Source organism: Linepithema humile, chromosome 4 (genome assembly GCF_040581485.1).
Source record: "Linepithema humile isolate Giens D197 chromosome 4, Lhum_UNIL_v1.0, whole genome shotgun sequence".
NCBI lineage: Eukaryota > Metazoa > Arthropoda > Insecta > Hymenoptera > Formicidae > Linepithema > Linepithema humile.
The window spans coordinates 3,475,798-3,586,517 of record NC_090131.1 but is presented as its reverse complement, the minus strand read 5'-3'; the positions used below and the strand labels follow the sequence as shown (position 1 = coordinate 3,586,517).

General features: G+C 34.9%; 13 protein-coding genes across 31 annotated transcripts; 7 read left to right on the top strand and 6 right to left on the bottom strand.

Annotated features, from left to right (window-relative positions):
- Nucleotides 1–12,380: 12,380 nt before the first annotated feature.
- Bem46 (abhydrolase domain containing 13-like protein Bem46) lies at nucleotides 12,381–15,650 on the bottom strand. The gene is made up of 6 exons (XM_012363424.2): nucleotides 15,372–15,650; nucleotides 14,793–15,096; nucleotides 14,304–14,535; nucleotides 14,021–14,214; nucleotides 13,716–13,876; nucleotides 12,381–13,510 (listed from the first exon to the last, which is right to left on the bottom strand). The coding sequence occupies exons 2-6, from the start codon at nucleotides 14,956–14,958 to the stop codon at nucleotides 13,238–13,240; spliced, it is 1,026 nt and encodes a 341-aa protein (XP_012218847.1). The 5' UTR covers nucleotides 14,959–15,096; nucleotides 15,372–15,650; the 3' UTR covers nucleotides 12,381–13,237.
- Nucleotides 15,651–16,021: 371 nt separating this feature from the next.
- On the top strand, nucleotides 16,022–18,844 carry Pgls (6-phosphogluconolactonase). Its single transcript, XM_012363423.2, has 4 exons — nucleotides 16,022–16,267; nucleotides 17,328–17,528; nucleotides 17,900–18,183; nucleotides 18,340–18,844. The coding sequence occupies exons 1-4, from the start codon at nucleotides 16,144–16,146 to the stop codon at nucleotides 18,448–18,450; spliced, it is 720 nt and encodes a 239-aa protein (XP_012218846.1). The 5' UTR covers nucleotides 16,022–16,143; the 3' UTR covers nucleotides 18,451–18,844.
- An 879-nt stretch (nucleotides 18,845–19,723) lies between these two features.
- Nucleotides 19,724–33,577, bottom strand: SCaMC (Short Calcium-binding Mitochondrial Carrier). Of its 3 annotated transcripts, XM_067354607.1 has the most exons (9): nucleotides 33,152–33,577; nucleotides 31,686–31,812; nucleotides 31,387–31,474; nucleotides 30,627–30,738; nucleotides 25,350–25,508; nucleotides 24,597–24,857; nucleotides 24,323–24,490; nucleotides 23,619–23,873; nucleotides 19,724–23,028 (listed from the first exon to the last, which is right to left on the bottom strand). In XM_067354607.1, exons 1-9 carry the CDS (start codon nucleotides 33,374–33,376, stop codon nucleotides 22,954–22,956), a joined length of 1,470 nt encoding a protein of 489 aa, XP_067210708.1. In that variant the 5' UTR covers nucleotides 33,377–33,577; the 3' UTR covers nucleotides 19,724–22,953. The 3 variants fall into 3 exon arrangements, with proteins under 3 accessions (XP_067210708.1, XP_067210709.1, XP_067210710.1); XM_067354608.1 differs by lacking the exon at nucleotides 33,152–33,577 and having other exon boundaries at nucleotides 31,387–31,509; nucleotides 31,686–31,815; XM_067354609.1 differs by lacking the exons at nucleotides 30,627–30,738; nucleotides 31,387–31,474; nucleotides 31,686–31,812; nucleotides 33,152–33,577 and adding an exon at nucleotides 28,656–29,487.
- A 309-nt stretch (nucleotides 33,578–33,886) lies between these two features.
- On the top strand, nucleotides 33,887–45,757 carry roq (roquin). 2 transcript variants are annotated; one of them, XM_067354596.1, is made up of 16 exons: nucleotides 33,887–34,047; nucleotides 34,801–34,963; nucleotides 35,078–35,303; nucleotides 35,450–35,683; nucleotides 36,148–36,323; nucleotides 36,701–37,034; nucleotides 37,314–37,605; nucleotides 37,861–37,994; nucleotides 38,148–38,464; nucleotides 38,659–38,793; nucleotides 38,913–39,145; nucleotides 39,275–39,405; nucleotides 39,611–39,779; nucleotides 39,930–39,999; nucleotides 40,314–40,538; nucleotides 40,727–45,757. In XM_067354596.1, exons 2-16 carry the CDS (start codon nucleotides 34,802–34,804, stop codon nucleotides 40,868–40,870), a joined length of 2,982 nt encoding a protein of 993 aa, XP_067210697.1. In that variant the 5' UTR covers nucleotides 33,887–34,047; nucleotide 34,801; the 3' UTR covers nucleotides 40,871–45,757. The 2 variants fall into 2 exon arrangements, with proteins under 2 accessions (XP_067210697.1, XP_067210696.1); XM_067354595.1 differs by having other exon boundaries at nucleotides 33,888–34,047; nucleotides 37,855–37,994.
- A 592-nt stretch (nucleotides 45,758–46,349) lies between these two features.
- Nucleotides 46,350–63,070, bottom strand: LOC105672257 (oxidative stress-induced growth inhibitor 1-like). 2 transcript variants are annotated; one of them, XM_067354602.1, is made up of 7 exons: nucleotides 62,678–63,070; nucleotides 50,780–50,912; nucleotides 49,775–50,238; nucleotides 49,297–49,550; nucleotides 48,960–49,216; nucleotides 48,405–48,809; nucleotides 46,350–48,280 (listed from the first exon to the last, which is right to left on the bottom strand). In XM_067354602.1, exons 2-7 carry the CDS (start codon nucleotides 50,838–50,840, stop codon nucleotides 48,039–48,041), a joined length of 1,683 nt encoding a protein of 560 aa, XP_067210703.1. In that variant the 5' UTR covers nucleotides 50,841–50,912; nucleotides 62,678–63,070; the 3' UTR covers nucleotides 46,350–48,038. The 2 variants fall into 2 exon arrangements, with proteins under 2 accessions (XP_067210703.1, XP_012222489.2); XM_012367066.2 differs by lacking the exon at nucleotides 62,678–63,070 and adding an exon at nucleotides 58,929–62,641.
- A 114-nt stretch (nucleotides 63,071–63,184) lies between these two features.
- On the top strand, nucleotides 63,185–71,536 carry Ccdc85 (coiled-coil domain-containing protein 85). Of its 5 annotated transcripts, none has more exons than XM_067354605.1 (7): nucleotides 63,185–63,742; nucleotides 63,835–64,061; nucleotides 64,134–64,384; nucleotides 65,094–68,074; nucleotides 69,542–69,914; nucleotides 70,188–70,453; nucleotides 70,707–71,536. In XM_067354605.1, the coding sequence occupies exons 4-7, from the start codon at nucleotides 67,205–67,207 to the stop codon at nucleotides 70,749–70,751; spliced, it is 1,554 nt and encodes a 517-aa protein (XP_067210706.1). In that variant the 5' UTR covers nucleotides 63,185–63,742; nucleotides 63,835–64,061; nucleotides 64,134–64,384; nucleotides 65,094–67,204; the 3' UTR covers nucleotides 70,752–71,536. The 5 variants fall into 5 exon arrangements, with proteins under 5 accessions (XP_067210706.1, XP_067210705.1, XP_012222490.1 ...); XM_067354604.1 differs by having other exon boundaries at nucleotides 63,185–64,061; nucleotides 65,094–65,343; nucleotides 65,414–68,074; XM_012367067.2 differs by having other exon boundaries at nucleotides 63,185–64,061; nucleotides 65,094–65,646; nucleotides 65,741–68,074.
- A 63-nt stretch (nucleotides 71,537–71,599) lies between these two features.
- Nucleotides 71,600–74,562, top strand: LOC105672259 (potassium channel subfamily K member 13-like). The gene is made up of 5 exons (XM_012367069.2): nucleotides 71,600–71,951; nucleotides 72,278–72,470; nucleotides 73,104–73,178; nucleotides 73,397–73,799; nucleotides 74,034–74,562. Exons 1-5 carry the CDS (start codon nucleotides 71,823–71,825, stop codon nucleotides 74,509–74,511), a joined length of 1,278 nt encoding a protein of 425 aa, XP_012222492.1. The 5' UTR covers nucleotides 71,600–71,822; the 3' UTR covers nucleotides 74,512–74,562.
- Nucleotides 74,563–75,036: 474 nt separating this feature from the next.
- LOC105672145 (PR domain zinc finger protein 10-like) lies at nucleotides 75,037–80,365 on the bottom strand. Its single transcript, XM_012366871.2, has 11 exons — nucleotides 80,168–80,365; nucleotides 79,697–80,087; nucleotides 79,250–79,609; nucleotides 78,813–79,142; nucleotides 78,544–78,747; nucleotides 77,949–78,458; nucleotides 77,614–77,878; nucleotides 77,399–77,540; nucleotides 77,151–77,339; nucleotides 76,887–77,078; nucleotides 75,037–76,809 (listed from the first exon to the last, which is right to left on the bottom strand). Exons 1-11 carry the CDS (start codon nucleotides 80,330–80,332, stop codon nucleotides 76,531–76,533), a joined length of 3,027 nt encoding a protein of 1,008 aa, XP_012222294.1. The 5' UTR covers nucleotides 80,333–80,365; the 3' UTR covers nucleotides 75,037–76,530.
- Nucleotides 80,366–80,566: 201 nt separating this feature from the next.
- Nucleotides 80,567–88,115, bottom strand: GABPI (zinc finger DHHC-type palmitoyltransferase GABPI). Of its 4 annotated transcripts, none has more exons than XM_067354613.1 (5): nucleotides 87,844–88,115; nucleotides 85,786–86,900; nucleotides 85,527–85,703; nucleotides 84,975–85,166; nucleotides 80,567–80,692 (listed from the first exon to the last, which is right to left on the bottom strand). In XM_067354613.1, the coding sequence occupies exons 2-4, from the start codon at nucleotides 86,316–86,318 to the stop codon at nucleotides 84,977–84,979; spliced, it is 900 nt and encodes a 299-aa protein (XP_067210714.1). In that variant the 5' UTR covers nucleotides 86,319–86,900; nucleotides 87,844–88,115; the 3' UTR covers nucleotides 80,567–80,692; nucleotides 84,975–84,976. The 4 variants fall into 4 exon arrangements, with proteins under 4 accessions (XP_067210714.1, XP_012222299.1, XP_067210713.1 ...); XM_012366876.2 differs by lacking the exon at nucleotides 80,567–80,692 and adding an exon at nucleotides 80,937–81,217; XM_067354612.1 differs by lacking the exon at nucleotides 80,567–80,692 and having other exon boundaries at nucleotides 83,528–85,166; nucleotides 87,844–88,114.
- On the top strand, nucleotides 81,199–84,308 carry LOC105672151 (coiled-coil domain-containing protein 191). The gene is made up of 5 exons (XM_012366882.2): nucleotides 81,199–81,519; nucleotides 81,682–81,868; nucleotides 81,992–82,767; nucleotides 83,221–83,419; nucleotides 83,664–84,308. The coding sequence occupies exons 1-5, from the start codon at nucleotides 81,317–81,319 to the stop codon at nucleotides 84,306–84,308; spliced, it is 2,010 nt and encodes a 669-aa protein (XP_012222305.2). The 5' UTR covers nucleotides 81,199–81,316.
- Nucleotides 86,691–106,369, top strand: mv (lysosomal-trafficking regulator mauve). Of its 8 annotated transcripts, XM_067354563.1 has the most exons (36): nucleotides 86,691–86,804; nucleotides 88,620–88,840; nucleotides 90,580–90,821; nucleotides 92,136–92,221; nucleotides 92,786–95,565; nucleotides 95,642–95,707; nucleotides 96,020–96,174; nucleotides 96,253–96,494; nucleotides 96,571–96,740; nucleotides 96,801–97,319; nucleotides 97,470–97,610; nucleotides 97,680–97,989; nucleotides 98,072–98,226; nucleotides 98,317–98,538; nucleotides 98,616–98,815; nucleotides 98,924–99,373; nucleotides 99,445–99,762; nucleotides 99,841–99,957; nucleotides 100,033–100,233; nucleotides 100,326–100,586; nucleotides 100,655–101,042; nucleotides 101,119–101,552; nucleotides 101,637–101,869; nucleotides 101,954–102,288; nucleotides 102,382–102,605; nucleotides 102,684–103,090; nucleotides 103,175–103,241; nucleotides 103,327–103,477; nucleotides 103,563–103,703; nucleotides 103,788–104,005; nucleotides 104,084–104,267; nucleotides 104,370–104,534; nucleotides 104,630–104,766; nucleotides 104,919–105,157; nucleotides 105,234–105,506; nucleotides 105,583–106,369. In XM_067354563.1, the coding sequence occupies exons 3-36, from the start codon at nucleotides 90,747–90,749 to the stop codon at nucleotides 105,782–105,784; spliced, it is 10,266 nt and encodes a 3,421-aa protein (XP_067210664.1). In that variant the 5' UTR covers nucleotides 86,691–86,804; nucleotides 88,620–88,840; nucleotides 90,580–90,746; the 3' UTR covers nucleotides 105,785–106,369. The 8 variants fall into 8 exon arrangements, with proteins under 8 accessions (XP_067210664.1, XP_067210663.1, XP_067210662.1 ...); XM_067354562.1 differs by lacking the exons at nucleotides 86,691–86,804; nucleotides 88,620–88,840 and adding an exon at nucleotides 90,051–90,167 and having other exon boundaries at nucleotides 97,506–97,610; XM_067354561.1 differs by lacking the exons at nucleotides 86,691–86,804; nucleotides 88,620–88,840 and adding an exon at nucleotides 90,051–90,167.
- Nucleotides 105,188–107,299, bottom strand: LOC105672149 (ankyrin repeat domain-containing protein 49-like). Its single transcript, XM_012366880.2, has 3 exons — nucleotides 107,155–107,299; nucleotides 106,838–106,998; nucleotides 105,188–106,746 (listed from the first exon to the last, which is right to left on the bottom strand). Exons 1-3 carry the CDS (start codon nucleotides 107,297–107,299, stop codon nucleotides 106,411–106,413), a joined length of 642 nt encoding a protein of 213 aa, XP_012222303.1. The 3' UTR covers nucleotides 105,188–106,410.
- A 94-nt stretch (nucleotides 107,300–107,393) lies between these two features.
- Nucleotides 107,394–110,040, top strand: Rsph9 (Radial spoke head protein 9). Its single transcript, XM_012366877.2, has 5 exons — nucleotides 107,394–107,862; nucleotides 107,951–108,116; nucleotides 108,276–108,564; nucleotides 108,669–109,322; nucleotides 109,828–110,040. Exons 1-4 carry the CDS (start codon nucleotides 107,636–107,638, stop codon nucleotides 108,827–108,829), a joined length of 843 nt encoding a protein of 280 aa, XP_012222300.1. The 5' UTR covers nucleotides 107,394–107,635; the 3' UTR covers nucleotides 108,830–109,322; nucleotides 109,828–110,040.
- Nucleotides 110,041–110,720: the final 680 nt, after the last annotated feature.

Genomic DNA, 110,720 nt, shown 5'->3' with positions numbered 1-110,720 from the left:
CTTCCACCTTGCCTTCGCATCGGATCGTCCCTTCGTACCGCCGCTACGTACATCCGCCTCTCTACCGCTTCGTCCTTCCTACCGGTCCTCTTCCTACTTCGTCCTACGCGGAGGCGCCTCCATCTCCGTGAACGGTTCCTTTCTAGGAGGCAGCTCGGCAATTTGCCACATGCCTACGCAGCTGCGACCCTCTTTCTTTCTCTTTTTTCTTTCTTATTTTATCGTTACTGACATCCCGAATTTTGCGTCAATAACGATCGAATCAATTGGAATTATAAAATATCGCAAAATCGATTAATTGATGAAAATCCGTGCCGATTAGATGCAGGATCAAACTTTGTACATTCGACAAATTTACGTCTCATAAGATTAATATTAAAATATAAAATATGTTGAGTATACAAAATAAGTTGCCATTAATTTATGAATCATTTATAGATACTTGGTATAAATAATAAAATAAATAAACGATTGCAGATAATCGTGGAAGCATTAGAGAGACAAGCAAAGCATGTAATTTGATCAAAATTGTGCGTGAAACAGCACCTCGGAAATAGGTCTATCATACTCGAAAAAGTTTTTACTGTCGAGCTGAGAATAATTCGATGAAGAGGAAAAGAGCGCCGCCGCAAGCGAAATGAACTGTAAAGTGGAATGTCCGGATTGTAAAGCCGCCCCCCCGTGGAACTACATGAACTGCGACGAAAAAGAAAAGAAAGAGAGAAAAATCGAGGGGAAACGACTCTCGCTTTTGAGACTTTTCGACGCTGGGACGATCTTTAAATTAAGTGCGTCAGCTTATGACGCCCATGTAAAGTCTTGCCGGGTGGATTTTCGATTCGCGTGCACGAAACCGAGCGAAAAGACTCCTGAAAAGCGTGGCGAATGCGCGCCGCCGCCGGGGACCCCGAGGGTGAAATGAATCAAGCACACCCTCACCATGCAGGACATACATTAGGCTGACACTGGACTTACCATTCGGAATGCTGACGATTTCTTATGTCAGGGGTGAAAAGGAATAAGAGTGTTTCTCTGGAAAATTGAGGAAATATTTCGTGGATACGAATGAGGAGATTCTTGACACCAGTTATAATCCTTAAGTTTATTTTCCATATTTCTGACTGCGTGTCGCACACACGATCCAAATACAATGTATTTTATGTCGAATATTTTAAAACAATTTAAAAACAATTCTCTTTAAGTTTAATAAATAATTTCGCCAAAAAATATTATTTTAACAATACTACATAACTTACTACCATTCTTGATCTTGCAACTTTATCGAGTATGATTTTTTTTAAATTATTGAATCGTCTAAGGAAAATGTTATTGTACAATCACTATCAAAGCAACAACAGAGATGTGCTTTCATCTGTCGAATGTGATGACGAGAAAAAAGTGACCAGAAAATATCCTGCAGAATGTAACACACGAGATGTATACATTTTTGGTGGATTCATAAAAACGTACTTTAGCCATCTCTGTAAAATAACATGGGGGAGGCACGGTCGTGAGCGCGCCATAAGGGCGTGAAAGAGCGTTATGTTAAAAAATCATGAAGGAACCATCTTGCGCATCATCTCTCGAAATTACATAAATACATAATTCAATAATTTTTTTTTTCTCAAAGAGTGCCGTAAATTATCGAAAGGTACAAGTAACTTGGAGAGAATCACTCGTCTTTGAAATTACACATTATTCTGAGGGGAGATACAAATGATTTCGAGAAGCAGAAAAAGACGATTACCTTGAATACGACGAATAAAAAAGTAAAGATTCATGAGGAATAACAGACTGTAGGAGTGCGAAAGGTTACGAGTTTGAGCTGACTGGTCGGCGCACTACGACGAGATGTTTTGGGGGGGGTGGAGGGGAGGGGTGAGCCAATGTGGATGGCAACATAATCCCCGATCGAGAAGCCTGGCACATGGGAACATGGGGGACATCTTATCTTCATATTACACACCCGTCGTGGTTCTCAATCCGAATCGTCCGTGTTTCATGCGTTTTTCGAGCTCCTACAAATACTCTAAAGTTGATGGGTATGAATCACTTCGATTTGTTGAAAGTACTTTCGAAAGATATTACTTTAATACAAAAATCCCACGAAAATTTTTATTTCATATTCCCGTTCTAAAATGTTCCTCGGAATTTCTCAACCTGTGTGCCAAATACATTCCATCATACAGAATCGATATCTCATAAGCATTAATATATGTCACATCGACTCTAAGATTAAATCGATTGATGTATAGCACACTCTCGTGAATCGCGTTACTTTAGAAGTTCGCAGAAGGCAGTAAACAACTTCTACTTCATGCTGCGCGAGCATCACACGTGTACCACGGATCCGGAAGTAGATGGACGCGCGTACACGTACACGCACAAACTCGCATATAGAACGATTTCAGCGACTGAGGATGGTTTATGACCCGTAACCTTTCCACCCCTCAGCCCCTACCTTCGCGGACCTCCACCCGCTCTATCCCGCGCAACGTGACTCCATCCCCCTGTAAACTCGATCCAATATATTAGGGTTAGCTTCACCGGGAAGAAGCTATCGACGCCGACCTACCGAATCGCCGTCTTTGCCATTTCTGCCCGTCGAACTTTTGGATTCGCCCAATACTTTGAGCCCTGATATCCTAATCTATAGAAAGAACTAAGTGAAATAGAGAACAAATAGTCAGTTCTCAAAGAAGCTGTGCATATTGCAGAAGATGATTGCGTTCTTCGGATATGAATTAATATATTTTACGGTTGCTGAAAGAGAAATGCGAGATATATACATTGCTAAAGAAAAGAATCTGAATCCAAATTAAATTACTGGAATACATTTAATATAATTATTAAAAAATATTATAACAATGAAAGTTTTTTTAATCATTATTTTTATAGAGAATTTTGAAATTAAACAAGCAGAATTGGGAGCGAAAATATAATATCAAAATTCGGACATTTAAAATTATGGACCAGTTTTATTGCGACGAAAAGCCGTGATGACGCACGACCTTTTTCCTTTTGATTTCCATTTTCGCCCGATATGCAGTATTTCGACGTTCCGTCCTTCGATTAGCCGTTACAAAGAATCCAATACGTTCCTTTAGACGCTAAGGTTGGCAACTTTGAAGAATATTTTTTATTCATGTGACGTGTTTGAGGGCGCGGAAAAACACATTCTCCCGATTCAAGCTAGGATCGAACTAGGGGGGAATCGCACTTCCACCTACGACTCCCGACTAGGACCTTCAATTTTAAAAGTCTCCCCGAAGTTTATATATATATATATATAAACTTTGAGGATATTTTATATATATATATATGTATATATATACAGTTAAAATAAAAATAATAATATAAAAAATACTACTTTTACTGTATTACTGATTGTAAGATCTTAAGCTCACCGATAGATCCGAAAAATCATGAAATAAAGATAAGATAAATTGCGTTACAATTTAGAGTATAATATCAATATTATTTTTTTATGTACGGATGTACGGCAAAAAACACGTTTGAAAAAAGCTCTTTTGCTAATTGGTCGCTCAAAACCAAAGGACGGGGAGATTTCCGGGGAACTTGTGAGACGCAGCTCGTCCCATGGGATATCAAGGAAATTCTACGGATCGGAGGCCTTTCAAATATTTAGCAGCAATATCCAATTTCGCCGTCTGTATCCCCACAATTCTTCATAGTTGATTTGCCGAGGCCGTCGTTCGATTAAAAGCCATTTTCAATCGATTCCTATACATCTTTAATTAGAAAAACCTACAAAAGTTTCGTATAATAAAACATTCCGTAACGATAATAAAGTTCGTTGCATTGCAACCAGTAAGGCGAATTTACTTTAACTTTTCTATCAGTCCAGTATTTTGTATTTAAGAAATATAAATAACAATAAATAATATACCTGTCAACAAAATAAATTAAACAAATAATATTCAAAATTAGATATTTAGAGTTCACACAAGCTAAAGAAGTAGCCTTTAAGAAACCCTAATTCATATAATAGATTTTTTCTTACACTTTTATTTCAATCAGGGTCTGTCAACGCAGTCAGAAAAGTTAAGACGAAGTGCGCGCGCGAATTTAGTGAGTGTTGGTTTCGCTAACAGATAATTCCAGTGTGTGAGGAAACTGCGGATATTAGCGACACAGCGGCTCGTCAATTTGGAAATAACAAGACGCTCGGACATCGCCAAATGGAACTTCTAAATGGATAAGATATAAGAGTTAACACTCAAGCGAATGGAGGAATTAGGTGTCTGATGTATGAGCCACCGTCATCTACCCATTCGCTTCTGATGAAGCATACGCGCCGTAAATAACAGTGACATCTCTCTTGCATCATTTCTTGATAAAATAAATATATAATAATAATAAATTCGATAAAAGTGCCACAAAAATAAGAATCGTCATTGCCAAAATTTCAAAAAAAAAAAAACACAGGACTTATTGAAACCTTTCGCTTTTTATACGAATTATTATGAGTCGCATTTTCATTCTGCTGCATCTAATACAAACACAAAGTTAAAAAAATTTAATATTATCGCCGCTGCAGAATCGATAGAACACGGAAAGGCATTTCCTTTGCGCAAAGTTTGCAGATTCGTTATTCGCGCCATCGACACGAGCAAACGCGCGAGTCAGGGAAGTGGAGGTGCATGGCAGGGTGATGCATGTCCCGTGTACCAAGAGGCGAGGGGATGGCATAGAGAACGTGATCCCGTGACTGATCCGTGAAAGCGTGAAAGGGTTTCCACTCCTTTTTCCACCCCTTTATCCACTCTACGAGAACACGGGGGTGTCGCGAGGCGACGATCAATCACTCGGTGCCACAGCACCGACGCACACTTCCCTTCCCACCTAACTGACATCACCCCCCGCCCACTCCACCCCACCCGGGTCAGGATATTCACATAAAGGATTTCTACTGATACATCCAAAATGAACGAACCTTCACTCAAGTCAAATGCACCTTCTACGCGATTTGTCTATGTATATTATCAGCACGTTATTGTATAAGAATACATTATTATGTAAATAAAATTTTTCAATCATTAATGTGTTAAGACATTACACATTAGTTATGTCAAAAGACACTTTTGCCTACGGTGAAAAATAATATGTTAATTTTTACGAAATACGCGAATGTGCGAAAATATCATTTACTTCCTGCAGCATTTTCTTCGATAAGATATCGGTGATTGCGAAGAAAAGAAGGAAGGAAGGAAGGAAGGAAGAAAGGAAGGAAGGAAGGAAGGAAGGAAGGAAGGAAAGAAGGAAGGAAGGAAGGAAGGAAGGAAGGAAGGAAGGAAGGAAGGAAAAAAAAAGAAGGAAGGAAGGAAAGAAGGAAGGAAAGAAAGAAGGAAGAATAGGCGAGAAAGAGAAAAAGGGCGAGCAGGCGGCGATTAAGGATCGTAGGGAAGCGGGCACGCACTGGAAATCGTAGGTCAAGATATCCAATGCTGCTTTTACGGACCGTGTCCGTGTCGGGGGGTACTAAAACTAATGTATTCATGAGATAATTATTTCTTGCATTCATTACGGGGCTGTAAAGTTTTTATTGGTCGCAGGTCGGACTGGCAAAGCGCGAGCCACCCTTACAAAGTTAGAGATGACTCGTTTTCTCAGTTGCCTCTTTCTTCTATTTCATTCGTGGCCCGTTTACGGCACATTTAAGAACAGTTCTTAGCCCCGGATTGCGCCGATAACCGAAACTCAAACAAGCCAACGATATCTGGAATGTTAAAAGCATTCTTCAATAAGCAATCTTTTTTAACGTGCCCGAGCGATATTCACGTTGCACAGAAGAAGAAATACAGAATGCTTCGTTTCGCACTTTACGCACATCGCTGATTAATTTCGAGAGATCGAAATGACATGATGATAATGTCGGAAGTATTATCTTACAATAAACGTAAAAAGAATTTTCCAAATATATTTATTGCTGACACGGTTCCATTCGAAATATTGCATTTGAGAGAAAAAGGTGATGTTAAAAATCGATAATATCACACATAAGCTATATACAAGATAAATGATATCGATAATTTTGCTTTTAGCCACGTATCACGACAAAATTTTATATTAAATATATTTGTTTCCACTTTGTTCCAGAATTTTTATTTTATATGCTATTATGCAGTTAGCTCAAGATTGTGTTGTTTGCGTGAGTTTTATTCATCGTTTTAATTTTTAATGTAGATTCTTTATTTTTATAAAACACGAAAAATCAAACTACCCGTATAATAAAACATTTCTCTTGCGCGGATGATTAAGCCATTTCCTCTCTGAAAACGCGGGAAAAGTATTAATGCCGCGCGAAGGAGTGATTAATTGGAAGCGCAGCACGGAGGAATATCGATGGAACGAAGGATCTTATTCGCTTTTATACATCCGACAATTATATCTCTTTAATTAAAGTCACTTCCGTGCAACACCGTTTCAAACATTAGATGATAAAGAGATGCTCGTTAAAAATTTTTACAACTTGTGATTTGCCATTTTTTCTTCATTGCTTCGAATATGCAAATCGCGACTTAATAGCCAATCAAAGAGTTTGATTGAAAACTACACAGAGCTTTGATGTCTAGTTCATTAAACGTCTTTACAATTAGAATTGTCCTTTTCTCCGTCCCCCACCTTCGTTATTATCGAATAGACGATCCTTTTGTGCAATACCGATACGTCGCTGATAAAATACCAATATCGGAAGACTGTAGTTATGACCATTGTATCTTATTTTTATATATTAATTATCTATATCTACATCTACGATATGATGAAAATTATGTACACATATTTAAATTGAAAACAATAAGAAACTATATGTGTATTGACTCGTAAATGGTATTGATATATTAGACAGAAAATCGAACAACATAAAATTTCGAAGAATATCTAAAATTCTAACATTCTAACTCAGTAGACGTTCTTCACACACACAAATACCTTTTTAAACATGTTTTGGACTTCCGTGTTGCTTGGAATTCTCTGAAGAAACTTGTTTAAAGATTTCAATCCGATTCGACCTATGTCTTATTAAACTCCTACATCGCAATCGAGGATTCTTTACACCGATACTCTTTTAGCATTACGAAACCAAAAAAAATGGTTAAAGGGTGAGATACAGGTGATGATAGCGGCTGTCCCCGAAGGGATGAAGGCACCGATGGAATATCAACAACACTATTCCTTTCCGTATCACCCGCGCCGCACAAACGGGGGAAAGATACATCAACTTTTCCGTCATATAAAAATGTGTTTATGCGTCGCACATGAGGAATGGAAAACATCGTTCTGGAGAGTTTCTCGTGTGTCGGTGCTGACACAGGAATATGCCAACGTCCGTAAAATAAGAGAAAAGGAAGGAGACGAAGGCGATGGTCTTGAATTTTCTGCTTTTCTTTGATCACTAAAAAGTGCTGTGAAATCTTCTGTTACGTAATATTTCTTCATTGTAATATATCCGTTTTAACTATAATATTATAATGAAGAAAGAATATATCAGAAATATATATCTTTAATTCATATATTAATCATTCATAAAATTTCTTTTATACATGTTTATATAAGAACGCGGTATTTATAAGAAGATCAATTTGTTCGTGCAAAAAAAACATAAAGTCGAAGAATTTTTGCAAGAAAAGATTTGAGAATTGAGATTTGATCGATACAAAGAGACGGAAATCTTCGATGTGCAAGGGAGAAGATGGGACTAACATACGGAGGCAGAACACGGAAGAATGGAGTTGACGGTGCGAAAATCATGATGGCCGGAACCGGAAATGAAGCTCATCGTTATACGCTATCCTGACGTCAATAGGAGAAGCATCTAACCGAGACTGACCGTCAGTACTCAATGTGCGAACAATACAGTTTACGTGGCGATTACTCTTCTGGTAAAATGATTTGTATATGTAGTATCTAATTGTATAAAATAAGCATAGTAAGCTAAACGTTTTAAAATTTTGTAAAGAATCAATTTCATACGACATATAGATGGTTGAACTAAAATTAAAATTCAATATTTTGATATCACGTTCTTAAACTTATTCAAATTATTGACAGACTTATTCTCCAACAAAATTTTGCCACGAATATCTTAACAAAATGCATTTTTCTTGCAAGTAGAGCGTTACTTACCGAAGCAATGAAGAAAGGAACGGCGAAATGAGATTTTTCCGACGAGAAGCGTTAAACGGAAGAACGATCGATGTCGAGGGCGCAAACGTCGAGACACGAGATTTTCGCACGTGTTCACAGGCCTGTCTGCGCGATTTCCGTAATCCCGCACGGCCTGCACTCGAGCTTTCGTTTCTCCCTGTAAAAAGGAAAACGAAATTGAAATCGGCTTTCTGAAATTGTGCGCTGTTCCGTAAGCATCCCAAGGGAGAGAAATGCAAACACGCTTTTGCTGAACATGTATTAGATTTGGAAGAAGGGAAACGACAGAAGCGTAGAACGGAAAGAGATTCTCCGTATTCAGATCTTTGTACCCTCAAGATAAATCTAAGAGAGGTAAAAAAGCTTTATGTTTTGGGAAAAACGTTTGAGTACGAGTAGTAAAATTTAGGAAAGAGACAATCTTTAATGTCAATAAAATAATAAAATATTTAGATAAGATTTATAATTAGTTATATATACTTCAATTTATTCTTGCATCATTATATTTCAGTATGAATTAAATGTAATATAAATAACAATTTACGTATAATTATGAAGTTACGTATAATTATGAATAGTAATTAATTTCTGAGAGATACTGTGTTATATTATTTACATTATATTATATTGTTATATTACTATTAATTTAATAAAAATTTATTTTTTACGTGAAAAGAATATTAAAATTGCAGAGATTTATATTACTTATGAAAGTATATATAAATATAAATTAAACATACAGAATATTATAAAATATTGTAAAATAATTAATTGTTAATATTAATATAATGTAATATATTGATTTTATCATAATTGTTACAATGAAAGTATAAAATTATTTTGTAGAAAATCATAAAATTAATAGCTGTGTCATCTGTTGTAATTATGAAGTACTATAGCTACTAAAAGATAAATGTGCATCACATCTGCTGAGCAAAATAATCTGCTGAGTGAAAAGAAATGATTCTAGGAAAACCATTTTGGCGCCATCATACGTATATTATTCGAGCCACTTTCCTCACATGATAAATATTTCAAAAATCAATTTTTTTTTTAACAATTATACGATAGTGCAAAAGATATATATTTATTTTTATTAGGAAAATATAATTTATATGTTTTGATTTCAAAAATTGCATCTTAATTGTATGTTGCGCACGTATTTGTGTAAATACTTTGAAATTTATTGTGTATTGTATTATTAGTGTATTGAATCTAAATATACTAACTACAACTTTTCATATGAATGATATGACATAACTGCATAATAAAATTTCATAAAAGAGAAACAAATAAACATTTCTTTATAAAAATTGCTGAATCTTAAATAAACTACATTGGACGTGTAGTTATCTTACAAAAATAAGAACAAAAATTTAAATATTATTTTGATTATATAATTTATACAAAAATTTTGGATAACAATGAAATAGTTTAACATAACTACCATTAATCAAATATATATAGTTCACGTCATTGTGTCTTAAAATAAGAATTTGAGCATATGTTTTGCCATAGTTAATACATTCATGTAGTATTTGTGATTTCATCTATTAAAACATATATTTTTAAGAAGTAAAAATAAATTAACTAACCTTCTGATTGTGAGATATATCCTTTAGAAAAGGCACATAACATTTATGTTCACAAAGTGGAGCACATAATTTATTAAAGTATATGATTTTGCACTAACTAAAACATAATAAAATCACACTCATGTTACAAATCAACTAAAAATGCTACAAATACCAAAAAATCTCTAGTTATATTATTAATAAAACAGTCCTATTAGACGTTCTTTCATCCTTGAGCTCTACTATAAAACTGACTACCCTTTTTTCTGAGTCTTGTATAAAAGGTAGTAGGAAATTTAGCTCCACCCATTTCTCAACCCCACAGAAACAGAAAAGAATATAAGAATATTTTAATACTTTTTGTACACAATTATTTATATAAAAGAACTTCTTCATAAAAGAATTTCTTTTAAAATAATCTGTTTAACATGTTTGTTCGCAAGTAGTATTAAAGTTTCAGTGTACTTTTTTGTGGGTTGATTTTGGGGATGAAAGGAGTAGACATTTTTGCTCACTCAAAGGATGAAAAAGGGTGAAGAGTTGGGGAAAGATAGGGAAAAATAGGGAGGGATAAAAATCTTTTCTAGTCATTGATATATGTCTGTTCAAATAGTACTTAAATAGAAAATGATTAATAATTTCAAAATCTGAACTTAAACAATTATTTATATAATGTAGTGACTAGAATTGATGTTTGTTAAAATATCTAAAAATGTTCAATAATACAGTAGAAATATTTGCTGAGAAATGTAAATATATTTACATATTTAGTTAAATGTTTATTTCTGTATGTATAAGTAAAGACTTATCCAATAATAAACTTTAGAATATTTTATGACCTGGTTTTAGACAACCAAAAATAACTTATAAAAATATAAATTTACATATAAACATATAAAAGAACAAAATAGAACTAGTGATTCTATAGAATACAGATTATGTTTTACAGTATAGCATGTACATTTAGAATGCTATGCACTTTTAAAGTCACCACTGTTTCAGATAATGCTCACACCTTAACAACTGTTTGATAAAAAGCACGCTGCGAAGCAAACTCAGTGATACCCTGTAGTAAACTGAGCGACCCTTTCGATGCGAAGTAGTCTGTGGGGTAGCTCCAATATGATTCTGTCCAATCAGAAACAGCTTCCAGGCCAACCCCCAGGAGTTTATCCTCCGTCAGATACGTTGGAAAGGGACAGCGGCAGTCTCCGAAGCAGAGAGCATGCTCAGAGCTGTCTAGATTCTATGGTCCGTTCCTTATACCCTATCAATTTTGACTAAAAACAAGAAAAAAAATTGACCAGTCTAGTACCTAAGCATCAAAGATTGATACATTACATCACTCTTTAGCTTACTTATGTTATTTATAAGTTATTAACAAGTTTAATTGACAAGTTTTAATTGATGATCTTAAAAATAGCTGTGTATTATGTTCCTAACATTTCAGTGGAAATAAGATGAAAATTTTAATATATATATGTCACAACTTATTCAAAAAGCACAGTCAATACTTTTGCTGCTGCAACACCCCTTTTTAGCAGCTACCCCTTTTTTAGAAACTACCCCTTTTTTATGGGGAAAGGGGTGACTATACCCTTTTCAAAGGGGTTAAAATATAAAAGAGGGGACTCTGTAATATAGCATCACACAAATCTTTTACTATAAAAGGCCAGCATGCATACTGGTAGATAAGGCATATGTTATGTTCACCGAATTTTTTTATAATTATGAAATTTTGACACATACATTTGTATTCATATTTCCAAGTTAAACAACACAATCTCTTATTACTAGAAAATATTATTTATTTATTAAAAATAATTGATTTTTCTAATAAATAATGTTTAATTATTTATAATTGCTAAATTTATAAAAATTTGTATCTTGTATATCATCTTTTATAACGTGGTCAGGTTTTATAGGTTATAAGTCATTGTTTTCATCTGGTAAAAATATCCAATAAAAATAAAAAAATAATATTTTTAACTTACATCGAAAAACACTTTATATATTTTTTTGGCAAAATATTTTATATATTTATAATCGTAACAAAATTCTTATCTTATTTAACACATTGATATCCAAGCGTCTGTATTTGGTTGACAGCATAGCAGTTAACAACGCACCACGCGGAATGCCATGTAACCTGCTGTAATCCACATATTTGTTCAACCATGTTGGTAATATAAAATTTATTACTGGCAGTTGATGCTCTTATTTATCCGATCGGCAATATAATAATCAATATTTTTATTATTATTATAATAATTGAATTTAAATCACAGTCTTCTTATTGAAGTAAATAAATCGTGCAAAATTTTTTCCGCGCCAAGAAGACGATTCGATAAAATAATGCAAAAATTGTGATGATAATCTATCTATCGAAATTAAACTTTAAAACGCAAGAAACAGAATATTATTTTGTAAAATATTTCAATTCTTGTGTGTCGAAATAAAGATTAAACGCAGATTTTAATGCACTTGTGAAAAAAATAAAAGATACCATTTGGTTTTACATTGTTAATAGCTTTTAAATAGAAACAAGTCAAAAAATTACTTTTTGTTATTGTACAATACAATCGTTCAAGCTTGTCACACAGTTTATTTATTCTTATAAAAACACGAAGACTGTCATTGGGAAAAAATATAAAAGATATTTATTATTTCCTTAACTTAACACAACTTATATGCACAAACATTCTTGCACAAATTCTTACATAAAGCTGTCTAAATTTAATCTTCTCTTAATATTTTATTATTATGTAAAATACTCATTGTAACAGGAACCACAATGTCTGCAGGAATATATAATAGTCATTTATATAAAAACATATCAAGAGTTTTTAGTTACACACTTTGATAAAGTCACGAAATGCAACTCGATTTAATATGCATTTAATAATAGATTTGTTTTCACATATTTTAAAATGGTACTTTCAAAGATTTTTACAATATTTTTTACTATTCTTAATTCAGACATTTACAGAATCCCTGTCAATAAATTTTATTATATTCTTTTTTATAAAGTTTTGTTTCAAATACAGAAATTAATAATTCTATACAGAATAATTTCTGTATAGAATTAATTTCTGTATTTGAACTGTAGAATTGATTTTTTTCATGTCTATAATATGTGGAAGTAGCCTCAATGATATTCTGACTTAAAAAAAGTCCATTTCCATTTACTTATTAATATGTTTAATAATTAATTTAATTATTCGTAAAAAATTAAAAATTTCATTGTTTGAATAATAAATATAATTATTCATACAATAAATTAAATCATTTGATTAAATTTAAGTAAAATGCAATTTGATTGATGCAAGAATAATTATTAATTTCCGTATTCGAACTGTGAAATTGATTTTTTTCATGTCTATAATATGCAGAAATAGTCTCAATGATATTCCAACTTAAAAAAGTCGATTTTTTTCACATTAATAATCTAAAAAGGACTTAAGTCAATAACCGCGATATTATATGTTTTATCGTTAAATATCATCAATCTGCCATTGACTAGACACCACTCTTGGAGGAGGATTTTCTTTGAGCTCGGTCAGAAAAGAACAAATACTCTGATAGTAACCCGGCTGACACCAGGTCTCATTATGCGTACCACCTGTGACTGGAAGTATGCGCTTGCATGTACTTCGGCAATTCTTGTACAGATCCTGCATCATGCGAGGTGGTACCAGTGTATCGGCTAAGCCGGAAATAAATAGAGTGGGCACTGTGACGGAGCGAACTTTTAAGTTGGATAAATACTGTAACCAGATAAAAATATACAAACATAAGAATGTATAACTCGTAAGTGATGATAGAAAAATATAACAATAATTACAAATAAGATTAATATTATTATAAAAATGACTATCTTAATATCTTGTTAACTTTGATATTCTTTTTATAAAGCTAAATAATTGCATAAAATGATAAAGAAAAAATAAAAAATTTTTTATCATTGTCTACCTTATTCTTATATACAAAGAGTGGTAGATATTGTAGAAACCTAGATCCAACGAATAAGGCGGCCATATCTGGAATACTGGTGAAGGTATTTTCGAGTATAAGGCACCAAATTCTTTGCGAGTTTTCCTCCTTCGTGGCTAAATCAATTGCTACTGCTCCACCTATAAAAAATATAATGTATTTTGATTTATGTAAATAAAAATCCTTTAATAAAACTTAACAAGACATTTTAAATTATTTTCTATTTTCTTATAATTATTAAGATTTAAATAATGAATAATTTTAAATAAAATTGTTTCTTTTACCTAATGATCTGCCAAATATTATGATTTTATCAGTATTAATGTCTGTCCTACTAGTTAAATAGTCTATTCCTGCTCTGGCATCCATGTAAAGCCCTTCCTCTGATGGGGAACCCTGTGATAGGCCATATCCACGATATTCTAACATTAGAATGTTGCACTGAACATTATGATACAACCCTGCTATATTCTGCAATCTAAAAATAAAAAAAAAGCATTAAAAATAAGTAATAAATAATTATAAATACTATAAGAAAATAGTAAATAATAATATAATGCTGAATACCGATGGCCCATGTTGCCAGCATTCCCGTGAAGAAACAATAATGTAGGTGCCTTTCTCATTGTGTCTTCCGGTTGGGAAACGAAAAACATATGCAACATTGTACCATCCCTGGCTCTAGTATATACACTTTGATAGGGCAAACTAAATATTGAAGGAGCAGGTACGTAAACTCTGGAGTGAGCTGGCAATTCTGGATGATAAAGAAGCTGATCTTCCCTATGATAAAGTATTCCTGTAACAATAAAATACTATCAATATAAAAGTAAGATTCTTGGAAACATTTTTAAGCTGGTACTTTAAGTGTATCGCTTGAAAATCTTATATAATAAAAAATTTTTAAGACATTTAAATTCAGCAAAAAATATTAGATTTATTTCTAATATTTGTGACAGAAACATAATTCAATTTTGTTTCTCAATAAAACAATAACAAAAATAATAACGATAGTCTTATTAGAAAATAAAGTCTAGCAAAAAGATAAATACAAACCAGTAGTGGCAAAGCACAGCAAGAAGAAAGCTAAAATTCCACCATATAACCAATATAAGAAAAAGCAAGCAAGGATATACACTCCGCTAAAGGCCCAACACTTCATGGCAATACTCCCCAAAAATCTAATTGGCCTGCTGCAGGCTAAACGTATTCTGAAAGACATTATTTCTGTGTTTTGTCTGATTTAAACAGATTTTGGGTTATCTAGATAGTCTGATTGATGGTAATAAATAGATTTGTCCTGATTTAACATGAACAGCCATGATGATTTATTAAATGCTGCGAATGCATTTACATCATCCTGCAAAATTATAAAAAATTATATATAAAAAATCTGTAAATATGTAAGTAATATACTTTATTACATTAAATGGAAAACTTTCACATCCAAATTCTATCTCTATTTTTTCATCTATTTATAGGTTATATTTTAAAAAAGTATAAAATGGATTTAAACACGATAAAAGATTACAAATTGCTCTTATGAATTTATAATTTATTTAAGATTCATTCAAGATAAGATAAAATTAAATATTTTATATAAAGTAATGAAAGCTAAATATATTGAAATCAAACCTGTAAGATGATAATGACAGTTCGATCATGTAAAACACGAAGATCCGATTAATGAAGTCTTCCAATAAAAAATACGTATTTTTTAAATAAAACAATTCATAAAATAAAAATTATTCGAAATATTTCACGCACTATAAGAAACACCAGACATTAATTTTACACAGAACTAATGAAATATTGGAAGCAATGTTATCATTTGGGCCCGGTTTTTTGGGCCCCTCCCAGCCTATCTAGCGATGGATGGTGTATGTGTGTATGGTGTGTGTAGAATATTATGCAAGTTCACACAGCATCGTCATTCGCCGTACAGGATGTAATAATAAAATAGTTTGTTTCCTAGGGAAAAATAGGAGGTTAAATAAAGTCTTCAGAAAGTACGATTTTTTATTGGACATTGGCATCTTAAATAGCATTTAAACACACTTGAACGCAGTATGAATTTCCCTTTATAAATGTGTTCTTTTTTTTGGCGGACCTTGCTGGATAAATAAGAGATAGAATTAAAATAAATAGATAATAGAATAGTTAAACAAATTAACATTGATATTTACATAACATATTTTTACATGCTTTTATATATATTTACTCGCTGATTTATGCTTAGCTAAAAATAAAAAGTGTAGAAAAAACAGAAGTGTAAGTGCTGACCGTAGGGAGGAACGTAGTCTTTGCATACGTAAACTGGTGGCAGAGCGCATTCGCATTTCGATAATCATCGCATTTAGAAGTGCATGTACAGAATAACCTTGCTCTCGGTCGTTTGCAGAAGAAAATGACGGAGATAGTGGTGGTCAGCGACGAGGAACAATTGCTTTCCCGGATCTCCAACCTCGTTGCCCGTGCCGCCGATGACGCAATTTCACGTGATGATCGAATTTTTCGATTCGGAATATCAGGTGATTTCAAAACATTGTTACAGTTGTTTTCTTCTTTTTCATTTAATGAGACATTTTAGTTATGATATTTTCTTTATAATTCTTACATATTATGTAATTTTTGTAAGTATCAGATTGTTTGTGTTACTGTCATGCAAAAATAATTAGATTTTTTAAGTTTTTTTAAGGATTAAAGTTCTAAGCTAATATGCGCAAATATAAATCTTATTTACAAATAAGACACGGTAATTTTCATAAAATTGTCTTTCGCATATTTTTCGCGTGAAGTATTATACTTTCACAAATTGATTTTGCAATTTCTTAATCTTGTTTTTTTTTTTAAGTACCACACTTTCTGCACTCATTGTCAGTATGAAATCAGCATGATTTCATAATAGGAGTATTAGCTTTGTCATTTTTGTTTTTACATATATATGTATTTACATAATTATTTAAACTATATCATATAATTATAAGCTTTATCGTAAATATAATCAAATTCATTATAATATTTAAGGATTCCTGAGGAATTATTTGAAAATATTTAAGAATTGTTTACTGAGAAATATAAATGTTATTTACACTTATATCTAAAAATATACTTATACTTATCTAAAATTTTAACTGACAGAAAATGTAATAAAAAATAAAATACAGATAGTATGATTACTGATCCGATGAGATTGCTCATTTGTTTACGCTTGCTGCGTAATATGAATTAATTTACCTAAAAATAATAATATGCTGAAATTTATTATGACATATTACATGAAAGAAAGTCATTTTTTTAGTAATTGATGACTACTTAAATATTGATGGAGGAATTTTTGCCGAAGTATATAGGTTAGGGTTTCGTATAACCGGTGTTTTAAAAATATTCATCCATATAATAATCCATATAATTTTTCGTAAAATATTTCAAAGAACATAATTTATGCGACAAATTCGTAGATTGCAATATCTAATTTATAAATTAAAATGTTTACAGTAAATGTTTCACAAATATAAGTATCATATATATCAGATAATTTAAAAGAAGATTGACAGAAGTATTTTAATTAATTATTGACTTGTTTTTCAGGCGGTTCAATAGTACAATTATTAGCCAAGTCTTTGCCTAATATTGCAACCGATTGGAGCAAGTGGCGCTTTTTCTTCTGTGATGAGCGAGTAGTGCCTCTGGAAGATCCTGATTCTACTTTCGGTCTTTATAAAAGTAGTTTCATTGGTAAAGTTCCCGTAACTGAGGAGCAATTCATAAAGGTCGATCCCGAACTTAATGGTACGTGATTGGTTATCTATTTCTATTTTTAATATAAGAGTAATATAAGAGTTGTATAATTTTGAAGCAAATGTCAATTGAATATTTGTAATAAATATTTAATTAATTATATAAGTATAATTTTTTATAATTTTGTTTTGATTATATGTAGAGGGATGTGACATAAATGTTAAAGTTAAATTTTCTTTTTTTAATTATTATAAATGATAATTTATAGATTAGTTACACATGTACTTACACACTATCCTATACATACATATAACATAATTTTTTATATTTTGTTATTATACATATGTCTATGATTTTTTTATAATTTATCATTGTATTATTTGTTTACCATTTATTCATTTATTTATTGATATGTATTATAGCCGAGAACGCGGCGAAGGATTACATTAAAAAAATGGCCTTCTTCTTCCCGCCGGACAGATTACCCAGGTTCGATTGTTTGCTGCTGGGGGTTGGCCAGGATGGACACACATGCTCGCTTTTCCCAGGTCATCGGGCTCTCGACGACGAAAATATGTGGGTCACATGGGAATTGAATGCACCAAAACCACCGCCCAGTAGAATCAGTTTCACCATGCCGGTTATTAATAACGCTCGTATGTGCGTATTTATTGCCACTGGTAGTAGTAAGGCTGAAATTGTCAAGGTAATTACTGAACATCTTCTATTAATTTATTATTCCATTAATTTTAAATTTATAGCTTGCAATATAAAAATTAAAAAATTAAAATGGTCCATTATGTATAATTAAATAATTAATCAATTAGATTGCATTTAATATAAAAATAATAAATGTTCTCAGAAAATCTTGAAAGATAAGGAAGATTTACCAGCTACCAGAGTGGAACCAGCTGATGGCACTCTTTTCTGGCTGCTTGATCAGGAAGCGGGCAGGCTACTCAATTCAGACTGAAATGCGAGATCGGCTAATCATTATACAAAATTTACTATATGAATTTTCTAACATTCCGTACCATACATTAATATCGTCCTGTAAATCTATTATATTACAATTCTTTTTTAGTTTGATATTTTAATATATTCTTTGCATTGCAATTTGTTATTCAAATTGATAGAATTTCTAAATATCATACATCTGAAGATGTATGAAAGTAACAACCAAAAAGTTTGAATCAGCCATTCTCAACTGTTATTGCTCAACAATATTCTTTATACGATAAAAAAAAATGTGCAAACTTTGTTAGCGCAAAGCAATCTATAAATTGTAAAAAGATAGACAGGATTTTATATAAGAAAATAATAAATTTGCATCTTTATCAATAAAATATATAATTTAATAAATAAGACTTAACTGAAAGATTATTGAGCGGGGTATTCAATAAAAAATAGAATGCAAAAAATAATTTTTTACATGATAAATATATGCGATATTATCTTAGTAGTCAAATTATTTATTTTTTAAGAGGAAGGAGAGGGGGGGGGAAAAGAATGAACTCATCAGTTTGAGATGTCACAAACATGGTCAAGCAAAAGAAATAATTATAGAAATATATTTAAATACAGTGCCTGTTTGTTCACAGCAAAAAAATCATGGAGCATAAAAATTCATAACCGCAAATATAACTATTTTCTCTCAAATATAAATTTTATTAAAAAAAATTGATATGTTAAATAATTAATGTTTTAATTAAAAATTTTGAACTGCAAAAAAAATGGAACTTTTAGTTATAAAAAAGTTAAATTAAAAAAAAATTGTATATTTTATTAGTAATATTTTAAAAATTTTATTGTTAATAGATGAGAACTTTATTAATTCTTATTAATCATTAACAACTATTATTATTTTATTATTGAAGGCATTGTTATATGTAAAGAAATATATGTCATTGAAAAAATTATTTAAAACAAAAGATTTATTATTTTGATTATCATATTTAAGGATTGTTATTAATTAGTTTTTCGTTATTAAAATTTAAATTCTATTCTTTATTCTATTATTCATGTTATTCATACGAAAATACCTGTGGATACATTATTCTAATTTTTATACTTTTATAATTTATTATGAAATTTATTAGATTTAAGATTTCTGAGAGGATATGTTTCCTAAAACGAAAGAAAGTTGTGGACAATTGTGAAACAAAGATTATAAACAAAAAGATATGCACTTAACATTATTTGTGATATTGTGAGATTAAGAATGAAGCTTCAAATAAAACACAATATTGATAAATTCACACAATTATATTGTCACTCACAATTTGTTTTACTTATCTTAATGTGAAATTGAGAGCAAAAGTTTGCAATACACAGATTTTTGTGTTTTCTAATATTGAATTATCATCAGAAATACTTTTGGAATTATAAGATTGCTTATTATTATATGTGTATTTTAATTTTTCATTCACGTATGCTTGTGTATAAAAAATTAAATGATTTTTAAGGTGAGTATAAAGTAAACATCACTTAATACACGGTGTTCTTTATTCTTTGTATCTATTCAGTCCTGCAACTCTCCACATGTCTTTTATATACAGGATGTTTCGGGAAAAAGAAGTACGAATGAGTAAAATAAAATTACATTTTTTAAAAGACCAATTAAAAAACAAATTTAAATTTCTACTAAGATAAAATTTTTCCGAGAAACTGACAAATCGTATGTAACCGTTTAGATGAAAAATGAAGAGACAAATTTATATTTAAAAACAATCTTTGTCTTTAAATATTCTTGTTAAATACATCATATTAACATTTCATATCTTAATAAATATATCAATTAATTGGGGTTTAGTACAATATCAATTTATATTTCATGTTGTTGAATTTTATATTAATTAATATTTATCAATAGCTATGCATTTTTTATATCGAAATATATAATTTCAGAATAGGAATTCGAAAATTTTTAAAGCAATGTTTTTTGTAAATTAATTCAGGGATTCTTAGAGAATTTTTAGTTATTGAACTTAATTTCATTAAATCATGTGTTAAAAAAAAAAAATAAATAAATAAATAAAAAAAAAAAGAACACATATATGATATAAAAATCCAAAATATAGAATATTGAGAACAATATATTGAATATTTACACCAGATTAAATTTTTCCTAACAATAAATCTTAATTTACTACGATTTCCTGTTCATCGAATTATTTTTGAAAATAATAATTATATCGTAACAACTATCACTGCAAAATAATAAAAAAACATCTTTGTTCACGAAATATTCTTTTTTACAAAACATCCAGTATAATAAAATCATATAATGTAAAAGTATAGTGTGCCAGCTCGCACAATCAATAATAAATATTAATTAATATTTATAATTGTGTGTTATGTACACATATATAAATTAACATTTACATTTTTGCCATCATAGAAGTATCAATCTTGTAACATTTGATAACTTACTCACGATAAGTACTTCAATATCATCTAAAAATAATAAAATCAAGTAAAAACATTCATTTCAGTTCACTGTATTACGAAATTTAACTTCCAAAAAAATATCAATTTCAATGTAATTAAAAAATATTGGACGAGATTTGAATTGATTCCTCTGTTATCAATTTTATATTATTTTATCTTAATGAGAATATATAAACTAGAGCTAATAGTAAAATTAAAATTGAAATAAATTTTTTCGTTATCGCTCATTTCTCGTTATCATTATCACGTTGGAAATAGCAGTACTTATTGTGTGCAAATTAACATTGCTGTTTTTCGAATATTTATCGATAAATATTGCGTCTAACTATATATGTGTATAATACATGTAAATACACAATGTACATAGCTCGCAAGCTCGCAAAGTTCGCAAAAGTTATCTACAGGAATGAATTGTAGTAACCGGAATATAACGGTATATTGCAGCGGCCATAAAATTGACATACGAAGTACTTTAACAAAGTCAAAATAAAAATCGAGTACCATGTAATTTACAATGCATTACACAATATTGCAAAATTATGTAAAACTCTGATCCATTGGATCGTTATTTTTTTCCTTTAAGTAATAAAGTCTAAACGCACAAACACATATATGTATATATATGTATATGTATATAAGACTGATATGTATCTCTCTTAAGAGAATAATAAATGTTAAAGAAACATAAATTATAGGAGAGAAATATTTCTCAGAAATTATTAAATATATTTTTATTATGATTTTATTAAAATTCCAAAATATGAAGGTTACATTTCTGAATTTTATAAAAATAAAAACTTAAGAGAAATGTATCATAGAAATTATAAAAAATTTTTATGTCAAAAAACGCTTTGTATTCCAATAAATCAAGTTATTTTACATAATTTTGAGGAGTACTAATAATAATTTACAAAATATTGTATTCAAAATGAGCTTACAATCATATACATATCACAGTGTCAACATATAACTCGATCTTTCATCCTCGCTATTAAAACGGAATCCATTAGGTCGGTATTATATCACTTTTGTATATGTAATAGAATATATTTCTGCTCTAATCAAGTCAGAATTTAATACCAATCCACAAAAATGTTATAAACGTAAAAGTAAAAAAATTATTTTTATATCAATGTTTTCACTTTTAAGATAATTTGATATAAATATCTAATGAAGTCTCTTCTTTCAATTATAATAACCATAAACTTTAATCATTATGATTATTATTTCACGGTTTTAAATTATTTACTATTTATAAATTACAATAGAAATTATACATCTTTTTATATTACATATATATAAATATATAATATAAAAATTTTACATATAATTCTACAGTGCATAATTGTTATAATTTATATAAGAATTTTTATTCTGCATTGATTTAAATGTCTCCATTAATAAGACATACCATTAAAGTAAATAATAATCGAGAATGGCCTTTTTTTTATCATTGTCGCTGGTCATTGTTGCTATCATTTAGTTTTGCTTGTATTTATAAAAAAAGAACAAAAAAAAAGGAAACCATTACAAGTGCACGTAATACTTTATTTTACACGCGGAACATATTTTGTACTTTATTTACTCGCCGTAATCAAACATCGTTATAATACACACGATAACAATTGCTGGAAAGATAATAATTATAATATTAAAAAATTCGCAGTTATTTTTATGTATAATTTATTAATACAAAAATATTAAAAACACATTCAAATCTTAATAAATTATAAAAATAACTGCAAAGAAACGCACAATTAATCGAAGAAACTTCTCGAGTTTGCGATAATAATAAATAAACGCCATTTCTTCTTTTTCTTCTTGAGAAAAGACGAATGAACGTATTTCATAAAACGATCATCGCCATGTCAATTATTTATTATATATGAAAAAGGACAGAGAGAGAGAGAGAGAGAGAGAGAGAGAGAGAGAGAGAGAGAAAGAGAGGAGGGGCAGGCGGAGAAGAGAGAAAAAGAGAGAATAAATTAATTAATTGAATTAATCGATCACCTAGCCTACATGTTCATCACGTCATATTGACACCCAATGCCTGCCGAAAATGCTCATATACAACGTAGCTAATAGACACGGCAGGTGCAACCTATAAACAAAATTTTTTAATAATTATAATCTTTCTGTAAAGAATTTTATTAGTATAGATTGAAAATGTTTATTTCTATTACGTATAAAAATTAAAAATTTAATTTTTTTCAGATTGAGAATGTTTTATAATTTAAATAGTATTTAAATATATTTAATTCTAGTGAATAAAATATATACGTTCTGATTATATGAAAAATAATTATATGAATGAATAAAAAACTTCTATATTAATAAAAAATAAATCATTAAATCAGTAATAATCATCATTAAATTATAAAATCATAAATTATAGTATTAATAAATAATCATTATTAAAAAATAATAATTTATTTCTTTATCACATCATATTCATATCATTAAGTTTTTCAAATTACACCAAAATATTTTTGTTTGAGAATATAAAAACTTGCTAAAGTGCAAAAGGAATGTGTTAAAAAACGTGATAATTATGTAGAAAAATGTGTTATTGTTTGAATTTTTGTACTATTTTTTAATACAAACTTTATGGAATCTTTTGACCTTATTTTTATATATTAACAAAAATTTGTTCCTTATTCATTAATTGATATTATTTATTATTGCTCATACCTTGAGGAAATTGGGTGTGAGGCCGCGATATAAGCCGCGTATTCCCTCGCGATTAAGAATATCCTTGAAAACGCCTAACATAGTGTTAAGTGAGCGGTCTGGCGCGATCTCAGCTTGCAACCGCGTCCGTACGAGTGCCAGTGGATATGAGCATACTTGGCCCGCTGTACTCGACGCGGTGCCGCATAACAGTAAAATCCAAAACGGTGGTTGTTCCTTCTTGTCATGTGTACGCAGGTAACTATTTTTCAATGTCTGCAAAGTATATTTTTCATTGTATATAACAATAACATTTAAAAGTTTGTTTTGAATCTGTATTGATTCAGTTGCATTGAATTAAATAATAACATTTATTTATTCTAACTTCAATTTCCTTTTAAATTTATTTCATTTATATATATTATTGTATTTGTTTGCGTATCTATTTATTATTATTAATTTTATTGAATTTATTTAGTTTAATAAAAAAATTTAATTATGAGGATAAATCAAACAGTAAAGAATTTAAATTTTAATAGTAAACATCTTATGTTAATTAAATTGGGAATTAATTTTTATCAGAATAAATTTGATTTCAGATATAATAAAAATATAGGATTATTTATTTGCACTTTGAAATATTTCGAATGTAAAGAATTAATATTCATTCAATAGAATTTATATATATGTATAAACTTCAAAATAATTTATTTTTTAGTCCTTACTTCATAGACAGCTAGATCAATTCCTGCATAGGGAAGTATTCCTATCAAATTAGGTACGTAGCCTCTGTAGAAGGATCTTAAGCCACCTTGTTTATATATCTTTTTGGCGGCATCGACCATACCGTCGAATTCACCCGTTTTCCTCAACGCAAGTCTTGTCTTCAACACCTGCAAAATCATTTGTTATATGCTTTTATTCATTTTTCTTTTAAAACGTTAAAATTTAACAAGTGCGATAAGAAATGAGAGAAGTTATAAGGTCGAAGCTGCATACCTCGAGAGGATAAATAGCTGACTGACTAATGCCACCGGCTAAAGAACCGGCACAGAATCGCTCGTAGAGTCCGAGCTCGCGTGTCTCATTATCTGCTTTGATCGCTCGTTTCACTTGTTCGTATGCCATAAATTTGAGTGCTGTCTCCGGACCGATCTTGAGCACGTTAATGCCATTGCCTCGCCACAGACTGCTAATGCCACCCTCACGCAACATGTACCTGAAGCAACTCATGATATTGCAGTGTCGTGTGCCGTGGACCTGCAAGGACGATCGGACGAATTCTCTCGTCGTATTAAAGCAAACTAGACAAATTTACTCGCTCGCTTGACATATCGTCAAATGCGAATCGTTTTTTTGTACAATACATAGTTAGATAAGATTAGATATAATAGTATATATATACTTATAAAATTCATTATTATTTTTAGTACCTATAAGAGATTATATTAGAAATCAATTACAGTATATTAAGAACAGTATATTAAGTACACCAAAGAATATATTAAGAATACTCTCTGTATGCATATATATAAAATATAAAATTTCAGAAAAATAATATATATATATAAAATTTAATATTTTAATAATTATTAAAGAAATTTTTAGTTATTAATTATATTTCTATACTAATATTATATATAGATTTTCGTAAATTAAATAGCAAAAAATAGTAAATTTAGGGAAATTTGTTGATCAAACGTATTGAAAAACATCTCTGAGAAGGATCCATAATTTGCAAATAAAATTTACCTGCAAATAGACCTTGATGCGGTCAAGGGGCGCGGTACCAGTTCGCGATACAGCACCCGCTATACCGCCAGATACTAAATGCCGCCACCACATCCCTGAAACCATCTCACCCTTTGTGAATTCTTCAGGAACACCGATGTCTTCCCCAATGTCCATATACTATAAATAAAAAAAAATTTTTTATATATATATATTTTTTATATATATATATATATTTTTATATATATATATATATATATATTTTATATATATATATATTTTTTAAGATTTATCAATATAATATTTCTTAATTTCTACATTATATTTCATATATTATGTTTATATATATATATATATATATATATATATATATATATATATATATATACACACACATAATATATGAAATATAATGTAGAAATTAAGAAATATCATATTAATAAATCTTAAATTGAATACATTAATTAACAAAACCTTGAATAAAATATTAATTAAACATTAATATGAATATACACATACATACATTGCATGCGTGCACACAGAATGAGCCACATAATTTCAATAGTTATTAAAATCCACTTTACTTATTTGTTGCACTTTTACTCATTCGTCATCGTTTTATCATTTTTTTTCTCAGAGATCCGTGTAACTTTTATTTTCGTAAATCATAACTGTTGCTTTATCAATGTTCTTACGCACGAGTGAACCAGTCGTAATAACTTTGGCTAATCTTTAATGCAAACGTCAATCAATTAAGATGATAAGATTAATATTGACCACCTCTTATTCTCAGTTTTGTAGAAACCTCCAGTATACTCCAGTATACTCTGCATAATAAATCACTTGGATTGCTTATCGATCGCAGTAAAATGTGCAAAGTATATTGTCGCATAGTGTTGATAAAGGTAATTGAACCTATGTATAATAGAACCTATTGTATTACAGAACTAACGTGTATTGTAATTCAAAACCTCATATCATTATGCCAATCAAAATCATTAATTAAAATGTTTACAAAGTACGAATTTATTTAGAGAAAAATATTAATGTGCACATTAATAACACACTATTTGGCTCTGTTTCACAATATTGTTTTAAATTATTTTCATTAATAATGTAATATATTTTTTTTTAATTATGTTAAAAATATTATTTGATATTGTTTTACGGTATTAATATAATTAAGACAATATCAAATTAATAAAATAATATTAAATATAACAACACTTAGTATATTAGCTAAATACTTGACACATCAATACAGTAACAGTTAGTATCAATATTTAGTATTATTATGAATGATGAATCATTATTTATTATGAAAGGAAATATGTTTCTTTAGAATTTTGTTTGCTAGATTGTACAATCTAGATACTTAACTTTATGTAAACTTCTAAACAGGAATATGAATCGAGGTTGTCTATTACATCCATAATGTGCACGTTTGAACTTCTCCTATGCGTTTTATCGAATTTATATTTTTACTAGTAATATATATTGCAAATTATACATTTAAATGCATCTATATATTATACGAATAGTCTATATTTTACGCAGCTAGCTTTTATGAGTCATCGTTTACCATGTGTCCACACAATAGAGTTCGGTTGGAAGCTTAAATTCGAGTCTTATCTATTTATTTAAGCTATCTCTCTTTTGATTTACATACTTAGAATTATAAAAAAATAAAAGAGAATAACCACTTATGCTGAATCACTATAATATTATTTATTTAATTATTATATAATTTTCTATTCATTTTTCATCTATTTAATCATTAGAAGTTATTTAATATCACTAATATATTTTGGAAAATTGATAATAATACGAATCTTAATTTTTTTTATTGCATGGACTTTCTTTTAAAATATATATCTTATAAAATATGAAACATATTTGCATCATTTCAAATAAGATATAATCGATAAAAAGTAAAAAATAAATATAAAATAAATTTTATTAAAAATGATTTTTATTGGAAAATTCGTATTTGTTAAGCAGAGTTAAGAAGTTTTAATTTTTCGAGAAAAATGTTTTTTCAAAGGTAGAGTTCTGTGTCGCAATTTAACGAACACGTGTTGCTACAAACATTTATGTCACCTTGAAATTTTTTCCTTTATAATTATGTAAATAATTATGTATAAACACTAAATTAATATAATCAGAATCGATTATTGTATATATTGCTGCACACAATTTTGTAAAATATTTTCAATCTCATAAATTCTATTTTGCAAACATAATATGACGTAATAATTTCGTGAAACACGGCCGGACTTTGTAAGAAGATAAACAAGCAATATATTGCAATACACTCGTTATAACAGTACGTGATATCGTGACAAATAGGATGTTACTCAGAAAAAGAGGAATCGCGAATCGCCGAGTGATAAGGTTGACTGTGAACTGAAGAGAGATTTACCAGTATCTTCCTAGCTCGCCTGGGCAATGCGCCAGACAATCTATAAGTACATATCCTAGGTCTATTTCGTTTAGTTACATTTCCTGTACTCAAAATAAAATAGGTATTCTAAATAACAAATAAAAGAGCAAAAGAGGTCCGTTCGGCTGAATGTGTAAATTATTTGTTATTTACGTCACAAAGGTTCACTAGTCTATCATCGGGCCATCTTCAGTATAACGAGAATATACAGAAAAATCGAACCAGATCTCTTCACGTGATTTAAGAAATAAAAATAACCAAGTCCGGTTAAAACGAGTTACAGCGACGAAATTCTTCATCAAGTAATGCTATATATAATCCCATTTACAAAATATCTTGCATTTATGCAAACTGTGAATTTTTTGCCAATTTTGAATCGACACGTTTCCTTAGCAAGCGTCAAAAAACGATCATTATTCATCCAATTTTCAACGTATTTTATTACGTATTACGTATCTTTTTAAATTTTCAACACAAAGTTTCAATTTCAATTTCTTTTAAAGTGAAATCTGTTTGCAATTAGTTGAAGAAGATAATTATCTATTTGTTTCTTTAAAGTTTATTTTTAAAAAGAATTTTATTTGTAATCGTTTATGACTCAAAAGTTGCAAATACATTTCAACATATTGATTAAAAGAAATTAAAAAGTTTCAAAATCAACCAAGCAATTTATAGTTCAAGAAAAGTGCACTTGGTAAAGAACGCCTTCTAAATTCTAACGAATTTTTAAAAGAAAGTTCCAGAAATTTTCATTTCAAGGTTACTTTTACTTTCTCATTCCATTTGCCTACCGTACACTTTCTTTTTTTCCTATAGAGAACTAATACCTGAGTAACCTTGGGATTTAATTGGCTCCTTGACGACATTCTCGACGTTCTACTTACCCGTTGTAAAAGTTCATGGTAGCCCCGCAGAAATTCTTCACATACTTGACATGCGGGTGGGGTGCTGTCACGATGAAGAAATCTTGGCTTCTTCAGGACATACATGCTGCGATTAATCAGCTGTAATCGTAAGACACGTGGTTGCACACACGCTCCCGCCGCGTGAAATCTGCCGCGTTGCTCGCTCACTCTGAGAGAAGTCACTCTTACACACACAAACACGATAGAGTTTGTCCTTTTTTATATTTTTCTATTTGTTTGTCGTTCTTTTCTTTTATTATATTCTTCGTTTGTCCTTTTTATCCGCTCTTTTCTCTACCTACTTTGCTTTCATGTTCTATTCCATTCAACTATTCTGCCAATTTATCTATTTTCCTTTAGTTATTTTCTTCTTTTTGTTCCTCGGAAAGATGCTTTCTGTAATCCTCTGATTTATTCTATCGTTTGATTGTATTTTTTATTTCACTTCACGCACATATAATTTATTTAGTTTTCTTCTTCCGATTTTTAATATATTCTTCTTTAATTTTATTATTTATATATATTTAATGGTATATGAATTCCAAAGTTATGTGTGGTCACTAAAAATCACGTTTACTCTTAAATCATGCGGTGTGTAGTCCGTTACATTCACAGTATGAGAGGTATGCACTTTCCAGAACTTTCGGACTTTCTAGCCAGCGAGAAACTTACACTGATCGAGGTTACGCAAATTCTTGGAAATTTTTCTTTTGCTTTTTTATCTTTCGATCGCAGACTCCGCAGTCTACGAAAATTATATGAAGTAATTTGGCGGCTTTAAAATAGAAAAATCACTGATAAACGATTTAATAACTACTTAATAGCCAACGTGAGCGAAGAAAAGCGTGTCTTGTTCCAATAAGACGATCCTGAGCAGTCTTTCTTTGAAGAGAGAAAAGACGAGCTACGAACGCTCGGAGTCCAATTGCAAGACTAACGAGGAAAGCGAGCACGAGGGAAATCCGAAGGCAGATATCGCCCCACCAAAATGGGGAACGCATGTCTGCAAGTCTGTTCTTCCTCTTTCCTCTCATTTCTGCTCGTGCCTCCCTGACGTCAGAGAACGTGCACGCGTCATCAAGGCAAATATCCGCGTGATGACGATGATCAAAGTCGGTGGCCGTTACGCATTTCACAGTGTGAACTTTACTCGCGATCTGATGGGAGGATAAAGTTATAAGTTTACATTATATAATACGTTTACATTAACTTTTAACTTGCACTTTTTCCACTTTTTTATCTTTTGTTTTCTATAATGCAATAACTATTATTATATAAACGCTATTATATAAATTGATTAGTATAATGTAATTACTGACCATTGTAATTACGATAATTAACATTTACTACTTTATTGTATGTATATATATATACACGCACAGTAAGATGCGCATGTCGGGCGTGTGTGAGTGTAAAAGCATATATGTATGTTCATAAAAATATCTCGTGATTCTAAATTGAAAACCATTGATGTGTAGTATAACAAGTAGCTGAGGAAACGTCGCATAGAATTTCTTCAGATACGCTTATTCGACTTTCGTAATCTAGCAAATGGATATTTATAAGTGAGTTCTGATGTTCAGAATCAGGTATACGCATATATGTACGTATGTGTATGTATGTGTACAACAAAAAAATAACGAAATTGAATTAAAGCAAACATATGATAATATTTAAAAAGTACGATTGTATATATGTCGAATTTTGTCTCGATAGCAACTTTTAATGCTTATATATATATATGTATAAGCAAAAAGTATCATTTCCATTTAATAAAGTTATTTAAATTGCCAAGAAGTTATGTGTCCATGAATCTCTCAAAATGTATTTCTACTTTTTTTAATAGACGGTTGTTTTTTATAATTATTTTGATAATTGCTGATAAACAAATTTGACATACATAAAATACTATATACTAGAGATTACTGTAACATAAAATTATATACTCACTGTAGTATGATGCCAGTATTCAATAATGTCGAGCAAATTAGTACTCGGTGCATAAAGAAGAAAATCTCGCCATTCATCGTAGCTGATCTTAAGACTTCCATCTTGATCCATGCTGTGAATACATTTATTACATGATTCAATAATATCAGCGTTGGAATTATTTGATGATAATGTTACTGTTAAAACCCGATTTCAGTTAGAACTAGAATTAACTGGTCAAAACTAGTATCACCTATCGCCTGCAGTTAAAACTAGTTGGAATTAAATTTAATGCGTTGCTCATAACTCTAATAAAAAATTTATATTTGCATACTTGCTTTTGTAATAAAGATTTAAAATGCTTTAAAATTTATTTATTTTATATATTACATAAATTTATTTGTTTTAAATTACCCAATGTGATCCCATTTTATTTTTATTTCAAATACTAATAAATCATAATCGATAAATTTTTAATAACTCTAGTTTTAATTACAGGCATTAAATGATACAGAGTACTAATTTTGGCTAGTTAATTCTAATTTTAACTGATTTCAAGTTTTAACGGGGTAACAATAATATTCATAATACTAAACTGATAGTAAATAATATTATTTATGAATATTATTAATGATAATTAAATTCCTTCAAAGAAGTTATATGATCAATGTTTTATTTAAATAATTAAGTTTTCTTTCTGAATAAGTTGTGCAAAACTTTTGATAATTAAAACAAATAATTCATAATTTATTGATTTATATATTATAAATAATAAAATTACCGTTGTAATAACTTTGTCGCTTCCTCTTGCGCAATTTCTATTCCCAGGTCCTTAAAGGCTCTTATTAATTCTTCTAAATCTATACTACCTACAAATAAAATGGTTTGTCTTCTCATCATTGTTCTATGAATTAAATAGAAAAAAAAAAATTACTGTGCGATATACAGAAATAAATCATTAACTACATTTTAGTCTTAAATGTTTTGTAAGTGATAATAAATGATAGTTTGCTAAAATTCCTCAATCTCTGATTCAAGTTTCTTAAACTTCACGTTTGACTTACTAAAATATTTGCTTACCATCTCTATTTTTATCGAGATTAGAGAATTGTAGTCGCAAATTTTTTTCATGTTCGCGAATATAGTGTAGAAACTCGGCCAAACTAATATCGCCACTTTTAGTACTATCTGATCTAGCCAGGAATTTCTGTAAAATAAAGAAATTATTTTTCAAATAAAAAGCAAAAATCTATCTCCATCTAAAAAAAAACATAATAAAAATATGTATAATAAACATTATTAAAATGTACATGTAAATACTAGAATTCTATGTTCAGATTTCTATTACTTATTATGTAAATATTAAAAAGTAAATTGCTCTGATAAAAATTATGTATTTCTACATATTTGTAAAGTTTTCTTTTCACCTCTCAATCATTTTGTTTATACTTACAAATTATATAATCATTAAATTAACTACAACAATAAACAATAACTTGTCAAATGCTACTATTCATTTTCTATAATTTTATTTCAGGTTTCACCACATTATGACATTACTAATAATATAATTTTCTATAATTTGATTTCAGATTTCATCACATTATGACATTACTAATAACAAATTTTATAATGATTCATTACAAAAACTTGTTATAAAAAAACGCCAAATTAACTTCAGAAGTATTGAATTTGCTGTTACATCAATAATCTTTTATATTATTTAAAGAGAGAAAATTTAACATCTGAAATAGACAGTGGATTGGTCATACTTAAATATTCAATAAATTTTTTGATCAAGTAAATAATATTTATACCAAAAATTTGCAAGAGAGGTTAACTAATTTTATCGAAGAAACTTTTTATTATGATTGTTGTTCAATTAAAATATGGAAAAGTACCATTACATCACTGTATGCCTATGTAGCTATGTAAATCTATTTGGATAAGTCTCTAGATATGTTTGTATTAATTGTATTTTCTACACTTTTCAGTAATTTTCTTTTGATTTTCTATTTTAAAATTTGCATGCATTTTTATTTTAAGATCAGAAATTTCAAGAAAATTTTCTAATACTAAAAACCTTCTCTTTTCAGCTATATCAATCTTCCTCTTTACACGCAGACATTCCTTTCTACCAATAATTTTTACTAATCCTAAATCTATATTTCCTCCAATTCTTTTTATAACTATCCTTTTTTTTTTTAGATTTTTTCCCATCTTAGGTGTAGAAGATATAGTAAACTGTTAAAGAGATATACAAACCTTACACAATCAAAAATAAAAGTAATACTCACAAGTAAAAAGTAGAATTATGTCCCAACAGGACAATCATAAAAAACTAGAAAAAAATACTTAAGTGGCAAGAGTGGGATAAAGGATAAATGTAGAAAGTTGATTATAGTGCCCAAAAGGAATAAAAATTCCATTTTTATAATACTCGATGCAATAATATATTATAAAAATGTATCTATATTGTAAAATTTTTATGCATTTATATGCACAATATTATATATGTAAATGTGAAGTATAAATGTAACAAATACCTGGGCATACTGGGAGTGTACGCCGGCCTCGCGCAGCGCATGAGATAGGTCATGCACGTCAATACGACCGTTGCCGTCGAGGTCGAGGCTCTGGAACAGTCGTCCAAGTCGTTCCTCGGCGTGGGCCGGCAGTTCGTGCAGGTAGTGTGCCGGCGGCGGCGTCGTACCCACGCGCGCCGCCGGCGACACACTTACGCGCGGCGCACTGCCGCCGTTCTCCGGCATATTATCTACAAAAGACGCTACACCGCGACACAAAAAACCAGATAACACGGCAAGACGAAACGCCGTCGCACTGTCGCAGTAGCAAAGCGAAGCCTTGCCGCGGTAAGGTGCATATACATGTATGTGTGTGTACGCACTATATATATATCCGAATGCAGCAATCCTTCGAACACCGCGACGCACGCATCAGTCGCACTGCTGCTGGACGGCATGCGCGCGCCGATGTTACACGAATCCAATGAATTGAGCGCTGTACTAGGTCAGGTCAGTAAACTGTAAGCTAGTTTCTTTCAGTTGAAAAGAATTATGATACATTCACAGTGCGCCCGTGACCTAACACATGACATTCGATAGCCAATAAAAAAATTGATTTTTTAGAGATAACAATGGCGTTTGATAATGTCTCTAGAAAATGTATTTTTCTATTGGATATCGATATCTTGCACATTAGTCATCGAACGTGGAGTGAATCCTCCATTATCGAAGAAAACTAGATCATTCGATCGTTTCTCGCAGTTACGGAAATGCGTGTCGCCGATTTTGTCATCGTGTTTGTACGCATAATCTATGGTATGACAGAGATTCTGTACTGCGAATCGCGCAGAATTGCGCGAGAAGAGTAATGCGCAAAAAGTGTGATCGATGTGATGTTTTGCAAGGGCTATAACGAGGTAGGTGATATCTTATAGGCGGCGATTTTATATCATTAATTAATTGACGAATATTTTGGACCTGGAATCTTGCTGTCATGATATCGAGACATCATGACGGCAAGTTTTTATCCACAAATGACAACGTAACTTTTCTTCTCGCAAATTCTTAGAAATTTTTATCAGAAAACAATGATTGATAATTAATGATGATGTCACTGTGATCTTTCGATCAAAAGACTGTAGAAAAATATGATTATGAAATAATTTCTTTGGTTTGTTCTCTACTACACTTTTTTGCTAATCTTGCAATAAATCTTATAAGGATAAGAGTTGTATGATAAATTTTGATAAAGCTATGTTTGTTCAACAGCTTTTTATTTGTACAACAAGATTTCGAAAGTTATATTTATCGCTCTACATCATAAAAATGATAATCAAGTGACATTTCTGAGGTTAGAAAATGTGTCATATCGACAGAATGTAGCGATATAAGCATGCGCCGCAATTGGAATGCGAGATTACGCGCGACATTTGAAATTAATGCATCAAAATTGTAATCATTCATATCAATTAATATACTATTTTTTTGCGAATTTCAGTAATGATTTTTATATCAGTGTGTAAAAAAAATTTATTTCACATATTTTTGCATTTTAATCTTACAAAAATTTTGTTTTTTATGCTATACATTTATATGGTATTATAGATGGTAACATTGCAAACATTTATAATTAATATTTATAATTTGTTTTGTATTTTTTTCTAATGTAGAATGCCGATACAGGCACCACAGTGGACTGAATTTCTGTCGTGTCCAATCTGCTGCCATGACTTTGACGCAGCTATACGAGGCCCCATATCACTTGGTTGCGGTCATACCATATGTCGCGCTTGCCTCGCCAATTTGCATCGTAAACAATGTCCTTTTGATCAGGTATGGTAACAACATAAATATACACATTTTATAAATTTTAATGTGTAAATTTTATATGGTCAAAACATGGAGAAAGGTATATTAAAAGTTATTTATTTTCTTATTTTTGCATAGAGCGTTATCAATACTGATGTTGAGAGATTGCCGGTGAACGAGGCACTGTTGCAATTGCTGGGGAATACTATTCCTGCTGTTGCTTCATCTACATCTGTGTCAAATCAGCAGCAAAATTATCAGAAGCTCTTGCCGGCCGATCAACATGTCAACTATCTGAGAGCCAAAAATTGCATCGAGGAACTCGCTCTTTATCTTAAACCATGTCAAACTACCAGTACCACAGGTATGTACAATATCGATCTTAAATAAATATTTAATGTACTAGCGATTAAAAGATAATGGACATTATAGATTATTGTATTTCCTTATGAATTATGTTAAAATTGTATTTGTTATTAAATAAAAATTTGTTGTTTGCTTGATACACAGGCATCGGGAACAGTGGTGGAGGATTGGTATCTCGACCGATGCAACGCAAACTAGTAACGCTACTTGGTTGTCAGCTAGTGGAACCAGAGGGGAGGGCGCGTGCACTACGTGCCGCTCGCAGTCTTGGCGAGCGCACCGTCACCGAACTCATATTGCAGCACCAGAATCCACAGCAGCTCAGCGCCAATCTCTGGGCAGCTGTGCGCGCTCGTGGCTGCCAATTTCTCGGACCAGGTACATCTTATTTGCAGGATGAGTCATTAATTAAATTGGGTGATTTAAACAAGACATGTTCTTTTCGCAGTTAATGATAGAGAGAATATTGGAGAGAAATGTTAAAGGTCTCAATAATGTCTAATTTTCTTGTTTTCTTTCCACCCTTAAAAAAGGCATGAAAGATCGATACTCGAATGTATCGAAAGTATTGTTGTCACTTTTCCGCGACGCTGATTGGTTATCGAGATTATTCTGATAGTTTGATAATTTGAGAGCAAAGGTCATTTTGACGGTTACTTAAAATAAAAAAAAATTTATTAAAATATTTAGATTTCATAATTATTAAATCATCATAATAAGTGCGCGCGCGTAGCGCGCTCTTGTATTGTTCTAGTCTTTTTAAATAGACTGATTTTGTTAGTTTTGTTTCTTCGAATATCTTAAAATCTACAATTGTTATCCTTTTTTTATTATCTTTTTAGCAATGCAAGAGGAAGTCCTCAAGCTCGTATTATTGGCATTGGAGGATGGTTCAGCGTTATCACGGAAGGTGTTAGTAATGTTTGTAGTGCAACGACTGGAACCACACTTTCCACAAGCAAGCAAAACCAGCATCGGCCATGTGGTGCAACTTCTCTATCGGGCGAGCTGTTTCAAGGTAATATACAGTAAGTGACAAAAGTATCTGCACGTTTTAAAACCAAATTTGTTGAATTAATTAATATATATTTTTATAATTATATTTAAATTCTGTTACACTTGCTAAACTTGTGTACTCGCAACAGCTGACAAGCTGAAGATTTCTAACGTAATATTTTTTACCCTTTTTTCTACTATATTACATTTACTTGATCACGTCACAGTAATGAAGAACGAGTGAAAAACTAAGATATTATGGATTTATTTATTCTGTGCATATATATATTATTAGAATAAGAGTAAGGATTGTAGGAGAATATTATTATCAAGAGAATTTGCTCAGTTCTGATAATGTAATAGTGTTCAATTATCATTCTAATTTTTTTGTGTTATAAGGTTTCGAAGCGCGAGGGTGACTCGTCGTTGATGCAACTGAAAGAGGAGTTTCGCACTTACGAGGCTTTGAGACGCGAACATGATGCGCAAATTGTACAGATTGCTACAGAAGCTGGTCTGCGTATTGCGCCCGACCAATGGTCGGCGCTGCTTTACGGCGATACTGCCCATAAATCTCATATGCAGAGCATCATCGACAAATTGCAAACACCGCAGTCATTTGCTCAAAGTGTTCAGGAATTGGTAATAGCGTTACAACGCACCCCTGACCCTGGACAACTGAGCGGTCTCAGGCCACAATTAGAATTATTAGCTGCCATTGATCCCAGTCCTGGTAAGTGTGTTGTTCTATAAATTTACATATATTTTATGTATAATTTTTATAAAATAAAGTTTTAAAATAAAAAGTTTTGCACCGCAATAAAAAGCTTTTATAAACAGAGAACAATTAGTATGATTTATTAATTTGCTGATATTTGCTGTTCAGCTTATTCCAACAATAGTATTGATTAGTGTTATTAAATCTCATTAAGTTTTTAGAATATGTAAATACTTGTATTTACTTGTATATGTATAAATTTATTTTATACATATAAAATTTTTGTTATTTTAGAAACTGAACCACCGAGCCTGGCTGAGTGTCGGGCGGCTCTGGAGGCTGTAAGGATAGTAGTGGCTGCGCTAGTAGACTTTGTGCGGCAACATGGAGGTGGCGGTATCAGTGGCAGCAATCGAAAATCAGCAGCGCAGGACAATGGAGGTGGTGGCGGACCTGGTGGAAGCTCTGGCTCTGGTCTGGCAACCGGCAAGTATAAAGTCAGCATGTGCAGGGATCTAACCCTGCGCGGTACCTGCCCAAGATCCAACAGCTGTACCTTTGCCCACAGCGATACTGAGCTTGATAAGTAAGTGTCCACTTTACATATCTATATGTTTATAATTAAGGATGATTAGGGAACAGAAATAATCAGAGATGTTTGTGATGTGAAAAAAGAAAAGATATCGAAATAATTGATTAAAAAAAAATTGCAATTATTTTGTTATTAATTATCTTTAAATGCAAATATATAATATGTCGAATAACTCTTTATCTTTTTCTCAATTTAGGCAAATGCAATGTGTTTGATCTGATTAATATTTTGTTTTTTGTGTAGATATAGATTGAAGAATCGCAAGTTGAGCATCAAAGCGAATTCAGATCAGGCGGAATTGAAAGGTGAAAAGAATAGCAAGGCCTTCAACAAGCAGAATGCTGATTTAACGACTTATTCGGCGAAAATACACGACAGAGAAAGTAAATATATATTAATATTTATAGTTTTTTATACAGAGAATAAACAAATGAACAAACGGTAAATGCAGATTTTTGCTGTTAAAATTCGAAAAATGTATAGTTTGTGACAAACACAAGTAAAACATTTATTCATTACTTTGTCATTTTTTTCAGCTTCTCCAGCGGCGATACAGCATCCGACGACAATTTCAACCAATTTAGAAAACAATTTGATTGATTCATTGACTTCGACGTACATGTTGCCGCCTGCATCTTTGCAAAACTTGTCGCACCTCGGACTATGTCCTGTAAAAGGAGGAACCGTCGTAGATAGCAGCGGATCTCCCGCTGTGCATTGCTCCGGACATTACGTAATGCCGGGATCCATTGCTACTGTCAATTATGGACCTTCACCAACAACCGCTACAAATCTTGGAGTATGGGATACACCGCAAATCATACCGGCAAATCATGTAACCAATGATAAAAAGGTAAGAAAAGAGCCGCATTTTTGTTTTTATAATAAATTATTTTAACAGATTTAGAATAGTAAAATATAAGTTTTCTTCTTTACATCATAGATCAAATTTTTTGCTTAAATAGAAGATTATTCAGATATTTTAAAAGTACTCATGCGTCTAAATAAATAAAATAATAATATTAATAAAATATAATTTTATAAAAGCGAACAGTGGCAGCAAAGACCATGTTGGCGATGCTGTTGCAACGCAAGATGGAAATTCTGAATCAGCTGGAAACGATGGTGGGTAAGCAGCAGCAGCAGCAACAGCAGCAACTAGCATCGTCGCAAATGAAGACGGTAAGGAATGTATCATCACTCATTTTTCTTTATAAATATTTATACAGTACTTTTATTCAAATTTATTTATGATATATTTAATGATTATTTAGTTATTACATTTCGTATTTTTTTTTTAGAATTACGATCTTCAGCAAGGAAGCGACTTGTCGTTAATGTCAAACAATTACTCGATATGGACCACTGCAAACAGCTTTCGTTGTCCTTCTGGAGCGGATCCATCGCCACCGACTTCGCATCTGCTCGATGATGACATGCCTTTTGTGCCCTCCTTAGACGTGTCCCACGCACCTCCTTTATTGCCGGCCAGCAAACACGGGCCAATCTCGAGGTTATCCAAAACTCTGATAAGGTGATGATAATACGAATAATATAATTTTATCAATTAATTTTGAATCTTGTATAAATTTTTTTGTGACTTTTCTAAAATAATAATAATAATAATTGTATTTGTAATCTAACAATGGTTTATAATTGACAGATCTCCTTGCAACGGAACTCTGCAGCATCTCGCAAACTTTTACAACGAAGGAATTGGTTCTAACTCTGCTACTCCAGAACTTCACTTTAGAACTCCAAATTCTTTAACATCCTGGTATTACGGCAATCAATGTGAGTTAATTAATTTTTTCGATAAAGCTACATTCAATTATTACATATGAAAAAAAATGTAAAAAATGTTAAGGCTTCTTAGAAATTTAAGAATATCAATAATTAACATTCATTTCCAATACTTTTTGGAATTTTAAAGACTACAAATCTTGACATCATGCATTTATTCCAAATTTACTAAGAATGTAATTATTAATTGTCACAGCGTATGCTACGATCGGCGTCAATGATGGTATACAAACAATGGCATCGACAAACTCTGGTAGCAGCAACGATAGCAGTGGCTTTGCTGGCGACAATTACGTTCTTGGGTGCAATATCGTCGCGCCAGAATCGCCATCGCAATTTTCGAGATCTGATTGTATGCCAAAGAAGTGAGTAATATAAAGAATTCATAATAATTGACAACGGTTACAATATACGACAATGATTATACATTAATCATAGAAATAGAGTAAATTTATACAATACATCATATTTGTAATATATTTTACTTATTATTTCTTTATTTATATCCTTTTTAGTTTAAGTCTCGAATCACAGAAGGTGAAACAGCAACTCAGACATTTGGAGAAGAAGATTAATGATTTAAAGGTAATTTGTCACGGTTTACATTCCAAGAAATACAAAATATTATTTAATCCACACTTTGTGTGTGTATTATAGCCATATAGATAATAAAATTAGATTCTTTATTTAATTTCAAGTAGAAATTACTTGAATTTTAATTTCATTACATGAAAGATAATTAAAAAATAATAATGTTTTTGCTCCACAATTTCAGTAAAAGTGAAATAAACTCCAAGTTAAAGAAATTGTGTTTAAAAATAGTAAAAGTAGAACAGATTCTCTCGTATATATTATTTTACACAAAAACGACCTATTAATAAATGAATGTTTATATTTAGCTGGCAACGCAAGGAGCCACCACTATCTACACGGCTAGCGAGCGATTGGCGCAAGAATTACGTATGATCGAAGCGGGTATCAGAGAAAGGGAGAGAGATGTGCGAAATTGGAGCAGTCCGTACAGCGATGGCACTGGTACTAACGCTTTTCCTTGGATCCAGCAGACCTCCAACAACTGGCTGTCTAATCAAGAATACAGTCAGGATTACAAAACCGAGGAAGAGGTAAGTGATTATTAATTTTTATTGAGGATCAAATTTCCAACCGTTTCGATTTTAAATAATTAAGTTATTTTTCTGATTTACGTGAGCCGTAACAAGAGTGACTCTTGTGTTTAGTAATTTAATTAAATATTTAAAACGTTAAATATTGCTAGATTAATTAATATGTATAGATTAATTAATATGTATAGGAGGATACGTACGAGGCGGGAATAGCAAACGATATGCGCGAATTGGAGCTGCGCTGGGAATATGAATTGCGCGAGCAGGAAAAGCATTGGTCCAGTGGAGGCGAGGAGGATACTACTGTCACCACTACCGCCTCTACAAAATAATAGAGTGCTAGTTTTCTTTTCGCTCTCCTTTTTCCTATCGATCTCTTCTTTCCCTCCTGCCTCACGCGTCTGTCCTATATTCCCGGCAACATGTATTTTTATACGGAGAAAATTTTATATCAAAACTTACTATGTACGGTGGTAGCCGCGGATCATGAAGGAATTATAAAAATTTAGTCCGCGGTTACTGCGCGTACAATAGTAATTTTTGATATAAAATTTTCTCCGTGTACATGTTAAAATCGATTCCCAATTGTATCTTTCGTAACTAGTATCGGAAGGAGGTGAGTATAAAATTTCTTCAATCCGTGAAGGAATAATATATAAAATACACGCAGGCGTGCACGAACCTAAACCTCTTCTCGAATATTTTTTACGGAAATTAATTAAAACATCGTATGATGGAACTTAATAATTAAACATCAACATGGAAATTATGTGATTTCCAGTAATTTTGGGCAATTTTACAAATAACATCCATCAATACGTTACATACAGCACTTCTCGATTGTTGAAGTTGTATTGAGGCAACATTGGACAGCGTGCTCTCGGAAAGGAACACCAAACTTTTTTTATTTGTACCATTCACGTAAATCGGACGAATAACTTATCAATTATGATCAATTATTTCTGAAGTAACAATCTTCTAGATAATTCTTTCAATTGGCCTATTTCTTCCCGCATCGGGGAAGAGGTATGATAGTAAAATTTATAAAGGGAAGGTATTTATGGACTTTGTTAAAATTTAGCAATAGTACATGGTCAGTGTTTTATAAACAATGACTCAGCGATGTGTGTACATGTATACATGTACACATATATGTGGTCGCGCGAAGAAATATATTAATTAATATATTTAATTATATACAAATTGAGTATATACTCTTCACCGCAATGAGAGATATACGAGATATATACGTACATATAATGAATACTACATTCGGAAAGAATGCTAATCGCGCTTGACCTGATCGATAAGGTTGCATTATCTCATAGGATAATGATAATAATAATAACACAACAACACGTTATTATATTATATGCTTATACATATATTGTAGATATATATATTACTAAAGCGCTAAAAAAGAAACTGCGTTCTTTTTGGTGGACGCTCTACTTATAGAATTTCTATTCCGAAGACGGAAAGAGAAACGAAATCATTATCTCGGCCTCAATGACGGTTCCCTCTGTTTTGTTTAATATCTTTGTAAGAATGAGATAGAATTTTTGAAAATTAGTTAATAAGGTGCAACTATTTTGCAATCAATTCATAATAAGCAGTCAAGGGATCAAATTTTTCTCTCATAAACATAATGTGATTTATTTTGATATCTATTATTAATATTAAATAATCTTTTAATTAATTATTATTTAATTATCAAAATTTGTATACAATTTCTTTGCTTTAAGAAGGGAAATATGATTTGAGGAACCGTCTCAAGGGTCTAGTTATTCGTTCTAGTAAATCGCTGCAATAGTAATCTGAGTCGTTCTTTTTTTTATTTTACGAAATGTTAAAAAGCGAAAACAATAATTCCAGTTTTAGTGGAAGCAATTTTTTTTCTATAGGAGTTTTATTCGACTCCATTCGTTATAAATTGTAGGAAGACCTAGATATATTGAAACAGCTACGAAAGCTGTCTTTATTTTTCTGTCTTTCTTTTTCTTTCTTTTCTTTTTTTCTTCTTCCATTGAAAAACTATCGACTTCATGCCTTGTTTTTAACATATAGTACGTATCTGCATATACGATTATGAAACGATAAACTAATATGTTATTTTCAATACCGTATATAGTCGCAGATAGTAAGATAAAGTTTTTCAGGATGAAAAAAGAACCACAGATTTTAAGAGTATAAGAAATATATAAATACTTTAATACATATGACAAAATTTGATACAGATTCAAATTTTATTCATTTTAATTTTATTATTTTTAAAAACCAAACAATTAAAAATAAACAGTTTATTTACAAAGATTTATTTATAGAATTTTTTGGCGCAAATTAGATATGAAGTTACACAAAATTGAAAAAAAAGAAGACAGACAATACATTATTTTTTCAAATTTAATATCTTTTCTTTGGAAAGCATTTTATCAATTTTGTGGCAATTATAGGATTATTGTAGAGATTATTTAAAGAAATTTCTATAATAAAGATGAAAGATTATTATTGATTTTGACAAAGATTAACATGATCAAGATATTAGTTTCGTATAATATAATTATGTGGAATTAATTATGGTTAAATATGGCTAAAATTATGGTTAAATATTAATTTTGGCAGTTTTCTAAAACACGACTTAGATAACAACTTGGTGCAATTTTCATTTGTTTTTGTTCATTATTATATGCAATAATAATAACGATAATATGTTTAGTATGAGTTTTATTATAGATTTTATATAGTTTCGCTGATTTTGCGCACTATATAATAACCATATAATGGTATTGCGAAAAAAATTATCAAAGAGATTTTTTCTCTTCATAAGGAATGAAATTATTCTCTTAAATAGGATCTTTTAAATTGTTTTTCTTTAAAGAAAAAATTTATTCTTAAAATATAATACATATATATTTATCTCTGTTAAAGAAAATAGTTTCGAAAAAATAGTTTCTTGTTAATATTTGTTCTCTATACAATTTCTAGGTTTTAAGAAATTTATTAATTGTGAAAAAAATTTCTTCTTTTAATAAAAAGTAAAATTATTTTCTTGAATAATAATAGAACTTTTGCAATGATTTTTTTAATATGGAAATAATTTTAATAAAATAAATATGAAAAAATATTTGTATCTTTTAAAGAAAATAAGTTTGAAACGTTACAATTTCACATTTAAGACAATAAGTTTTATTTTTTATCAAGAAGAAATTTTTATTGAAAATTCTTATTGATATTTCTTGTTGATAGAAAAAAATTTCTTGTTGAAGAAAAATTTTTCCAGCATAAAATAGTTTATAATTAAAAGAATCCTATTTAGGATAATAACTTTTTTAATTTCCTATTAGAAAAAAATGTCTGGTGCGAAAATCTATATTGTGAAAGATTGCACATTCAGATATTACATTTCCATAAAAAAAAAAGGTTATTTCCTTTTGGAGGAATCTTAATAAACAATATTATACAAGTTGAGGTATTTAATATGACAATAGTAAACATGTCAAAAAGAATTGTATAAATAATTGTTTTAGATTGCATTCTTTTTAACATAATTGCAATAGTCATATTAAAATTATCCTACTTTGTATGTACAAGTCAATTTCCTTAAGTTACTTTAACGCGTTTAAAGCCTAGGAAATTGAACATTTTCGAAATTCTCGAATCCTCCATATATATATAGCTAAAGAGAAAAAAGAAAAAAAAAACAAAAAAGAGAGACCAGGAAGTAACGAGCGCAACGCGCGATGCTGTGTTTGTGCAAAATGTGCTTCGGATTTATTATAATATTGCATGTTAAACATGTCGCCAGCTACTACTGTGTGTACAGTTGAAATACATACGTGTCGATGATGGTACGATGATTTTATTTGATATATTAACTTGTTCTTTGTTTGAACATTATATAATATAATATGATATAATATAATTATATCACATATCGGGATATATGATGATGATGTAGTCACATTTGACGCACTTGCCACTTATCAGTACAACAGAGATACGCTTATGCATCGGTAAATCCGTTGTTCTGTCTCTTTGTATCAATACAATATATTATAACTTTTATTATAATGATCATATAATTTAATAATAATGACGCACGTTATGTATATTAACTGTGAGCTACAATACTGTAACAAAAACTCTTATGGCAGAAATTTACAAATATTATAAATTAATCAGTGTTATATCATAATTTTATATTAATTAAAAAATTTTTTATTTGCAGAAAAATTAGCAGAAAATTTCAAATTTTATTTTTATCGAATTGATGCAAAGATTTTGATTATAATAAAATTAAATTCAAGCTTATAAGTTGAAATGTTGATAAAATTTAAATAAAAATTTAAAATTCTGATAAGAATAGAATCTTTTATTTCATATTTATCATTATATAATTTTTACTTATAGATGCATAAATTTCTGTCACAAATTTTGCAATAAACTTTAATCACAAATACAATTCTAAATTTACGATTGAAATAAATTCACGATTAGTAATATATCTATTTAAAACATTAGTAACTAAATAAAAATTCTAAAGATACATACAATTCCTCTGAACTGTATGGATTTTCTATTCTCTAAACATACACCTTAAATTTTCATTCTTATCTCAATAATACGTGCGCAGAATTAAAATGTTGCGCGTACAATGAGTTTAGAATGAGAAATAGGACAGAGGAAAAGAGATGTACATCGTATGAAATTTTATAGTATACTTTGCTATAGAAATGCTATAGAAATTTAATATATTTTACTATAGATATACTATATTTTACTATAGAAATAAAATAAAATAAAAATAATGAAAAATGTAATGTAATGCGAAATATACTATAAAAAAGTTTTCTATAAAAATTTAAAAAAAGGATTCTATTCTTATTGTGAATTTATTTTAATCGTATGTGCATAAATTAGTTATGTCAAAAACGTTTGTGATTAAAAAGGGCAAAAATTAATTCTTTTTCGTGCTAATTACGATGCAATAATGATAAAACTCTGATAAAATGGTTGTTTTGTAGTAAACATTTTATTTTTAAGTATAATAATATAATATAATATAATCTTTTTATACTTTACTATAAAATAATTTGCTACGCAACCATCCAAAATCCATGTATACACTCATGACACACATGCACTTCATATATTTTCCAACGACTGTGTACTGTAAGTGTGAAAGTGTAGCATATAAATATATTTATTTACTCAATATAGATCCTTGTGTAATTCATTTTTATAGGTCGTTCTTTATTTGCTTATTTTATCGCCAATATCTTCCTCTGATAATTTTTTATTCTTCTAAATACAAAATAATATTTGTAACGAGATATTTATTTAAATCATCTTGCAATTATAATATTTGAAACTAAAGACTAACAGGTGTAAGTTATTTTGATGGTCACATTTTTTAATTCTTATGATGTACACTAAGAGAATGATCACAAATAACAGATTTGTAATAAATAGAATAATTTATTTATCTCACTTGACTGTATATTTTTATAGTAAAAAATTATAAATTATTTTTATTTACATGTAATTGCGATGATAGAAAATATAGTAGCACAACTTTTTATATCTGTATTATAAACTGTTCTATAACTCTGAACCTCAAATTGTTAAACAAGAGATCATTCTGTAAAAAGAAAGAAAATGACTGATGAAAACGTGTGCTACTTTTATATTTCATATTTATATATATAATAAATTTTAATGCATACGTGACATGCGTCACAAACTTTCCAATATTTTTTCTCATTGATCGGAATAGGATCTGTATTACATACATATATCTACACTCAAATATAATGTGTTCCAAGATTTATTTTATTTTATCTCTTCTATTTCATTGCAAGTGTTTCAACATTGCATTTTCCTATCACAGATTGCGTGTTAAGTATTTTTGTTATCTTCATACCTACGTATTTTATCCCTGTCATCATTTAGCTAATATTAACATATCAATTTCTGTATCAATAAAACTTCTAAAAATCTCACGCACGTATTGTTACATTATAAATCAATACGTTCTAAAATGTTCGCTTCATTTCTCGTGTATACTATATTTTTTTTACTTCTGCTAATATCAAATTTGTTGTAACATTATATTACGTTAGGCTTAATGTTACAGTACGTGTTTAACGTATCACACAAGTTCACATAATATACGTTTAATATGACAAAAAAATATTTCTCTTTGACGATACTTTCATAAATAATTTATAAAAATATCGCTAAAGATCAGTGCAAAAATTTGCATTTAAAATATAATAAATACATTCATGAAAAATAGATTACAAGATACAAAAAGTACATTTCTTTTTTTTCTAATTTTTCTTTTAAAATCAATCAACATATAATTATATATATTTATGCACTGCCTGAAAACGCACAAACTATAAACATTAAGGTGCGCTGCTTGTAAATTAAGTATAGATAAACGTCATTAAGTAGAATAAATTTATAATGGTTTTGTACTAAAAAGGTATATTATCGATGTATATCTTATGTTAATAACAGAGAGTTACTGGGCTATTTTGCTAAAATAATCACAGTTTATTAATAAGAGATGTAGAGGTATATTATGGCGGATTAAAGACACTGCTATTTAAAAACTAACCATGATAATTTACTTTATATTTTTTTACTTTTACAGATTATTAAAAAACAATAATAAAAATAATAAAAAAAAATAATTAAAATAACAAAATGCTTGTGCGTTTAGATTAGCACAATTGTTCGGCCATTGATTGGAATACATGAATATAGAATCCCAAAAAAAAACAATTAAAACCATTTCTAATTTGTATATAAATAAATACGCGTTAAAAAAACATTTAAAAAAAAGTAAATATAAATCAATCCTTATTGTACATATTGAATAATATCAAGAGTTTCGTTGTGTTGCTCGTTTCTTTATGGTACAATCTCATTTACGATATAAACTAATTTCCACCAGTTTATATATACACTCTACAAGGAGGACATTTGTACAAAGGATATTTATCAGTGACACAATTATCGATTTTAGATGGTAAATTATGTAAATCATAGCTACTATCCTCCTAATCAAATGGAATGTTAATAAGCGCGAACAGATCTAAAATAGATCTAAGTAGCATTTGAATTATCATCTTCTTCCACACATTGTGTATACTATTACTACTTCATAAGTAAACATGATAAGTAACAATTCCTTCGCCTTTAACCTTCATTAAAAGATAGAAAATATTTCGATAAAACAATTAGTAATATACATTTAAAACTGGCTGTCTAGCGAAGGTTTATATAGAAAGCAATATAAAAATAATTTCAACAATATATACAAACAGATTTACCGAGTGGATCCTCTGTAAATATTAAGAATTAAGCAGTAATCTTTCTATTCACACAAATTGAGCAGTAGAAGCCACACGATTCCATTGTTAATACATCGATATATAAAACAACTTTTGCTAAGACACGATCGGTTCGCGAGGATAGCTATCAGATCTCTCAGTTATTCGTGGTACACAGGATGTGCGCTAGAATCCCAAACGCACCACCCAGAACGAAGCGGACAAAGTTGTCACCTACTAGAGGCCCCAATGCGTAAAGTCCCTTCATTGGTGCCTTAGTTACCTCATACGTAAAATTGTCGATTTCGATCGGATTTGATTTGCTGTCGATCGGCTTGTCCGCGAGTTTACCTAGTCCCACACCGCCGCCTTCTAAATACGATAGGTCTGCTTTGTATCCTAAAACAAATTATCAAACGTATCAATATCGATGATGTGTACTCGCTACAATTGTACAGCGTATTAAAGTTTTTATTCAACTTTTAATAATGAATTATTTATAAATGTTACATTATACATTTACCGATGAGAATAGCCGCAAACGACACTTCAAACGTGTGCAGCTGACCGTCGGGAGCAGAAAGAATGACTAATCTTCCTGTATTCATGTTTTCATCCTTGCAATCCCCGCCAAGACTGACGAGCGTGTATCCCGGCAGTGACTTATACAAAGGATAATTTGTACCTCCGTCAGCCATCATCTCGTACACCTTGTGGTATTCTGGATATATGGAACTCGGCAACGATTGCAATCGATCGTAACTGGTAGTTATCTTCTCGGTGCTCTCCTTGCCCCACTCACTCGACGAATTGCGGAATGCGTGAAGCACGGGTATACCGCGGAAACGCGCGGCCATAATCGCGTCAGCTGCGCTCAGACCAGCGCCGATCACCAACACAGGTTGCGTTTGTTTATCGGAACTTTTGCCTGCAATTTAATGTTTCTTAAATTAGAAGGAATCAAAAACAAGTTATGTAATTCGCAGACAGTGTACGCGAGAAAGAAGATAAATTTAAGCAGATTCGTCAAATTATGCAATTATCTTAGCTCTATATGAAATCTCTTGTATTTGCGTACCACGTTCTTTGGCCAAATGTTCCAATTGAGTTTCCAGATCGTTGAGATCGTGCGTTACCCAGTTGGGGTGTGTGTTCTCCCCTGGAATGCCTAGGTGATTCGACAGATCGGTCGTGCCGGTTGCGAGGACCGCCTTTTTACACCGATACCGAAATCGCTTTCCGCTTCTGTTCTCATATCCGTCCACGATCCATTTGTACCCTCTTTTACTGTCGGATGATTTCGTGTCCGATCTTACCGAAGTAACTGTGGTCCCGCTGCAACAGATTTCTTCGTGAAAGTCCACATCGGTGTCAATTATAGACTCGTGCTATAGATACTTTAATACTACACATGCCTTCGGAAGTATTGCTTCAAGCCTTTCCTGCGCACGTAATCTTTGTAATAAGCAGCTACGACACCTACGGACACTCGGCTGGACGCCTTACAAACACTTAGTTTTTCCTGCTGCATATACATATCGCTCTTCGCCGTTATAACTGACTTTTGCAATCGTTCGGCCTCGACGAGTTTTTTCCACTGCCTCAGATCCAAGTCGGGAAGGGACATCCATCGGCTCAAACTGAGAGTCAGCACATTGGGGTCCATGGACTAGAGATAATCGTACAAAAAAAGCTTGAATAACAACTGCGAAGAGTTTTTCATAGTATGCGAAGATGCTTCGTTAAGTGTTTGCTAATATACGTTATCAATTAATCTGATCTAATGAAAGTTTACTTTGCAGAACAACAAATTTAGAATTTATATGTGACTATAATATTATAGAACTACAATATTTTCATTTTATAATTTATTAGAGAAAGAGACATACACACCTGCCAGGCGCCGCCAGGCTGGCCCTTGCCAAGAACAACGTGCTCCACGATTCTGTGCTCGGAATGCTCGGCAGCGGACTTCCAGTTGAGAAGCGAGGCCACATCGAAGCCGGCATCGACGCACGGATGCTGCAACTGGTCCATGAGCAAGGCTAAAGGTCGACCGCCGCCCCTACCCTCGATGCCGGAAGACAGGCATTCGAGTTTTTTGCGCGTACTATGCGCCAATCCGTCTTTCTGCGTCCTGCCGGATTTGGAACACTGCGACTTGTGACGCCGGTTGTTGGTGGTCGCATCGATGTTTGCGTCGTCCGGCGTGTCACCGCACTCCTCGCTGCCAGTGTTTGTCGCGTAGAACCGTAATCGCGCCGTCAGCATCTCGTCGCAGGGATGAGGCTCGCCGGTGTAGTAAGGCCAGTTCCCGGCGAGCATATATGACAAGCATATTCCACTGGGCCCGTTTCCTGAAGATTAAAGAACGTATAAACGCCAGGATTCCCCTCTAATAATTATCTTTCACGAATTTTTATTTCTTGTTTTACGAATTTTTTAATTTACATGCTCTCACGCTTGCAGAAGAATAAGCAATTTTAATAGAAAAATTTTTTTTTCGCGAGAAAGTGATTCAAAACTGTTGACGAAGCATGAGAAGTTCATTGATCTCAAATGCGTCTCAAATAACCATACGTTTGTACATTATAAAATCTGGTCAGTATTAAACGCTAGTTCAAGTGAAATTACGTGCAAGAGTTCAATTTTTAAAACACAGAGATAAATAAATAAATAAATAAGAGGAAAATATTTATGTAGAATTTATAAGAGAAATAAATATACTTCTTTTTTTTTATTCAACATAAATCAAGTTTAATATAAAATACGATAATATTGGAAAATATATTTCCCCCCTTGTGTTGCTATTTTTGTATCTCTTTTATTATTAATCCAGCTACACATTTAGATCAGTCTTGTCTCAAGATAAGGCTTTGAGACGTTTCGTGTACTCACCTATGATGACAACATCTTTATAAATTACGTCGTTGTCGTCGGACTTGAATGTGTCCGGCATTGTTTCTGGTTTCTTTATCCGATGTCCGTGTAGACAGATTTACCGCGGTTCACTCGTCGGTCTGTTCGAGCACTGCAAAGAGATTCACAGAACAGTAATTATTTTGTTGCATAAACACGGTTGCATAACATTACGCGCATTAATAGTTCTTCGGAAAAAAAAAGAAATTGCAAGATAACCGCGTCTATCATTTTTCTTGCAGCTAATCTCTAATTGCGGCGGAAGTTTCAACATTCCTGGCGCTTGTAACCAGCAAAATTGTTACATACAAAAATACTTATCGCGATGCGTCGTTCTTTTTTACACGCGCATAGATAATCTAGAGCTTTTAATTTTGTATGAGCAAATAACGAAGTAGAGACAATGACTTCGTGAAAATTTTATATATATATAACAATAAGCCACAAACTCTTAATTGATAATCAATTAATTTTTCAATTAATAACGCATGAATGTACGTATCCCATACATTTTTTCGCCGCGTACTAATTAAGAATGAGAAAGATAAACGACATTACACGAGCTTTTAAAGATTTTCCGTGTTACAACACAGCAATCGTTACAGATAAGATAAACTGCGATGCTCCTTTTCTTCGGATGACAATGCAATTTATAAACGTAATGTCATAATAAATAATATCAAGTTAATCTCATCACAATCAACGTGGGAACATTGTTACGTTATGACGAGTAATTTATGAGTCGTTTGATATATATCAACCACGAGTGTATCCCATCGTTACGATCGTCGGGAGTGCGAGATCTCTGAGATAAAAAAGAAAAGAAAAAAATAAACGACCAGGCCGTTCATTAAAAAGTAAAAGTCGTAACCTTCGTCCTCGTCAAGTGGCCTTTGCTGGCGTCACGTTTTCCTACTCTCTAACGCTTAACCGGTCCACCCGATACAATTACTGTGACATAAATCGCAAGCTTTCCCGCCGATCAGCTATTAAGTCTGATTATCTAGGTGAATTCGATAAGGACCCATAGAAAATTCTATTAAAGAGTATAAAAACAGCAGAAAAAATTTAGAAAATAAACAAAAGTGCAAGAGACGCAATAGTAATAAAATGAAAAATTTTAATGATAAAACAAAATAAAATTTTTATTTACGTTCAAAGTAGCCTGCTTATCTCGATCTGATAAGGCTGATGGAAAGTTTATAGATAGTAGAAAGTTTAAAGATAATAGAATATAATGGGAAAAAATAAAAGCGAATAGTAGAATGAAAAAAAGACGCAACAAAATAAAATTCAAATTTTCATCCGCTTGCAATTGCGTGGGCAATTTACTAGATGAAAGCGTAGAAAAGAGCAGAGTTAATAAGATGCACGATCGAGATCGACTTGCGCGTAGCTCCGTTCCCGTCATTATCCGGACGCTTTTACTCGAGACAACCCGCTCCACAAATAACCGACGGGAACGACCCGTTCGTATTCGTATTATGTACTTTTGGTCCACTTTTATTATGATTATAGTTAAGAATAGCAGCATCATGAAAGATCGTCGGCAGAGAGAATTTGACAATGGTCCAACATAGATACCACCGTAAGATTGTTACATTGTCAAACAAATTTCTGTGCGCGAGATGACTCGAGATAAATCGTCGGAGTGTCTTGCGTGAAAGAAGCGGAAAATAAAGCTCGAAATCGCGTCGATGCGGGATTAAAGGGTATAAGGTGACAAGGCATTGTTATTCCCCGCTTATCGCGCTCGCGCGAACCTCCTCATCGAGCGAAAAAGCTACGAATTCCCATCAGCATTTTTTCCTCGGGGGCGCACGGAGAAATCTTATCGCGGAATCTATCGAAGGCAAACGGTCGTGGCTATTGCGCACGATCACGATATCGATCGACATAGTTGACAGCGAAATAAGTGTGAGAGAGAGTTTCTTAGCTAACAATGAGCCAGTATTCACGGAGTGTACAAATATTCACGATATCGCACACAAGTCCTGTGTGCTACCGAGCGATAGCGATTTTGCCGTTCGCGTGTATCCCATGTGACAAGCCGGATCGATAGAAAATAATTTGTTCCTTCGCGGAAACAGCACGTCGCACACAGAGAAAACGTAATCATTGAAATAAGATTTATTATTCTCCGCGGCGTAAACTAATTCGTATCAATAGACACAAGTGTCGACGTTATCTAAAATTTAATTAGAAAAGAAAGCGTTTAATCATTAATACCAAAATATTTATATCTATTATATATAGAACACTTATCAATTTTATCGCTAAAATAGCTTTCTCCTTAGATAAAATTGTCGCGCGTCGATATAGTACGACGCAAAAGTGAGAATATAAACATTATTCTAAACAAATTCGCATCTTCCTCGCATTTGTCATTTTAATTTATCACTCGAGTGTCAGAAATACATAAACGTGATAGAATATGGAAAAAAAAAATACGAGGTAAGACCGCGAAAGATGTAAGGACGGCTACGTATTAATCGATCGCGGGTTAAATCGATAGTCACCTCGATGCCTCTTTTTGCGAGATATGTATAAACGCAAAATGATGTCCCATTGTGGGGTCAACCGGTCACAAGTCGCTCGATATAACCAGCTTATATATATTGTTATAGACATAAATTCGCTCTATGAAATCTGTTGAAATGTTAACCGCGCGCTACATATTCAATGTTGTGTCTATGTCGTGGACATCAATATATCTTACACTTAAAAAAAAAGTGCGAGAACTATGCTATATAAATATCAAAGCCGCAACTATAATTGCGGAACGCATCTTCGCGGAATGTTGACACTTGAAAACTACACATTCCACGCGCTAAAAATTGTTTCTATGTCGAAAACTTCCACCGCGTTTATAGAATTCTATCTCTCTAAACATATGGAAGCTAAGCTGTTTAAATATTGATCCGCGATATGTCACATTAAGAAGGCAAATATACAATTTTGCGGATTCGGCGCGCACGCACACGCACGCACGGCCCAAGTAAAAGCGCGTTAAATTTATTATGCCTTGATATAACGTAATTACGATTCTGATGTAAAGCAATGAGCGGTCGCCGTCGTATCTTTACGACGTCGTAACAGATGTACTTATATATCTGATTCGGCGAATCGAGCAACGCCACGGCGCTTTGCACAGCATCATCCATTCTTAATTAAAGATTATTCCGCGGCGAGAGTTCAGTTGATACAAGACGAAAGGTTCGGTAATCAATGAGTCATCAATTTTAGAACAATTTAATGATCTCTTTTGTAAGCACCAATTTACTTTATGCTTCACGACGTTTATCTTCAATTAATATTCATAGACAACACGTGCGCGCCGATATCATCACGAGGTTCGCAAGATTTATATTCTTTCGAGAAATAAATCGATATAAAAAAAGAATAATGAATGATTATTTTGCAATAAATTTTGTGAAAGTGTTATTTATGATTGTTCTAAGAATTTGATTCATGAAGTCGCTCTGTCGAGCAATTGTCTCATCATTCTCTTTAGATTTTCTCGTTATTATTCTCTCTAGATAATTTTCTCATTATCATTCTCTTTAGGTCGCATGATTAGATGAATACATGATAAAACTGTGTCGCGCGTACACAGTACGGCGGAAATGCGATCGTGTAAACGTCTTTCTGGTCAGACTCGCGTCTTCTTTCCGCACAAATTCTGTAATAAATTTTTCGGAATTAAATTTTCCTCCGTACGCGGGTTAAAACTGTGATATACATTTTATCTAACGTAATACATCATCCCCCCGCGTATACCGGTCTGTCGCACCATCTTTTTCCTGTCCTTGCCAGACAGGTTTTCTCTCTCTTTTCTTCTCACGCTCGCCTTGAATTCAAAAGAAACGAAACAACGGAATGCATGGTCCAGAGATCCAGCTATCTAACTCGGGATGAGTCAGCCACGAATGTGCTCAAGTATACTTTACCAGCTAAAGTTTTACCTATCATCTCCCCGGCGATGATCTTTGTTAGAAGTTCCGTGAAATAAAATAAATCCTGCAATTCCTGGAATTTTTTGTTTTCTCCAAAGCGGAGTTTCGCAATCGTTTATGAGAAGATTGTAACATGATCTTCCGCTTACACACGTCCCAGGCTTATCGAAAGTTACTTTAGAAATTATTTCGCCCTCCTAATTCAATAATTTCAACAAATCTTCATGTTGCACATTTATACATTATTCTATTCCACACCATACTATTTCTTAATGTTGCAAATGTTGCGAATTACATTTGCATATTTAGGACGGTTGTGTCCTTCTGCTTGAATATGTATGTCGCACGCAAAGTCGTCGTTCTAAATTGATTAGTTAGAAGAAGAAGAAGTACCGTTCTTTGGCTCAGAAGAATATTATTGACGAAGACTGAGAGATCTAACAATAAATCACATCTCTTAGTTTGAAGGCTTAGGCTGCGTTCGGGAAGCGCGCTATCAGCGCTATTGCGTCTTCTATCTTTATTGCTCATTAGACATAAAACAAGGATAGAATGACACAATTGCGCTGATAGTGCGCTCCCCGAACGCAGCCTTAGAAACCCATCTGAGAATATCTACCACCCATTACTAGACCCAACTGAGAATATCTACTACATAAAATCTCTCGACGTCAGAAGCGCGACCTTAACATAAAGACGCGTAATTTGAACGCAACCCGTTTCTAGTGTAATAAAAAATATTCAAAATAGAAAAATATGATAAGATCAACAACGCGTCTGAGTTTGACGTCATTTTGAAAAGTAATCATTCATTCATTGCCGTCGCTTTATCATTCTTTGCACAAAATTAAGCATTAAAAAAGAACTTTAGAGATAGATTATTTGAGTCATTCTGCTGACTGAATAGTCTCGAAGAGGAATTCTTTTCTGATTTTTTAATGAGCCTTTATTTAGCTTGTTTACAATTTAAATATATAACAAGAACGATGCAAGCTAAAAAATATTTTCTCACAATCGCCAACACGTGCTTCGTCTCGCGAAGTCAGTCGACTGAGTCAGTCGTTGACATATATATTCATACATAAATTGTTGCTATCTACTTCATTAATGCCAAACAGCAGTTAGCTTCCTTAGTTTTTGTAAAACACGTCGAGTAATAATGAGAGTGTAAAAAAGTGCTTGAACTATGCAATCACCTGTCATGCATCAAGAATAAGTGCAGATAAATCGCAAAAGAAGGAAGTATACCGACGATAGAATACAATTAATAATTCTAGAAAAACGCGATCGAATATCGTGAAAATTCCGGTTGCGCCAAATATGCAAAATACACGCTGCGAACGAATGTTGATCAATTTCGTAGGCGATCCGGTAAACACGAGATACGACGAAGTGACCGGCTCTTATTTGGCTCACATCAATTATCTCAGCATTTAACCCCCGCATTGTTGGGGGTTAACTTATACAAACTTGCTCGCGGCGCATTAATCGTGGCGCTAGACCCATTACGTTCATTAGCCGGTTGAATAGAGTGATGCCCACGCCACTTGTATACATATAATTATAATTATAACGCCCGCCGTTCCACATGTGCTTATAACAGACGGCTGGTCAACCGCTATTTCAACCGAAAATCTGCACATCAAAACCAGAATGGATAATATCATATGAATAATTTCGGCTAAAATTGAATATCTTAACTATCCGATATACCTGCGCGCTTCTCCACTTTCTTACGCGGTTTTTGTAATTATTTTTAGCCTTTCCAGACATGCATAAGTCAAGTTTTATTTGTGAAAAGCGGAAGAATCTCAATACTTCTTTAAGCGTGCGAATTCCACCTACAATTCCAGTCATGAATTTCAATTAATGACAAGAATGTGATACTTGGTAAAATTGCGCAGAATGTGTAGCCGTGTTTTTACTCAAACCGAGATCGATAGTTACGTAACGTGTACATACATGTAGTTACATTCGTCTTTTATAGCGCAGAAGTCATATCGCTGTAATTTCGGAATACGACGCAGAGTGATTTGCAACATATTCAATGTTATCGCACATTATGAATTTATTATTCGAGTTTATACCTTGAAAAGAAATGTCAAGTGTCCGTATTGATAATTCGATTATTTCCTAAGTCTTTCTCTGAATTTCTTTTTCTCTGATCTTCATCTATCGATAACAAACAATTTGGACAAATTAACGTTATTACGATAGATGATAAAATGATTTATTATGCACTAACATAAGAGATTTTAAAATCTCTTCAATTTAATGGATACCAATAACTGGTATCAATTATTGTGCTAGCTCGCGGGAAAAATCGTTCCGTTCAAAACTCCTTTCCATTCCTTTAATTATTATTAACAACTACTTCAACTTATTTTAGCCGCGCATATTAGTTTCCACTTATCGTAAGCATAAATTAAGATATGTTAACATGAATAGTTCAAATAGTTCGATGATTGTTGCGTTTTCGCAATAGATAAGTTCGTTTTCGCAATAGAGCAATCGGCATCCTTGAGCTTAGGATTGCAAGTCATTGCTCGCTTCTACCTGAGATCGTACGGAGTATTAATATATGACACATACAGGAAAAGACCGATGCAATTTACAATACAAAGTATAAATTAAAGATAATTAGAAGTATAAATTACTTGACGAAAAAAATCATCAAATTACATTGAAGTCATATAGAATGTTAATTTTGCGATAAATCTCCCTTATGCAAATCGCGTCTTGAATATCCGCCAATTTCGGCGAACTGAAATAGGCAGACAATTAAATTACACCGCCCAGGTGATAAAATTATACTATCGGCCATTGACTCGGCGTCTTACAGAGCCGAATTAAGATTACGATAATGCAATTTTCGTAATTTTTAGAAATTTGAATTTCAAAATCCGAAAAAAAACTTGCTTCGACGCGATTGCGCAAATAACGTTTCACACAATGTATTCTGCTTCTGCCACCAATATCCAATTGTTGGATGAAACATTAATTTGAAATTTAATATCGAATTCATAATAAACATTGATATTATTGCTGTTATTAATATTAACGTCAACTGAAAAATATTAATTTCCAATTCCCATTTTCATATCAAATGTCAATATTAATATCCCGTTCACTTCAGATATTATTTACACGCTTCTAAATTTAATTGTATTGATGTTATATTGTTTTCCCACTTTGCATAGTTAAATTAAACGCCCCTCGTTACGAAACGCTGAGCTTTCAAAGAGCTAAAGTTCTCAGATGGATAATTAATGATGGATTAAACGTATTATTAAATTCGTTGTTAAACGCTTCATTCAGAAAGTGCATCGCATAATTGTCATAATGTCATAAATACTTATACCAAAGAGCACATTAAACCGGAATTGTCTCGCGAACACGAAGCGTTTTCAAAAAGAATCCAATAACGACCCATCGTTTAACCTAGTGGATTTCGCATGGTTGTAATGATGTCTGCGTAATATGTCGCGGATACATAAATGACGGATCACTGTTTTTATAAAGTGACAGTTTTTGCCATCACGATATTAAAGGGCAAAAGTAAATTGATGTCATAAACGCGCATCCATGTAATAATATTCACGAATTAATAATATGCTCAGTGTAATATCCATAAATTTTAGATTTAATAAAATTGCAAGTTCTTTCCTCTCTCTCTCTCTCTCTCTCTCTCTCTCTCTCTCTCTCTCTCTCTCTCTCTCTCTCTCTAACAGATTTTTTATTAAAAAAAAAAAAAAATATATATATATATTTTTTCGTTACTTTTTTTAATATCGCTAGATTGAACTAGAATTTAATAAACCTTCGGAACTTTGAAATACGAATTTTCTTTGTCATGTCTTTTGAAATGGAATTCAAAAAAAGATTTCGATTTTCGCGAAATGCCATTCGCGTCATGCAAATCGCAACGAATATCTTAGAAAGTCCCAGGACGTACAACGCGCTTTTCCCATTTCCTTTTTATTTTCCGACTGTCAGTCACATTGCCACTTTGTCCCTCCTTCGTTATTCAGACGGATATAATTATGGATCGATAGAACGACTAAATTGCTATTCACGACGTAACTGTTTCCGCGCGAAATATCAGGAATTACGTGTATAAAAATCTCAAGGAAAAATTGCGAAGACAGAAACATACAACAGGTAACTCCCACCTTGTTTTTTTCTTTCCAAAAAATTTGCTGATTTATGCTGTCTGTCGATTTTTCTTCCCGGTATGTCGATGTCAATTGAATGTGTGAATATCGTCGATTGACCGGTTTTCGGAGCACGCTTCACGACACGCTACACTTCACCCGGCGACGGTCGGCGTCGTACTGAAGCGTGCACACCACGCGCGTTCGCCTTTTCCGCGGAAACGGATGCGTATCCGAAGGCCACGCGATGAATGGCGTTTTCACGAGGTGATTTCAGTCACGAGATATCAATCCTTTCGTCACAAATGTTGTAGTACAATGCGATTGTATTCGCGATATAGGGACATTTTTCTCTAATTAGAAGTGTCTTGCATTCTGTGACAGATATAAAGACTTCTTTACGCAATAACGATAAAAAAAAACACGGAGATGAAGAGATAATTATATTTTGCAATTATCATAAGACTTTTTTATAATAATTATGCTTTGTATATCTAATCAACAGCGCAAGCGAATAATAATCTCATCACAAGCGTAGATATCTTATTTTTTTTTTTTTTTTTAAATTAAATTCTATCTAACAATTATCAATGACAAAAATGTGACATTTAGAAGCGGTGCTTGCTGGATGACTAATACGTGCAAAAATTTTGCTACCAACTTATAGATAATTTAAGAGTTAGAGATAGATATCGTAAGAGTTAATACATTCGGTGTCCTAGTATGCATTATTGCTCATGTTCGATGCTGATGAGACTTTAATGATCTGTACGGCAGAAAAAAGGTTTATTGCGACGCACTACTGCCGGTCACGTTTCTACTAAGTTATAGTGTTACATCGCGAATATTTTTCTTGTATTACATTTACATGCGTGGGTCGGTCATATCGATCCACGCTACTACTTGTAGAACATCAATAAAAAGATAGTCGGAACATGGTACAAAGTTAGATAGCATCATCCTTACACATTCCATTTCTGTTTTTTTTTTTTTTTCTTTTTTTTTTGTCAACGGTATAAAGAACTTACGCCTGTTAGAACTTTTTTATTTTTATTCTTAAACATCTTGGTAATTGGGTGTGAAATATCTTGAAGAAATCTTTTAAGATTCGATGAGTCCGTTAGAATAAATTTCAATTGGAGATAACATAAGATTTCGCTGAAATTTTATATCCCTAAAGTTTAATTTAAAATAAATATTTAAATACGCCTTTAATGCTGAAGCCTGATACTTCAGTACTATTCTTACGAGGTATATTCTTACAATATTCCAGTATATTCCTGCGATGATGTCATAATGCTAGAACGCAAAAACTTATCTTACTGCAGATAAGAGGAGGTTAGCTTTTTCCATGAAACCATGTTTGATTTAACATAACATATTTGGTTGCAAAAATCAATTTAATTTTTTAAATAATTATTTTAAACAAAAACTTTTACTTCATAACTCTTTGTTACTTTCATAACTCTTTGTTTCTCAATGAAATGCATCGATTTTCTTTATAATTTTAAATTTTCATGATTACATTAATTAATAATTAACAGCATGACAATATCACGTGTTATATCACTTTATAAATTTTGTGTAACATATTCTATAATAAATAAAATAATAATTCTCTATAGCAAAATAAATAAAATATGAAATACGCACGGACGAAACTTATAAATTTATGAAAAAATACAGAACATTTCATATACTAACTTTTACATGATAAAATAAATAATGTTATTCAAAATGGAAGAGTGATGTTTTACATATCAGCAACATGAATTTCAGAGATATCACCGCAAATTTAATGATTTAAATTCGCCTCTTCATGTATACAAAACAAATATTTTTTTATTGTGTCCAAATGCATTCAATCACAAGGTTATCACACAGTATGATTAAATAAATCTTAATGTTAATGACTAAATTATCGAAATTGTAAAGATGAATATAGACACATATAGAGTACATGATTATTATCGCTGAGATTATAGCAAACATGTTTCCGCGAAATTGCGCAAATGGAAATGTACTGTGAAACGGTGATAAATAATGTCCCATTTAATGCGAAGCAAGGTTTTGATTCTTTAATTATCATCATCGATAGCACGCATTTCAACCGCACAAAGTTACATGCCATAATTCTCGGGTTAAAAGATAAATACAACATGTATGACATTAATATCAGCTATTGATCATTGAATAACGTTGGACAACTTGAACAACGTGGAAGCAATTTCTAGCTGAATTAATGAAAGTAATTTGTAATATACGCAGAAAATTGCAAATCTGTCGCTCATAACGTAGAAATTTTATCACCACTATTAGCGAAAAGAGTTGAAAGATAAATTGGATTAAATACAAATATAATTCAACGAATTGTTTTCGTAATCGATTGCTAAATTTAATTATTTTGTCTGCTCAAATGATTTTTCTTTCTTCTCGATCGCCTATTTATATATTTTACTCTACACATAGCTACGCGATAAATAGAAGCTATATTTAATTTTACGTACGATATATAAATAATGCTCGCGGACGCGAAATCAGTCAAAACATATTGTCGTAACTAATAAATCATTTCCAGATATTATGAAAAATGATGTAACACAATTTCGAAAACCGTCATGGAGCGTCTGCGCTCCAAAATTAGAACAACCCTGTGTATATATATATACGTTCAAACGCGCAGTAGAATATAGTTCAGTATCACTACAAGTAGTAATATCCTAATTTGCATTTCTAGTATCCTTAAATTAAATTCTTTTAGTGATATTTTTTAATTATATAATTCATTACAAATAAATGTTTGTTAAAATAATACGATATAATTATATCGTCCTGGTGCTAATTATTAATTAATATTAATTATGAAAGTGTAAAATTATAAGGAAAATTGATGCATTTCGAGAAATAAATGAGAAATTTGAGATATTATGCAAAGAGATGTCATATCATTCATTATAGACTTCGATCTTCGATTACGGCTTTAGGCGCATAATTTATCGAAATTTCCAGAATACAGAACGTTTTATCTGTAAAGTAGATATCAAAGTGGCAAAAGATAAAAATGTAATCTACAGGATACATTGCTAATTTTAGTGTTAAACGCGATGATAGATCGCTTCGTCTCGTGGGATCGAATTACGCGAGAATCAACTCACTGCCACAAAAACAGATTTGGGTTACTTCGGTTAAATCTATTCGCTTAATATTCTAACAAATCGCGCGAACGCGATTCGTAATCTTCGTACTGCCTTAGAGGAAAAAAGCGGAATATGAAATTAATGATTTTGTAATCTCAAGCCTCAAAATAAACATAAAACATAATATTAGCGTTAATATCAGCTGATAAAAAATTCTAAACCCATGTGTAAAATTATCAAAAAACGTAAAAGTTTGAAATTGATATATTTTTCTGAAAATAGGCAAAATCTCATCTTCTACTATCTTTTCTTTTCTATTCTTTTATATGTTTTATATGTTTAGTATAGTTTGCGTGTTTATATGTTTGTCTATATTTTTCTTTTATTATCACTGTTTTACATATATATTTCAATATATCTTAATTTATGTATTTTTCACTTATCCCTTAAATAAGATTATCCCCAAGATCAGTCTAACAACAAGATATGTGAACGCTTTCTATTAATAAATCACTAATAAATTTTTATTACAATTAATTTCTACGATTTATTATCATCATCATTCTTCAAGGTATTGCGTTTGACCAACTTAACTAACGTGATTAATAGATATAGAAATGCAGGAATTACCTGGTCTGTCCAGCACGTCGTCATCGCGTCTAGTCCGGATTGCAGACTCTGATCCGATGCATCGCGCGGAGGTTCCGTTGGACGTTCGTGCAACGAACGTTCTCAATGCGATCGGTGCCAAATCGCCGACAGAGGCAGGCGTTTTCGAATATCATGATTAAAGGGACAGCCGATCGCGCTCGAGGTGAAGTGTAGCACCGTCCGGTGAACACGTTCGCGACAATTAGCTCGCGGCAATCCGGCCGTAAGATCGAGATCTTCTTCTCGGTTCACTCGTTGTGATATCGCGTAATCTTCGCGATGGACGTTCTTGATTTCGTGGAAATGGGCGCGTTTAAATTCGTCCAAGACCGTCGTCACCGACACACCTCGTCCCAGCCATTGATTTTCTTCTATTCACCACGGATAACGTTCGTCGCCCTCGATGTATACGCGCGCTGAATGCAATGTGAATATAACCGCGAGCGTCGCTGCAGAATCGCATACTCAGCGACATCTATCGACAAAACCCAGCATTTTTTTAAATCGTAGGTAACAAAGCAGTTGGCGCTGGAAATAAAAATAATTATATTAAAATATATACCAAAAAATTGCTTTTTAATATTAATAATATTAAAAAATATTACACGAAAACAATCACCGCTGTTCACTTAGCACATAACCCTTACACTTATTGTCTGTAGGTAAATATTTACGGTTGGTCAAGTAGATATCTTGTTTATTTATATTCGATAATGATAAATTTATATTTCTCAATTTATCTTCTGAATTACGCTCGACTAGTTTTTATGCCGGTTGATGAAGACTAGCCAAGATGACGTTGTTAATTTTATATGCTTTCAGTTTCCATATTTGTTTTGGTACGTTAAAAGTTTATTATGTATATATTTTTTTAATTAATCTTAATTTCGATAATGATTTTCGTATATTGGCACTCAAGCGTAACATCTCAATCAAAAGTCTGGCGCACATCTCTCGCGTTGACTTGTCGTCATTGTCGTATTTACATATGAAAGCTTTTCTATGGAAGCACAGACAATAAACGCAGGCATCTGACTTGATTCAGTGGAAGTATTTTTCCGCATTGTACATACCGTATTGACAAACCGGATTTAAAGAGACGATATGGTATTTTACCCGGTCCTTTTATTTGTCAGGCACCGACATAAAATGCGAACGGCACTGGAATGCAGGTGCATCTTCGGTGTATACGTATCGAAGCAGGTAGGATATTTTCGAAGATTGCCTCTACCGATGAACAAGCGTAAAGAAGTTACACCTGCCGCGCAGTACAGTCCGCAAAGTCGACGGACGCCAATTATTTATTTCTCAAGGAAAAATTATCGAAAAATCGATGAGAATTGGCGAATAATAAGATAAACAGGTTTGTAAAATTCAATTATAATAACTTGTAATTTTTATCTTCAATTTACTTGAAATAGTTTTGTTTTTATAGAAAATAGATAAATAATATTACTCAATTTGCATTAATATCTTGTTAAACACTAATTTTTGCATAACAAGTATTAACAATTGCTAAAGGAGACATTTTTTTAACTTGAATATACTGCCATTGAGATGGGAATTCACACACACCATACTTCTACCTGCATGCTAATGTTTCCTTGTTGGTGGAATCGGTGTTTTCCGGTGAAAAGTCAGGCGACTGAAAAATTTTATGGGAAACTATGATTAATTGCTGAGAAAGTAAGTTAAAAATACCTAAATTATACGTTAAAGTACATCATTTTGATAAATCTACAAGGAAGTAAGTAACATAAAAAGAAATTATCTTAAAATGCAATCTTTGAATTTTTTAATCTTTACAAAATCAGTAATTATCAGAATACTGAAACTAACTTTGCAAGATAAATCCATGTCAATTTTCTTATTTATCTATTTTATTTACTTTTAATAGGTAATAAAATAAACATGACTGATGATCTGGGCAGAATTACATTATTTAAAAAAAGCAATTATAGTTCCATTAACATATTGCATAGTGTATTATCATCGTTGATCTCTTCGACGTCGCTGTTAGGCCCCGACGAGCCGTAAGGCCCTTACGTGTCGACCTCGAGTTTTGCAACCTCCCACAACTATGGAACTCACGCTTCAACCTTTTCCCTTCGTTGATCGAGCGAACCAATGGGAAGATTGCGGTGCTTTCCCGCGCCGGGGTCCGACGGGGACCCGGCGTCGTCCGCAATCACTTCACGTCTCGTGAGCAACCGCCATGTTGTCAGTATGCGATTTTGACGCGAGTTATGCACGTCGGGGCCTACAAGCGTCGATGAAAATCGAAATATCTACTCGACGACGCACGCAAACTTATGAATCGGCATCGATAAGCTTGCGACAAATTGTAGATTCTATATTGAACAAGATTTAACGACGAATTCGTGGTGACTTTCAGGTGTTCGGGAAATTGTTGCACCAGGTAACACTATGTAGCAAAGGAACCGAAGTGTGGAGTGAGAAAAACGAAGAAAAAAATTCGATTATCGTCGTTCAACGCAGAACTATCTGGAATATGAAGTATATTTAAAATACGGCAGAAAATATTGATCATAAAACAGTGATGATAACAACAAGAGTGCAAGAAAATTCTAGGAAAAAAAAAAACATTAGTTTACTTATAATTGAACTACGCAAATGTTAAAAAGGTAAACACTTTCGCATCAAGCGTGTGAAAACGCACATTGTATATACAACATTTGCGAATTTTTGACTCAGTCGAGTGGCTACGGCACTGGGCATCCTGTGAAATGCGGCCCCGCGGCAAGAAAAACGGGGACCCGGCGCAGCGGCAATCGTCCAACGAGTGAGCCAGGGCATTGCCAGCGCGGAGTGCAGCTACAGCAGTTGCGGTGACTTGTAAGGTCCTCGTGAAACCGTAGAGCGTTGACAACGGAACCTGAAGCGTGCGAATTCCGACGTACCGTTGTCGCTGGCACTCGGACTCTCAGGTAGGCAGATTAGTAAATTATAATCGGCAGCGCGATCGACTGACAGCGCGGCATGCGCGCCTATTATGAGATCATAGCGGGTCTGGATGCACAGGTGGGTACGAGGGGGAAGCCAAAGAAACCGACTACGACGGCGACCACGAGTCGAGAATACGTCACGAGTTAGCGGGCTTCCCGCCGTCGATTTGGCGCCGTCGGAATGACAGCTACACAGGATTGAATTGCTCTGAGGTGAACGAGTCGCGTCTCTTGAAGTCAAAATGGCACGCTTGGACCGATTGACAAAGCGGAATGTTTGCTCTTTCCGCGAGGTGAGACGAAAGACGCGTGAATGCTGATAAAGAGAAATTGCTATGACTTGCGTTATGGTGGAAGCGACGACGTATCGAGGCGAAGATGAAAAAAGATGTGCGACGTGGTGCTAATAAACGAGAAATGGTGATTCCGTTTCGTTAGAGTGCATACTAGAGAGAAAGGTATTCCTTCTATTAAAAGATACGTATACATACACATACGCACATGCATGTATATATACAGAAGAGAATAATTCATGCTCTGCAGGAACCTATAATATACCGAAGAAAAGGGCACGGAGAAAAGAAATGGGAGACGTGTGAATGTTGATAGAAAAGAATTGGTGTAATACGTGCTTTACTGAGATCTACGCTATGCCGAAGCGAAGGACACCTATTCGTGAAGAAAGCCGGAGAGAGACGGGAGACTCGTGACTACTGATAGAGGGGAATCGGTGTTACTCGTGGCACCGCGTCGGGGATTAGTATACGAGAGACTGGTATGTCGATTGTAAGCTTAAGTTGAACGCGAAGGCCACGATTGTGAGGAGAGCGACGCTGACGCGTGTACGAGTTGTGCGATAACGTAGCACGGTAGTGGTCTCGAAAGTGAATAGTACTCGAAATAAGTGATAAACGTGTTCACTGAGTGCATTTGAACCCAACGTACCATGAATACTTCAAAATCGTAATAGTTTCATCTGATTTGTACGATTGAACTTTGAAATAACGTGATTTTTTTCTGATATGCTTCGCGAAAGGTGAAAGACTACTTATTGATACAATTTAAAAAAAAAATGAAAACACAACGCTGATTTGCGTTTAAACGATTAGTGTTTAATTTTTTTTAAATCTTTAACTAATCGTCGGATAAAGTTACTTGAGAGATAATTGCTTTTCCGTCTCTTCCGGAATCGCAAAAATGTCTGCAATGCTGATAGAAAGCTGAAGTTAGCTAACTTATGCTGAAGAAATCGACTATAACTGTGTCATGACGTGGTTCTCGCTGGATTGCTTCCGATGAGGATTGCGGGAAACCGAAGAATTCTTCGTGAGAATCTTGCGTTGCGTCGCAACACGCAACAATAAGAAGACGCCGCTGGCAGGTGTATTCGGACGAGAAGCACGCGAAAGAAGACGAAAACGAGAAGAAGCCGAAGAGGAGGCAAAAGAGGTGAAGAAAAAGGCAGAAATCGGCCGTCGTGAGAGTAGGGCCCCCTACGGCGATAAGGCGAGGCCCAGGGGAATTGTGGAGGGAACGACGTATGTATCACGCGGGGCCGGTCGCGCGGACCGGGCCCGCCGTTGCCGCTCGTGAGAGACCGCGCGCTGACCCAGATTTCGGCGGATCGAACCGGCACGAGGAGGCCGCGGCGGACTTTCTGAAATGGGACACGGCGCAGCCTGGAGCTAAATTAGCCGCGATGTCCAATAAGAGTAAGTCTCAGCCGCAGCAGCATCAGCAGCAGCCGCAGCAGCACCAGCAGCAGCCGCCGCCGCAACAGCATCATCCTCCGCACGTGATCAAGCCAGTGGACCAGCTGCCGCCGCGCTACCAGCCCCCGCCGCAGCCCACCGGCGGCATCTTAAAGAACCATTTACATTTCGCCAGCACAGCTACGTCGGCGCCAAGTTCGGGTCAGACTGGCAACAGTCAAGGTCCGGTTGTGACCTTGAACCATCATCAACCGCGCACGTTGCCGCCACCACCGCCGTCCTCGCAGCATCTTCAGCAACAACAGCAGCAGCAACAATCGGCGCAGCAGCAGCAATCGCAACAACAACCGCCGAAGGATGCGCAGAGCAAATATTCGCCGAGGATAGAGCACCATCATCATCATTCGCAGCCGCCTAGCACGCTGATCGCTGCCGCGTCGGCGGCGGCGTCGAAGAATCAGCAACAACAGCAGCCGTCAACCTACCTCCAACAGCCTAAGCTCGGTCAAGGTCCATATTTGCCACCCAGCAGCCAGTACCCGGCGGTGAACAGTGGACAGAACGCGCTGGTCAGGCAGCGGATCAGCGACGACGAATTTCTGCGACTCGGTCCCGTGGAGATGCTCAAGTTTGTGCGGAAGACCGAGAGTGACATTGCCAGGCTCGCCGCCGAGCAGCATCGCCAGATACAGGGCTTGGTGAGTTTCTCGACGGGTTTTCTGCTTCTCTGTAACGTAATAGCCGATCAAATTAGAGCGAATCGTTAAAATTAATCATATCAAACACGAAACTCGATAACTCGATAACGAAAGCGTAACTTGAGAAGTTCGTTGTTGTAATCACTTCCGTGTAATGTTGTAACTTTAGAAGTCGTTTGAACGAAAATGCATGCAGATTTAAGAGAGAATTTTTATGATTTTTAACATTTTATATTTTTATAAATCTTAAATTTCTCTTAAAATAAATCTGTTTAAAATTAATTAAAGGATAAGTTTCGGTCAAGAGAAATTTTGTTATTATTATTTTAATTAATAATTTGAAAATTATGCAATAGAAGTGAAATGTAATCTAAATAATTATTTATTTTATTCGTTTTATTTTTATTGAAGAATTCTTTATCTTGCAATGACAGTTTTATTTGGCAATAAATTAATTTCGCAATCATTGATTATGTTAATATCTTGCAACTGATTAAACAAGCTGGTCTTTTCTGCTTTTTTAATATTACGTTATCGTAATGCATTATACCAATGAAATATCACGATATCATAATGTTTCATTACATTTTCGGTACGTGAAATGTGGTTTGTCGTCCTTGAAATCTTTAGCGCGCTACACGGAAGTTTTCGAAAGGCTCTTGTAGGTCATACAGATTGAACCGACCGTCGTAATTTCAAGCAGTCACGCATACGTGAGATAAACCGCAAGCGATCAGCGGGGACAATCGGTTCCCTTTGGCCGACAAAACGCTAACTTTACTGAAACTGCAGAGCCGGGATTGGTCACGCGTCGCTCGTACACGTGTGATGAATGCGTGAAAGGCTTTTTTTCAGCAATCGGCACGAGTGCGTCATTCAGGTAGATCAATGACTCCGTTATTTCTCTCGCAACACAGGCGCGCTGATTAATAATGCAAAAGATGTTCGGCTAAATAAAAGGCATACCAGTCTTATGCGAAAAAAATGTATAAATATTTATAGAAGTCAGATATGCACATTCAAATAATTTTGTGTACAATCAGATGTTATTTACACACTTTATATCATTAAAAATTTATTTCTTTACAAAAAGTGGAAATAATGTAACAGATTTTCTGTCTCTCTGTCCGCGCGAATTAGCAGTCCGAATTAAATATATTTAATTATATATCATGGATAAAAACATAAAATCTTATAAATATATGCAAGGTTTTGGGCACAAGTAGAGTTAAAGCTGTTATTCATGCTTTAATATTTATTATATGTTTTATGTATACGCGCGCGTGTTTTTCGGCCACTATCATGACTCTCTTGAGTTTATCTACGTTTATATTAACAGCCAATAAATAATAATAAAATTAAAATACAACAAAAATCTTAACAACTAATAAAATCTTATATGGAATTTTAAAAGCTGCAGCCGTAAAGAATGTAAGACGAGTGTGCGATAAGCTATCTACTTTCCAGCTGAATGAGCTGCGAGCGCTGAAGGAAGCCAACCAAAAACTAAACGACGATAACCAGGAGCTGCGTGATCTCTGCTGCTTCTTAGACGACGATCGACAAAAGGGTCGGAAACTGGCGAGAGAGTGGCAGAGGTTTGGCCGATACACAGTGAGTGTCATGCGCCAGGAGGTCTCGGCTTATCAGAACAAGTTGCGCCAGTTGGACAACAAGCAGCAGGAATTAATTAAGGATAATCTGGAACTCAAGGAGCTGTGCCTGTACCTCGATGAGGAACGCGGCGGTGGTCAAAGGGATGACGGTGATGGATCGAGTTCGAGTACGAATGCCGAGGAAACTGCGTTACCGAGGCCGAGGCACGCTTCCACATTCAATGGTTAGGCTAATTCTTTTATTCAATAAATGAAAAACATTTTTCAATGCCGTAATAGAAAACATAATAATTTTATGCGACTATAATTTGTAAAAGAAATCTGTTTTCCGCAGTAATGTTGGATTATAAATATACACATTATATAAATGAAAGCTTAATATTAAAAATAAAATAGAATAATATTGTATACGCGGAAAGACATATATTGTACGATCCACTTACAACTGGATGGTCTTTTTGCATTCTGGAGTAAATTGAATCGCAATTCTTTTTCAGACCAAACGATGCAGTACGTGAGGAGTTTAGAACAACGAGTGAAACAGTTGGAGGAAGACAAGAGTGTCCTCCAAGCCCGTGCTCAAGGCTGGGAGGTACCACCGGGTGAAGTTTGGGACAGTCCTGTGAGCCCGAATGACAATACTAACTTAGGAAGCCGACCGGAAGCGGTAGTGCGCGCTCTTCAGGTTCTCGAGGTCAGAGAGCAACTGGAAAGAGAGGAAGGTCACGATGGAGAGAAGGCATTGGTTAGAGAAATGTGCAATGTAAGTGAATCGCGCTGATATTTCTCGCTTAGCATGCATCTTTTAGAGCGTATTTTTATGTTTATAAGAAAAAAAATTTTTAACAAAGTAATTAATAATGAAATAATTTTAGAAATTTCCTTGAAATTTAATTATTTTATGTAATATCTGCCATCAAATTTTAATCATTCGCCCGAAGTAATTCTTCACGCGAAACAAATGATTTTGACGTGTTCTTTATGATATAATATGTATGATTAATCGTTTTTTTCAGGTTGTCTGGCGGAAATTGGAGGAAGGTCCGCAAGCGAGGCATTAACGATAATGCTGTCTGTTTGTCGGTTTTTAATATTACTAATAATTACAAGACTAACTCTGTTATGTCCGAGGCGTAATGATAGTATTATATAGCAGGTAATGTAAATTAAATTTTATATTTTATTTTTAATCTACTATGTAGATTTTTTATACATGTACAATTATCTTGATATGAGAATATCTATAGTATCTATTTATACAAATGTAGCGTTGTTAGTTTTTCTAGATTGATTGTTAACAAAGTATTTTTATTATACAACATCTACAATTTACTCTGTCCTATCCTCTTTCCTAATTCCCATTTCCGGGAAATTTCTTCCTACAGTCTTTGTATCTTTTACGGGGCTTATAAAGCCTATAAATTAGAAGTCAAATATATATATAAATTATCCAGTAATTTAATTACAGCAAACTTTTCGAAACTGAATTTAAAACAGGATTTTCGAAATCTCTAATATATACATGATTTAATCAGCAGTATTGGGCATATTTGCAGCGCGCAAGGTCACAATTTCTCGTCCGTTTCTTTTGCATTCGCCAGCTAATCATTTGCCGTGTTTCACTTGCCGCTTTTCACGAAAAGACATTCCCTTGGCGAAGTTCACGCATTGAATACGCAAGCGAGTGTTTGTATTTCTATTTTTATCCCGTCAAAGGATTTACTCTCAATGGTACCAAAGTTAGAATTGCCCCATATACACTATGCGTAGTTGCATCAATGCCAGGCAATTAGGACATTTTCCAATCTAGCTCTCATCAATTTCATTATCTTGCTAGTTAGCGTATTTCTAACGTAAACGTAAAAAACATTTAAATTAAAATCTTACGTGATTCATGAAAGATAATGGAATTAATGCGAAAGTCGAATTATCTGACAATAATATCGCATAACTGATCATTCATCAACGTTTGAGCGTGTATTTTAAAGAGGAAGTGTTCTTGCAAATCGCTTTTCTCGCGTCCTTGTATTTATCCTTCTCCGCCGACGAGTTTGCGCCGCGCCGGACGAAAAGCGGCGGTGGGGATCGCGTGTAGCAGCCACCGGCTGTTGGGAAGATGAGAGTCGCCGGTGATGTGCTTGTGCGGAGGCCTCGCGGAGGACAACGCCAGGATCATCCTCCTCGCCGTTGTCCTGGCAGCGTACATGCTCGCAGGCGCAGCCCTTTTCCAACGACTAGAGAGTGATCTTGAGATACGGCAGGTACAGAAAGTGTTCGCATGTGTACCCCCGCAAAAAAAAATTAAAAACTATTGCAAATTCTCCTAACAATCGTAGACAAAAAAAAACATGCATCCCTTATTCAGAATTAAAAGATGCTGCAGTGATTTTTGTGGAAAGCATTATTAAGTATGATTTCATGTAATATTAATTTAGACAAATCAATGATTCGCGTGTGTATTTTTGTAACATGATCAATGTGTGGCTGCAAGCTTTTATTAAGAAATTTGGGATGTTAGAGTTGGATATAAACCTTTTTTAAAATAGATATTTCTTTCATATTAATTTTTCTATGGATTTTGCCACAGGCTACAGAGTTTTGGCGAGTATATCACGCATTTCGGAGACACCATTTGCGAGGCAGCCCCTTGGCTCTGCAGAGGTTGCACGAGCTGCTGTACGCTTACAGCAACGCTTCCGCCACCGGCATCATCAATAAAAGACGCCGTTGGGACTTTCCTGGTAGCTTTCACTTCGTGGGTACCATAGTTTCTACAATTGGTAAGAAATATAAGCATAATACCGTATTTAGAATACTAGTTACTACTCATCCACGTCGTGGTCGAGGCTAACGGGGTCAGTGGAATTTGTGTCACGTGTTTTGCGCTTTGCATTCTGTCGATTTTCTGCTCCCGTGAAATCGCAAAAATATTAATCTTCACAGAACTAGTACAATATTTCAGTCTATATTCCAAATATATATTTTTATATCTGTAAAAGTTTTTAAAATTATTATTACATACAAAACGTACAATTTTTTTATTTATCGTAACATTTGATACTTCAATTAATTTAATTTTCTTTTACTGCAATCGATATTTTTTAATACAAACATATTTATGTGATATATGAATATTCACATACCATCGTACATCATTAGGAAAATTGTTGGCAATCGCATTCTTTTGTAAAACTTGGTCGTAATGATATTAAGTAAAGGGAGTAAGGGTCGTCGGCCGGGCGTATGCGTAAGAATGTACCGGTGAATTCCGGAATGCTAATATCTCGCGACCTAGTCTCGCATTTATCCCCTCGGTTGGTTGTCCATTGGTGGACCGATGTCTATATATGCGTATGTTACCGTGTAATATACTTCTGAAATGAAAGAACCGTGATACTAAGATTATTTTGCAGGGTACGGGAGCACGGCGCCTCAAACAACGGCAGGCAAAGCGGCTGTCATTCTTTATGGTTTCTTCGGGTGCTCCGGTAATCAAATACAGATTTAATTATAAGAACGTACATAATTAACGTCAAACATTAATTGATTATAATGAATGATGATTATTAGAGGACATCTAATAGACATCGTCTTTAGAATTGAGTTGAAGCTTTCTAGTAAATCCGATATATTATTTTGAAATAACATTGAAACGTGTGAACGTGATTTGACAAAATTTGATTTCAACTTTGAATAAATGATCCAGGTGGCATTCTGTTCTTCAATCTTTTCCTGGAGAGGATTATCACTTTCCTCGCGTGGATTTTACGCAGCTGGCACGTACGTCGATTAAGGAGACGTCTCCGCAGGACTACATTAGCGTCTCGACGAGTTTCTAAGTCATCAAACACCCAGAGACCATCTCTGCCGGACATACTCGATGACGACGATCACGTAGATCTAGACCAATGGAAGCCAAGCGTATACTGGATCATGCTCTACTTGTCCACGATCTCCTGCATCATCGCCTGTTGCGCCGCTGCGCTTTACGCGCCACTAGAAGACTGGAATTACTTCGATGCGCTGTACTTTGCTTTCGTCAGTTTCACCACCATCGGCTTCGGCGACTTCGTCAGCACGCAGAAACCGAGCTATCCGCACGTACATTGGTACGTTATGAAAATTTTCAAGTCAGCGAGATCAAATTTGCATGATTTATTCATGACATGCGGTGAAAATTCTGTAAAATGACTTCTAATGGATACCGTCTTAATGCCAGATTTTTTATGAAAATCTAAAAAGACAGCAATAGTTCTTAAACTGTAAATTAACGAAATCAAAGAATTTCGTTGTGAGCTTTAAAAACGCGAATAAAGTCTATTTCTATTTACATGTTTATGCAGGTATAGATTCGCAAACTTCATTTTCCTGGTGGTGGGATGTTGCTGCATATATTCCCTGTTAAACGTTACATCGATCGTAATAAAGCAGGGCCTGAATTATGTAATACACAAGCTTCAATATGGTAATCAGGACGTAGCAGCGCCGTATTTGCCGAGAAGGCAGTCCTCGGTATCGAGTATATATTACTCGAGGAAGCGGTCGACGAAGCTTGTAGGCAGAGATTCGATCAGGGCGAAGGATAACTCGGAGATGCCGCGCAGGATGTCAGGCGAATTGATTTCTATGAAGGATTTCCTGTCCGCGAACAAAGTCTCCCTGGCTGTGATGCAGAAACAGCTGTACGATGCCGCGCAGAAACAGAGGGGCGGCGGATCGCTCGTCGCCACGCCGAATCATCAGGTGTTGAGGCCTGGAGCCGTAGGCCCGCTCGCAATCGCTAGCGAAAAGTTCGAAAGCAAAAGCACGATAAATAGATAGGATAGTTGCAGCAAGGTAGAAGCTATAAAAATATATATGATAGCATCAGTATTGAGTATATTTTTTACCTCTTGTCAAATCTTGTTCGCTTAATACCGAGCTGTCCTTATTAATACATTCCCTCGGTTCCTTGCAACGCGTCCCATGCAATAAGAACTATCCATTATGTATTACCTTCAGAAAAGCGGCATATGTAATAAATGTGATATGTAAAATTTTTAAATCTGTTATTAAGTAATATGTTGATTGAATAAAATTCATATTGATTACATCTTTTTACATGTATTTAAATTATAGTCAGAAATCTTTTTTTACTTGTAGAAATTAATGTAAAATACAGAAAAATAACTAATTAGTAACTGAAAAATATCAATATTAAATAAAAAAAATCTGGTCTGTCAATATCAAATATTTGCTAATTCTTTAAAAATGATTAACGTAAATTAATCTTGATATCTTCAGAAGAATCTGTAAATTGTAAATTAATTTATTTTACGGTGGCTTATAAATGTTCAACGCAACAAATGATGCAGTCATCGAATAACTTTATTTACGTCATGTTTACAGTACAGTCCTCCATGTACTTAACGACATCGACAAATATGCAATCTTCTGCTTCGTAATTGCGATAATGTATGTCGTGTATATACCGTGTGTAAAATAAATTTCAACGTTGTCATTTCATTGATGATTTTCTCCGAGTGTGAAAATTGTTCGTGCGGGATTTCATTTATGGAATATACGGCAATCGGATAGGGTTCACGAAAGGGCACAATTATTCCGAATTCAGACGTTGCGGAATACACAATCTTGAACAATCGTTGTGGAAACTTTTGGTGTACGTGTGCTGATGTGTGAGTGACGTGGTGGCCAGATATACATAGCTTAAAATACACGTACGTTGCTCGTTAAATCGCGAGAGCAAAAGTCCCCTTGGCTACTTAACTACAATACCGTGCGTTGATTTAAACCAGACATCTCGAGCTGACGATTCAAACGGTCACTTGGCTTGTGACGCTAGATTCATACACGAATGAGATCAGCGATTACGAAATGATTACGTGAAAACAATATGTTCCATTGGAGATCTAAGGACGTGTGTTACTTGTACATTATTCTAAAATGAGAACGTGGACGCCAAGCGTTTACGACGAAATCTTGGAAATACGAGAGAGAAAGAGCAAAAAGTGAAATGGACGATTTCCTTACAGAGATCGCAAGCTTTCACGTAATCTACAGACAATCGCTGTTTAGTGAAGCCAAATACGTCGCGAACAATGACTTTTAAACATTACTCGTCCACACAATTATCGTTGCGCGGAAGAAATCACGTTGATCTAAGACACAACGGATTTCATCACCGCCAAATTTAAGCCGGGCTTAAACATCCTCTTTAAACTTGACGCTTAAATTTGGTCCATCTACTTCACACTCGAACAACATAGGATTTTCAAGCTTGGTATAGATTTTAAAAGTAAAACTATCAGGCCTAATGTAAAGGACGTGTCGATAGTACCAGGTCTTCTACCTTTTTTTTTTTCTTTTTCTCTGTACGGTATCCTTAATACTTCAAGAAAAGATCTCAACAATTGTACGAGACTACAGTGTTCTCCGTAACAAGTAGACTCGAGCCTCGCTGGTTTCCAGTCGACGTTGTTAGGCATCTCTTTTTTTTTTTCGTTTCGAGGCTCGGAAAAAGTACTTTTAAAACTGCATTTTCTCCCTCTCCAACAAATCTGCCAAAGTCACTATTTATCATCGGCCGTCGTTGTCGACCAACCGACCAACATACAACCAACAAAACAGCGCCGAGTGTTTCGCACCGGCGCCGACAAAGCTGCGTATTCCCAAATATTCTCGGGCGACATGCTCCGCCGCTTCGACCAAACGGCATCGCCACGATTTGGTAACGGCAGCAAAAAAGCACAACCTACCTCGGCTGTGTACAAAGATCGCGAGATTCATATCTCGTTAAATTAGCGACACTCATCCCCCGTGTCGAGGATGCCACGTTTCTCCTCAGCGTATGTCGCGCATACGCACAAATTGCTGAGCGACCATCTCCAGGCCTCCGTTGCTTATCAGATCAACGTCATTCGTGATTTTGATTATTTTCTGCTTGAGGAAATCCGCATTGATATCGCATCCCTGTATATAGTCGGATATCAGGAAGTTGTTATCGTTCAACGTGGGTGGCTGATTTTGATTTTGCGGCGGTCGGTTCCGCGATCGCGGTATCTGATCCGCCGGCTCCATCAAATGAGCATGTTTCTTGCGTTGGTGTTGCAAGAGTTTTGCCTTAAATTAGAATTCATGTGTTCTAAACTTCTGGCACTTGTTGAATATAATTGAATTTTATATAGAAGAAAACTTACCTTGCTGGCGTATTGTTTGTGACACCATTGGCAGCCTTGCGGACTAGTAGTGATGCTGCCCACTGTTTGGCTGAAGCTTGGATTCGGCAGTCCCGAGAACTCGGATTCCTTTTGCCGGTTGCTAGGCGGCAAAGCCGCACCGGGATGGTTCTTCATAATATGCGCTTTACGCTTGCTGCTACTTTTATAAACCTTAAAAGAGTACAATGCGTGAAAATACGATAATTTTATTTCTACAAAAGAGGTAGAACTTTATTCAGTTACCTTGTCACAATACTGGCAGTAATAATCTCTGGTTTGTCGCAAAATTGGTAAGTTCAATTCTGGCACAGATTCCGGTGCGACGTCGGGATGCCGTTTCGCAAGATGATTCACCAGCATTCCTCTTCGCTTGAAACCCACCAGGCATTGATGACATTTGTAAATGAAGCGATTGTAATCACTCGGATTCACCTGTCGAGAAGATAATTTGTGTAACATGCAATAAGTTATGCATTTTTACTTTGACATACCTTTGGCACAAATTTCTTGGTCTGGTTATTTTGTGTCATTTGATCTCCGTTAACCGTTTGAGAATGATGTATCTTAGTCATGTGTTCTTTTAATTTGTCCTTTCTCTTAAATCGTTTACCACAGTTTGCACAATGGAATTCTCTGTGTAACAAAAGCGAATGAAATGATTTTGCGCATTTTATCAACGCGATAAAGAGAATTGTAGAAATTTTACCTATGATCGGAATGTTTTAGCAGATGCATTCGCAATTTGTCGACCGTCGGGAAACGTTTCGCACAGTGTTGACATTTGTGCTTCCTTTCGCAGTGATGTGCACGAATGTGTTTGCGAATGACCGAATATTTGATAAACGTTCGCTGGCAGTGGGGACAGCTGAATATACCGTCTGGATTTCTATGTGTCTCAACGTGATCCTTCAGCATCGTACCTTGGCGAAATAGCTGCTTGCACATTGGGCATTCGAAGACCTGCTTATTTTCTGCAAAAATTGAAATTGTAAAAAAACACCGCGATCAATACTCTTTCGACGCGGCTTGTTGCAGATTTACCTTTATGCGTTTTCAGATGACCGGACAACGCGGAGTTGTTCATAAATCGCTTCAAGCAGATACTGCATGGCAGTGGTTTTTGGTCCTCAGCACCATGCGCCAAGCAGTGCTGTTGTAATCGTATCTTCGTAGCAAAACGTTTGTAACACATTGAACACTTGTATGTACTTAGAGGAGTTAATCTCTTCGTTTTGGATAGCGCCGATCGTCCGTGCTGAGATACGTGATTCACCAACTCGCTTTGCTTCTGAAATTCCAGTCCGCACTGTGGGCATGCGGACGTTTGATTCTCTATTTTGATATCGATAGAAGAATGAACGGCTGTGTGCAGGTTGAGCAGAGACTGTTTTCTGAAAATCAAGTGGCACACGGAACATTTCCATTCTTTGTTGCACTTGTTTTGCCGCGAGTTCTCCTTTTCCTTCATATTTCTGCCGCGTAACATTTTTATGCGTCGATTGTAAGAATTGCCATCCAAACGCGGCCATCCAGGTACTAGATTATTAACTTCTACGAAAGAAAGAAACAAATTTATTGCATTGACTAATATATTTTCAGTAATGTATAAATAATTCTCCAAAGTTATATATGATACCTTTCTCATCTTTTATGTCTGGTTTAAATAACGGCAAATTTCTGCGACTTGCGTAGTCTGGACTAGGGCCTGCTTTTAACTCTTCCTTTGGCGAGATGTTTCTATTAGTCAGAAATACTATTCCATCCTTCTGCTGACAAATTATTAAATTCTGCTCCTTATACGAGAGTGCGGGTCGCACAAAACGCATCCAATTTGAAGTATCTAAAATCATAATAAAGAGTCAAATTCAACATCTTAGAGATGCAATCTTTTAAACGATTACTTACTTTCGTTGGAGACATCCACTTTCAGAAATTCACCAGTTTCAGTTTCATAAAGCAATGGTAAAGCGTTTTCAAAGGGCAAACCGTCGTAAGCGCACAGTACGCCTTCTATAGGCCCAAATTGTGTGCGCTTTCGAATATTACGTTTTGCAAAGACTCCGTAGGTCACGTCATTCGCTGCAGCATGCGAAGTAGATAGCTTGTTTAACGAAAGATATGATCCTGGCAGTGTTGCTACAGCACGCGATGGTACTGGTTGATCTGCGATTGTGCACACATCGTTCAGATTACAGCTATCGTCTTTCGTGCAATTAGTGTCGTAGTCGTCGCACCCTGCAAAAATGCGCATTCAATGTGGAAAAAATATAATCAAAATATAAGATAATAATAAAATATTTATTAATAAAAAAACTAATTGATTAAGTAACTCGTATACTTACAGAAATCCTTTTTATCTGTTATAAGTCGCTTGGATCTTCTCACATCTTTCTTCTCAATCGTTTTCTTCTTTTCAGTTGGTGGTGATTCCTTCGTAATTTGCTCGTATTTGATAATTTGTTGATCTTCTTTATCACATTCTGGTATAATAAAATTATTATTTTCTTTGTTTGCGCCTTCCGTTACTGATGGTAAAGTAACATGATTGTCTTCTATCTCCATATTTTGATTTTTAAACGTACTGATAACGTTTATTTGATCATCTTGCATCACCAAAAACTCTCTGGTTAGATTAAAGTCTGTGCTTGGTATTCCTGTTAGCATTAATGGGGTTGCTGAAGATTCCAACTCAGGCGTAGCTTCTGCAAATATATTACACATTAAGAAAACATAAAAACACTATCTAATATTAGCTATCTTATATTTTTAAGATATAAATTGTTTCTTACCTTGCATTAAAATCAATTCACTGTTGACGCTCGATACCAGTCCCTCTTCATTCCCATTGCCAACAAAGTCTGTAGTAGTATCTGTTTGAGATACAGTCTGAGTGTCAATCGGATGAGCCAGTTGAGTCACATAATTGATGCTTGTTCTTATGTTTGGTTCAGGTTGGGATATCAAAGGAGAAGAAGGGCTCTGAAGCACAACAACCGAATTATGGAAAGGAGAAGAGGGCAATTGGACCGGAGTAGGAGAGTATCTAGCAGTCGAGCTCATATTTGGGTCAAGTGGACTGACGCGGTGCTCAAATTCGGACAGAGGGGATGCTGCCCTCGGAGAAAAGGAAATCTGCTCATATGTGGGAAATAATCGTGACTGATCCTCCACATATTCCACCTAGTAACAGACAGGACCCATTGTAAAAACATCATCAGTGTCATCATATTATCACTGACATTCCCCAGGAGTTTACTTACAGTCAAAAATAGAAGCCTGTTGTTCAATTTTTTCGGTTGTTCACACAAGGATGAAGCAAAAGCGTGATCAGTAGGCCAATTCACTGAAATGTCAGCTCCCTTGTCAATGCTGGATATCTCAAAGGACTCAGCAGGGGCCCCCTCAGGAGGGCCCCTTGGATCCATCTTACGTCCTGTATCGCACCAGAGGAGTCGGATATTTCGTCGCCCGTGCCTATTAATCACATTCGACAGAGATGAGATTGACAGACTACAATGAAATCAAGTTGTGTTAACCGCGATCACGCGCAATTCTTCGTGCTTCGAGATTGACGTGAGCAGCGAATGACATCGCTCGAGTCACAGAAACAGGTGTTCGTCAAAGCGAGCCTCCGTTATTTTGAACGAGGAGAACTTACCAGCCTCAACATATATGTAGGTTTCGAAGTCGATGCACCTCTTGCTCGTTGCGATGCACTTGCTGGTGCAGCAGCACTGACTCGTCAACAGTCGACGACATCAATTTTACATCGCGTTTGAGCACCACTGAAATGGCGGGAAGTTTTAAAAGCTGAACTACAAAGCTTCTCAGGATTTGTTTACAATTATAAATTATTTTACAATTACAATAAGTTATTTATGACTTTGATACAAAAATTTAACGCATACCAGTATTATGATATTAATTATTTTTACAAATAAATGTTAACACAAAATACTTTGTTATATAAAGTTAATAAAGATTAATAGAAATGTATATGATATGTTGTAATTAAATCAATCAAAAAAGTTGAGATTATTTATATAAATCTATTACCTTTTTCAATGGATTACCTACATAGTTTGACATTTCTATTTGTTCAAATATTCTGTATATTATAATAATCCCGAGTGAGTTGATAATTTAAAAAAAGGAGTTAAATTATTTTATTTATTGTAACAAAAATAAATACATCATATAGTGTAATATTTAGGGCAATCTGTCATCCTTTCCTAACTGCCATTTCCACCTTCGTTTTATTGAATTCATGAATGGAGGGTGGGACATTCACCTGAGGTCGGGGGACTTTCCTTAACAACAGAAACAAGCACGCATAAACAAGAGGCTAACTCCACGATATAAGTTGATCGATATAGACGACAATTATTAGTTTTAAGAATCGAACGAACATGGTAATATTCGACGAAACGAGAAAGTTAATGGAGGAGATGATGAAAGTGACGATTTTCCCGCCATCCGAGAAACGTCGGATGTTGGAAGACGAAAGAAAACCTTTCCTGGATCCGAATTTGATTATGGATGCAAGGCATAAAATATTTCGCGAAGATGTGAATTCTACAGCAAAGTCGTCTGTACTAGCTGAGGCACGAAGGTATGCTTTTTAAAGTACATAAAATTTGTAATTTTTTTATCGTTTATTTGATCAATTTCACATTATTTATCATTACAAAACTATATAAACATTAATCACTTTTAGGTAGAAATAATGAAAAAGATGTTGAGCAAATCTATTTGATTTATTTATTCATTATAGACTACTAACACATGAAGAAACAAGGGAACTGCAGTTGAAAAGAGAACAAGCACTTATAGAAAGGGAATTACAAAAATTTGAGCAAGATTTGCAAAAGTCTCGTCCAAAATTTTGTGGACCATGCAACAGAAAAAATTTAGCTAGTTCAGATGATGAACATTTCTGGAAAACATCCAGTAAAGTCCAGGTAAGGCAGTGATTAATTATTTGATAAAGACAAATCAAATATTAGATTATTTGAGATGCATTTAATTATTTAAGTTAAGAAATTTATTGATGATAATATATTAATAAATAAAAATATTTATAGCGGGTTCTTATAAATAAAAGAAAGACAAAAACAGAGCAAAAAATAGTTGCTGTCCAAAAGAAGACCAAACAAATATTCATGGAAGTTTCTCCTGCCGAATCGAAGAATATTAAACAAGATTCCATAAACGAGATTGAAGGAACATCTTTTGGTAGCATTAAGGTGACCATCAAGGATAAACCGAGTTGTGAATTGGAAGAGCATCGATTACACACTTTGAGATCATGCTTTGAGGCTCTTCAGGAAAACGCACGCGATAAACGACGTCTTCGCGAAATCAAGATCAATATCCAAAGTATCGCGATTCGAAGAAACCTGAGATCGTGCATTCGCATGTGGAAGGCGCACGTAGAAAAGGCAAAAGCTCAGCGAGAACACAAGGCGGAAAGTTCCGATGCACGCAAGATTGAGAAACTCATTGATACTATTACAGAGACACAGAAGGAGTTGACAAAATGTCAAAGAATGGAATCTTCGGAAAAGAGGCCTTTTTCAATCAGAAACACCGAAGTGAAGAAGAAAACTCCATCCAGGCCGTTCGTCATCGAATCGCCAGCGCAGAGTCGACTGAATGCCCAGAAGGAGATCATCCGCAAGCAGAAGATGAAGCTGGCTGAACAAGACAAGATCATCGAGGAACTGAAGCTGAAGCAGGTGCAGGAGGAAATAATGAGGGCTGGCGAGGAGACGGTGAACGCGGCTAAAGAAACTTTGACTCATTGCGGTCAGCAAACCAGGAGGACCTTGATCCAATTGATGAGACAAGCAGGCTACAGGTAGTTTAGTAATTCTAAATTTCCTTATTTCATTAAGAAACAGCTCTAGAATGAATTGTAATATTTTTTATTTTTGAATATAATCTCTAATAAATCTTGCAATTAAAAATTTAAAGTTTCAGACACTTAGTAATCAAGATGCATCTTTTTAAATCAATCTTACATTTACGTCATACAGTGTTTTTTGCATCAGATACTGTGTAATTTTTTTTTATAACGCAACGATGATGCAAAAGATAAAGACGTCAATGGATATTAAAGTATCAAATTAAAGATAGACCGTTGATTACATCGCTCACTTCATACGCTGATCTTTCTCTATGGCTCGTGAAGTAGAAAGTATCTTAAAGAGGAGATGTTCGAGCTCCTTTATCTTATAGTAAACTAAATCTGGTTACACGAGCGTAATTTGACGCTGGCTGTCCTTAATTACACGTTTTCCGGGATTAACAGGGACAAGTCTTTGACGGCGCCGATACGAGTGCCAAGTCCGCCTAGATTTCTAATGAGGATGGAGGCGCGAGCGGAAGCGAGGAGGAATAGAATAAAACTACGCGAAGAAGCGCGACAGAGAAAACTGGAGGACGAGAGGAGAATGCAAGAGGCGGCTAGGAAGGAGGAGGAGCAACAGAGGAGAAGATTGCAACAAGAGGTCAGATAATATGAGAGGTCAAAGTATATTAATATCATGCTGGGTGTGTACCATACACTTAGCTCTCACAGCTTTCACCTTGCGGATAAAATTATCCCTCGCGAGGGATCCAGTAAATGTTACACTTTAATACTTTATACACTGATACACAATAGTTCGCATATCTTGCACTTTACAATAAAGTACTTCGTCTTCTAATGCCGCTGTTTATATACACGTATCTAATCTAAAACTTCGTTTTCAGGCCTTGCGCGAGGCGCGAAGATTGCGCGAGGAACGAGAGCAACAACGAGCGCGTGAAATAGAAAGATTTAAAAGATTGAATGCCATGGCGGAAGAATTTTATTGCAAGCACTTGTTGCGACGTTACATAATGGAACCGTTCATCGCACTCGTTGAAACAAAGAATAATCGCATGAACAAAGCCGAGAATCACTATAGACGGTGCTTACTGCGGAAAGTATTCATGAGATGGAGAATGGAAACAGAATGCCAAACTCAAATCAAAACCGAGTTAGCTATATCGTTGTACAATAGAAACTTATTGTGGCACGCGTTGCAAACGTGGAAGGAATTTGCAAAAGAAGAGAGAAGAAAAGAGCAAGTTGCTAAAGATTTTTCCGACATGAAATTGCAGAACAAATGTTTCAAACTGTGGAAGATAAAAACAATGGAATACAAAGCAGAACGATTGAAGAATGAGCGTTTAGCTTTAGAACACTACGAAGAAAAGTTGAAAATAAAGTACTTCAATATGTGGAAAAAATATCCCAAAATAGTGCCGCAAATCATGGAGAGTGAACGAATGAGAAACACGTGGCGGGAAATAGTGCAAGAAGTAATTCCGGATTTCGATCCCAAACAAAGAGGTGTAATACTAGAAGATTAATGACAAATTTAGAAACAACATAGATTTAATATTGTACAACACAATCGTTGGCCTCGTATCTGAATGAGGTAAAGAGTAGCCTTACTCCTAAATATATGTACGATAAAGCAGCATTTTTTTACGCGGAATAAAATTTAAATTGTTACTATACATTTGTGTTAATATTCCTTCTTTTACTTCGTGAACTTGCTTTAGTATAATTAATTAGTATAATTTATTATATTACTCGTACAATGGCCACGTTATCACAGTTACAATAAATATACAAATGTTATGCACAATGATACATTGAAGATAATGGTGAGTAATGGGAATCGGTACTGCATGATATGTGAACATGATTTTACAAGTACAACGTTAGGAGAAAAGCGTATGTGTTGTACTTACCATATGTTATGAATTGTTAAACATATAAATATTAGAATACATTAAATAGAAATGGAGTGAGTAATCAAACCGATATTAATAGCTATATTCCCAATCATCTTTTAAATTACACCACCATCAACGCGTGACTTGACAAATGCCAAAGTGAACTTGACGCCATGGCAAATCTTTTGGCCTTAACGTTATCTAATTTGTCGAATTTGATTTCATTATACTCTTTGCAAATAGTACAGTACGTACATTGCGCAAAGTAAATTCAATAACCTAGTTTACGAATACCTCTAGGTTTTGCAGCAAAATAACCGCGATACATTTTTTAACATTCCATGGTCATACTGACTGCCGGCGTTCAATCGTCGTTCGTTCGATGTCGTGCCAAGGGAAAGCAGCCATAGATGGTATATGAGATAACCAAGAAGCACTAAGCCGACGATGAGGCTGTAGAGAGCAGAGATGAAGCAAAGAGCGATGCTGAAATAATATGCAACATCATTAAACATCGATTGGCACGAGTGAATAGTTGCGCGTCATGTTATCAAATTTTTATATTGCAGGAAACAAATGAGAGATATCGTAATAAATATAACGTTAAATCTTGCAGGCTCGACAATTATCTTTATCTTGCAATAATTAAGCTTTATAGATTGCCAGTATCTTTCCAGTTTACTTCGCTGAGCCTCGGTATCAACCCAATTATATTTTCTGTGCTTGTAATATAAACGTATACTTTTCACTCTGTCGTGAAACAATTTCAAGAGTCCTATTCAACATGTTTTATATTCTCAGTGGGCATCAAAGTGCAGTCAGGGAATACAGTGAATTAATACTTACTCCAGTTGATGATACACATCACTGCAATCATCTGGTAGAAGTATGGTTCCGATAAGTATAAATGGATGACAAACGCTAGTCATAGTTAAGTTAGAACCATAGATGAAAGCAATTGCGGAAAAGAATAAACAACCTAAGTACCATCTTAAGTTACTGGAACCTATGCAACAATCCAGCCTAAAAAACAAAAAGTTGAATATGTGATTCTCGAAAATTGATTATATAAATTTCACAATTGAAACAAAGATATTCATTATACCATTTGCAATGATATTCCCTGTTAAGTATACAAGTCTGACACAAACGGCAGTGATGAGCTTTTGGTGGCGCCCTTCTTCTGCACATAGTACAGAGATCCCCACTGCCTTCGCCCAATTCCAAACCCTGCATATTGATGGCGCCTTCCTGTGCTGCAGAATCAGCATTTAATTTGGCTCTATAGCCGCACCATATGCCGCCGACTACGCAGACCATAAATAGCAAATTTTCCTCGGGCAGGATCTCCAACAGCGGCACAACGCTCAATTCAAACACCAACATAAGCATCAGGATGCTTGTGATCGTCCACATAAGGAAGAACTTGGTGCGCAATAAGAATCTAAGAAAATTGTGATGTAGATAATAGACAAGAACTGGTGTCGCCAGGAACACGACAACCGTGCAAAGAACGGCTTGGGCGGCGATTATCGCCAAGGTCGGCACCACCAGCAGCGGCAGCATTGCGTCTACGGAAATCTGTTTGGCACCCGCGCGCCAACCGCACGGATTACGTAGCCTCTCCCAAACGATCATACTTCGTCGTCGACGCGAGCTGGGAATATATTTTCACACGTACATATGCGAGTTGCGTCGACGACGACGTCTTCGAGGTTAGGCCGACTCTCGTGTACCGCGCCGTGATGCCTCCCTAACCTAGAGACTCCCTAGTTAGAGTTTTAAATATTAAACCAAACATAGTGATTTACTAATAGTTACTTCATCTAACACACAGTTTGGCTGAAGTATGTAGAGATGCTGGCGTCCAATAGAAAAATGCGTTATCTAGAGACTTTGTCAATAAATGTTTTTATTGGATATTGATGTCATACGTCAAATAATGCAGGTAGTGTGAATTATCTATTAACCGCCATATTTGTTCTAACATTTAAGACACTCTAGGTACTGTGCTTTAGGAGGTCCAAACACAGCTATGGAGTCGATGTTGTTGTTCTGACAAGTGATTGACAGTTGCAACAGGCCGAACTCAGCACAGCGTCTCATAATGTCACATTGATCGAGGTACGTCGCGTGATCGACGTCTGTGTGACCAGATAATCGGTGGCAATGCACGAAAGAAATTTCTCGCAGCTGATCTCGCGTCGTCTCTCTGTCTAGCTAGAGATAGTTAATGAAAACTATGGATCTTGCTTATATATAAAATCTGTTTTTATTTAGCTGCACGGTGTCGCGCTTTCTACACACATATTATACTTAAGGAAAAAGATGAAGTAACTACACACATTATACTTAAGGAAAAAGATGAAGTAATTTGCAAGAAAAATGAAATGCAGCTAGAAAAAGACAAATTTAATTGAATTTTGTACACGGGTTTGATTTTGATTATACTTTTTTATACCTTCTACTGATAAAACAAGTAAACACAGCGATTATCAGCTGTAGCGGGAAATGGATAAAAAATAGAGAAAATTATCCATATTTACATATGAGCCTATATTTACATATTTTTTACATTTTTTTGCATTTAAAATATAATTGTTTTACACGACTATATTATTAGAGATAGATGGAAAAATAAAATAAAGTGCAAGAAGTACAATCAAAACATGCTGACTTGAAAAGTTTTGAAAAATAAAATCATGACAACTCAGCTGATATCGGTCGCGCTGCGAATGGCGGGAATGCAAGTCGAAAATATGTTCGGCGTGGCGCAGCAAAGGCGAAAAATACAAAACTAATCGTTAATATGAGAAATAGATCTGTTCTTAATTATTGACTAGCAAGAGTAGCGAAGGTCAGTCGTTATCGTTATCGTCTTCGATGATTTTTGTTTACCGACGTTGCGCATTGATCGCGAAAAATCAGCGCAGCGATAAAATAATTATAGAACGCGAGAAAAATGAGTATCGTCGTTAACACGATGAAACTATACTAACATAAAATTAGTATAATGAGCCGCTTTGATTTCATGCTATGAATATACAAAAGCGTTTTTTGCGTAACATTAAAGTTGCAACAATTGATGTAAGACTGATTTCTTATTCTATCTTTTAATTCGGCAGAGAGAATTACTAAAACCGTGTGATAATTCATACTTTACCATTTCTAGATTCTCATAAATCATCCCGAGGTGACAGTCTTCCTCCTTCAAGAGAAACGCTTTATCACCAACCCTTTAATTTATTTCACACACGGACACTGAAAAATTACTCGCTTCTTTAGCACATTATTATCGCACTGTCAGGGAGCGAGAGGCTAATTAAAGCACGACGAGACATAGAACTCTATTAAGATAATCGGCTACCATAATAATAACCGACAACTGCAAGAGAGTTAAAGATTGATCGACAATTACGGCCGCGCGGCTGTTGTCTACTGAACTGCTCTCAATTGCACGTGTACGCGATTATCGCATTGTTTGCTATGCTTAGAGATTGTTGGGTGGGAGAAACCGCGTCCGACTGCGGTATTTTGCATTGTGTTTTAACGACGTTCGTGTCTGTAACTATGGAAAAACGTTTGCGATAATATCAGGAGCGTATTCATAAATCAAGATTAGAACTAATCTCTATCGACAAACTGACTGAATAGTAGTAAAAAAATTGAAGATTAATTATCCCTGGTGTCTTCACACCGTAAATAATCGATAAGTGATGAATATTATTCTTTGATCGGACATTCCTTTTGCATAATAACCCCTGAAATAGAGCATTGTTCAGATACATTATATTAGGATGAAGCGTAGTGTCACGAATGATTAAGTCAGTCCACCGCGTGTTTTCAAAATCCAATCGCCTTTTATCGCCTGTATCATGCATCGCATTCACATGGTACGTTTATGCAGTTTGCTAATCCTTTTTTCTCTTTTCCCGATAGGCTAGCGAGGGGCCAACGCCGCGTGATTCACGACTTTTCGTCGTAGAAGAAGATCGATTGGAGGCGCTTGCGACTCGTCGGAGGCTCGACCGCGAATTTCCCCTTCCTTGTTGTGGGCAGTTAATACGCGAGGCGCACCCCGAGCTGAAGACTCAAACCGGAGGCACGGTCTGACGAGGAGTGCACTTGTTTGTCGACGTCCTGGATAGACATTGTGTTAGGTCTGCTTCTTCATTTTTATTAAATTTTACTTTCTCAGTAATACAATGATATAAATTTTGCAAGGTGTCTCCGAATAAACGGTTTGAATTGAAGATTCTTCTTTCCACATCAATAGTTTTGAGCAATTAGCAATTAAAAATAAACCGTGTGAGGAAAAAGTTTGAAAAGCATCAAGAAATAACATAGCTACAAAAAATTATTTGTTACCATATTAAAAAAAAATAATTATCTTCAAATTTATCAAATGTATAAAAGGATCTGTTAATGGATTTATTCTGAGACATCGCGCATGTGAGAATTAAAATTATAAACTAAGAAAAAAATGTTATCTAAACGATTAGTACATCATAAACTCATAAAACTCTGCAATTAGGATTTTTTTCAAATGATTTTGCAATATAATTTTTGGGTATTTATTGGTAGATAATAATAAGAGAAGCAACTTAATTTTTTTTTATTTAAAGTAATTTTTTTCTGTGACGCATTTTTTTATCTATATTCTCAGATGTGTTATGTTTATTTGAATGTTTCTTGATGTAAAAGTGTATTGAGTTATACTACAAATTAGATCCGTGTTTTAAATTATGATATCAATTTGCCCGAAAAGGTCGTGAGCTCCTTGAACTACATCATGGTTCACTGAACTATACCATGGCGCCAGAATAGATATCGAAGATCTTGTTTATTAGATTTTCAGTATCGTTATCGTGTTTAATAGAGTTATTTCAAATTGTTGAAGATTTATTTCTTAATCCCCAGACTCGAAAGGAGAGCAGTGATTGAAGAGAAGCTAATTATTGCCTTAAAATAGCGCTCGGATCTTGATTTTCTCTTTCGACACTCTTCGACAAGTTGAGTTTATCTGTTGAAGCAACAGTTGTCCAGTCGTAACGACTTTTTCAAGCAAAGTTGACATTACCGGAAAGAAGCAGTTTTGTCTTTTATCCTTGCTCTGAAATTTACGAGTTGGTCACATGCTCAGAGAAGTGATAAGGACTCAACATAATCGTAAAGCAGCACAAGAGCAAGTCGGCAGATAACAGCTACCGGTGGTGGTAGACCAGGTCGTGCCACCGTGTTTACGGCGAGCGGTTTCTAGCACGACTTGTGTCATTGATGGCAGTGGTGGTGGTTTATTGGTAGTGCTGGTGGTGGTGAAACGGCGACGGCGGCGGCGGCGGCAGCGGCAGTGATGTTGAGGAGCTTGTAATCCGGGGTTATTGCGCTCCGTCGCTTCGCGCCTCCATGAAGACTCCATAAAGCTCTCCGAGTTTCCCGCGGAAGACTGCAAACTGGTGGTCAATCGTGGATACGTGGGGATGTTATGTAAGCCATAGTCGTTTGACACTCCCGCTGGGTCGGATTCGTGACGCATTGCAACTTGTCTTGCGTTCAAGTCGCGCGATACTCCGCTCAGAGAACACGGTCAGATAGAGCCGAACGAAAAACGTCAGTTGCATTTCTTCCGTGACTGCAACAACGTTGAGGCATGCTACGGTCTTTCGATTATACCGCCACCGTAAAGTGTTTCACGCGCTTTTATTTGCATGCATGTAATATATTCGTTGGGGATATATTGAAAAACGTGTGACTTTCCCCCTCTTTCATTATAAAAAAAGATAATTGTTAAATACAAAGTATACTGAATTCAGGTCTCCGATTCTTAAGTGACGCAAGACCATGCGAATCCAGCTGTATCAATTTGCTCAGCGCAACGTGAGGAATCTCTGTCTTTCAGGTGATCAGGTTACTCGGTCAAAGGATGCGTGTCCCAAGCACCACGAGGACACTCTGCACGCATGGCTGAGTCTTGACGAAGTGATCAGTAATGAAGAAGATGCGCGGTTGAAGACCGAAAATCCGGAAGAGGAAGACGAGAAAGAGCGTGAGGAACGGGGTTCAGGGATGTCTACGGCGTCAGGCAATAAACTGCAGACTCTATGGGATCACTTCATTCACGCCAAACCTCAAAGTTACGAGGTATGTCTGCGATTTCCGAAATCAATCCTTTTTTATTTTATTTTATTAGTTTTTTAATGTTTTTCTGAATTTATTATCTTTTGTCGTTTAATATAAATCGACTTGATATAAATTAATAATTTATATCAAATATTTAGTATAAATCGATAATCGATTTGATTACTGTTCCATAAAAAGTTTATTCCAACGAAGATTACTTTTTTAGCATATAACGTATAGCGCGGAAATAATTATTGTCAAGTTCAACCCTAGCTATGATACGAAGCCCATTGCTTCGTAATCGGATTGTTTTTGCAACTATATACGCCGCATTGTAGTGGCTTGCAGAAGGGACAGACGCCTTATAAGTTATTCAATACTTTCTACATATATTTCGTGGAAACTGTTGAGATAACACATAGTTATTATTGTCGATAACATTGTATCGCTTTATTGTTTAAAGATAATTTCAGGAACTGCTTATATTTTGTTTCATGAAATTATTTTTAATTTTTTAAATGAAAGTTTTCAACTATTTTCCGCGCTGCTTTGATGAATATCTTTTAGTTCTTAATAATTGATTAAACGATGATTGATTTTGCATATTTCGCTATCATTTAATAATAAAATAAAGAAACTATATATAATTATATTAAATACATCGACAAAAAATGTGGCACACGCATTTATTTTTAAATGTGTATTTATTATAAAATTCTAATTTTACTCCAAATGGCGCATTTTTATTGTGATCGGTTATTTCCATTATGAGTCACGCGTGTACGTGCTCGACTGCACGATTGCACGTGATAGTAAATATATAGATTATTTGTCGCATATATTAAAAGCAGCTCCTATTTCCATCTATGAAGAACATTGAAAATTTATAGTGTTCTAGTTTTCATATCTAAATTCTTTTATTAAATTGCATCAGCAAGTACCATAAGCAGTGTGCTACAAGTACGTCATTTTGCTGATTACATTTCGTCATTTTGCAATATTTAATCATTATGTTTTTTCATTCGCTAACGTTGATTACTGTATCATACGCGCAGTGATGCGAGAAAATTATCTTAATCAACTTTGGCAAATGAAGAGTTCCCCGTTCTTTTTTATCTCGAGCATATTCGCGCTACTATTCACTATCTCGCGCGAGATATTTTAACGTGGCTTGTTTTTTTTTCTTAAGAACCGCATCAAGTCTGGCTGAGTCGCCAAACTCGTGTTTATGTATTGTGTATAATTAACGGCACTAATTGTGCGTTCCTATTTCTATAAATTAAGCACACATGTTTTTTCAACATTAGTAAACATTAATCTTAATGTTTGTTTCAGAAATCATCTTGGCTGGATATATTTTTAGCAGAATTGCTCGCGCAGATTAAGGAAGGCAAAGACGTGAAAGATGTTCTGTCCTTTTGGTGAGAATTTTACTCATTAATCTGTTTATTACATTAATCTGTTTATGAACTTCTATACGAATTCTGCGAAATATTTCTCGTAAGACTTACGCAATACTTTCAGAGAAGCGTATCTGATTACATGCATTTTTTGCGACTTACCGTCTTCGTTCCAACCGCAGAAAATTCGATCGCACCTTTGCGGTTGCGGAAAACTTTTACTTTTACTTGATACGGTCTGCTAGTCTTTTTTCTATCTTTTTCTTATCAATTGCTTCCTCGTATCAATCAAATATTTATTAGTTTTACTCATTTAATTTCAATAACGTGTTATTTGCACATATTGTACAATATAAAAAGTCATTGACTCTTTTATTTTGCATTATGTATCACTTTCTGATAAGCACTAACAATACGACACGTTTTCCTTATTGCTGAACGCAATAAGCAATACGAATATCACCTGAGCTACTAAAAAGAACAAGATATGTACGAGTCGCAATTGCCTTATCTCGCTGATAAACTCACACCTCGATCATTGGATAAGGCGGTAAAAAAAATATAAATGGAATGTGTTTATTTTAGTGCGGTTGGCGGTGGCGGCGTGTCGACCCTCGTGGCCTGCGAATTGCTCTCGGACGTGCACGAGTTATGCGGAAAGAGAAACGACGGCAGCGAGCTGCTCGGTCTGCGAAAGTATTTGGTCCATGATCGCGGTTGGCGTTGTCTGGCGGTGCTGCATCTACTGGGTGTACGCGGTTTGTCTTGCGGTCGCGAGCTGGTCGCGCTGCTGGTTGCTCTCTATCCCGTTGCGCTGCAAGAAGGAACGAACGCTAAGACCGGCTTGTCCGCCACGTCGCAAAAGTCCGACGTCGCGGAGCCGTCGATACGCAATCAATACATAAAATTTCATTGTAACGACGATACTATCGACACATTGGACATCGCGCTGCACACGAAACGCAAGAGCGCCAAGGATTCCGGCCACAGGGGTTTCTCTCATGAGAACGATGCGCTTTCGCGCAAGAGATCCAATCACAAACAAGTTGTCAGTGCTACAAAACTTCGTCAATCGACCAGTTACAAGCAGAAGAGATCATCGATCTTGGAAACGCGGCGCAACACACCTGAAGATGCTACAAGCAGCGAGTCCGAGCCATTGACGGACGATGTCGATCCGGTGCGTTCTCTCACCCTAAAGATCCGCCTGAATCCGATGGATTTCGAATACTTTACGTCAGTCGTCAGAAGCGACGAGGAACAGAAGTGGAAGGCCGAGCTATATGAGCTACCGCCTCGTCCTGTGAGAAAAACGCAGCGCGACTATGTCGACGAGAGGATTCAAGACGTGCTGGACGCCAAGATCAGCAACTTCGAGATTAGTCTACTGATCATACAGCTGCTGCAAGGCTTACGCGACTATGACACACCCGCTGAGCAAACGCCGGCCGTGCAGGTTTTGAAATTCGCAGTGGACACACTGTGGTCGCTGCAATTTGGCATTGACGACAACAACTTGAACGGTACGGAATGCGCCACTCTGAAGGCGGCAGCCGCCAGATTGATGTTGACGGCTTTGGAGCGTGCTTTGAGAGCCGACGAACCTACCACGGCTGTCATTCACAATGGTTTGCTGCCGATGACTCTCAGATTGCTGGAGGACGCCTGCAGCAAGCCGGTGAACGTTTTGGGACCGGAAGAAGGTTCGCTTCTGCAGGAATTTATTTTCGCTACCATCTACGGGATCGTCACATTTCTCTACTGCCTGTTGCACCAGCGTGGCGGCAATGTCGACAAGCTGTCGGATTTCCTCGAGCTGTTCCGACTCTTCATCGAGAGCCAGGACGGCAAGCTCGTCGAGAGAACGGTGCTCGCCATCATCGATCTACCCAGTGCCGATTCAACGAAATCGATAGTGCGCGCCAAGAAGATAATCGACATGATAGGCGCGCTGACCAGCGGCTTGAAGCGCGTCCGCCGGGATCTCGCGCACGCCGCGCAATGCCACAGGACCAAGCACAAATCTTGCATCGACAACGTTCAGAGTCATCATCACTCGGATGTGCTCGGAACACCGTATTCCGTCGATGCAGCCAATAAACAAATGTGTTGTATTTCCTCGTTATTCGCGATGCTCACTAGTTTACTGAAGGAGTCTCATCTATTTACAAGCGAGCTGCGGATAAGACTGATCAGAATCACGACTGCCGCGGGTACGTGCTGCTGCTTTCCGCCGAAGATACTCGTCTCGAGTATCATCGCCTTCCTCAAGAAACGCGATTCCTCGACCTACGCGTCAGCTGTGGCGTTCTTGGAGCGCACTCTTTTCAGGGAATTGGGCGCTTACTCGACGACGGACGCGTGTGATACCTGTGACTGGCCGGCGAATCACTCGTGGGAATTTCTGAAGGTATACGTCAGTCTGTTGTGCCCGAGTGATCCGAAACTCTGTTATATTGTGATGGCGCACTTACTGAAGGTCACGTCTGGTTCCCGGTTTTACGTAAGAGAGCAACTTCTTCTCAAAGTCTTCTATCCAACCTTTCTGCGTGCCAAAGAGAGTTACATGACTGATAATGACAACGTAACGGCGAAGTTTCTTTTGCAGTCCTGCATGTCCGTTATGTCGTGTTTAATCGTAAACGCGCAGATGTGCGAGAAATTTATGGATATAAACGGACTGCACGAGATATTGCCTCTCATGACGGATGCAGCATTTACAAGAAGTGTTTATGCTCTTCTAGAAGTCACCGTGACCGTTGAGATCTGGAAGATATATTGCGAGGAGTCCGGCAATTCAGAGAGCACCGAAGCGCCGGCGACAAAGTCTCTCTTCGAATCTCTCGATAGAGAGACGAACGATTTGTTAAATAATTTACAATATTCTGAGAAATCAGAAATGAGGAGGAAAACGGAGCAGCAGAGCGAGAAGAATATAATCATCGCGCGTTCTGACAATCAAGAAACTCAACTGTTTCCTGTTGATGATTTAAAAGCAGAAATCGACGAGACAGCGATTGAAAGTCTCAATGACACAACAATTCTACCACGATTGCCTGATAGCGATACTCATCGTGAACATTCCGAGAACAAGACTGATACGGTAGTAACTTCGGATTCGAGAAATAATTCGTCCGAGAAGCTTCATACTCTTATAGAGCAAAATACGAAAGTGTGTGTCGATGCGGACGCATTGTTCAAGAAATTTAGCCTGCATCAGGCTAGCGCAGCGTGGAGGGCTGCCGCGGGCGTAGCGCTCTGCAGTCCGAGATTCCGCGCTGAATTATCTGCACATCCAGTGTCCAGGAAATCATTGCATTTGTTCAAGGTGTTAGCTGTAGGCATTGCCACGGACAGTATTGAAGGTACGTTGCAATGCGTGGAATGATAATACGTAAAACATTGTTATACATATTAACAAACGTATCGCATTTTTTATAGATACTAGTAAATCGGCGCATAAGCTCTTCGAGGCCCTGATTACATGTTGTCTGACGTCTCCCTTGTGTAAGTGTATTCGTGTTACGAATGCGATTAACAAAACACATTACGTACACGCCGATTGCGTATGTAGATATATATCGATCGCTCGCGCAGCTGCGAGCTTATAATCCAAAGATGTTTCGCGTGTTTTGCTCGACAGAAAAACAGTTCAAGGAACTGTTACAACTTAGATAGAACTTAGACAGATGGCAAACGTCATTCTGAAAATTTCAACTGCTCTAATCACATTCTCTGATTACGCGTTTCTTACTTATTCACTGTTTCAAATTTTATCATTTTGTTAATTTTGTTTGTAACAAGTGTTTTGTACCGTAGATGATTGTGACGTAGTCATGGAATTGGGAAAAACACTGATGAATACCGGGATAACGCTTGGTCGTGGAATAGCTGTGATAGTGGATGCGATGTTGAAGGTCTCTATGTTGAAGCCGGCGCAGGAAAATAGTATACCGCAACAGCCGCGTCCCAGAGTACGTTTTGACAAATTTTTCGAATTTTATGCAATTATTGTTGGAAGTGAAAAAATGCTAGATATTTATCAATTGCAGTTACCAACTATGACGTTGGAGGCTCCGTTGGATTACGGCGCGGACGATAGCAGTACCGGCGAATACGTGACTGCTGACGATGGATACGAAGCGGACAATGAGGTACCTGGAAGAAGTCCCAACAGTAGCGTCTTCAAAAGAAGCAGTCCTCTCGGGCCTGTAGTAGAGCCGAGAGGTCACGCTAATGCGCATCCCGCTTTATGTTCCTTGGCAATAGATCTTTTAATTCACTTCAGTGAACAGTGAGTTCTGCGTGAATCCTTTTGCAGATTTATATCAATGTGTTATGTTATTTTACTTCATAAAGCTTTTTTGCAGAGGTTTAAATTTAGAGAGAGCATCGATAATAACTGGTGGATTGCGAAGGGTCGCTGTCACTTGTCGAGAAAGTACCTCGAGTTGCGCTGCTCTCGCTGCTTCCGGAATTATTACGAAAATATTGAACGGCTTCAAAAACGTACTCACCAACGATGATCCACGATATCGAGGTAATTCTAACATTTGTGAGACAATTTTATACATTTATTAAGTATCAAATTTTTTTTCAGATTTGCAAAATGCGGCGCTGGAAGTATTTACATTGTTGGCGACGCAGTCAATCTCATCTAAGGAGCTAGTCATGTATCTATCTTTCTTTAAAGCAGAAAAACCACCGCTGCTACCATTACTGGAGCCGTTGTATCATCTGGTACTGGCAGCCCGGCCTCAACCATATTTTATCCTCTCATTTCCCATGCAGGGCGACATGAAAGCGTCGCCGAAGTTGCAGACAGAAGAACACAAGAATCTAGAGAAGGTCGAGAATCTCGTGAATAATTTCAAGAAGAAGCATCTTGCTGCGGGAATATGCAGTCCGTGGTCTGTGCACGCAACTTGTCTGCCTATTGGACCAGAGCTTGCCTGGCCAGTGTGGTTGCATGGCTGTTCCATTTCTATGTGGCTAAGGGTAGAGAGAGGATTGCCAATTGGCGGTCGTGCGACAACCTACAACACTTCGCCGTTGCTCGACTCAGACAGCGAAAGTTTATCCGACTGGGGTATTCTTTCGGACAATTGGAGCCGGGAAGGTTAGTAGAAAACAGTTATTAATCACGTCTCAAATTATTACAATTGCACGCCACCGCTTACATTGTGCGAAGAGGAATTTATTATTGTAATAGCAATAAGTTTGTTATTTCTGTGATTTGGACGCATTCACTTCAAATTGTCGTGGAAAGATCAATCGATGTCTGACCTTTTCTCGGGGTCGTCAGTTGTAGCTGGTTCCATGTCGCCACCCACACCAACATCGATAATACATTTAATGTCTGTCGGCTCCGAATCGCTAGTTTTGGAAATGTGGCTTGACCTCAGATCAGGTAGCGCTCGTATTCGTAATTCATTGATTGTTAACTAAGAAATTTGTACTGATATTTTATAGTTTTTAGATAAATTAATTTTGCGACTCACCCGCCCGGACGATAAGACGAATCGAACGATCTCCGAAACTTCGATAAACAGTATGCTTCCTTCGGGACGTTGGCATCACTTGACGTTAAATTTTAAAGATACTGTCTTGAACAAGCGCAGCGCTGTGGTGGAAGTCACGTTGTGGGTGGACGGTTGGAGAGAAATCAATGCTCAATTGCCATTTGACGGTTTATTGGTGAGGAAGCCTGGCACTACATGTATTTTGCTAGGTCAAATCGGGTCGAGCAGCATTGGCGCATGGTACCTCGGAAATTTAATGGTTTTTAGGTACAGTATTTTACTATTCATTGTCAAAGTAATTTTCGTGTAACAGAGTTACATATATACTTAATTTGATTGTTTTTTATAGATGTCCGGTATTTACGAAGGAGCGTGCGTTGTATCTAGCAAGTCTCGGACCAAATTACACCAATCTGGCAGATTGTATCTTAAACACGGTTAAACCTGATTTTGCACCCCTTATTGCGTCTGGCGCGCTAAATGGCGTTCGCGAAGTAAAGTATGGTAAGATATTAAATTATTAGCAGATATAATTTTATATCAAACATTGTAATATTTCAATCAAATCAAAGATTTTAATTTCTTTTTATGTAGAAGGAGGTAAATTTGATTTAAGCCGACGGAAATCTTACGGCGGCACTTATTTGAGACACGCCGTCGAGACAGTGGTGTCAGAATCGAAAATCGACTGGGACACTGTCATGGATGCCACAAATTCGCATCTTGGTGAACTGCAAGATAATCTACTTCTCAGCTACGAAGCTCAAAATCCAAATGTCGTACATTTATATCCTCAAGCCATCGCTAATCCTGCTGGTAAGTCACATGTTACTGTGTTGATGCGTTACTAATATAGTTATAGATTAATTGAATCTCATAATGTATTTTTATAGCTGTTGTGAGAAATATCTTGGCTCCGGGTCAACCGGGTTTTAGAGTTGTCTCGGCTCCGGAACACAGAGTATCACAGCAACCGCCTCTGTCGATATCCCCAATCGTATCTTTCCGTTTAGAGAGCCAGCAATATCGTGGACTTGTACCTGCAGCAATTCTAGTAGGCGGCGTACCGGTGTTTTTATATCTTTTCGCGAGGGTGAGCATTTTTTTGGACCTTCATATCTTATATAAAAATTAAAAGAAGATAAGGACGATAAAAGTATATATCTGGATATATTTTTTTTATCTACGAATGTTTGCGTAGGTGGTTGAATTAAATTCTACCGAGGAAGAGCAAGCCCTGGCCCTTTCCACAATTCTACATCTTGTTCGTAGCGATTCAGAACTTTTGAATCAATACCGATCCGACGGCGGGACGTCACTGGTTCTGCGTGTTCTAAAGTCCTCCAGGTGTCACACGGGTAGGCACATTCTGAAGGCGGTATTAGATGCGTCATGCGACAGCTCGATCATCATCAAAGACATCGGTGGCGGTAATCCCTCAATCTCCCAAAATTGCGAGGCAGTTATCACTGATCCGGAATTGATCAAGGGAGCACTTACCGCGTGGAGAGCGTGGGCGAAACGCGATACGTTGAATTTGCTGCTGCAAGCATTGTTACTTTTACTGAGAGATCAGCATTCACAGCGCGAATTTAATGCATCTCAATTGAACAGAGTCGGTATCGTGGATACGATTCTTACCTTGTGCAAGGTAAATAAAATATAATTTTGTATAGTGCTGTATCGTTGTATATATTTTGTAGTAATAACATTTCTTTGCAGGAACACTTCATGTACGAAATTCACGAAGAAATGAGCGCTGTGTTGGATTCGAGTACCGGAACTGCCATTGTAGAACTGATACGTGCCTTGATGGGTGCACCACCCGAATTTGCTCACTTGGTTGCCATCACTGACTATTTAGTCCTCGTTCATCAAGCCTCGGAAACTTACGTCACTCATTCGCGGCACAATATCTATTTTATGTTACCGCAACTCAGGGAGAAAAAGACGAGCGATAATGTAGCCATTATTTCCTCCGACGACTCGACAGGCATGATGGAAAGTAGCAAGCTGAATAAGGCATTGACGAATGAACAGGTGTGACTTTTGGACATGTATAAAGTTTCTTTAATTGTAACAATTATCAAACAAATATTCAATTGTTCATTTTTCTAGATTCAGAAAACTCGAAGTCCCAAAAAGAAAGACCGTAAAAGTGCGCCGTTGACAGATAATACTAGTAACGAAGATTCCGGAATTGCAGCTAGTGACGGATCCAATGCTCAGAGCAATGTATGTGGTCGAAAGTTTCAATCTTTATGTGATATAGTTTTAAATGCTATTCATTCGCTCTATGTCATTATATAGGGAACACAATCAACGTGCGCGAATGAAAGAAGAGCTTGCCAAGGCTTAGTCTGCGAGGGACTTTTATTGCTACTGAGGGACGCAGTAAGAGTTTTACCGGATTGTCAAGTTGGATCAGTACTGAAGCACGTTTTAAGAGCCGAACTGTTATTAGTTTTAGCCAATGATCCCGATACTCGAGTTCGAACGGCATTGATCAAGGTAAATAATTTTCTAACGCTCTGCATTCTAAAATTTCTGTCGAGATACAGAGAAAGTGAAATGTTTCATCAGTGTTTCGCGATATTTTACAGGTGGTACAAACCTATCTACACCGTGCTAGCGATGAGGAAGTTAATAAATTTATAAAACAAAAGTATTTCATGCATCTAGGAAATCAGATAGCTTTATATCCCGGAAGCGAACCGCTGGTTGTTGCTTTAGAAAACTTAGCCTTGCGAGGTCCAACTCTGGCGGCAATGCCGCCGTTAATGGCGATGATGGCAAAAGCCGCAAGCTCTGATCCAAACGTTGCCAGGCCAATAATATCGTTTGTAACTGACGTGATAGCAAAGGTATAAGAATGAAAGACTCTTTCGGTAGCAAATTTGACACACGATTAAATTAATGTTTGTTATTTCAGAATATAAATGCACTAAAGATACTTCTAGAGCAAGGTTTAATCGAATCATTGGCGCAAGCTTTGATCGGTGCTGCGCATAAAGGTAACTCGATGTCCCTTCATCGAGATATTCATGTATTGCTCGTGGCAATCGCCACCAAGCTTCTCGAATTGCCAGGCAGTCATCAGATGCAGGCGGTATTAGATCTGCACGTGATACTCGATTACGTGGAACTATCGGAGAAGTTGCAATGTCGCGCGAGTTCGATTTGCGCGGCCATAAGAGATGCGCAAGTTGCATTATTTGACGGAGAATTGGACGTGCTTACGACTAAAATGTCAAATTCTTCCGGATTTCGTCTACGCAGTACGGCTTCTTATCTGGCTTCGGCTTCTTACTTTACTTCAGGTAATTGTGGCAAGGTTTCAGACAATTGCATATTTTATATTTTACACAAAAATTTACTTATAAAATTCTTTTCCAGTTCTCACAACGTCCAGTGATCAGAGTGATCATGGATCTCGTTCATCTAGCTATACAAGCTTACATACGAGCTCGTCCTCAGCACTGCGCGAACCTGGCAAAGGAGAACTGAACGATCGTTTTCGTATCATCGTGACACGTGCGGTTGAATTTATAACGACGATTGATGTGTCGCCATCAGTCAACGAATTGCAGTTAACGAAGAGATTGTTCTCTATTCTTCTGCACGGTCTATGCAGTCCATTGGAGAGGAAAAATCACTGGAGCAGCGCGTGGTCAGTCAGACCAGCTTTGAGAAAGTATACGGCCAGAATTATGATCTGGCTGTTGGAACCACATCAGAGTATCAATACGAGAGTGTACGCCATCAGATCTCTAATGGAAGAAGCGAGAGCCCGCGAAATCCTATCATGCATTTTAGAAGTTCATCCACAGGTATCTGTATTAATTAGTTCGAGCGATGTATTATACACACACACATCAAGACGCAAAATTCATTATTATCTGTAATATGTCTAGATGGAGCAAAAGTTCACTGTATTCTTCTGGGACTTGTTGCAAAAACGGGACGAGATGCCGAGCGCCGATGCCAGAATATGTGTGGAGCTAAGAGAAGCCTTGAGTGTGTGGAATCTCGCAAAAGGAATAGAACAAGCAAGTCCTGAAGTGTGGAACGACGAATTAGCTTTGTTACGTCGAGATCTGCTTCTAGATCGAGATATTTGTATCGACAATTATCCCGCAGTTCTAAGGTATATCGCGCTTATTCCAGAATATATATATTTAGCGTGTATTTTGTAAAGTAATTAATAGTGCAAGATAATTTTTTATATCAGAATCGGTAAGAGATTCGATGCATTGGCGAAGCAGTTAATCGAAAGCGCCATGACTATAACGCGATCAGTTGTGGAGGAACAAAATCGTGAGCGAAAGGTGTTGATGGAACAGCTGAAACACACCCGGGCGTTAGAAGCTCAAGCAGTAGCCAGATGGAGGGATATAGCCAAACGATTAACACACGAACGGGCGCCCTGGCACTTTCCCGAAAACTACCCGAGAAGTTGGGAATTAGATCCAACCGAAGGTCCTGCGAGAATCAGAATGAGACTTCAGAGATGTCACTTGAGTATTGATAAAAGATTCTTTTTGCCTGAACATCAGGATAAACTAGGTGCGTCTGTGCAAAGCTAATATTATCAAAACGTAACGTTGTCTGTTTTATTAGCAGACACATCAATTTTAACTTCAATCTTATATTTTGCAGCATCTTCCAATATCGAAGCACCGTTATCGTATTTATTTACGAACGCTCGCGAAGACACCAATACTGCGGCTTTGATCGAACGGTTACACACGAGCGAGAAAATACGCAAGATGTCTCAGGCGAAAGTTGTCACACCTGGTGCCGAATTAGCCGGAGAAGTTCTTATTGGCGAGACGTGTGTGTATTTCGTTCCGGATAACCCCGATGTGCCATTACATACAGACGTGAGTAATTCTTCTGTTTCTTGTAATCATAATTTTACAGTAAATCGAGACGAAGTTGTTAACCATTGTTGATTGTAGATAGCATTGGGTGGTTTCGATTTGGCTATGGCCGGCGGTACTGCTTGGCGTCTCGAGGATATTCGCGAATTACATAGAAGAAGATATCAACTACAAGAGAGAGCCATCGAGATTTTTCTCATTACGGGCAGAACATACTTGTTGGCCTTCAATTCGTCCAAGGAAAGGGACGAATTTGCGACGGAGCTGTCCACTTGCAACTTACCCAGGCGAATCCCAGGTGATGACTTGGGAGAGGCTCTAGCCTTGTGGAGGAGCGGCGCGCTCACTAATTGGGAATACATAACTTGCTTGAATAAACTGGCGGGCCGTTCGTATAACGACTTGATGCAGTATCCCGTGTTTCCGTTCGTTTTGGCGGACTACATCAGCGAGAAGATTGATCTGAATAATCCAAAAATTTATCGGTAAATAATATAAATGGAATATATATTTTCACGCATAAAAAATAAAATAAAATAAATAAAACCGTATTTGTATATCTTTCACAGAAATTTTAAACGACCGATGGCTGTCCAAGATAAAAAGAATGAGCAGCATTACATAAATAATTATAATGTAAGCAATTAAAAGCGATCACAAGAGTTATTATTCTTATTTGATGTTTTCCATAAAGTTGTTGATATACTTTATTTTCATACAGTACTTGAAGCAAACTTTAACAGAAGGATTGAACCTAATTGCCTTAAATCAAAGACCATTTCATTATGGATCTCATTATAGTAATTCTGGAACTGTGTTACACTTCTTGGTACGACTTCCACCATTCACTAGCATGTTCCTGTGTTATCAAGGTAAAACTACAAGACTATTCCTTTACAATAAATTTTGTAAAGAAATTGATTTAGAGAATTATTAAAATTCTGTTTCTATTTGCAGACAATAATTTTGATCTCCCTGACCGAACGTTTCATGCGTTAGCTACCACATGGAGATTAACTAGTTGCGATTCAACAACAGATGTGAAGGAATTAATACCGGAATTTTTTTATTTACCTGAATTTTTATTAAATTTTGAAGGTAAATAACAGTGTATACTGTAAATAATTTTTAAAAAATAACATGCTTGTAAAATAATACGTAAATACATTTATATTGTTGTAGGATTCAACTTTGGTGTTCGACAAGATGGTAACAAAGTTGGAAATGTAGAATTACCGAAATGGTGCAGCGGCGACGCGCGTTTATTTATATTGGCACACAGAGCCGCGCTAGAGTCGGATATTGTGAGGGAAGTATTGCCGTATTGGATCGATCTGGTCTTTGGCTTCAGACAAACAGGAAGACCAGCGGTAGAAGCTATAAATGTTTTTCATCCCGCTGTATGTTGTTTTTACATTGTGTTAAAATAGCATTGAAAAAAAATAAGCACTTATTACTCATTCTCTCCTTGTGTTTAGACATATTACGGATTCGATGTAGAGCAGATAGCTGATCCCTTGGAGCGTCAGGCTTGGGAAACTATGGTGCGAACTTACGGTCAAACGCCTGCACAGTTGTTCAGAGCGGCTCATCCGTTGATTCAAAATCTCGGCAATATTACACTTTCTAATCAGACACCGCAAGTTATCGAAGGAATCAGTGGTAATTATCATTTTTTTGGTGATTTATATTATTATGTATATCGATATTGCAAAATTACATATTAAATTAACTAAATTTTGTAATTGTCTGATGTAATTGCAGGTATAAAATGGGGAAATTACGTGGGCGCACCCGGCAATGAACCTGTATTATGTTGGAAGCTGAAACATAAAACTCCACTAGCTTTTCTAGTTCCTCTGGCAACTGGCGACGTTTTTGGTTTGCCTAATTACACCACACTTCTTTTGGGATATACCAAAGAGAAAGGTTATTGATTTATATTATGATTGTTGCGTATTATTATTGCGCTCTTTACACAATCTTTAAATACAGATTTGAGTGTAAGCTTCTTATGTTATCAGGTAGCAGTATGTTAAGCGGCATGTCTGTATTGGGCGCCGCGTTAGCGTCATGGAGCGGAACAGATGGAATTGCTAGATTAAAATGTAAGAAAGAACAACCACCAAGGCCTTTAATTAAATCCTCAGGCCTTGATCCCGTAAGTATCTTAACACATACCTCACAATAAAATATCATTAAAAGTTAAATGAGTATGAATCAAAAATCGCAGAAAAAAATATTGTTTTTTATAAGATTATTAAAATTTCATCTAAAATGGAACATTAAACGCAATGTCTAATTATTGTTCAGATTACGATAATGAGATCTGCTCCCGACTGCGGACAACTTTGGATTGGACATTTATCAGGCAGAATCACAGTACATACGTACACTATCGGAGCTACGGGCAAAATCGATTTCAATCCAGTATCTGCAACGGTGCTTCTAGCTCACAGAAGCCGAGTGACAGTGATATCTCTATCACGTGCGTTTAGCATTGCCTGTTCCGGCGATGGCAGTGGCGTCATTGTTATATGGGATTTGAATAGGTATATAGTATAAAAATATAAAGCCTATAGTATATTCATAGCTTAATTTTATTAATACATCCTTATTCTTGTACAGCTTAACGTACGTGAGATCGATAGTCTGTGATCAAGAGTATGCTATACATCTTCTGTGTATCAGCGAAACACTCGGGGATATAGCAGTTACTTACGAGATTCCTAGATCAGGTCAGAACACCGATCAATCCGAACTGAGAGTCTACACTATAAACGCGACGGCTGTGGGTTCCGTTTTATCCAGAAGACGTATAACGGCGCTTTGCTACAGTAACGCGCCAGAAGGTGTTTCTGTTAATGTTATTGCAACTGGATTAGACAATGGAATAATAAGGTACAGCGCATATGTGTCATCTTCTTATATCTCAAATTAATTCTATCTTATTTAACAAAAATATGTTCCTGAATAGATTATGGAGCAGTTGGGACTTGCAGTTGGTTAGAGAATTTTCGAATTTGATGAAGAATTGTGGTGCAATAATCGCTGTGGCATGGTCCCTGGATCAGCATCATTTATACGCGGTGACGGAAGATTCCACTGCCTTTATATGGGAGGGATCTAAGTGTCTTAACAATGGTACACCAAAGTTTGTCAACTTAACATCTTTCTGATTTATAGAATTGTTATCCGAACAGTTTAATACTGACACGACGTAATGGGTTATGAAATATGAAAGTAACTTATACACATAAAGAGAAAACGAGAAAACATGGATTCATAAAAATTGATGTTATTTTATGTTATTCTTTATATTGCATTTGTAATATTTCTAACTGTTTTTGATCTTTAGTCTGATTTGATATGTGATTATTTTTCTGTTCTGTGTAATTACTTAAGAATTAATGCTTTAACAACAAATTACACTCGAATTTTTTTATTCTTATTGTTAGTCATGATCATGACATGTATTGAGAAAAGAATGAACAATGTAGTATTATTTTATTGATTCTTTGGATGTAATGATTATAGCTCTAATTACATATGAATCATATTTTTATATACTTTTATATCGGAGCATATATTATAGCCATATAGATTATATGTCTCATTGTTTAATAATGTAATTTATGAATATAAATTTTTATAAAATAACAAAAATTGTACATTTACACAAACATTCATCCTTCCATTCTTGCTCATATTTCTGACATGTATATAAATATATGTATGTTAAATAAATGTTTGTTGCATTGAAATGCTGTGATGTCATTTATCGAGATAGATACAGCTGTTTACCTTAAAATTCATTTAGGCAAGGTTCAATTATTTCGTACATAGGATAGTATTTTGTTGTTCTTCTTGCAATTTGATCTGCAGTATCCCCACTGGAGTTTATTATAAAAGGGTTTGTATCCGGGTGTAACAGGAAAAGTTGTAGAGCAGGAGAATTGTGTGAACTAGCGGAAAGCACATGTAAAGGTGTTTGATCTCCTTTGCTTTTAGCGTTTATGTCAGCTCCGTTTGCGATTAAAGCTTCAGCACATTCCACATTGTTCCAACAGCATGCAGAATGTAGAGGTTGCCAATCATCTTGAGTTTTAGCATCTACTTTTGCTCCTACTTCTAGTAAATACTGTTAAGATAAAGATAAGATGTAAAATTTAAATTGTTGGGTAATTTTCTAAATAGTAGAGATATAAAATAGTTGTATTTTTCTAAATTACCTCTACTACTTCTAAATTATTGCTGTAGCATGCTCTGTGAAGAGGAGTATAGCCATCTTTATCAGTACATTTCAGCAATTGGTGATTTTTGTTTAATAATTTCTTAATTTTTTCTAGATCTCCCTTTTCAGCAGCAGTCAACATCGCTTTAGCATCAGGTTCTGAAATAAACACAAATGTAATATCAGCACACAATTTTAATAAAAAAATATTTTAAAGATTTATAAATTTGTGAACACAATATTATTCTTTTTCGTTGCAGTCTCACAAATGTTTTTAATCTATGCAGTTGATATAAAGCTTATCAGAATCCTAACCTTTCGCATTACGTTCTGCTTCCACACCGTCATCATCATCCTCCCAGGCACTAACTTGCATGCGTTCACTATGTGGTGTGCTAAGAATCTTATCCCGTATCGCCTCCAAGTCTTGTAATTCATCGTTCTCTTCATCCGATGACATACTTGCTTTGTTTACAACTCGTCAGTAAAGCCCAACTTTTTCGTAACGCAATATGGAAGCACGTGTAGATGTATTAGTCATCTATCAATGTTGGTGCTGTAACATTATGCTATTAATAATATCGGATTTCTTATTATATAATATAACCAATATTATGAATATAATATCGTATAAATAAATTAATTCAAATAATTGCAAATAGTATTTTATAATAAATCAATTTCCAATATTGGCGCACAATTTTTTAGAATATGTTTAAACATTTGACATTTTAGTAACATAACATTTGAAAAAAGCAATTTTGAAAATCTGTCAGAAGATCATAATTTCTATAAAATGGATTGCTTAAAATTATTAGAAACTTTGGACGTGCTCGGTTGTGCCGGTATTTGTGTAAGTACCGAGAGTTCGCAGTTACTACAAAATTCACTACTTATTCTGCAGGCAGAAAATCATTTTCGGAAATGTTATTACTGGGGTAGAATTAATGGACTTCGAAACGACTATCATATCGCGTATGGTTTCCAGAAAGATTGCATGACTGGCCAGGTATATTACTACAGGTGAGAACTCTCAATTTTGCAAACTTTCCAAAAGCTTTATCAATTTGATTAAAAATCAAAAAATAAAAATTTATGTTTATACTTGTAGCACTGATGGCATGAATTGGCTGTTGCTGCCAAAAGTGACAAAGTGCGGTCGATTCCTAACTCCTTTGGCGATTAATAAATTTGAAGGCGATCCATCTATCGTTACAAATGTTTATAACATCAATCCACCGTTTCCACCAAACGAGGATCCCAAAATATATTATGACGTAATTGCAAATAGTGATGCTTCTAAATTTTCACTGAAACATTTATTAAAAATTAAAGAAACTATTTTAAATAATGCATCTTAAGAGTAATTCATATAATTATATATTTTTAAGACTAGTTTAATCTATGTAATAAAAAAGGTATTACATGGTATATAGGGTGTTATGCCAAAAGAATTGAAGGAAGAGGATCGTCTTGCTTCTACCGTGGAATCAATTACAAAAGATGCTGCAGTTATTCCACGAGGAGCCTGGTTCAAATGTCCAAATGGCGATGTAATAGAAAATCCAAGCTTTGAGGGTCTATGCGCTACAGATGCTTCATATTTGAAATCCTACTTGCATGCTTATCCTCCAAAGGAGAAATGGAGCACCAATTTGCTTTCCCAGCCTGATTATAATTATGCAACGGATTTTTTAGACTGCATAGCCATGGATGTTCCTCGAGGTAAAACTGGAAGCAATAAGAGCAATTCTAAATTAAATACAGAAATGAAAACTGTATGGTATAATAATAATTGACAGATTAATGTAACAATAATTTATTTTTAGGGTGTTGGAATCTGCAATTCTTGTTAGGCGGTCGTCTGGCTATATTACACAGCTTATATTGGCACGGAATAACCTTTTTCCATAAGTTGAATTCTCCACATTATGGATTTCTATACATTGGTGATGGAAAAAAGAATTTAGATCTTCCATTCATGTTGTAATATGAGATATAAAAGAAAATGGAAGAGTAAAAAATATTATACTTACGATATACGTAATAATAAATATTTATAATATAATGTTGAATAATTTAAATTTCGAGCTTAAAGTATATAATTTCATAGTATAATATTGTTTCACAGTGTACCCAACGTAGTAGAATGATATAAATTTATTTTATACATTGCATGCCCTGCCACATGAAATATTTGGCTAATTGTGACAAGAACGTGATTGGCCAAAATGAATAACTTGCAATGTCATTATTGCTAACTTCCCTTTTCCGGTACGAAAACCCATTGTTCGGTTGTGCTCTCGTTCGTGTCCACTTAATATCTGTTATTTTCGCAATAATCCATTGAATTTCGTACTTCTTATGAAACGTGTGCATCGATGCGCCGATCGGAAATTCAGGATTCCGCGAAATGAGACTTGCATCGTTGAAAAATGGTTTGAATCGCGAAGAGCTGTACAGAATACTTCTGATTGCCGCGGGTAAGTCGACATTTTGTAATATCCGTAGCAAATAGAAATAAAATATCTGAAATTTTAGCATTGAGTTTAATATTCAATGAGAATTTTTGTTCGAATAAAAAGAGAGAATTTTATATATTATGAAATATTACAAAGATGTTCTAATCGTCGAAAGATGCGTATCATTCGGCTGCTCGTCTAATTTATTGAGTGTTTTGTTCTTATAATTTGTACTGTATTTATAAAAATTAATACAGATAAAATAAATAGAAACATATTAAAATCTATACGAATAAATATTACTAAAGAAATATATAAGAAATACAATATAGAGAACATATTCATAACATAAAATTATGAGCCATAAAATATAAATTAATATTAAACTATTGCACATTGCTACGTATTTTACGTATTAAGATCTAAAAAATATTGAAAAATTTCAGATTAGGAAACAATTTCTTGGCTCAAGCGAAAAATGCTCGGTTCAAATTTATCGTGATTTCGCGCGCTATTTTTTACGTAGATAATTGTGGACGCCGTCACCAGATGGCGCTAATATTGCGATACGAGCGCACCTAACCGGCCGGGTTGTAACACAGAAGCGCAGTTGAGCGGCCATGTTGAATGCAGTGACCGGCTTCTTGGTGAATGTGTGAAATGTACGTTGGTTGCGAGTGATTCGGAGGAACGACCTGTGCTTTCTCGCGGATTTGACAAGGATATTTCGCCGCGTACGGTGAGTGCTAGCATGTAATTTTATTCTGTGCGCACCACAATCATAGACACGTATGTCTTCGCGCCGGAATTTCCATTACTTCGAGCGTTGTATTCTGCGAAACTACGAATGCAACGCGTCCGGCCGGCTTTGGAAGCCGGCTTTGCTTAGAAAGCTGATCAGCGACACGTGGAGATCTTATGCGAAAACTCATTGCCGAATATACGGTTCATTAGATCCCGCCGTGAAACGAGAATGCACGATTTATGATATTCTCAGAAAAGTACAGTCTTACTTCAAGTTTTTTTCGACAAATGACAAGCGATGTCTATGAATTTGGCGATTAGTGCACAAATTTATACTTTATCTGTATGTTAATAAGAACTTATGGCTCTTTTGCTGGATTCGATTCGGGCTCTGTAGTAATTTTTTCAAAGTACAGAACATTTTTCGACATTTTTTGCAAAATAAAAATTATAATTATTACGCTGAACAGAATAGTCGGAAGAAACGTTAGTTGTTTCCAATAATTGAGATTATTGAGAGGTACTTAAATTGCAATACGATGATAATCAACACATACAATAAAAAAAATTACATTTGAATTAAAAAATATCAAATTTTTTATCAATTATGGGATCATTGAAGTAAAGCATATGTCGGCTTACCATATGTGTGTGTGTGTGTGTAGCTGGCATAAG

Excerpts from the sequence above, each read along its gene's own strand:
- LOC105672145 (XM_012366871.2), bottom strand. The coding sequence starts at position 80,332 with ATGGATCCAAGGGGCCCTCCTGAGGGGGCCCCTGCTGAGTCCTTTGAG. Across the intron at positions 77,879-77,948 it reads TCATCTGAAAACGCATAAAG|AAAATAAGCAGGTCTTCGAA; the intron begins GTAAATCTGCAA and ends CAATTTTTGCAG. Across the intron at positions 77,079-77,150 it reads ACTGCCAGTATTGTGACAAG|GTTTATAAAAGTAGCAGCAA; the intron begins GTAACTGAATAA and ends TACTCTTTTAAG.
- mv (XM_067354559.1), top strand. The coding sequence starts at position 90,522 with ATGCGAATCCAGCTGTATCAATTTGCTCAGCGCAACGTGAGGAATCTC. Across the intron at positions 103,091-103,174 it reads AATAATCCAAAAATTTATCG|AAATTTTAAACGACCGATGG; the intron begins GTAAATAATATA and ends TATCTTTCACAG. Across the intron at positions 104,268-104,369 it reads AGTTATCGAAGGAATCAGTG|GTATAAAATGGGGAAATTAC; the intron begins GTAATTATCATT and ends ATGTAATTGCAG.
- LOC105672151 (XM_012366882.2), top strand. The coding sequence starts at position 81,317 with ATGGTAATATTCGACGAAACGAGAAAGTTAATGGAGGAGATGATGAAA. Across the intron at positions 81,520-81,681 it reads GTACTAGCTGAGGCACGAAG|ACTACTAACACATGAAGAAA; the intron begins GTATGCTTTTTA and ends TATTCATTATAG. Across the intron at positions 81,869-81,991 it reads AAACATCCAGTAAAGTCCAG|CGGGTTCTTATAAATAAAAG; the intron begins GTAAGGCAGTGA and ends AAATATTTATAG.
- SCaMC (XM_067354607.1), bottom strand. The coding sequence starts at position 33,376 with ATGCCGGAGAACGGCGGCAGTGCGCCGCGCGTAAGTGTGTCGCCGGCG. Across the intron at positions 31,813-33,151 it reads TACACTCCCAGTATGCCCAG|AAATTCCTGGCTAGATCAGA; the intron begins GTATTTGTTACA and ends TTTATTTTACAG. Across the intron at positions 23,874-24,322 it reads TTGATCTAGCTGTCTATGAA|ACATTGAAAAATAGTTACCT; the intron begins GTAAGGACTAAA and ends TATACTTTGCAG.
- Bem46 (XM_012363424.2), bottom strand. The coding sequence starts at position 14,958 with ATGTCTTTCAGAATACGTTTAGCCTGCAGCAGGCCAATTAGATTTTTG. Across the intron at positions 14,536-14,792 it reads GCTGTGCTTTGCCACTACTG|GAATACTTTATCATAGGGAA; the intron begins GTTTGTATTTAT and ends TTATTGTTACAG. Across the intron at positions 13,877-14,020 it reads AATATTTGGCAGATCATTAG|GTGGAGCAGTAGCAATTGAT; the intron begins GTAAAAGAAACA and ends TATTTTTTATAG.
- LOC105672149 (XM_012366880.2), bottom strand. The coding sequence starts at position 107,299 with ATGTCATCGGATGAAGAGAACGATGAATTACAAGACTTGGAGGCGATA. Across the intron at positions 106,999-107,154 it reads AGCAGAACGTAATGCGAAAG|AACCTGATGCTAAAGCGATG; the intron begins GTTAGGATTCTG and ends TGTTTATTTCAG. Across the intron at positions 106,747-106,837 it reads ATAATTTAGAAGTAGTAGAG|TATTTACTAGAAGTAGGAGC; the intron begins GTAATTTAGAAA and ends TTATCTTAACAG.
- Ccdc85 (XM_067354605.1), top strand. The coding sequence starts at position 67,205 with ATGTATCACGCGGGGCCGGTCGCGCGGACCGGGCCCGCCGTTGCCGCT. Across the intron at positions 68,075-69,541 it reads ATCGCCAGATACAGGGCTTG|CTGAATGAGCTGCGAGCGCT; the intron begins GTGAGTTTCTCG and ends TCTACTTTCCAG. Across the intron at positions 69,915-70,187 it reads GCACGCTTCCACATTCAATG|ACCAAACGATGCAGTACGTG; the intron begins GTTAGGCTAATT and ends ATTCTTTTTCAG.
- LOC105672257 (XM_067354602.1), bottom strand. The coding sequence starts at position 50,840 with ATGCCGGACACATTCAAGTCCGACGACAACGACGTAATTTATAAAGAT. Across the intron at positions 49,217-49,296 it reads TTGAAGCAATACTTCCGAAG|CGGGACCACAGTTACTTCGG; the intron begins GCATGTGTAGTA and ends AATCTGTTGCAG. Across the intron at positions 48,810-48,959 it reads ACATTTGGCCAAAGAACGTG|GCAAAAGTTCCGATAAACAA; the intron begins GTACGCAAATAC and ends ATTAAATTGCAG.
- LOC105672259 (XM_012367069.2), top strand. The coding sequence starts at position 71,823 with ATGTGCTTGTGCGGAGGCCTCGCGGAGGACAACGCCAGGATCATCCTC. Across the intron at positions 72,471-73,103 it reads TACCATAGTTTCTACAATTG|GGTACGGGAGCACGGCGCCT; the intron begins GTAAGAAATATA and ends ATTATTTTGCAG. Across the intron at positions 73,800-74,033 it reads AGCTATCCGCACGTACATTG|GTATAGATTCGCAAACTTCA; the intron begins GTACGTTATGAA and ends ATGTTTATGCAG.
- roq (XM_067354595.1), top strand. The coding sequence starts at position 34,802 with ATGCCGATACAGGCACCACAGTGGACTGAATTTCTGTCGTGTCCAATC. Across the intron at positions 35,684-36,147 it reads CTGCCAATTTCTCGGACCAG|CAATGCAAGAGGAAGTCCTC; the intron begins GTACATCTTATT and ends TTATCTTTTTAG. Across the intron at positions 38,465-38,658 it reads ATGTAACCAATGATAAAAAG|CGAACAGTGGCAGCAAAGAC; the intron begins GTAAGAAAAGAG and ends ATTTTATAAAAG.
- Rsph9 (XM_012366877.2), top strand. The coding sequence starts at position 107,636 with ATGGATTGCTTAAAATTATTAGAAACTTTGGACGTGCTCGGTTGTGCC. Across the intron at positions 107,863-107,950 it reads GGCCAGGTATATTACTACAG|CACTGATGGCATGAATTGGC; the intron begins GTGAGAACTCTC and ends TTATACTTGTAG. Across the intron at positions 108,565-108,668 it reads AGCCATGGATGTTCCTCGAG|GGTGTTGGAATCTGCAATTC; the intron begins GTAAAACTGGAA and ends ATTTATTTTTAG.
- Pgls (XM_012363423.2), top strand. The coding sequence starts at position 16,144 with ATGACGGAGATAGTGGTGGTCAGCGACGAGGAACAATTGCTTTCCCGG. Across the intron at positions 17,529-17,899 it reads GGTCGATCCCGAACTTAATG|CCGAGAACGCGGCGAAGGAT; the intron begins GTACGTGATTGG and ends TATGTATTATAG. Across the intron at positions 18,184-18,339 it reads GTAAGGCTGAAATTGTCAAG|AAAATCTTGAAAGATAAGGA; the intron begins GTAATTACTGAA and ends AAATGTTCTCAG.
- GABPI (XM_067354613.1), bottom strand. The coding sequence starts at position 86,318 with ATGATCGTTTGGGAGAGGCTACGTAATCCGTGCGGTTGGCGCGCGGGT. Across the intron at positions 85,704-85,785 it reads AGGGAATATCATTGCAAATG|GCTGGATTGTTGCATAGGTT; the intron begins GTATAATGAATA and ends TTTGTTTTTTAG. Across the intron at positions 85,167-85,526 it reads GATGTGTATCATCAACTGGA|CATCGCTCTTTGCTTCATCT; the intron begins GTAAGTATTAAT and ends ATATTATTTCAG.